Source organism: Condylostylus longicornis, unplaced genomic scaffold, assembly GCF_029603195.1.
Source record: "Condylostylus longicornis isolate FDR11 unplaced genomic scaffold, ASM2960319v2 ptg000017l, whole genome shotgun sequence".
Classification (NCBI taxonomy): Eukaryota; Metazoa; Arthropoda; class Insecta; order Diptera; family Dolichopodidae; genus Condylostylus; species Condylostylus longicornis.
The window spans coordinates 7,250,548-7,369,510 of record NW_026577986.1 but is presented as its reverse complement, the minus strand read 5'-3'; the positions used below and the strand labels follow the sequence as shown (position 1 = coordinate 7,369,510).

Genomic DNA, 118,963 nt, shown 5'->3' with positions numbered 1-118,963 from the left:
TTATAATTTTTCCTTACATAAAAAGTCTTAATGTGGTTTTGATTCCTCAAACTTAGCGTATATTAAAAATTTATTCTGCAACAATTCATCTAGTTGACTATAGCGCTGAAATTTCTAAATTAGAACGACAATTAGAAAAAGAGTTCAGCTAAATTTTTTAGTTTTATGTAGTCTGCATATATTCTAAAACTTCTTAATAATCGACATACATACATGACATTGTTATGAAAATTAAAATTTTAAATTTAAAAAAGAAATCCCATTCGGGAAAGGAAAAAATTTAAACTGGATGTCTGCTATACATTTCTGAAATTTCTTTATTATTGCAGAATGAATTATTGTACGCACTTTATAACAGTATGTAATCACCGAAAGATCTATATTTTCAGTATGTGTGCAGCGTACAATTTTTAATTTGTCTATTTACTTTTAAATTTTTATAAAATTCTTTAATTCCATCAATTCTGGAATTCCATCTTTGTTATCTTTATTTAGAACAGATTGTCTCTAAAATTCCAAAAAATCAAGTTTATCATAAATCTTTAATTTGTTAGACACTATAAATTTATAAAATTTTTGAATAATACCCCATTAATTATTTCAAATTCAGAACCACCTAAGAGATTATGGATAATCGATTTGTTTATTATGAACTATTTTTTTTTTTATATTAAATTTTATCAATTATTTATTTTATCTTACACAAAAAAAAGAAAAACAAAATTAAATTTTTAAATTTAATTAAACATTTTACAATTAAAATTTTAATATTATTTATTTTTAATATATTTTTATATAATTACTATAATTAATTATTAAAAATTTTTTATTAACATTTTACAAATAATTTTCTTATAAAACAAAAAAAAAATAACCATAAAAAATGTAAAAATTAAAGTTCTAATTTAAAAAAAAATTATTTACAAAAACAGAAAATAAAATTTATTTTGTATTTGTTTGTTTGATTTTTTTTGTGTTTTTTATTTAATTTTTAAAATATGTAGTTTTTTTTTTTTAATATTTGATTTTAAATTTCTAAAAATAGAAAAAATGTACAAAATATTTTCACTTAATTTTTATAATTTTAATTTTAACTTTCTTTTATAATAATATTTTACATTTTATTTAAATAACTAATTAAATTAAATAGTAATAATAATAAAAAATAAAATAATTTTCTTTTTAAGCAGTTTTTTGTGTTTTAAATATTTGTTTTTATTCTTGTTTTTTTTTTATTTTTTTCTCATTTTCAATATTCTTAAACCACTAAAGTTAGTCACATTTTCTTATACAATATATTTTTATTCTTTTTTTTTGTTCTATTATACATTAAAAATTTTTTTATTAATTTTTTTTTTTGCATATTAGTTTTCCTTTAACTTCGAATATTGTTTTAAATTTGAATTTTTTAAAGAATACTAAAAATATTTTTATTATTTATTTTTAAATATAATATGTGGGTACAATCGATAATGTCAAATGTTGATCGACAACAATTGCATCTCTGACAGTCACTAAACGGAAATCAACAATTTATTCTAAAAAAATAAATAAATTTGCACATCAATTTTCATATACTTTTGCTGTAACCGGTTGAAAACTGCTTTAGCAAAAAATTTTTTTTGATAATTTATAACATCTTATTAAATTCATTAAATTTCATTTAATAAACTTATTCTGCTTCAAAATTTTTCAAATTTGTAATAAAAAATATTATTCAAAATTAGCAGCTTAAATTTTTTTTTAGTATAAAAATGGCAAAAAGATTTTAACATTCCGTCTGTCCAAGAAAAAATTATCCCGTAAAATTTTTACATGGTGTATTTTTCTCCTATTAAAAAAATTATTAATAACTCACATATTATTTTTCTTAATTTTATGCTGTCAAATTTCTAATTTGAACAGGTTTCGTTATAATGCATTCTCTATTTTGAGAAAAAACTAATATGACAGGCAATTGATATTATTAGTTACATGACATTTTGCTTTTTTTTTTGCATTATCAAATTAAATTACAGTAGAAATGTCGACATTAGCTGTTGACAACATTAAAATTTGCAATGCTTTTATGCAATAAATTTAATTAAATGCAATTTTGAATTCAATGCGCATTTTACATTGTCGATTGCAACCTTATGGACATAAAAAAAAAAAAAAAATTCATATATTTCTTTTCATTATATTTTAATATTTTTATCTGAATTTTTTTTTCACATTTTTATTATTAATTCTTTTATTGTTAGTGGCAAGTAAAGTTTTCTCAAAGTAAATTGAAAAATTTATTTATAATCATTAGAAATGGGGAAGCATGTAATTTAAATTTTAATTAAATTAAACATAAAGAATATTTTATTTGCCCTTTTTTTTTGCATTACAGTAATCCCTCCTATAACGTGCATTTTGAGGCAGAAAATTTTCTACTTTAAAAGAAATTTGGAAAAGCTCTAAAATTAAATAAAAGAAGTAGCAATTTACAATATTACCAAGGTGTTTTATTATATAAAATAGGTTTGACTAGCAAAAATATCATATGACTGTGTTTCGATAAACGTTTAAATAAAAAACAATCCTCTATGCAAATCGTTGTATAGTAAATATTTTATTTTTCTTCCAAAATTTTCTTATATTCCATGACAAAATTCCGGACATTAATTGTAACGTTTTTTGATCTCTCTAAATCATAATGAATCATATTTTTTAAATATTTCTAACAGCTGAAGTAATAAGTCTAAAAGCTTATTTTAAGTTCTTAACAGAAATTTTATGAGTTTCTTAAAATAATTTTGAATTTTCTTCTTCAATACAATGTGGCTGTTCGTTTTCTTGTAATAAATTAAGTAAATCTTCATAAGTCACTGGTTTTTCTGAAAATAATTCTTGAACAACAGCTTCATTGATTTCTAAAAAATCAATCATTTTGAAAAACTCAGTGATTCATTTTTATTTACTAAACCATCATCTGAAAAGGGCTTAAAAAACTCGTATAAAATTAAGTAAAATAACGTAGTCAGGGTAAAACGTTATAGGGAGCATTACTTGTAATTTATTTTTTAAATAGCTATTTTCAAATATTCAATATTTTAATAACTCGAATATAAAATAAAAAAAAAATTAATTAAATTTTTTTTCCAAAAATATAAGTATACAAAATTTCATTAATTAATTATTTTCATGATTAAAATTATAAAATTCAGATATTATTTTATATATTTTATTTCTATATTACTAATTATAACAAAATTGTGCCTATAATTAATAAACAAAAAAAAAAACAAATAAAAAAATAAAAGGTTATAAGATGAGCTAAGAAAAATGCAGCTTCATTTTGGAAGGATAAAATCACCTTATATTTTATAACAATATTAATAATTATAAAATGGGGACGTTAATCAATTATTTAAGTTAAAAATATTGCTTTATTTATTTTGTTAATTATTCTTGTTTTTTTTTTTTTTTAAATTAAAACAAACATTTAGTGAAGAAAAAATGGTTTTGTCAAAAATTTTAGAAGATTAAATCTTTCATTTTAATTAAAAATAATAATTATTAAGAAATATTTTTAAAATTTATATTACAAATATTTTCAGAATTCTTATTAATTTTATTATTTTTATATTTGAATATTAAATTTTATTTTAAAATATTAAATTTTATTTTATTTCAAGATATTTTGTAATTTATTTCTTTCATTACTATTTAATTATATTGTTTATTTTTCGCATTTTATATTTTATTCAATAAAATTAAATAAATATTGTTTAAAATCAAAAAAAAAAAATTATAAATGCAGATTTATTTTGTTTTTTAAATTTAATTTGAACGTGTGCCATTAATAAGAAAATATAAATTTTATTTTGTTTGTTTGTTTTTTCTTTAATTTAAATAAATTTAAAATTTGTTTTGTTTTCTTGTTAAGTATTTTGTTTTTCTATCTATATTTTATGACTATAATTACATATTATATATATTATGTATATATCCTGGGTCCTTACGTACATTTAGTTAATTTATTTTCCAAAATAAATTTTGAATTTCTGACAAATTACATACAATTTTTTTTTGTTAAAGTTTTCTGTTCCTTTCTTTTCTTTTTTTTTTTCTTTTACTTTTAATTTTATAGCAAAAATATTTTTATAGATTTTTTTTCTCTTCTCTTACATTATACAATAATATAGGTTAACTATTTTTAAATTTTTTTTTGTTAAATATATATTTTAAAATATAGCAGAATTCAATTTATTAAAGGCAATTTTAATTTTGATTATTTTAAAAAGTATTTTTTTTTTTATTATATCGCAGAACAAATTTACATTGAAAAAATAATTTACATTTGTTTAAGAAAAAAAAAAAGGATATTAAATTTGAATAGTTTTTTGATTTAATATCCTTAAAATTAAGGGTAACTCTTAACTTATTTTTTTAATTTTATTTTTTAATATGATAAAAATTTTTAAATATGAACTGAGAGTGGCTTATTTTTTTCAAGAATTTAATAGAAAGTTCGATGTGGTTTCAGCAAACATTTACATAACAAAGTTTGAATATCAATTAATTAAATCGGAAAATATAGAAAATTATTAAATAATAATAAAATTCATAAATGTAAAAATTATTGATATGGCTTGCAAATGATATCAAAAAAAAATATTTAAAGAAGATTTTTAAGAAATGGTTTTTTTTTTTTCAATTTTTGATTTTGGGTATCTTCGGAATTGCATCTATGACGCATCGGACACATTGTATCATCTTCTAAAATATCAACAAAAAAATTTGACGATCTGTTATGTTCAGAATTTATTTGATGTTGATGTGCCAGGGACGTTGTTAACATTGAAATTTTTGTCAAATTATGTATCCAAAAATTTTTTCCATACATAGGTTTTTTTATATAATAGAAAATTTTTACAACTAAAATTGTACAATTTTTATATGATAATTTCGTACAAACCCATAGTTTTAATTTTTCAAATACACTACATAAATGTAATTGTATAGTTAACAAAGGGACCCTTAGGCTTTTGACTTGTGGGCAAACCACAAAAAATGAAATATGTACATGTATAAAAGAAAATTTTATTTAAAATTTATTTTTAATATAAAATTTTTATTCATAAAGTTTTCATTTTCATGATGAATTCCAGAACATTCTGAATACAAAAAATATTCAAAAACCCCTTAAAAAAAAAAGGAAATTAATTAACAATAAATTAGCAAAAAAAAAAAAAAACTTAATCAATTGAAATCAAAAATATTTAACAGTTTTTTTTTTTTTAATTATTTAATTACAAAATTATTTTTATTTTCAATTTGAATTATAAAATTTATTATAAACAATATGTCTAATTAATTAGTTATAAAATTAAATGAAACAGAAATTATAATTTATTTTTATTTTATTTTGAAAAATAATGAACAAATATTATTTGTATTTTAGTTGCGGCAATATGTAACAATTAATTGTCGCCTGTCATCTATTAATTTTTTTTTTGTACAAAATATAATATTTTTGCTTTTATTTATTTTAATATTTACAATTTAAATAAAATTTTATTTTATTGAACGAAATTACCAAAATCATTTGTTTTTCACTAATTTAAAACATGCCATTTTAATTTCTTTATAATACTTATATTGCATGTTAAACAAGTTTATAATATTTTATTGCCACATTTTATTAGAATAAATCACTTGAAAAAATATGATATTTTTTTTCAAAATTATTGAAATTTTCTGTACAATAATATTAATTTCTAGTTTTCTAAATTGTTTTCATTCTGAAAAATAATTTTTGAATAAATATCTTAATTATTTCAAATGATTTTTCTGTAATAAAATATGGTTTCAATATTATTTTGTTTTTCTTAATTCGTTCCAAATTAATTTTGTAAATTAATTTTAAGTTCTATATAAATTATCATATATAAATATTGTTGCATTCCAAAATGCAGTAATGCAGTAATTAATACACAATTCATCTTATAATTGTGAATTACTCAATGGTTAGTTAATACAGTATTACTGCATTTTGGAATTCAAAATTTCTTATACGATTTTAAATCAAATTTTTAAATTGAATTTGAAAGCCATAAATATATTAATTTGTATTTCATATTAAAAATCAAAGCCTAGAATTATAATTATGAAATTTTTAATTTTTAATAAAATTTCGAGAATTTCAAAAAACAAATTGATTTTTTTTACAAAAAAAAAAAAAATTTAAATCAAGAGATCAGTAAAAAATAATCAAATTAAAGTTAAAATTAAAATATTTAACAATTATTATAATCTTAAAAAGAATAATGAATTAGAACAATTATTATGTATGTATATTTAATTCTTTTTTTCTATTTTAGTGAATAGTTTGAAAGCAGGATAGTGTTGGATACCATCTGCACATTTGTAACAAAAAAAAAAAATTAAACTATCAGAACAACATTGTCATTAAAATCAAGTTAAACCATGTGGGAATAAACTGATAAATATAAAAATAAAATCAATTTGACAAATTAGTTTTTACAAAATAATTCAATAAAAAATTATAATTGTAAATAATAAAAATTAATTATTTTCTTTTATTTTAAATTAGTCTCAGTAACAGATTTATTAAAAAAACATTTAATTAATGAGAGTATGAATATTAAAATTTTAAATAATTATTTAAAATTAAAAATTAATTAAAATAAAATTAAAACCAGTACTTATTAAGAATTAAATAATTTTTTTTCCTTGATATATTTTGTGCTATTTTAATTGTGTAAAAATATAAAATTAATTTTAAAAACAATTTTTAGGTTTAATTTTAAATAATAATATTTTATAATAATTGTTTTTCGTATATACAATCGATTACTTAACAAAGAATAACAATTTTAGATTTATTTTTTAAATAATTTAAAATAATATCGCCTAAATATTAATTAAATATTTTATAATTTTTATATTTTTATTTAAAAATAATTATTTTTTTAAAAAAAAACGAAAATTTTAATGTGTTTTTAATAAGAATATTTTTATTACTTTCATTCAATATTATTATTTCTCGTTTAATGTTTAAAAATATGAAAATATTTTAATTTTATTTTGATTAAAACGTGAAACTAATCGAAAATTTCATTAAATTCATTAAAATTGATGAATATTTTTTGATATAAATTTTAATTAAAATAAAAATTTTTTATATAAAACAAGAAAATTTTATATTAAAATAATTTTTGGACTTTGTTTGTAAACCTTTTTGTTAATACAGCATTTAATAGCTTTATCTAAATTGTTTCAAAATATTTTAAAATAAAATATTTAGAAATATTTAATATTTAATTTTAATCTAAGTACTGGTTGTTGAATACAAGAAAAAAACAAAGAAGAAAAATCTTTTCTATTAATTTTAGAAATTCGAAACTAAAGTTGAAAATTTGTGTTTTTTTTTTATTTATAATTAATAATTAATCAATTCATTTTAATTTGTAATTTAATTTGAATAACAGTTTTTTTTTTTTATTATTTTCGTTTTGTTTTTTTGTTTTTATATTTTGTGTTTTATCATTTTATTTGTTTGTTTGTTTTTGGAACACATTAACAGAAATTTTATTATAAACTGTAAAAAATATAAAATATACAAAATATAAAATATTTTATTTTTAAAATTTAATTTTTATTTAATTTTTGTTTTTCTATATTGATTACTTTTTATTGGTTTTTTGTGTGTGTATTTATGGTTTGTTTGATGGTTTTTGTTTTTTATAACATTTTATGTTTGTTAACAGAATTATGATTTTTTATATTTTTATATTTTCAACATAAATAATTAAAAATATAATCATGATTTAATAAAATTTATATAGAATATATATAAATTTATACTTAAATATATTATGTAATTTTATATAAGAGTAATTTTTTAATTTTTATTTTAATATTGAATTTATAGTTTCTTATTTATATTAAATATATAATTTATATAAATATAATAATCATAAATTAATTAACTATAACAGTAGTAAATATACATATATATATTTATATATATTTGTATATATACATTTCTTCACAGTAAAGCAGTTTGTTTTTTGTTTTTGTTTTTTTTTTTTCATTTTAATTTAATTTTAAATAATTTTTTTACAATTGTGTTTACATATATATATATATATTATTTATATGCATTTGTTTTTTCAAATAAAATGTACAAATTTTTTACTTAATTAATTTTTTTTATTATTGTATTTTTTTTTTTTTTTGTTTTTGTATTTTTATTATACTTACAATTCTCATTTTATTTATTGTTATATTGTAAAATATATTGAAATTTTGTAAATAATAAAATATATAGAAATATACAGATTTCTTGTATGTTAAAATTAATTAATAAAATATTTAAAGAAATTCCAACGTGTATAAAATTAATTAGACCAATAATTTATATTTAAAAAAAATGACCCGGCTTTAATTTTAAATTAATGAAATCTTAACTAAATATTTGAAATTAAATATTAAGGAGATTTTATTTTTAAAGGATATTTTAAAATAATTTAATATTTAAAGCTACTTATAAATTAAAAAAATTATAAAAATGAAAAAGAAAAATGAAATTTCGAGACAAAATTGGAAAATTTATAATCAATGTAAATAATTTTTACAATTTTAAGAAAATATTTTTAATACAAATAGTAAATCTAATAAAAATCTAAATTAAAATTAAAATACAGGAATTTGACTTTAAAATTAAAATCTGCATTTCTTCTATATATTCCATTTTAATAACATATTATATATTTATAATACATAGAATTTTTTTTTTATCTTTTTTTCAAATTATGATTTTTATTAAAAAAATTTAAACAATTACTAAAATATTCTTTTGTTTTTGTATATTTATTACAATTAATAATGAGATTATTATGATTATTTATTATTGCATTTGTTGTTGTTGTTGCTGTTGTAGTATCAATATATCTTGATTGAATATTTTCAATTTCAGAATTAAAATAATTAATATTATGATTATTACTATTAATATTATTTTTATTGTTATTAAAATAACTATTATAACTACTAATATTATTATTATTATTACTATTATTGTATTTATAATTTATATTTGATGTTCCTATTATTGGTGACATTATATTTGTTGGTGATTGATGAATTTTATTATTACTATAATTATTATTATTATTAATATTATTATTGTTATTAAATATAAAAAAGTCTTTAATTTTTTGAAAATTTCTTATATAATAAAATTGATTAAAAAAACATATTTTATTTTTTACATAATTATTATTTTTATATTGATCTTTTTTTGAATTAAACATAAAATAATTATTTCTTTTATTTTTATTATAATAATAATTATATTGATTTTTATAATATTGTTGATTTTTTTCTATATCATTATTTTGTTCTATTAATTTCTGTTTTAATTGTTGTTTATTCTGATGTTTTTTATTATTATTAAATATTGTTTTTGTTAAATTTTTTAATTTTAATTTTGATCTAATTTTTGAATTGAAATTATATTTTTTTATATCATTATCTTCTCTTTCAATTCTAATTAATAATCCCTTTAAAAGTCAGACTTTTGTTTGTTGTTAACTTTCACGATTTGGTAATTTGGAATGGAAATGACGTGGCCATGGTAATGGCCATTCATATTGTCTTGGTAATGGACCACGTATATTTCTTTCAAAATATCTAAAGAAATATGTATACCACCATTCACGTCCAATATAATTATAACTACTACCGGATTGCTAAAATATAAAAAAGTAATTAATTAAAATTATGAAGAAATATTTTTGAATTGAAAATGTAAATTTCAAAATTATATTTACCAAAAAATTAATATTTGTTAATGTATGATAAGTCCAGAACAGCCTTGTGGTCACATAATATGCAATAAGTACATCAATTGTATAATGACCATGGGCAATTAAAACACATATTACTCCAAAAAATGATGCTGTCCATGATAACCAATGTAATACATAAAATCTTCTAGGTGAGTCTATAAAAAATAAAAATAAAAACAAATTTCAATTAAATCTCTCATTTAATTTTATATACAAAAAAAAAAATTAAAGATCAATACTTACATTCTGCTATCACTAAATAACCTAAGACTAGCATTACAGTATGACCACTGTATATCATATCACCACAATATGTATGTTTACCGTTTATTGATAAACCGAAACCAGAAATTAATTGAAAAACACGTTTTGCAATTATCGTTGCTGTTACTGTTGTATTTAATTTTGGACTACAATAATATGTTGTACTCGCTACTGGCAGCACTGTAACATACATTGTTATTGAACGCATAAAATATAATAATGATAAAATCAGGAATAATCGTCGCATTACAATGAACCTACAACGAAAAAATATAAAGAAAACAATGTATTAAGAAAATTTTTGTATAAAATTAAATATTTTTAATAATTAATAAATTGTAATTTCAACTCAAGACTTATTATTAAGTATAAAAAATTTCATTTGCTGAGAAGCCTTGAGGTTTGAATTGCAGTCATATTCTATTACTGCACAAAATTTTATTATTAAGCATTTATAATTTGAAGCTTATAATTTTTAATTTCCGCCTTAAATTCTAGGAAAGTAATTAGTCCCAATAATCCTTCGAAATTTAAAAAAAATACACTTTTATTTTGGGCATCTACCAAAATACAAATCTACAAGAAATTTAACTTATTCAGATATCAAAATTTTATTGCTGAATAACGCAAGTTGGTGTTAGACTTCCATTTTGGTAAAAGGTCCTTTGTTAATTTGAATTATTACAATGAAACGAGTCCTTGATTTGATCATTCCTGACCTACTTATAAATGTATAAGTATAATATTACTTAATACTCTCTCATGGACTCTACTTGATTCCTTTATAATTCATTTACAAGAGCTAAAATTCGTTGTAGAATAAATATGAAATTTTAACATGCTCTCATACGTAGATTTCATTTTTAAGTCCACAATGTAGTCTGTTGTTCGTGTTCTTGAAATTTAATTTAAATAATTAAATCTTAATTTAAATAATGTTACTAACGTATACATAAGAATTAATAAGTTTTTTAAATTAATTTACATATATTTGATTACGGAACTGACAGAGTTAGAAAATAAAGGTTTACTTCCTCATATTCATATACGTATGTACAATAGTACACACATATGTATTATGTGCTCGTAATAGAAGAGAGAAGTTTTCTCTACTTTAAGAATATTTCCGGGGTTTCTCATAAAAATATTTATGTATATAAAATTTCCCATCATTGTAATTTATTATTTACGAATAAAATATGAATATACAAATAAAATAAAATAGTTAAGAATCATTTAAGAAATTCTACACTTTTATTAATATTTATTGTAATGATGACCGATTTTTATCATATCCCATACTTATAAACTAAATGTAACAGTGCAAATAGTAAGTATGTATGTATATAGAGATTTTTAAATCTAACTCCGACTGACACATAATATTCTATAGTGTTATTGATTTTCTGTTTAATAATAAAAATAAAACGGTAAGTTTACAAGAATCCATTGACCGCAAACCAGATTTATTATTTGCCGTTTTTTATTTTGTTTTAACGTTTTTATTTTTTTTTTAAATTTATTTTTTTTCTTCTCATTGTTCTTCTTGCGTTCTTCTACATTCGTCTTATTTAAAAAAAAAAAATTTATACAGGAAGTATCGGATTTCAGAATTGGTATTAAAAAAAAAAGAAGAAATAAATAAAAATTAAAAATAATATAAAGAATTAAATACACATTTTATACCACTTTTTTAATGCATCGGACAGGGCTAGGCATAAAAGTGTTCAGAATTAACCGACGAACGGTTGTAGAGCTTGTTCACAATTTCAGGGCTCTGGCAGACATGTAAGCGGCAGTCATATGTAGACATACATGTAGTTTTGGATTTGTTTTGTATTCACAGATGCCACTGTTTGTATTCACTCATGCAACTGTATGATCGTACATGCAACTGTATGATCGCATGCAATTAAGCAATCAAACAGTTTATAATGTTTTACAACTTGATTACAATTTAGTAATTTTAAATAAGTAGTTTATTTGCTTAAGTGTGCACGTAATTAATTTGCAATTAAATTGTAATTGTGAAGTTAAAACTTGCATGTCTGCTAGAAAGAACCCTTAAGATGTATGCGCCCGATTAAGCAGAACCGATAACGATTGCATACAACTTGGCGTTCGTTTAAATTAACAACAAAAATCGAGTTGTTAAATGTTACCGTGATCATCAAATTTTTGAAAAATTTTTTATCTATTACATTTTAAAGATAAATAATTTTAATATTTCTGGTGAACCCATAGGAGCATATTTAACTTTTAAATAAAAATTAGAAATGATCCGTGCAATGAAAAAAGACTAATCACCCCTGATATTTTATGTCATCTGTTACTTGTAATAATAATACATTGCTAAATTGTCTCCATTTGGATATTAAAAAGTTGTTAACCTATAAATTTTTATAGTATAGAATATACTTCACATGCTATATATGTACATAATTTTGTATACATATGCGTTGTGCATGCACACTGCTTGTGTATAATATAATTTTTTTTTATTTTACACAGTACATGAGATACTACTCGCTATATACTATGTATGCTATCTATTTATATTAACATTAAGGATGTTTTGCTGACCATAGCTCATTTATTAAGGGAGGAATACTGGAGACTATTTTATTTGTATGTATTTTTTTAATTTTATATAATATGTATACGTATGTACATTATTTATATATGCACTGCAATTCAATATCAATTAAAAATTAATCAATTAGTATAATTAAATTTAATTAAAGTAGTAATCAAATTTTCAGATATGAACTGGTATTCTCGGACTAATTCATATAGAATAATCGAATTCCCGGATGCTGATAATTGGTGAATACCGGCTATGAACATTAATTTAACATTTTCAATTGAATATCCCATATGCCATATGTTTTATAATCATATGCCCCATTTAGAACTTCGAGCTTTTTCACCCATTTTCTATATTATTGTTTTGAAGTTAAAAAGGAATATAGGCGGCTAAGATTTCGTAAAATGTTTTAGATGGTTATCATATAGGAGGCAAATAGAACTGCATTGATCACTCTATTCTATTTTATCTTGTTTTTGCCATAATAACCAACATTTTTATTACTTTAAGAATCAGTACATATGCATGACATTTTTCCATTAAACATTTTTTTTATTTTCTTTTATTAAATGTTGTAACAGTAAGTATATATGTATGTAAGTACCTATAAAATTTTAATGATACCATAAAAAGTATGAAATGCAGTTAGATGCACTCGTTTTTATAATTTATGTTTAATTTTTCTCTTTCTAGAAAAATATTAAAGAATTTTTTAGAATATTCCGTGAATTTCAAATTTAAAGAATTTTTAATGTTGAGAAAATTGTAAAATAATTATATATGGATTGTGAATGGGCGATTTTAAAATATTTATTACAGCTATTTACATACATTAACTAAATACAAGGGAAACTTCTTGCAAATAAATGACTTCTGTGCGGATGGCCCTTATGTTTTTATTATGAAAATGAATTAAAAGAAATCTCTTTCGTTATATAATTAATTAGAATACTTTAAAAATTTTATTTTATTTCGGTATAAAATTACCAGCCTTCAATTTATGAAAAACTTAACTAAACTTTTCTAAACTTTTATTAAAAAAATTAAAAAATTCATGAATTGTTATATAGAGTTACCAGACGTCCTCATTTTTCTCAATTTATTTGGCTTTCATGAAATTTTTTCCCGTCTCCAAAAAAAATTTTTTGGACGATAAATTGTCCCGGTTTAGTAGTTATGATTAAAAAAGCATAAAATATTGGCATTCTAGTTTTCTTATGTTCCAGATCAGACCAAACTGTGTTTTTTCAAGACCATTATTGTTCAGTTCAAATCACAACACAACCCAAGCAGTATAACAGATATTTATCTAAAAGTTTTCAATTATAATATCAAGATACTACCGCTAATAAGATCCCAATAGCCTACATTTATTTCCCTAAGCGGTTAAGTCTATATGAATATAAAACGTCTATATATGAAAAAGAAAAAGCCGGGTGATATCTGCTTCTTACTAGACCAAACTAAAATTTATTAGATAATATTTGGTTAATTACAATTTTTTTGTTTGTTTTTAATGTACTTAGGTATTTATTATTGCCTTTCCGTCCTATCAATAACTTTCGCCTTATCAAAACAAGTTCAGCTAACCAGCAAATTTTTTTTGTTTTTTAAATTTTCTGCGTTTCATAAAAAATCTTTTTGTACCGTTTTTTTTCTTTTTGTGAAAACCTGACAACCCTAAATTATATTATAAAATAATATGAAACTGTAACGAAAATTTAGAAATAACTTTTTAATAAAATAATGGCTAATTTCTTAGAAAATATTATTACTATTTTAGGAAATTGTGAAAATTCTTTAAATTATAAAAAATTTATTTAAAAAATTTAAATTTTTTTATTAAATAACAACGCTTTACTCTGTTTTACACTGTTCAATATGCTGTAACTTTTACAATTCATTTCATACCCCCTATAAACTCCTTACGTTCTTTGAAAAGAAATGATAAAGTTTAAAGATTTAAACACGTTAAACAAGGGTTCATTCAAGAGCTAGATAGGAATATATGTAAATCAATTCATATTATATAAAATCGATTTAAATAATAAAGATAAATTGGTTTAAGTTAAAATAAGATTGATTAAAATTGGACGTTAACATTATAATTAATTAAAGTATGGACGTATTGAAGCAAATTTGTTTCAACATTTTTTAGAGAATTTCAGTATTACTATACAAATATTAGAGAATTTATGCCGAAATAAATCAATATTAAAAAATTACAAATTTCTTATGAAATTTATTCAATAAATAATCAAATAAAATATTATAAATGAAAAAGGTAATAAATATTTGAGAATTTGTGATAAAAAGAAAACCTAGATTTTAATAATCTAATCAATGGTTTTTAAAGAAACACATTTCATCCCGAAACTAGAACTTTTAGGATTTTAAGGGCGAATATTATGTAAAATTAATTATAATTGCTTAAAATCATTATAACTACTTAGTTTTTGAGAACTTTAAAGTTTACAACTTGATGAAGAGGAGAGATAGATAGGAGTATAAGGCTTATGGATACCTAAAGAGAAATTGAAGAAAAGAATAATTTCCTTTTATAAAGCGTGAAGAGTATTAACATCTATGCGTATTCTAAAGAATAACATCTGGACAGACGAACAAAATGAAGTTATAATAAGGAACATATTATTATAACAAATTTTTTTGCAAATTTGCTTAAAATTACTTTTCGGCGAATTTCCATTTTCTTTTTCATAAAATACTATAATTACTTATGTCTAAATTAATTTTATTTTCAACCTTAAAAATTAATTAAAAAATAAAAATGAAAATTTCAATTACTCACCTATGTTTATGAAATATGATTAATAATATACATGAATTAACTGTTATCATTATAATTATTTCGCTTATATTAAGTGCCCATTCTTGTGGTGTTATATTATCTAATATTATATCTGGCAAGGGTTTATAAATTGTTCGATCTGGTAATCGTTCATGTACTAATGATAATGATACTGTTGCTAATATAAAATTTGCAGCAAGTATCAGAAAAGCTGTAATTAAAAAATTAAATTAAAAAATTATTTTCATTTTATTATTTATAAAAAATTATTTTGAAATAAGTAATAGTTTATATAATATTCCTTGAGTTCCATAATGCAATTACGAAGTTTTCCAGATCCGGACTTTAATGTACTCGTCATAAGAAAAATTTATTTCAAGTTCAATTTTTAGTTTCTGTTATTAGAAGTATAAGACTCGAAACAATTGCGTTCTAAATTTTGTAATTTCGAATTTAATCATTTCGATTAATAATTATGGTTAATTAAATTTAACAAAATATTAACTAAAGTCAAACCAATCAAATATAAATATGTGGAATTTAAATAAGAATTCGCATTTAAAAGGTTCGAAACTTTGCTTTAAGTTATAAGCCAACAGTGTAATCTCAATAATAATACTCGTACCTTTCACTAACATGTGATATTAATGTTTTACGAATATTATTACACAATTCAGCAATTATCAGCTGACATTTATATTAGCTGAATTATGTAGCCATACATTTTTGCTACAATTCCTGTACTACTAGCGGCAATTCCTATTTTATTTCAATTTAATTATGATATTATAAGATACTTGAATTCAAGGTATATATTATGCATGTATGTATAGTAAGCGCTTTAAAATTTTTATTATATAAAATTTATTTTCAACTCACCTACGAATGTTTTCCATTTTTCTTTTGGAAATTTTGGTTCTTCTCGTAAAGGCACAGGAACATCTAATTGTATTTTCACTGCTTCACCATTATTTATATTATTTTGCTGATGATGATATGGTAAGCTACAAATTACTTCAGGTACTTCCTAAAAATAAAAATGATAAAAAAAATTAAATACTTAATTTTAATTAATAAAATTTTTTTAATTAAAATTTAATTTTTCGAATTAAGACATTTTGGTATTGTTATACGTATTTTACTTTTATAATATGAATTTTTGTTTTTGAATTTTCAAATATTTTTTTTAATTTAATTAAAAAATCAATTACATTTAAATTATTTTTTCACCTTTTTTCTTAATATTGAAAATTGGGAATAAATTCTAGAATAAGATTTTAAAATAATTTGTAATTAAAACATTTAAATAATATAAGACAAAATTTTTACGTCTGAATATTAAAAAGTTTTTGAAAAGTTTTTATTATTGAAATTAAAATGTTATACTCTTTCAATTATCGCCATGAAGGCCGAGCGAATACTGCTATTCTTTTCTACCTTCCTATTAAACTGTAAATTATATTAATATAACGAGTATAACCACTATGACCTAAATTAATTGAAAACGACTTCATGCTCTTTCAGAATTCAGAAATTTTACAATAAATTTGAAATCATCTTAGAAATAGCTTCAAAGTAGCAACAAAATTTTATTAAATTCCATTTTTATTCAACGCTAATGTTCGAATTCAAATAAAATTTCCAATAAAAAAAAATTCAAAAAATAATTGTTTTTCGGGAGAAAAATATTGAATCAAATTCGTTGGCAGTAGCCGTGTTAAAATAATATTCTTCATTTTAACTATACTACACATACGGATTTTCTATTGATATACCAACATACATACATACATACGTATGTGGAAGTATGTATAATTTAAATTTTTAAATAAGTAATTTATAACTTTTTATGATTTGTAAATTCAAGGATTAAATCAAGGACGATCAATTTTTGAAATATGTAATTATTAAAATAAAGAGTTCAAATGTTATAATTTAAGACAAAATATTTTTCTTGTATGTATTTATGTACGTATATTTAGTGTGTTCTTGGAAATTTTAAATGTTCGTATAACTTGTATAATTAAAATTTTTAAAACGCAATATAGGCAAGTATGTATGTACTAAAGCATTAAGAAAATATAAGAGTTCATTAAAAGTTTTATTAATGGTTTGTGAACTTTTTATATTGGGAAATGGAACATTTGCGATATTTCAAAAATTTTCTAGTATAAAACAATGAGCGAGTATAACTTGTACATGTCTATAACAAAGGCAAATTAGATGGGCATAAAAAAAAAAATATTTGAAAATTTGTGATACTTACTTAATTAAGTATTAACTTAAAGAATTTTATATTTATATATATAAAGAAAAGGCGGACCAGACAGTACTCAGACATACTCTGTATCAATAACATTTAAGTACGTACATATATAAACTTATGTATATCATCACAAATATACATACATAATATACTTAATACATTTATATACGCAAGTATAATTTATTTTATTGCGTTTAATCATAAATTTTTATTATTTGACCAAATAAGCAATAATAATTTTTTCCGTCTTAAATGTGTTTTTGCAGATTTGCCTAATTTTTTCCAGATGTCCATAAGAATAATATTTGTAATTCGCGTCTTTTGCAATAATAAAATACTTACTATTCCCCCTTATGAAATTCCGTTATGAAATTCTATAAGTTTTATGAGCAGAAATTTACTTAGCACTAGTGCGACAAATTTAACGGTTTTATTGTAAATTTTCCGAGCGCACAAAATAATTATCGTAGGGGCAATATTTGCAGAGAAAGGAACAGTTAGAACGGGTCGTGATTGGAGGGTATGTCGTTGTTGAATATTTCCCTGAAAAAGTTGTTCGGTTCAACAAAAATGTGGGTCTCGAGGAGGTTCTCTAGATTTTTTTAAGTCGCAGTGCATCATCGCGGTGGAAAAATTTACTATTGCAATCAATTACACTTGGAACTTTTCCTCTAAAAATCAATTCTACTTAAGAACAGCAGTTCCACAGTTCCAAATAAGTTGCTCTTTAACATGCTTTAAAATATTTTACCCTTCTTTAGTACTATGTTTGATTAATTTTTCAAAAGTTCAGAATTTTCGTTTATAGAATTAAAGTACATATGTATTTAATTTAATAAAAGCGAGAAAATGTGAAGAAGATTTCAGTATATTTTTTAAATTCTTATCTTAAATTAGAATTTTCTGGCAAAAAAAAAAAACAGAAAACATGTCAACTTTCAAAAAATTATCATAAATCAAAGTTATTTAAGTTTTGAGTAAAAAAAAAACAAACTTAAAGGAAAAAAAATCTACTTCACTTTAATACAAAATAAACAAAAAACAAGCTAAACAAAATCAAAGTTGTTCAGGGAAACTAAAGGATATTAATAAAATATTTTCATAAAGTATTAAAGTGCACAACCTTTCTTATAATTTTGACACACAAATGGCAATTCTTTTAAATCTTATCAATTCAACTACAGTCTCATTTTTTATGTTATTTCAGAAACTTAAAATGGATTATTGTGTCGGCTCTTCAGATGTTGCGTTTATTTCAAGTTAAAAAGTGATTAAATAATGATTACGTATTCAATTACATTTTGTTGCAAATTATACTCTTATACATATTAAATACAATTATTCAAAATAATTAATTGAGTACAAGACTTGGGTCTTAAATCTTCTTCTAACACTTATATCGTAACAATTTTGACAAATTGAATTTAGAACGTCTTATTTGACTGAAACACTAACTACAACATTGAAACACTAACTACATAAATGAAACGCTGACATCCAAATTACAGTAATCATGTATTGCAAAATATTAAGTATAGTAACCAATTTACATGCTAACAATCAAATTACTGTATATTGTTAACAATTCAGAATTTTTTTCTCAGTCTTAAAGTAATGCAGTATTACGACAATTTAATTGTTAGAATTACTTCAATAAACAACTAGAACATTTAAAAATCCTGCTGTTTCATATGTATTGATTTTGACTTCAAAATCACAGCAGTTTGACATCAGTAAACAACTCAGCAATTAACTGCTCAACTGAAATGCATGATCTTTTATTATTATAATGTTATAGTAATTTTAAAGCCATCTGAAGTTGAAAAGGTGACTTTGGTTGATAATTTCAGGATTCGAATACAAAAGTTTTGCGTTTCCTTTTTGTTCTTTCATTTTTTAATTCCTCTTTAGTTTTAGATTTTTTCCTTTATTTTTAAATACAACTATTCATCTTATATGCATTTTTGTTTTTAAATAATGTTTTTGAATATTTTCTTAAAAGATTTGCAACTACATTATACTATTCTTTTAAATGACCTTCGTAAAATATTAACCCATTTATTTTGCTTTGTTTTTTTTCTTGTTTTGTTCTGCTTTTTTGTTTTCAAATAAAATATTTGCTGTTTAACTTTTAGTTTACAGTTACTTATTTATCTTTTAAATGTACGTCATAAGCACATCACATTATTTCTATTATATTTGTGCATAACAGTGTAAGCCATATGTTTTAAGTGTATGTACATAATATGCATGTATTGTATTGTATTATGTATTTTGTATAATGTTTTTATGTTTGGTTAAGTGGGTATGAAATATGAAAGCGCACACGTAAATGTATGAGTAACAGGTGAATATTATAAAAAATATACTTATTTTATTTTTGTTTTTTAAAAAATAAAAGCAAAAGTATAATGTGGAAAAAAGACGTAATTATTACTTGAATTTATTTTATATCAAACTTATAATACGAGATGGTATACCTACGCAGTGAAGTAGGATTTACATAAAAATTGTACATAATTGCATACAAATGTATGTAGGCACAAGAACATATCCATTTTTGATTTCATGATGGTTGACAAAAGAGGGCCTTACCACATTAGTTGCCTATTAGTTGTCTATTTTTGCAAAAATGAGTTATTATGTTCAATAGACCTGCAATGGCCTAAAGAATTGTTCTATAAGTATTTTCAAAATACTTAGTTGCCTAATACTTATTAGTATTTAATACTTAAGAGTACCTCTTTTCAATCTATTTTGACATAAGTTTGTTTTTGCCTTTCAAAAATTTTCTTAAAAATCAAATACATATTTAGCATTTCAATCGCAATTTACTCGAAATATCATTTTTGCAAGCAGGTCATACTAGTGTTATATACTAGCTGATATATTATGTACTTGTGAGTTTTCTTGTTACTCATTTGACGAACAGTTTAACGGTGTTAGTAGTTGTTTAAGAACACAACCTCGTTAACATTAAGTTAATCGAAAATTTACTGTCATTTCGAAACTGCCGCAATAACGTATTCAAATTCACAATACAGTTTAAATGCTCCTAATTGCCAAAATATTTAGGAATAGGAATTGTAATTTTATTCTATCATTCTAACCGTTTAATTTAAGATTTTAAAGGGTTAAAAGAGCAATAAATTAAAGCTTTAGCAATATACTATAAGTATTTAGTCGTGACGGTTTTATGATGGTTTTTATGTTGTTTTTTAAAAATGAAACTGCACAAAGTATTTCTGTATACATTTAAACTTACAATTGAAAATAAAATAAAAATTAAAATGTATATAAAAAGAAAAATTTCTAATTAAAATGTAAAAACAATTAAAGAAATGACGGACATTCAACAGGAAGTTGTCTTTATATTTATGCACATTTGTTATATAACTAATAATAATTACAAGCTCTAGAAATGTATGCGCATATACATATATACATATTATGTATAGAGATTCAAAGAGTGTTCGCAACTAAAATTTACATAAATACTATACAATGGTACTTTAATAGTACTCACTGCTATCTACAAATGGAGAAAAATTCTAAATTAAAGAAACCGGTTTAATAATGTAATTTAAATGTAAAATGAAAAATATTTATGTAGAAAATAATAAAAAAAAAAAATATAAAATGATTTTTTAATTGAAAAGTACAGTTATTATTTTCTAATATAATAACATTGTGTGTGTTCTATAAAAAGGGTGTTCTAAAAACATAATGACAGCTTTGTTCTTAGAAAATTTCTTTTAGATTTGAATGAAAATAATCAAGATTTAAAAGGTTTTATGCCTTTCAAAGTATCAACCATTGTATGCAATTACAAGTGCATTTAACTGCAACATCAAAATATTTAATTAAATTATACACGCCAAGTGTCCTACAGTACGCCATTTATATAACTTGACATGAAATCTAAATACCGCTCACCGTACAAATGTAATATTTTGAATAAGAAATTTAGAAATCGATAGCATTTAAGAGATCTGTAATATCGACTAAAATAGTTTCAAATTTAAAGGGTAAGCCTAATTTAAAATAAAATTCTTATCAATAAAATAAGCAAAATTTAAAATCAATTCAGAATATTCGAAAAGTGTTTAAAATAAACAATATGCATTTCAATTTTGTAAGTAGCTAATTTACTAAAAAACAATGATATCGAAAATTTGATTAAATTTTAAAGAATATAAAAAAAATTGATATTATGGACGTTCCAAATTAAGTCAGTAATGAAATTTTGTTTCCAATCTTTCAAATTTTTTTCTGAAAATTATGCATATTTCAAATTTCAAAGCTTAAGTAATACATGAAGCAAATATAACTATTATGACAGCAATTCTTTTAATTTTTCCAGAGAATTTTAGAACATACGTTACGTTTCTAGTTCTTCAAATTTCAATTTATAAGAGCTTATAAATTTTAATTTGAATTCCAAACTTCTGTTCGATTTTTCCACAATTTTGAAATTGAAAAAATTCAAAATGAAGAAATTTTATTAAAAATCAGAAATTTCTTGTAATAGCAATAAAATAATTTTCTTCATTCTAAATATAAAACTATTAATTTTTAGCTATAAAAAAGCCAACACTGTACTTAAGAATTCACTCAACTAACAACAATGTTTTTTATGTTTTAATGTTCTACTAAAATATTCTTAATATTATCCTTCAGTATAAAAGGAAAATCAAATTTTATTTATGCACTTTACGATGCCGATTTTTATGACAGCTTTCAAATGCATTGCTAAATACATACGTTAGTATGTATATATATATGCATATATACGAATAAATATAATTATGAATATTTAAATCTAATTATTAGTTATACAAAAATAATAACAAAGAAATATAGAAAAAGAAGTTTAAATTATCTTTAAGAAATTTACGGAAAATTACAGTTACGGAGCGGAGCTACTTATAATAAGTAACCATTTTGCTGATGACACAAAATTTTCAGTAAAAATTTTATTAGTAAGCAATTTTAATTTTTAATATTTTCAAATTAAATTTAGTATTTAAATAGAGTTATATTTTTTTTATTTGAAAAAATAATTGAATCTTTAGGAATAATTTGAACTTTTTGAAGAATAACCAATAACTAAGTCTAATTAAAAAGGATCCGACAATGTCTTTTGAAATAAAAAAAAAATTATTTCAATGTTTCCTTTTTTTTGGCTTTTGAAGCAATTATGAGTACCTTCTATTCCTACAGGGGATAATATAGGAATATTGCAAAGTTTTTCCATGCCCAAATATAGCGTGCATTATTTTTTAGCACACCTCTTTAATTAACGTAAGTAATTCACTTTTTTCTTTAATAATTTTGTATTTTATAACATTTTGTTTTGGTTTTTTGAGAAATAGAAAAAAAATTAAATAAGTACATACGAGTACTAAGTAAATATTTATGTGAAAAAAATTAATTACTAAAGGAGATTGCATATATATCTCGTCTAAAACTGAAATTGGAAGTGAAAACTTACTCTAAATTAGAATTTTTTATTAAATTTTCAAGAGAGTTAGATATTTCTAATATCATTAACTAAATACTCCGGGCTAATCAGTTCTAAACATCATATTGTAATCGGAATAGGATTAGAATTGCAAGACTGTTCACAAGTAGGACTAGAATTGGTTGAACGCTCTTAATCAGTTTATTATTGTAAAAATTCTTCCGAAATAGTTTCTGGTTTAGGATTACAAAATTGTAAATTTAATAAAATTTTAATAAAATAAAAAATTTAAAACTATTTGGTTGGTTTATCGAACTTGCTATACGCGTTCCCTACTTCACCTGAATATGGCGCATTTAGAAAATATGAATAATTTTTTCTACGAGGGAAAAACTAACAAATATCTTGTTGGGATCTGTATTTGTAATAAAATACCTAAACCAGATCAACTTTTATAGCATACTTAGTTCAATTTTTTCCACTGATAATGTCAATTAATTTTTTTAACTACTTTAATTCAATAATTGACAAAATGTTTACAATCATATTTGGATTATGTAACTAGTACCATAATATGACAATTTTATTAAAAACGTGTTCGAAATTTTTAATTATTCAATAAAATTCTAAGAGAAAAATTATTGTTTAAGCTTTATTGATTCTTCAAATCAAATTTATAATTCGTGTGAGGTTCATTAAACCTAATATTAAAATAAAATTTTATAATTAATTCTTTATACTCAAATAATTTGTAGGGCAAACGTGTACACGGCTTTTATCAAGAATATATTTTTTTTGTTTTTTTTAATAAAGTCATTTATAATAAGTATAAAAGTCGCAAACATGTATACAGGGTTTACGAACTCTTAAAGTTTTTTTTTTTTGGTTTAAACCATGTCATCATCAATCTTGAAGGAAATTAATATTTTTTGTATATACTTACATATAGTGAATAAATTTATTCATAAACGCAACTAAGTATGTGTATATTTCGCAAATATTTGCCTATAATTACGCATTAAATTAAAAAAATAGATGAAATGAGGCAACACCTACAACTTATACGTTCAATACACTATAAAAAATCATTAAAGTCTTTGGAGTACATGCAATGTTAGAAAAAAAGTAGTTTGAATATTACTAAAAATGTTGGTTAGTAAATTTTTGGCTTACTTCGAAAACAAACATTAAATTCGAATATTAATATTTTTCTTAGAAAATATTTTAAAACACTTAAGTACTTAGAACTTGTTTTCTTTCAAGCAATTTAAATTTCTGTTAAATAAAGCTAAAACAAAACGCAAATTGTTTTTGATTTGGAGAATGTTGCATAATGTTCGCAATAGATGTCACGATTTTATTTTTAAATTATGTTTTCTTTGATATTCGAACTTAAGGTCAATAATATACCATGATACTTTTATGACTGTCAAAAATGACTTAATCCGTTAAAAGAAACCGAAATTTCGAGAGTTTATTTATAAGCTCAATCTCGTATCAAGAAACTATGACCTAATTTTAATTTTGGAGGAAAATAGTGCTACTTATTTATACTGAAATAAAAAAATTAAAAGGGAAAAAATGGTAAAGTTACCAATTTTATCAGAATTTTGACAATTCTGTTCGTTCCATTCGGAGCACACCACATCACACTTTAGACGTAAAATAGTCACGTACAAACAAATATGATTATAGCTTTTCTATTATTTGTTCTATTGCTTTATGAATGAAAATTTTCCATTACTTACTAAAATATTTTTATTTTTTGGAAAAGCGCTAATAATGAATAGGAAAAACAAAAAAAAAAAAAGCACTTTAATTTTACACGTGTAAAAAGGACAATAACATTCTTAAGGATTATAAGGATGAAATTTTGTGTGTACATATATTAATTTATACGAATAAATATACTTGTGTACATATTTATTTTAATATCGCTCTAATTGAGTAAAAAAATAAAAATAAAATATAAGTAAACAGAAAAATTTAAATGAATTTCATTGTAACAATAAAATTTCTTGGAAAAAATATTTAACTTGTCGGTTATTTCAACCAATAACCCACATACTAATTTTATAGTTATTTATGTATGTATGTATGTATATACATGAGCATGCAAATTTGCAAAATAATTCAAAGGAAACTAACAGAACAATAAGTACTTAAATCAAAAAAAAAAAAAATATTCATCATCGCTTTGTCACAACATGGAAATTTTTCGTTATCCTTGATTTGAAAATAATTTCGCTTAATATGCCAAAATATTTTATTGTAATTAGAATATTATATATAAGAGTAAGCGGGCGGGGGGGGAGGGGGGGGGGAGCATATTTAAACCGAAAATATAAATTTTTGAATTTATTTGTATATGAGTTAATAATATTGGTATTTCTACAATTATATTTCGATTTAAATACAAACTATACTTATTTACGATATAACACTCACGCATATACACATATACATGTAATTTATGATTTTCCTTATAAAAATATAAGGAAAATTGTGAATCATTAAAGAAGTACTGTATTCCATCCTCATCCGGAAATAGTAAAGAAAATAAAATCGGCACACGCTTCAGAAAAAGAAATTCTATAAAGAAAGTTTGTTTTCATATTCAAATAATTTATGATGAATTATTTAACTGATATCCCTGACATGCTGCTTAATTGCGTTCCCCATTTAATTCTCTGATACATAATACTTATTTTAAAATTTTAATGCAAATAAATTTACAGGTATTCAGTTGATTTTTTCAGCTTTCTATAAAGTATATTCTTTTCTAATATTAGAGTCCACATTTTTTTTCAAAAGCGATTTTAAAACTTTTCGCTTCATTTACTCTGAAAGTACAAATTCTGAAACGTAAACCGTTTTTGTCTTATAGCCACTAATGTTATATTAAATTAGAAATATTTACTCTTAAAATCAACCAAGTAATCTGAAATGAATTAACGTAAGCATGTACCTAAATATAATATTATGAGTAATATAACAAAGATAAAATAAGCTACATAATATTATACATAGCTACACCTACTATATAGAACATTTTATAATTATGTTTCTTTTAAAATCAATATTGCATCCTTATTAAATCTTAATAAAGGTGAAAATATAATTAAAATGATTCAAAAATATTGGCTAATTTCCAAATTGTATAATTAAAAAAATCCGTATATATATTAGTATATATACACTTAAAATAGATCTTATCATTTACTCATAAAATAAAACTGGCGCATTTTAAAAATTTAATTTTCAAAATTTTTCAAGTTCAAGGTTTACTTTTATATTTAAAAAATAATGTAATTTTCGCAAATAATATAAAACTAATAAAAAAAAACATTTACAAATGTTTCCTATTGTACTCTTAAATGCTTTTAAAAATAACTATCAAGAAAAACAGAAATTGGGCAAACAAGTTGTGTAATCTCATAAAAAAATTTTCATTTCGAAATGACTAGATTTAAATTAAACAAGTTCAAATTTTTAAAGTACAATTAAGTATAGAGCATTTATCTACAATACCAGAATTAAATTAGTAATATATTAGCTCTTGACAGTATTATTTTGACACATATCGTACAAAATTTTTAATTACATTTAAAATTATAAATATTGCCAGTAAAACTAATCGAGATTTAGAGACATTGACGAGATTTGTGGTAAATAATGTTAGAACCAAAGGTTTTATAAATTTTAGCTTAATTTTCAAAACATCAACATAATCTACACTTTACCATTTGAGTGCCAAAATTTGCATATATCTTTACCTTAAAATGCCGTGTAAAAAATGACTTTTTTAAAAAAAAATCATTTTCTAACAACTTCTAAATTTCATCGATAATTAACCGGTCATTACAGATCACACAGCGACACATCATTATTTTGGTCAGTATAATCATCACTCGAACTATCAATAAGTTTCGGACGAAAAACTTCGCGAAGTATTTGACCGCGACATTTTACGTATAAGAATCGTTGAATATCAATAAAATAAAATATTATTTGCAAAAAAATATCTACTTCAAAGAATAACACGAGTTAGGTTTACAGTGTGAAGAAAAAACACGGCCGGTAAATGCGCACTGTACGCGGGAGCGTGTGTGGGAAGTGACGCCTGTGCAATCGACGATTATCGACGATCGGCACTTTTTGGGAACGTTCGATTCGACGAAAATCGACGATCGGCACTCTAACAATTAAGTTGACTTATATTACCGCAATTTTATAGTATTCAATTAGAGCATAATATAATATTCAATTTACAATCATAAAATACGTTATTTAAGTGTTCAATACTCCTAACTACACCAACCTATGGAAAAGACTATGCAAAAGAATAAGATTAGTTTCGCACATTTATTCCGGTAGATGGCTTCATATTTTTGGAATTCATGGAAATCATGGAAATAAATCATCAAATTTTCTATATATTTAAAGTCATAGATTAGTGTTGTTCCCTATAATTATAAATAATCCAAGAAATTCTTCTTTAAAACGGTCTTCGATTTACTAAACTACTCCCTACTACTATGAAATAGTTTAGCATGTTACATTTATGAACAAAGGAACGCACCAATAGTTCCTCTTTTATCCTGTTATATAAAATATACCTGTATAACAATATTGCAATAATTATCGATTTTCCTGTGAGAAACTTACTGAATGCTCTAAGACTATTTTTTAAATCTCAAGTTCATTTCTTATTGAAAATTCCCCGTCATAACTACTGTGATAATTATTTTAAAGCTTTAACGTAAAAATAAATTTAACTAAAATGAAAAAACAAAAACTAATAATAATAAAATTTCATGACATCAGAAATAAAATTAAAAAACAAAAAAAAAAAATTATTTAGAAAATTCATTTAAATTCATTTATTAAGTTTAGAAATTTCTACGTATAAAGGCACAGATAAAAAACAATATAGAAAAAGCGAATATTAAAAAATGTGTGAATGTTAGTTGAATATTTAAATAGGAAAACATGGAAAACATAAAAAAAAATTTAATTTTTTTTTTTTTAATTTTCCATGTTTGATAAAAAAAATTTTCACAATTTTCTTACTTACACACTAAATTCAAGTTAATAATTTCAATAATAAAATTCTAGATATTTGTACGTGGTATGAATAAATAATTTAAAAAATATTTTTAATATATGAAGAAATTTAATGAAATTTAATAAAATTTTCTTTAATTCAATTCTCACACCTATTACATACATATAATAATATTATAGTTTACTCAATAATGCGGAATTAAAAAGAACGAATTTAAGAGAAAAGGATGGTATTTAACAGGGACGAATTAAATGTAGGAGAAAAAAAAATTTTTAATAAATTTAAGTAAAAATTTATTGAAAATAATAAAAATATGATCTTCAAGCTTGTGAAATAATTTGAAATAACAATAAAGTACAAAAACATTTCAAGTACGCAAAAAATTTTTTTAAAATGAGTGAAAAATATTTTTTATGATTCATGTTTTCTCGATAACAAAACGCTAAGTTATGAGTAACGGAAGTAAAATTAAAAATTCAAATCAAAAATGCTCAAAAATAAACAAAATCTTTAAAATAATTTTTTTTCCCTTATGTTTTCATCAGAAAAGAAATAATAAATTTTAAAATGTTCCAAAAATTTTAATAATAATTATTGCTCAAATAAATTTATCACAATTTCTTGCATTCTTTCTCAATATGTACATACATACAACATACTTACTTAAAAAATGTAAAAAGCTCATTCAATTAAGAATAGAATGTGAATAGAACGCTATTTTTTCACTACACAATGTAAACAATCTTTATCAACTAAGGGTAAACTTTTTGCACACTAAATAAAAACAAATGTGTCTAAATTAAGACGGCGAACCAAATTTTCGCTTAGAATTAGAAATTCGAATTTAAACCCGGCTATTGCCCGGCAATTTCAATAGTCTTCATATAAAATGTATATGTACAAATATAAATTTTTACAACCCCTTGAAGCGTGCCGCGTTATTTTAAGTACAACAACAACTTATGTAAAATTCTAATTTTCTTTTTCTATATTTGCAATAGCTTTTCCTCAGAAATATAATGTTTTCCTCTTTCAAAAGAAAAATGGAAATTACAGATAATAAATAGCAAAAGAATTAGTTTTTCAAAAAAAAAATTTCAATAGATAAGGCCGTTTTCCCTATCAAAAAAGTAATTAATCTTGAAAAAGCAAATCAAATGAATTTTACAATTGAATTTCATCCAACACACCATTCTTGGATGAAATTCTAATTTTTTTAAACAAAAGTTAAAATAGTCTTAAAAATTTTAATAAATTAATGTTACTAAAACATGATATTGATGCATCGGAATGAATGTTGACAAATATTTTTAAAATTTCTCTCTTATTTGAATTTTTGACGTACATATATGTAGATAACTAATTGTAATTATACATGAAGAAGCACGTGAGAGTAATTAAGTACATGCAATCGTAATCTAGTAATAAAATGTGAGCGTAACATGTAATAGGTTACAAACACTTTTTCATGTCATACCATAGTATTAGAGAAAAATGTATTTTAATTAATAAATTTAAAAATATTTAAAAATAAAAATTTCTTTTAAAAAAATAATTAAAATATAAAAATAAAAAATTTTATTTGTTTACGCTTTTTAGTTTTATTTTGAAAATTTTGTATTACTCAAACGGAATTAAGGGGAGGGGGGCTTTCAAAATATTTCTACTACATATATCATTTTACATGCTTATGTGATAAAATTTTTGTTAAATTTTAAAGCTATATACGTATCGACGGTGTAGTACAAAGATATGCTAAGTAGCAAATTTAAACTGTTTCAAAGGGGACCTTTAGAAAGTTTGCGTTGTCTTAAAAAGTTGTGCACTTAACATAAAATGACATTTTTTTCTCCTTCTTCACTCCTACGAGGAGCATAGGGCTAGTGCATGATTCATGCCCTAGCTTCTATAGTCATAAAGAGTTAGCTAGGTAGATGACTATCCTACCGTAGTTTTTATTTATAATAAATATTTCAGTTTATAATATTTACTTACTGTTTATTTTTCTTAGTCTTTAGTATTATTAATATTTGAATATTTATTATTCAAATAATCCGAGTTTGAACCCGAGACCCTTCGGTTAAAGGGCCGGTGTCATAACCACTGCACCAATGGTCAGGTTAACATAAAATGACATAATAGTGTTAAAATTGCTAATATCAACTGATGCTCTTAGCATATTTGTGTTTCATCAATAAGTAAATAAGTATATCAGTTTTTTTAAATATAAACATTCTAAGAAAGAACTTTGCCTTTGTTAGTTCGAACTTGCACCTATTTCAATTATACCGATTTTGAAAACTAATACACTTACATTACTAAAATCTGTACCACACACAGATGACAGTTCGAAATTATTGTATTGGTGTAAAGAAAATGCATTTTGAAAAATTTGTTATCTTAGCATATCTTTGCCTTACATGACTACACCAACAGTATACGTACATACGAGTATTCTAATATAGAAACAAATTCCAGAATTTTACACAATTATTGTTTAAGAACTTACCCATTTAATAACCATTTTGTACAAAAATTTTTATTAGAATTCTAAATACAAATTTCACAAATTTTTTAAATATTTTATTAAATAAAAATAAATAATTTTTAAATTAAATAAAAATATAATTATCAATTATTTTCAATTCACAGATTATTTTTATCACAGATTTTTAACAATTTGTTTTTTTTTTTTAAATATTTTTTAAATATTTTAATTTTATTATTATTTCTACTTTAACATTTTTTATAATATTGTAATTAAAATATTGAATTAAAATTCTTAAATGAACTCGCGTATATTTGCTAATTACAATTATAGAGAAAAATAATTTTAAATTTTAATATTTTTAATAAAATTTTAGTTTTTCTTATTTCTATATTAGAAAATATAGGTATTTAAAAAATATTGATTTAAGATCGAGTTCAGAAATATAACTGAAATCAACTAAAAGAAAAATATATTGAAATAATCTGAATGTTGACAAGAAATAAAAATCACAAAAACAAAAAAAAATTTTTTTAAAATCAAAGCTAACTAAATAAAAATATTTACATACATACATACATACTTATGGATGTGTTGTTTGTATAGAGCTAAAATTTAATGATGATATCACAGCGAGCTCTACATATGAGTTTGGAGGTACACACATATGTATGTATATATTATAGCGATAATGTTAATTATGACGATGATGACACAGAAATTCCAAAAAATAATAATAAGAAGAAAAAAAAAATGAAAACAATTTTTGTATCAGTCATTCAGTCATACATGATTTGTTGTGTGTGCGTATGTGTGCCTGTATCGCAACCAAACTAATTTTAATTTTATTACTAAAAAAAAAAAAAAAAGAGGAAAAAACTTAATTAATTCTTTTAGACAATATTTCCTATATTCCATAAAAATATCAACAGCTTTTCAAAAATTAATACGTCATTAATTAAATTATAAAAGAATTATTCACACATTTATACATACACTTGTACAAGTGTATATAAATATATAAAAACGATTTTATGACGACGTTTTTTTTATTATTATTATTCTTATGCACACTAAGGTAAATATAATATGAATAAAGTGTATTGGGAGCGATGAGTGATTTTTATAAAATAAAATATGCTATGAGTCATTATTGGATTTTGGTATATTTTAAATAGAACAACAACAAAATATATAGAAAAAAAATATTTATTCGTAATTTAACAATATCATCACGTTATTTTTCTATTCTAAAGGTAAATACTTAATGATAATAACAAGAAATTGTGTTAATTGTTTTTATTGGATCACAAGATTCATTGTAAATAATAAATAAATAAATATGTAGCTCTGGTATGGTTACATAATCTCAAAAAAAACAATTATAAAAATTCAATACTTAAGTATATGGAAATCAAAAGCTAAATATTATTAAATTTACAATGTGTTTCCGGAAATTATATAGTGACAAAAGTGTTGAAATAATTTTAACTAAAGAAGTGCGTTTTGAATAATAATCAAGTTTTGAACGTCATAATAGGAAGACAATAAAAACGTCATAATAGTAAGACAATAACTCTTCTATACATGATTAATATTTATTATTAGTAATTAAAAATTTGGGATATTAAATTCAAGATAGAGATTTATATAAGTATGCAGTTATGTATATTAAAATTTAAAAATGTATAAACACTTATTACTAGGTAGGTATGTAAATATATTTTAATGAAATGTTGGTAAAACATCCAATATGAATAAAAATCGAATTTCTGTAATTATCGTACATTAATATAGGACACTAACAAAATATCTGACCTTTTATTGAACAAAAGTCTTCATTTTTAGTAAAATTGGCCAGTTAAAAGCACAATATTATGTTCAAATCTTAAAAAGAGCTATTCAAGATCTGTTCGGAAATATGAACATACTGTGGTTACATTCGACAATAATATTTCTTGTGACTTTCTGGATATAAAATTTTTCTGGATCTGGAGTTTTCAAGTGTTCAGTGAATATATATTGTAAGTAAGTAAGTACTTACATATATGTAATGTTTATATATATCTATTATCTACATATATAGTAATATTTTCTGAAATATAGACATTTACCGTAACATTCTACAGTTATTGTAGAAGACGAATGTAGAATAGAATTTGCTTCAAGAGAAATGAATAACTTCCATCTACTTGTGTAAAAAATTTTAGTTACCTATATGAAATGTATAAAAATTTTGTGAAATTTTTCTTCAAATTTTATTTGATATAAGTAGGTATAATATGCTAACAAGTACAAAAATAGTATTAACAAGTTCGCGGACACTAAAAATTTCAGGGAGCTGCAAAAATATGATAAATATGAAAAACTAAAATAATATGAAGAAATCTAATGAATCAGTTGGTCATTATTTTGAAATGTATAAATTACAAAAACATAAACTTGTATAACATTAAATGAATAAAAATTGGCTTTAAAATTTGAATTATATAGCATTCACGACATTTTGCATCACAATGAAAATAAATGCTATAGCATTCCCGTCCACGAATGTGTTAAGATAGTAAAACTCTCAATAAGGGCTCATTTATACCATAATCTGTACCATTATGACAAACAACAATAAAAAGCTTAAAACAATCATAATTTTTCACGAGAAATATTGGTCGCAGGAGAATAATATACTTATAAATTTTTGTCAACAAAAGCTTTTATAAAATTGTTACCACACTACACAACGAAGGATTAATTAAAATATTCCTGATTAATTGTCATTAAAAGGAAATAAAATTTAAAATCAACCATAAAGTTTTCAATAATTTTCACTATTTGAGGTATGTATGTATTTAACTGAAAAATATTTGAAAACTCTAGGAAATCAGATTGTAATGAAATCACTATATATTATCACTATATAAGTTTAGTAAGTAGTTTATCTAATTAGAACATTATTGAATAACAACGATATAATATACATATTCAATTACAAAATCTTATACTTTAAATGGCTTAGAATGAATTTCAAGGAGAACAAAAAGTTTCAAAATTTACGACTACTTAGGAGTAGTCGTGCCCTTTAAATAATAAGACTGTTAAACAAATTGTTAAATTATACGAGTAATATAAAAACTCATTACAAATTTTGGACTCATTCTTCACATAATCATTAATTACATATAAATCTAATGTAGAAAATTAATGGTATTACTAAATAACACATGAAATCAATTTTTTTGGCTTAAAATACCTTCAGATAATAATAAGTATTATCTAATTTTGCTCTATTAATATGTATGTATATACCTACATATGTATACTTACATACATACTGTAACTATATATAAAGATATTTTGACATTCTTAAATAACTAATTAAAAAAATTAAATATCGATTCTTATGACATCATTTTTATGATCTTGATTCTTGATATTTTAAATGTCCTACATTAATGTGTGTACGAGTATAATGTACACAATAAGGCACACGTACAATCATATAAAATATAAATATGTACGAATATAAAATATAAATACTGTATTTAAGTATATTATATACTTAAGCAAGTTTGTATTTAAAGGAATCATGGACAATTCATCCTTTATTCGCATTCGTCCTTTTCGCTCATTAATTTATATGTATATTAAATACACATAATGTGTACGTACGGTCGTATGTATAAAATTTATGTAAATATATACATACAATATACGAGTATACATATATTTAAATATACTTAAATATTTAGTTTCGTGAATCGTGATATCCTTTTATTTCATGTCATCTCTTCCTCTCTCTTTCCTCTCTTTCTCTCTCTCTCTCTCTCTGTCTACATTAAATTACACACCCCCAAATGATATAAAATAAAAATTTAAGTTTTTCTTTTCTTTTTGCTTTAGTAAATTTGTTCACTGACAGTATTGTTGTGTAACAAGATGGGAAGTACTCGTATTGGTTTCACTTTAAAATTTTAAATTTAGAAATTTTAACAGTTTCAATTCGGCTCAAAATTAAATAAATATTTGCCAAGAAATATTCTGTTATGTTTTCATATGCTTAGGTTCCTAATTGTGTAAATTAAAACTAATTGTTCGAATTTTGTGTCATAAAAAAGATGAATCGGAGGACCAGCAGAATTATTTTTTACTTAGGAGCATTAAACGTTAACCCAGGTGGCGAGAATCTACTAGTATAGCTGTAGTTGTAAATGTTAGCGAATTTACGGTCATCTGAGTTAATTTGGTTTTAGCAAATTTTTATAATTAGCAGGAGATTAGTGGTTCTGTTGATTTTCATCAAATTTGTTTTGGCTAACAAAATATTTCAATTTAAAAAAAAAACGGATTCTTTAAATTCTGTAAATTCCCACTATAGGTGTCTTCAATTAATTAAATTTTGATTCAAATGAAACCTAAATTATTCACCCATTTATGCTAAGAGTAAAAATTAGGGTATGTAGTTCTGATCTCGTATAATTTCATTATATCGAAATCTACGAGATTTATTTTAGCTTCGGTTTTGAAGCATACTTTCTTCAGTTTGTTGTCCTATAAATTCCCTAACTCAAAGGCCAAAATTTATTAATTTTTAAAATTTACCATTAGATACGCAAAATTTTAGGTATATTTTTTTTTTTATTTTAAAGTTTATAAAGTTTTATATAAGCACGCTCTTTCTAATATCACACATTTTATTTTATATTCATTAATATATTATTAAGTAATATTTTTTTGAATGACTTATTCAGACTCTTAAAATACACAAAATAAATCTTCATTCTCATATTATATTGTACCTAATGTTGCACAATATTATACTTCATACATACACACATATATAATTTTTTTTTAGTAAATAGAGTGTAAATTTAAATATTTAATGTAAACATAACACGTATACTAATGTGTTTGCATTTGTAAATATGTAAATATAATGCAGAAATGTTTGATATTCATATAAAAACTGTACTGTACGTGTACCTGTACATTATACATAAGTACATAAAATATTAACAACTTTACGCAATTTACTATATCAATGTAGACCTATCTGCCTTAACATTGAATAGCATTAAAACACATGACTGAATTGTATATAAGTACGTGCGTATGTTAATTTGGTTATTTTAAAAACTATAAAAAACAATCTCAAATCATAGCCAACGAGTAATGCAACAACGACAAAAGTAGAAGAGAAGCGCGGTAGAAGGCAAATGCAATATAAGAACGTTATTTTTTTTGTGGAAATTTTTTCTAATATATAAAAAGCGAAACGAAAGAACAAAAAGGTCTACATAATTTACTCATGTGATTTCCAGCGCAACGATTTTATGTTTTTTTATCACCATCATTTTTATTTTTATATTCGTGTTTTACTTGGTTTACTCACTTTTTTCTGCAGTCATTACTACACTACAACATGTTGTTTTATTTATGTGGTTCGTTCAAGTTATTCCTACAGTCACTTGTTTTTATATTTTATGTTTTGTTGTCGTAAGAGTACCCATACCACCATCATGCTTGAGTTTCTTCTCTTCTTTACTTAATAGTCTTGCTTTTTGTACAATTTATTTATAAAAACCTATAAAGTAACTCTGTTTTTTTTTCTGTAGAGTTCTTTAAATTTATAAATTTATTTTATAGTACAGTAAAATAAATGAAAATTTATAATATCGAATTAATAAATTCGAAAGAGACGAATATATATATATGTACACTTTGCATATAAAAACAAAAAATGCGAAGGAAAATTAAATTTTCATGTTTAAGAAAACATTTTCTAATAAATAGTGTGTAAAAATATAAATTATGTACTAAGAAAATCTGAATTTGTGCTATTATGCCCCATGTATACCAGACACAATATAGTACTTACGTGTACATATGTATAACTATATAAGTAAAAAAAGACCTACATACATACATTATGTTTACTTTCTTTCATTTGTTCATGTAAGTAATCAAGTATTTATAACACAATCCCCTCTATTATGTATATCGGTATCGGCCGATAAACGATAATTTATCGGCAAAATTTTGTGTTTGTATTACCAACATTGTTTATCGGTAAATTTTATCGGAGTCGGGGAAGCTTTTTTTCCCTGTATAGAAACGTATTAGCTGGTATTATGAAAACGATAAATTGTCGGGTTTTCACCGATTTAAAAGCGGGTACAAATTTTTAGACGACAGATTTTTTTTTTGTAAAATCTTCATTTTATCAAGGAAACTGGTGTAATTAATTGCTTTTTTAAAATGTAAGCATTTTTTCTAAATTATTTTCTTTCAAAATGTTATTCATATATTTTATTTAGGAGTAAAATCGTAAGCAACAAAAAACAAATTGCGCGGTTAGTAGAAAAAATGGAAGAGGACTTAAACCTGGCAAGGAATGATAAACTGAAATTCTGGATAAACCTAAAAAATGTGTACATATTATATAAATAATAAAATAAAATAGGTACATAAACATACATTTTGTTGTCTAAATCCAATGGATTAGTTGAATCTCTTATATGTCGTCTTTGAATAGCTTGCGTTTCTTCACTTTCAAAATATAATGCACGTGACATTTTCCCGATATATGTATACTTTTATTTTACAAATTTAACAGAAAATAATTTTCTTACAACAACTTTTTAGCACATCAAAACCAAATTCAAAATAGTTTTAAAAATTTTTTGAAAATAACTTTTGAAAGAAAACAAATGTCATTAGAAAAAAAAACATTTTCTCCAATTTACAAAAACAAAAATTTGTATGAAAAAGCTTCTTTTAATCGGTTGAAATATTTTTATCGGTATCGGTTCATAATACAGAAGAAACCCAAAACCGATGAGAACTGCCGATAATATATCGGCCGATACCGATGTTCATAATAGAGGGGAATATAATAGAGAACTTGTTCGATCTATTATAACACTTTAAATTTGGCATAATAAATTTTAGTTTTGCACTGAGCTTTCAAAAGATTATGTCAAGCACATTTTTGCCAGAGCTTTTGAAAAAACAGTTCTAAATATTTAATTCTTATAAACAGCTTTCGCTGTGTTATATATTGTATCGCGCATTTATTCTATTTTAACAATTGCCACTGATTTGAATTTTGTAAATTTATTGTCATTTTGAATATTAAGACCCAAAAGATGGTTTAATTTATTTCCATATCTATATAGGTTGTAAGGTAAATAATAAAAAAAATCGTCAGTTTTTAACTTGACTCTTTTAAATTAGCAAGTTTTTGAAATTTGGCATAAAATGGCATTGTATTTTCCCTAATATAGCACAATTTACTCAACTAAATATTTCAACACTGGTTCGGTTCAGTATTGTCAACTTACTTCTATTACAGTCGAAAAAAATTGTCAAAGTGAGTGAATCTTTGCACACAATAAATGTAAGTAGTAGAGTACCTACTATGTATGTTTAATATGCTCCAATATCAGTACATATGTATGTACTTATATATGTATGTCTTTATTTATGTAAAATTTAAAAATTGTAAAAAAAAATGTAATTGAACTTTTTTTTATCAACCAGTTACTTTTATATTTTTGTTTAAAAGAAATTCCGAAAAAAAAGCAAATACCCATAAACCCTCAATGGAAAAACAAGTAAATTTTACGTACATTTGCACTCAATTTAAATGAATTTGTTGAACTTTTCAGTAAATATTAAAAGTATGAGGCAAGACGTTTGTAAAAATGTTCAATAAAAGATATACATTACAAACATATAAACACAAACAAAAAAGAAATCTTCGCTCTTTAAAAAAAAATCAAAAAATAAAAACATAAATGAAAATTTACTACGGAACGGGAACCTAAAAATTTTATGCTTTTTCCACATTTACACAAACACATACAACTTTCGTACGGATGTTTTAAATTTGTATGTTCTATGTTATATTGTTGATTTTAATATCATTATTAATTCAGCTCATATTCAGCTATTTATTTTTAATAAATGATATCATAGAACTACTGGCATGGAAGCCCACCATCATGGGGGTAAATGAAATCACAAATGAGTAAATATACATATGTATATGCTATTTTCATAAGCAATGTAACAAAAATCATTTTCAATACCTGGTCACACTGTCTTTTTAATAATTTTTTTAACTTAATTCTAAAAACATAAGAACATTTCATTTATTGCTTACACTACAGTAAATACATATAGTGTAGATTGTAGAATAAATACAAAATATCAAAAAATACTAGGCTTCACACTGGGAGAGCAAATAGGAGCCAAAATTTTATATGAATAGAATAGGGGTATAAAAATAGAAATTTAATAATTCTCTACAAATATTAAATTTTCGTACATTCTTCTTAGAAAAATTGTATTTGAATCTAAATCATTACATCTTAAGTATAAAAATAATTTCTGACAGTATAACCAGAGAGAGAGAATGATTTGCTTTAAAAAAAATTAACATTTTTTATTTTTCTCCATTTTTATAACAGGTTTTTGTTTGACACGTACTTAATATACAATGAATAACAGCAACAGAACAGAGGTGAGAACAGTAACAGAAATTTAACAGAAACAGAGAACAACAATATTTTACCTTAATATTTAATATAGCTGAAAAAAAAAATACAGAGAGAGTGAAATAATATTTTGTTTTTTGTGTTTGTGGTTTTGCTGTAATGCTACACATAATTTTCTGAATGTTAAAATTTAATGTTATGTTAATGAATTCATAATAAAAATTTAATGTGTTTGTTGTATTGTAAGTTCATTTTATATATATATATATATATGTATATAGCGAAAATATAAACAAAAGCTACAGGTTACCTTGATTGAATTTAAGATAAAAGCTTTTCGCAATTTTTAGTTACATATCTACAGAAAATACTATTGGGATTGATATAAATATGTATCCATGTTCATGTACATAATTATGTACATAATATACTTAATGACTTCTAAAAATGTATATGAGAATATATATCTATATATATGTAAGTAGTACAAGTGTAAAACAAGGAATTTCAGATAAATTATTTTTTTTATCACTTTTGCTGCTCAGAGATTTTATTATGTCAAACTTGGCATACAAATTACAATTAATAAATTTTTATTCTAGACTATTCTTGTTTTATAAAGGTAAAGTAGTTTGAAATTTCAAAATAAAAAGTAAATTTTAATTAAGTAATATAATGTATTAGAAAACAATTATGAGAAACTATTAAAATTTGAACTTAAATTCACAATTTTGACACTAGAATTTCGAAAATTGAATAGGAATTCAAATCCGGTCTTGACATTTTTTTACATTTGGATAGAAATTTTGATTGAAATTCGAATTATGAATTATCGATATTTTAAGTTAGAAATTTTATGGAATTTCGAAAACTGAATAGTAGCTCAAATTCGATATCAAGTTTTGAAGTTCAATTACATTTCGATTGAAAATTCAAATATGTATCAACTATTAAAAAATTTCAAAAAAAATTCATAATTAAATTGAAACTGAAATTTGATATATGTAAGTATAATTTGAAATTGGAGCCTGAGTCTGATTGGATTGTGAATCAGATTATAGAAATTTGGTACTGGTTCAAATTCGATCTTAAATTTTCAATTTTAATAGTTATTAATCGAAATAATAGTCGAGTTTAAAGTTAAATTACCGTTAAACTTCGAAATCCAAACAACAAATTCAATTCCAATTTCGATTTCGAGTAAAATTTAATTGTAATTCATCCTGTGGTTGTGCAACTTAAGTTTCAATTTTAAATAAAAAAGTAAAAATAAATTTTTCAATAAAATTCCAATAATAATTTTAAATACAAGGCGGGCGTGTTGAATTCAATTGTTAATATTTTCTTCAACTAAATATATTTTTAAATACACACTTTATGATATACGAAACATTTTTCATTCCTAACAATCATCTACACACCATACTTAACTCCTATATTTTACATATTTCTGTATGAGGAATGAGAAGTACTTATTTTAAAAAAGGGTAGAAAAATTTTCCACAAGAGACTACTTATTTCAAGGAAAAATACAAACAAGAAAAAAAAAACAGAGGAAGAATGAAAGAAAAAAAAACAAAGTTAGTAATTCACTTTGTTACAGAGGTGACGTTATTTTGTTAAATGTTTTATAATTTATTTTATTATATTGCATATATTTAGGCATTATAAAAATAATATAATTAAATTATAATCGTTTTTCATCCTGTTACCGTCTTTTAACATAAAAAAAAAAAATTTTTATATATTGAAAGTGAAAAAGGATAAAATAATTTAATTTTTATTATTTTTTTTTCTTCTTCTTTTTTTCACTCAATGAAAATCAAGAAGAGTGCGAAAACATAACACCTTTAATTTATAAATTATTCAAATTATATAAATTTTTTTTTTCAAATTTAATTATAAATTTTTAAAGAAATATTTTATGGTATGTCCTGTATAAGTTATTACAAGTCATTCTCCGCTATCTGAAACTTTATTGTATACTTTAGAAGATCAAAATCGCAAGACCAACTTTGTATTCAAAACTGGCAGGAACATTCTAATTGATTTACAATAAAAAGGCGTATTTATAATATTGAAACAAAACCTTCTTTTACAAAAATTTAAAATCTAATGTTCTGAGAACTGTTAAGAGAAAATAATAAATGTATTGGGATTTAAATAGTAAAATCCTCAAAATAAATCTAAATAACTTTCGAGGAATAAAAAATTTAGCATTTATTTCTCATACATTAAGGGTAAGTATTAAGTACGCTAATTATAGAAGATCACATATAGACTCGTAGTTCCCGAGACTCGTTATCTAACTAATTATACGTTTTTCGTGGAAAAATTTTTTTTTCAAAAATTAAACTGACTGAAACTGGCTTTCGCTTATAATTTGAAGATCTAAAATATTCATACCAAATCTCATGAATACTTTGAAACTCGACTGTATAACTTAAAATATAGTAAAATTATTTAACGATTCAATTAAAATACTTAATATAAATGAAGTATACCCAAATCAAAGCTAATTTAATTTATACAATCAATATAAATCCTTTTACTTCGCTCCTTTTCCTCAAAATGAGATGCAATGGTACACATTAAGCTCTACGCTGTCTTTGTAACCAAGTAAATGTAAACGTACAGAAATAAATTGACTAACAATAGTGAAAATAGAACATTTTTAATAGGAATTTATAATAAATTATGATTGATTGAATTATTTTGAGAAAAAAAAAAACAAAACATTAAGAACGCTCCATTAATCCTTATTTTCACTTTAAAAGCATCAAATTTAAAATTAAAATTTCTATTTTCAGAGAAATATTAAAAATTCTTTTAAATTATTTTTGTAATTGGTAAGTGTAGCGTATTTAGTGGAGATTTTAAAGTAATACCTATATATACATATAAAATATAGCAAGGATGCATTCTCTTATATTATAGGCATTAATTTACATTCTCCAGTCTGACTGTACGCTGCACACTATACATAATAATATAAGTATGTGCGTACCTTTCTTACATATGAAATTTAAACAGATGAATAATAAACATCGATGGTGTAGTGCAAAGATATGTTAAATAGCAAATTTAAAATTTTACAGGGGATGCCTTTTGAAAATTTGGAAATTTACGGAAAGAAGCAAGTTAATTAGAATAACGCTATAAGTACTTATAATTTAAGTTTTACTCTTTGTGTTTTTTTTCTAATTAAACTACTTAAATTAGTATTTGACTTCAAATAAGCTTTTTTTTTTAAATAAAATTTGAGTTTTTGTATAAAAGGTATAAAATGGCATTGTAGTGTTAAAATTGCTAATAGTAACGTGATATTAACGCGACGTACTTAGTATATTTGTGTTTCATCACTGTACATATATCAATTTTTGTAATATAACTAATTTGATCTTGCACTTAACTTCCATATTGATTTCGCAAACTAATGCATGTACGGTACTGAAATCTGTATCACATAAAGAAGACCGTTCGAAATTAGTATTGGTGTGAAAAAAAAGCAATTTGAAAAATTTATTACTTAGCATATTTTTGCACTGCATCATCGACATTTTCTAAGTAAGTGTATATTTAATGCATTGATTTTAAAATTGGTAATTTGATTTTATAATTCATAGTAAAAAGAATCTCCCAAAAATTTTGTTTTGTGATTCCGTATGAGGAATATTATAAAATTACAGGATGGTTATAAAACTAGCAATACTCTGGGATTTTACAGTTTCATTGAAAAATTTCAAATAATGTTTTAATGAATGTAATATTAATCACAATTCAATAATGATAATAATGATAATGAATAAAATATTTGTGCAAATTTTAATCAGATTTTATAAAATAAAATCAGAATTAATTTTGAATAACATACATTTTAAGTAAAATATAAATTTTATTTAAAAATTATCATTTATTTAATTAAAAAATACTGCCAATTTCATTTAATTATGAAAATATTTAAATATAATTTAAAAATTTCATTGAAAATTTAAAGTTTACCAATGAAAATGAAGATGGTAAATAAAGTATTGAAATTTATTCAGCATTCTAATAGTCTTCTAAAAAATTCAATCAAAATATTTAATTCTAATTATTATTCTCTATATTTAACAATTATTTTAGTAATAATTACAATATGTAATATTTATTTAATTGCTATCCAATATAATAATTATTAAGATTGATTTTATTCTTATCTATGAAATTGTAATTATACTTATAACTTACATTACAATTATTAGTAGTAACTCTTCTACGTGTTAGAATGTGATCCATTTTTCACGTTTTTAACACACAAAAATATTTTTATTTTTCTAATTTTATTATGACATTAAAATGAATGCTATAATAATTATTATATTTGTATGAATAGTTAAATATGAACTGATTGAAATCATAGAAATAAAATACTCAATCACTATAACTCAAATAATTAACTTATTTTATACTCGTATGTAGGTACACAATATCTTTATCTAACAATATAACTTTTAATAAAAATTAAAATTCGTACTACTTACTTATTACTTACTAAAATGATTTGAGAATCATACCAAATTTTAGTTATCAAAGAAAGTATGCCCGTACCTACGATACTTCTTCATAAATAAATTACTATTGATTCAAGTAAGCGCTTGTTTAAAATAATCAATAATTTGTGTTCTATTGTTCTATATCACAAATAATAGACCTATGTATGTATATGACCTATAAAAATAGCAATTATAATTATAGTAAACTCTAATCAAAATTGCTTCAAACTCTTCATTATATCGGTAAGAATTTAGTTTCGAAGAGTTATTGTAAATTTGTCTTACTGTTTGTAACGCTAAAAAATGATGGTTTTGGATATAAACTCAAGTGTATGCTTTTGATCAACTTTGATTTCTGAGTCGATTTAATGATGTCTGCCCGTCTGCTCGTCCCAATTAATTTCTGAGTGATAACTTTTAAATGATACTCGTAATTGAAAAACTAATTAGTAAATGTCGAAACTCTACTCTAAATTGGAGGTGATCGCGACAGTGGTTTAGGTAGTAAAAAAATTTTTCCAACTTTAAAAAAAAATATGAAAAAATCATTGAAATCTCTTGATTCGTTGTATTAGCTGCCATACAAGTTTAACAGACCTATATCTTAGAAACTATTTTAAGTACAGTAAATACTGAAATTTTGTATATAAACAAATATAGTAAGTAACATGGCTACTATTTTCGGTAAAAGCTGTTGAGACATTATGAGCGCTTGAGATAGTTGTCATACAACATAAAAATTATTTGGCATTATCTTAGAAATTATTGAAGCTAATTATAAGTAATATAAAAATTTCACGAAAACAAGTAAGTAAGTATAAATTATTGTGGCTATTCATTGTATCTTCATTTATATGGGTATCACACAGTTGACAGGAATAAGTTTATATCTCTAAATATTCGTTTTCTTTTATGTTTAAATATTCAACAATAACTTTTACTTACTTAATATTATTAATTAATCTTGAGTATTTCTTTATCATTATTAAAATATTCTTAATTTAAATTTAATTTATATACAATAATTTATTTTTCCTGTGTTTAATTAAGTATGTATTTGAATGTTGTTATTGAATCAGAAAAGAAAACATTTTTTAATCAAAAATTTATAAGAATTTTCAAAGAATATTTTTTGGTTTTCAATTTATTTGAAATTTTTAATTCATAAGAGAAAGAATGAAATTAGATTTTAATAATAGAAATTAATATTTGAAAGTATTAAGTAATATATTTACATATTATAATTTTAGGAATTTCTGGAAAACTTCATTAAGTAAAGGAATAGTTCTTCTAATTAAGTATATTCGGATTTACAAGTTACTATTAAGAAGAGTTGGATTAAAAATTTGAAATGCTGTTCAATTAAATATAAAATAAAATTTTAAGATTTAATTTTAAAATTTTAATAGAAAATTATTATAAAGATTCACACGGTCACATAGGCCACAGGGCGCTGTCTATGCTTTTATACATAAGTACAATAAAATCTAAATTTTAATCTGAGTCTGATGAAAGTCGTACATACATATATTGATACTATTTGACATTAGACTTTGTCTGATTTGCCTTTGTCATATCTTTTTAAAGTTAAATAGCAACAACTCATTTTTTTGGAGTTTTGAAAAGCGGTCAGATGATTTTTATTTTGGTTATTTTAATATAATTTTTGTAGCAAAATTATTAAACTTTGTCGTAAAATGTGAACTCCGTCAGGAAATTTCAATTTGATATGTAAGGTGTCATTAGACTTTTTCGTGTCCTGACAGGTGATTGTGAGCTTTATGAAATTATTTATATAAATAAGGTGTTGTTTTCAATTATTATAAAACTGATTTGTAAAAAAAAAATTTTGATTTTTTTATCGATAATTTTTTTCCAATTTAAATACAAGTCAATTTAATTTACACAGGAAGCAAAGTCCGCGAACAAATTGCAAAAATGCATTTACTTATTGAAGATTCCAACGTTAAGATGATATTAGAATTGAAAGTAAGGCTAAGAAGAAATGTTCGCTTTAATGGCTTTTCCAATAAGTACTTAAAGTAATAACAAAAATGCCTCATTAAGTAGTCAACACTACATTACAAAATTTTCACTTTCATTAAGCCTAGATTTATGATTTTCATCCTAAATATCTTTGTGGCCACAAAATTAACACAAAATAGGGTTACTTTAAATAGGCTGATTTCAAATTTTAAAATTCATAATTTCAAATACTTATACATACATTTTAAGTGTACTTAATTTAAATTTGATTTAACAATTAAATGGAATTTTGTTACTCGATCAATTGGCATCAACTTACTTTAATAAAAATTTATCTATCGGTTCAAAATCACCAAAAAATCTCCTTTAAATAATTTATTTAATTTATTTTTGAAAATAATTTAATTAAAATTTTTTTGTAAAAAATTCAAATAATTCGTTGATTATTATTGAAATTTACTAAAATTGGAGGTAAATTAACGAAAAAAAAGAGGAAAAATTAAAATTAATTGTTTTTTGCAAAAAAAAAAAAAACTAGCATGGTAATATTGTCATGTATTCATGTAAGTGTATTGTGTCGTATAACTTAAACATACAAATACAACATGTAAATTTTGTATACAAACATACGTACGTATATGAGAGTAAATATGTATATAATTGATGATTATTTTGACATTGAAAATCGCGTGATTTTAAGTTAAACGTCATACTTAAAATATTTATTGCTAATTTTTATTTTTTGGTTTTTGCTGTTTTTTTTTCTATTATTAAAGGGTTTGGTAGAGAAAGGTTTATATTTTATGTTACATACTTACATACATACATACATATAAAGAAGAGCAAAACGAGTAAATAAATTGATCAAAAAAAAAAAAAAACAAAAGATCTTTTTGTTATGATTTGTTTTTGAAGGTTAAAGTGACCTTAAGTAATGTCAAAACTGGTTAAAAAAAAATTCGTTAAACAGGAAATTGAACTAAAATGAAAAGCACAAAAAAAAAAAAAAAACAAAGCAATCAAATAATCAAAAATCAAGATCACGATACAAAATTAGCGGCCGGTATTTACGCCAAAGTTTTTCTTTATTATTTTTCAATAAATTTTTCTTATTTGTCTAAATTTTTTATATTAAGTAAGAAATATTGTTTGGAACCATAAAGACGTATAAATAGTATTTAAATACATAAGTACTTACATATGTATGTATGTATTGCCCTAATAGCTAATTTAATTTTAAATCATACAATTTTGTTCTAGAACTGAAAACAAATTTATTAATGTATGACTGTTTATTAGAAGTTATATTTTTTTCCAACTGCCTTAGGAGCATTAGCACCTTCTCACTTGACTAGTCAAGCCTCAGTTTTACAGGTCATTGAGTTAACTTAGACGGTGACCAGTCTGCCGTAGTTTTTTTTTATATTAAATAAAGAAGGTTATTGATATTTATTATTTATTTCTTCTTTGGCACTTAACACTTATGCGGTATCGAATTTAATGGATATAAGGGCGAATATTTTTATATTAATATTTTTTATATAATATTGTATATTAAGACTATATAATATACTTAACATTAAGTATATTTTTTATAGTGACCTGACTAGATTTGGAACTCCTGACCCTTCGGTTAAGATGTCGACGTTATAACCATTTGCATTGATCAGACATTTTAATATTTTACATTTATAATAAGAATATTTCCAAAACTTGTTTAATATTAAAAATTTCATCATAATTTATATGTGATTTTATCTTAATAAGACGGTCATAGATTAATTTTCAAGAAAATAGAATGATTAATTTGAGAACATACATACATATTCAACAATATCCGATTTCTAATCATTTCAGGTACAAAATTTATTTTTTCTAAATATAAGTACGTACATATGTATATCAAAATGAAATATTAATCCAGCACCGCACTTACTTCGCCCAATTTCGTATATATTTCACAAAGTCCACCCATCAATATAACTTAAAGATTTGCGTTCAAGCTATATTTAAATATAGGAAGACAAACGAGTTAAATATAAAACCGTGAGCATCAATGGGTTAAAATACTAAAATACAATAACAATAATTGAAGAACAATTAAATATACATATGTTATATAATTAAATACTAAATTATACTAAATTTTCATATTGTACTTAGATACTTATGAATTAGACATTTTACGATACGATTTTACAATAAAATTGGACTGAATTAAAATCTTCGTTTCAGAAAATACAGTACTTAGCACTATTAAATTTTTTCAACAAATTTTAGGTACTTAATAAAACTTTCAGATTTTTGTATTTAAACGAAAATCTCTCATGACTGAAATTTCCCATGACTGTTTTAAGTTTATAACACCAACTAAATAAATAGATTAAATATAAAAATAATCAAAAACTGATTAGACTGAAAACATATATACAATGTACATTCATTTATATGTGCTTAATGCATGTAATTATAAAATATGTACATAGACAGCACAAGTTCAAAGTTCGAAATTTATAAATTTATAATTTAGAATAATTTGTAATCATTTGCGTATTTATTGATATAAACAAGTAAATAATTTTAATATGAATTTGTTCTATAAATTTGAGTCTTTAAATAAGGGTAAACTAAATTTAAAAGACCGAGATTTTTAAATCAAAAATCCGAGATTTTAAATCAATAATTTGAACTATTAAATTAAAAACTCTGATATTTTCTATCGCAAACTCTGAGCTTTTAATTCTATAACATGAGTTTTTGAATCGAAATTCCAAGTTTTTGAATCAAAAACTCTGAATTTTTGAATTAATTAATAAATAACATTATGAAAGTTTTTAAAATGTGAAAATTTTATACGTTATTTTTAATATATAAAAATATATATACACTTAGACCTCGAGATATGACATTTTTGACTCCAGAAATTTATGTCGTAACTCGAATTGCCGTATTAGAAGATGTCGTATCTCGAGCACTTGGTGTACATAATTAAGTTTTAATTTTACATTTTAATTTTATAATATTAAATTTAAAAATATTTGTTAACAATTTGTTAAAATAAGTTTTGTAAAATTGAAATTTTCATAAAAATTAAAATAATAACTCAAAGTATATTACACAAATCACTCAATAGGTAAGTAAATAGCTCACTATTTTTTAAATTATTACACTGTTCTAGTATGTTAGACACATAAGATCTTACTTGAATTAATTCCCTGTTAATCGTTTTATATTGCAGAATTTATAATTTAGATATTGGTTTAAGAAAAAAATTTTTAAATTTTCTTCTATATTTACTTATAAGCAAAACTTATAGTTTTACATACCGTAGATTTTTTTGATTGTATATTTTTAATATTCTTCTTTATAGCTTTTGCAGCAGGACGTGCAAACATTATCGAAAATCTATCTAATAATGGAGCTTTTAGTCTCATTTTTCTTAATTATTAATTAGACTTAAGTATTTTAGAAAATAATTAAGAGACACTTTAAAAATCAGCTAAGAAACATTTGCTCGTTTTATTTTTTTATTTACAACGTCTAAACAATTCGATATTCCTTACTATACTTAATTGTGGTTCGATATTATTTAATAATAATTTTTATACTAAATTATAATTGATGAGATTTGGCTATTTTATAAAAATTTATCGCAAAAGAAAAAAAAAAATATTGTTAATAAAAAAATTAAATTTAATTACTTATGCAGATAATCAAAAATAAGGTTTATCTAATCTTTTATATATTTTGTGTTTTGATTATTTATTTAAGGTTTTTTTTTGGGCTTATTTTGCTCGTGATAACAATGGAGCTTAATTTTTTGTTTTTGTAAAATTTTAGTATACTTGTGTAAATAAAAGTTTTTTTTTAATTTTGTATAGGAAAAAAAAAAAGAATACCCGAAACAACCACAATCAAATAGCGCGATAATAAAATAATGCCAGTAACCTATTATCAAAAAAAAAAAATTGAAATGATTAAAAATATTTTTTGTTCTTATTTTTGTTCATAAAAGATAACTCCGTAAGTAATATGCAGTTAATACTTGAATTGATTTTCTCGATTATTCTTAGCCTATTTATTATTTATTAATACTTCAACACGAGTCCACTTTATTGACCAAAAATAAGTAAACACAAAATTTCATTCCTTATTGGTACATTATAGCTTTTTGAATATTAATTTGAAATTATTTTATTTTTAAGTACTCTTAGGTTAGGTTAGGTTGATGCGGCCATCCGAGGATACACTTAGGCCACTTGGGCCCGTTGTGATGCCGCGGAATCTCCATATCCCCAACCTCACGTGAACCACCTCGAATCATATATAAACCAGTTTATTTCCCTGGCATTTACATTCGCCAGGTATTATAATTTATGTGCTCTTACAATATTATAAACGAAATTCAATATAAAGTATTTACTTACTTAAAAAGAGAAAATATTCTAATTTATACTTATTACTTAGAAATTTCAAAATTTGCTATGGTTTCTTTGAAAATATTGCAGCTGCCAAATAAATATCATAACAATGGGATCTCATTCATTTAGCAGAAGTAAGAATAATTGCAGATTGCAAAGCATAAAATTTAGAATTTTTTTTTTATTCTGTTTAAAAATATGTAATATATGTTTGTACAACACATTAAGATATACAAAAATACGCATAATATAAATAACATAAAATTAAAATAAAACGGAAGTGTTCCTTCTAAAATTTTATAGTCAACTGTACAAAGTAAATAGGTAAACATTTTATATACGCAGGCACGTGACCATAACATATTGTGCGGGTTATAATCTAATATATTAGGATTTTGTGATTGCGTAACATTCAACTATAAGGGTTTCAAATTTTATTCCATTTTCATTTTGTTGTCTATGATTAGCGGCCGTATGCTGCTAATCGGATATTAACTGTCAAAAAATAAATCGGATGTCAAACTAGTCAAAAAATAAATTTGTGGGAATGGAGTATTCACACTCCATTATTTTATCCTCGTCGAAAATCTAAACATTAACAGTTCATAACAGTTTGCTCTAATTTGTGTATAATTTTATTTATTTGTTGTATTTAATAATTTAGATTTCTGCGAGGGTGCTGATCATTATTATAAGACCTCTCGTTTATTAAAACTTAAATTCTCTGTACAGAATTTTGACAGTATATTTAAGATCCAACAAACACTTATCGATGAACGTAATTGTGTAGGTATTTTAATTCAAACCTAAAATTTTAACTCACACATTATAAACAATTTCGGAAATTAGTAATAAAAATAAATAAATTTAAAGCACATATGTATGTAAGTACTTTATTTTTTTGTAATAGCCATAAATATTTTTTTGTTTGCATTTTAGTTGAGTACAAAAAAGTTTTTTTTTTGTATTTTTCCGTATCGAATTCTATGATTACATATTTTATTTCAAAAATTCTATAAACACCCCCCATTATAGTCTTTAATATTATTCTTAAATAAATATTAGTTTGTATTTGTACATAATATGTAAACAAATCCTACACACTACAGTAGAGGACAAAATAGTTGAAACATTGTTCTGAATTTGCTATTAATTTTAATTCTATAAGGAATCTGAAAATCACTGTAAACAACTTCTTTTGGAGCACTTAAGTGCTTAAGACATTGAAACGTTTTTGACTTCTGGAATTGTAGTGTGCGTTTTTGAAGCATGTCGATTAAGACATTCATTTGTAGCGGTTATGTGCGATTATAAATTGAAATTCAATAAAACGTAACTTATTAATAGTAATGAAAATAGCTTGATTGTTAGAATATAATGATTTATAATTTGAGGAACGAATCATTTATTGAAAGTTATCGTAAAAAATTACTTACATACGCTTACACATACAATTATTGTAAACACAAACCAATTCCTGCAAATAAATTGTGTTTTCAACATAGTTTTTACAATAAATATCCCTATTTAATGTATAAATAAGAAAGTTGCAAAAATTTCAGACATGACTGTATCTCAAATTCTTATTAAGTATATATAATGGAATACCCAACAATGGGTATAAAATAAAATGCAAATACAATTATATAAATCTCGAATATACACATACGAAATAGTTATGGTTCACTAAAATAATATATTATGTACTTAATTTTAAAATAATATTATGTAGACTTTTAACTCTATAATATAGTTTAAATACCCTGTCTATTTGACTCACACATATTTAAAATATTCCACCCCTTAAAATTATATAGTAAGTTCTTATATTAAACTATATTTATTTTATAGCGCTATACAATTTACAACATTATGTATCAAGCTACGAGTAGCAAGCATATATTTGAAATAATATTTTATTGAAATAATTTAATTATATTTTAAAAATTAAATTTTATTATTAAATTTTAAATTGGTCATGGAATAGAACAGTCTGTCATTGTCATTATTTAATATAAATGACTATCATTTTGAAATAGCAACAAAATGGCAAAAATATTATAAAATTAGGGGGAATTTTTTTCTTAATTTTTGAATACTTTTCAAACTTTATCATTTGGAATCGTGTAGAAATTACACGTCATGCAGTGGTCAATAGAATGATGTTCTTGAACTATAATAAATAATGTAAATAAATTCACTTTCATTATTTTGTTAGAAAATTATATTAGAATGTATTGTTGTTGCTGTTTTCAATAAATATTACTAGCATTTATTCAATTTAAATATAATAAACCTATAAGAGACTAACTAAATGTACAACTTACATGTTGTTGAAATGGCTAGTTGAACATTTTTTTTTTTTTGTTGTATTTTAAATATTTAGCACTTTCAGTTTTATAGCGAAATTATTTTAATTCAGTACAAAGATTTATATAAAAACAACCATTTAATATAGTAAGGTAAATGAAATGGCAGATAATATTATTAATGAGTAATCTTGTATATATAATAAAAATAAATAAAAAAATAAATAAAATTATTTTGATTTTTTATGACTATGATGAACGAAAGAAAATATTTTTTTAATAAATATTTAATTTACTTTATTAAAATGGGATTAAATCAAGAAAACTTGAACTGAATATTAAATTTTTCATTGCATTTTATTCAAAAAAAATTTTAAATTTTTGAATAAAATTAATAATGAAGCCTTCAAAAAGGTATTTGCTTGCACTTAAATTGTGAATTAAACCTACAATGTACTTAACAAATACTTATTTAATATTCGAGTTATTTTTCTGATGTCATCATTAAATAGTATTGATTTTTTGATAATTATTAAGATTACTAATTATTATTAATGATTAAGAGAGACAAGTAACTTAAAATTTTAAGGAGTAATCAAATTACTTACCGAGCATTTTTAATTTTAATTAAATTCTAACAAATATTTAATAAATTATTTAAATTCGATTATACAAAATATGTATAAAATACCGAAAATATCTCAATAAATTGAAGATCTAAAATGAAAAATTGACATATTTGCAGAACAGCAAGATATTTGATTTACAAAATTGAAGTCAATCACCTTATACCAGTTGTAAAATGTGTTAACATATGAGAAAACAGCAATATTAAGTCAGTTTCAAAATTAGTCTTTCACAAAATGAAAACTTTAAAGTCGTGTAATTCCCAAAAATTGGAAAAATTATCAAAAGTATTCATAATCCTTAAAAAACATTTACTTTGAGATATTATATTTAATCACAAGTCTATCGCATACAAAAATTCTCTTCCAAATTTTTGATTTTCAAATTTAATTATTTCAATTACCAATATAATTTAAGAATGCTCTCAAAATCCTATAGACTAAACTATTTTGCATTTTTCCAAGTTCAAAAACTATTTTCATACTAAATTAGAGAATAAAAATAAACTATAATTAATATTAAATGCAATTGTACTTTTTAATTGTCTATTTGTACTTATGAATATGTTATATAATCAATGTGATCACAGACAAACTGTTAATTGCTATGAAGGTAGTCGACAAAATTTTGTTTAAAAAATTAAAAATGACCCCCAAAAAATAAATTTTAATTTAATTATAATTTACTTGTATATTTGTGTGATTTTGTTATTTAAGAGTTTATTGTGCTAAGTATTTTAAAGTCATAGCGTTTTATTAGTGAACTAGCTATGCATACAAAGCTATGCATATATTTGCATATTTGACTTTAAATTGTTGTTGTAATTCTCCGTTTAGTATTTTCCCAAAAAAAAAAAAAATTAAAACAAAAAATGCTTATAATTTTCACTCAGTCCGTTCGTCTTTCCGACTGAAGTTTTTTACACAAGTAAATTTTTAGCAAAAACTTATTTCTGTGGATGAAAAATCTTTCGCCCTTTTTCCTAAAAGTATTATAGTCCTTCATAACGTAATTCTTTTAGAAGGCAACTTGCAGGAGTTTGAAATTTTAGAAACTTTCAGATAAGTACTTATAAATTTTTTTTCTACCACCATCCCCTCCCAAGTTATCGCTTCTCGAAATTCTCGTAAAATTTCAGTTTTCGGTTCAATTTTTATAAAAGAGAAAAGGTACTCATAAACTCTATGTACTTTTGTACATAAATAAACGTAATTTAAAAAATGTACTAGATTTTTTTGTAGGCATCATTTTTACTCGTTCAAGGGAAATGTGCTTCTTTACAAACCATGTGTTTGATCCAAATTTATTTTTTTTTTTTATATATTTGTGACTTTGAATTGTTCATTAAATATTTTCGCGTGATTTTCAAAAAAAAAAAAATTTTTTTTTTAGCATGTGATTGCGAATTTTTTTTTGTTTATTTAATTTTCTAATACTTTTTCCACTTAGTAAGTATATTTTTTATTTAGTTTGTTTTTATATCAACATTAAAAATTTAACACCTTTTTTGTTAATTTTTTAATTGTTTTTTTTTTTTATTTTTAGCATCATACTGTTTTACTACGTTTTTAATTTAAAATACATAAATTAATTTAAGTGAATTTAATTCTTATCAAAATTGTAGTTTAGGTGGGGTTACACGTTATTATTTTATTTAAGTTTTTCAGTAAAATCTTATCAAAAATGATAAATTTTAAAAATGAGTAAAAAAATCATAAGGGTGCCTTATGCTGTTTAACTAGATTAGTATTTGAGCGTTTCCAAAAATTACTGGTATAAAATTTAAAAATTGCGTGTTAATGGGAAAAACGCACGTTACTTCTTAAAGTATTTTCATAAAAAATTATCGCTCGTAAATTTTTTAAAAAATGATTGCAGAAGCAAATAAATTTTGTGAGTGTTTTGAGTTTCTGAAATAAACTTGTAAATTGTACAAAAATATAAATAGTTGCCTCAAAATTTTAATAAAATATCGATAAGTAAGATATATTGTCTTGAAGAGTCCTCATTACTTATTAAGTCATTCAAAATATTCACTTATGATTACGATTACTTTGACGATAAACCGAACCTACACTTAACTCTAAATGTACATAATAATATCGTAAATATTTTGTACAGTGAGTCCAAGAAAATTATTAAGCCAGGCATATTCCTTAGGTTTTTGTCACATTTTTTGGTATAAATATGGAAGGCAGAACAGTGCAACTTCATTTTAAGTTAAAGAAAAAATTTAAGTCGGTTAATATCGTAAAATTTCTAATTAGCAATTAATAAAGAAAAAAGCTACTTAAGAAAAAACTTAAAAATTTTGATTTTATATTTAAATTCTGCAATATAGTTTGAAAATCTTAATACTCGTATAATTTAGGATTGCCGTTAGGGCCAAAAATATAATAGGAGACGAAATTACAATATTTACTTTACTTGCGTACTGCAACTCGTGAAAGAGGGCGGAAAAAGAAAAAGTCTCCTATTAATTTATGTTCGACAAGCTTATTGCACTAATTTGGGAATACAATCGAGTCACGAACATTCTAACAACACATTAATTTTCAAATGCGCAACACAATTTGAAAATCTCGACACATATAATTTCTCAAAAATATATTGTTTTTTTTCCAATATTTAAAACTAAAATTATGGTTTTTCTTATTAATACTAATTTATAACCGGATCCAAATTTGTTAGAAACTATGAAATCATATTATTTTTTTTGTAAAAGATTTTGCTGCACTCCCAAATATGAAGTTTTAAATTCAAAATTTCATGTGTAGTCTATGACAACCGTTAATTATAACAAAATATATTTTTAATTTACAGTGATATTGACTGGCAAAAATTAACAACGGCTTTTTGTGCACCTTCGAAAATAAACACAATATCGAAAAATAAAAGTTTTTTATGAAATTGAAAATTATATGTAGTGTATTTACTGTATGTATTTACTGTATATTATTATTAACATAAGATTAGTAATAATTATAAAAATTTAGTATAGAGTAAGCAATTTAGTAAAATACTCCAATGCTGGTAAATTGTTTCTGTTTTTTTGAAAAGTTACAAGTTTCCCACACATGATGCTGACAAATCCCACATGACTTTCGCGAAAAAATTAAATTTATACAAAATTTTCATAACTTTACAAAAATATATTCAAATTAATTATAATAATATTGAATAACAATAATAATTTAAAAAAAAATGTTAATTATGCAACATTTATAATTCTCAATTACTGAGTACTCAAAAAAAAAAATACAGGAGTTGCGTGTACACGTACACTCAAAAAAAAAAACAAGAGAGAAGCAAACGAAACGTTTACAAATTTTTTTTTGCAAGTCAATTAAAATTTTTTTTACTTATTTTGCTTTATATTTGAAAAAAAGTGTTGATGACCTTACCCACATTTTAAGCTACTGTATATGTACATACATTTAAATTTTCTGTACGTATAATGAACACGCTAAATAACATACTTAGTGTACCAGTGTATTAATTTTGGTATTATGCTTGAAAAAAATCAACAAATCAGCAACTAATTAGAAATAAAGAATTCACACATTTGAAAACTTGAAAAGTTTTTTTTTTAAATTTACAATGTTTCAATGTAGATGCATAAATATATGCAGGCAGGTACAACGAATAACAAATGATAGAAAATTTTAAATTAGCCGGAGTTTTAATTACACTTTTGACAGTTCATGGCTTTCAGAAAAAAAAATGTTGTTCTCTTGTTGTTTTCTTGTTGTTTTTTAAAACTTTTAACTATCATCACATGGCTAATAAATTTAACATAAAAAAAATCGGGGACATGGTTGTTGTAATTAAAAATTTTAACAAATTTTAATTATGTGAAAACGTGTAAAATGCAAATATACATATGCTTGCAAAAAGAACGTGAAATGCTTATTATATTAGAATTAAAAATTGAATTAATAATTTTAAATAAATAATTATGGATTTTATAATTGATTTTATAATTAAAACTGTTTTATAATTAATATTATTTTCCATTTATGAATTTTGAAATTTAATATGAGTTTTGTAAAGACGTGATGATAATGAATTAATATAAATATTGAGGAGGATTTGTATGAGATAGAATATAGGAATTTGAGATATGGGAGCAAAGGAATAATTACTAAAATTAATCGTTAAATTACTCATAATTTTTTATTGATTTTTATTGAGTATGATTCGTTTTTCTCACAACAGCTTCACGTATATCAATTATCATTTTTTTCTTACTAAAGTAAATTTATTATAAACCTTATCTTGACTCCGGATAACACTTTATTTAAGTCTACTCTAGCTTGTTTTCGAAAGAGTTAATCAGGTCCTAATCTTCCGTCTCTTTTAAATCTCACTTATGCAATTTGTATTAAAAATTTAAATGAATTCACATTTATTTTCACAAGAACAGTGAATGTTTGTGAAAGAAATCTATTTGACACAAAATTATTTGACAACTTATAGATACTTAAGATGGCGTGGTGAATCAAACCATAGATTACTCTTAAAATATAATATTTTACTCTTCATTTTATAAGCTCTCTTAAAAATTATGAATTTGATTTATCCCTTTGAAGTTTTATGAAAGATGACAAGTATGAAATGAAGAGTAAAACACCAAAGTAATTATCTATTTTTTGAGAGTCATTAAATTAATTTCATAAGTAATTAAGTACACTAATGAGTATATTAATAATGAGTACTTTACGTCAATAATGATGTCAGTACTAAATTTATTTTAAAATATTTTTTAATGAAAACATTAAAAATATAAATGAAATTTAAAATTGCTATTGCATTATGAATAATTAAATATTTTTTTTTTAATATTTATCATCTACGTTATATTACACAAAGAATACTACTACTAGAGTATTGATAAATAAAATAATTTGAAAATAAGAGCAAAGTTAAAAGAATTATAAATAACCATCCAAGATTATTATTTAAATAAATACAATGGGCTATAAGTAAACAAAAGTAATAAGTACGATTTTTTAATTTCATAATGTTGTTGATTAACTTTAAAATTAGCCCTGATTCATTAAATTGCAAAAAAAAATGTTTTCTTTTTTTTTTTTTAATTTTTCATTTATATATTTTTAATGTCAATTATCTCATTTCGTCAATGAAAGTAAAACTAGAGATACAAAATGATATACTTAAAAATACTGCTATAATATTTAATTGTGTACTTATCTAGGTTTTTAATGAATAATTGTGATGATTCGTCACAATATTATTTTGCAATCAGAGAAATAGAAGAAAAGAAAAACTTAATAATTTTTATTAAAAATGAAATAAAATATTTGAAAATGATTTCAATTTGACCGCATTCTATTCTTAAATCAGATTTAAAATCAAAGTAATTAAAACTGATATACAAGTAGTGATATCATAATGAATTTAAAAATAATATGAATTATTAAGTAATCACGGAATGCTTAAACAACAGTTCTCATCTTTCTCCTATTTAGTACTTAAATTCTGAACGAATAAAATCATTCACAGATGATAATAATAAATTGATATAGTTACACTTACAGTCTCATCTGTTAGCATTAGTATAAGGAAGTTATTATTTTCTATTAAATTATCGCCAGTATATTTAAATTTATATCATAGAATTTTTGTGTTCTTGACTCAATTCCCTTCAAAATTCAACAAAGATATTATAATTAAATAGCATCAAAACTTAGATTTTTTTCTTTATTTAAATGCAAATATTCATTTTAATGTTCTCCCCTTCAAATTGCATCTATATATGTATATATAAGTATGTAATTTACTTTATTTAATTTTAAAATTTTTATTTACTTATCAAAAAAAAAATTTATATTATTGAAATTAATTTCTTATTATTTAATCATAATGAAATCAAGGTTACTTTTGTTATACAACATGTAAATTGTACTTTAGAAAAATAATTAAATATTTGCTTTTATAACTAGTATAACTATTATGATTTGATAATAATTAAAATTTTCTGTTGTTAGACAAGTTTTATTACTCATAGTTTTTATTACTGATATTTTGTCTAATTATGTGTAATTAAAGATTGCATACTTCTTAAATGCGACTTTTATTTGACCATTTTTTTTTTTTACTTAATTTGAATACTTAATAAAAATTATATGCCGTATGTGCAAGTGTGCAATAAAAATAAAATTACATAAATGGAAAATATTCCAGTTTTGACATTGTATTTAAGTGATATCAAAATATTATTAAATTTTTTATTACTCTTAAATCCGTAATCAAGTACTCGTATATGACGATGCAATTTGCAATTCAAGATTTATTTGATTAAGATTATTTTCAAAAGATGAAATTGTTGATTTCGTTTTTGTCAAAAAACGAGTTCCGTTTCATGAATAGCAGTAGTAGTAAAGTAGAAGTGTAATATTAAAGTTAAAATGTGAGGTGGAGTAGCAATAATTAATAGCATTGACTGATACACTAGAGTATAGAAGAAAATGAGAGATCTCTTTCTATGGCATTCATAATTACTATCAACAGTTCTCTGTTAAAAATTATCCCAATAATAAAGAATTTTAACAAAATGTTACAAAAATTACACTAAATTTTCGATGCTATAGAATACAACAATAAAACTTTAATATTAAAATTCATTTCATTGGTTAGAATGGTTAGATGGACGATCTTGTGTTCTCTCCATTCTATTATAATATATAGGGTCTTTCAAAACACAAATTTAATATTGAAATTCATATTATTGCTGGTTAGACGGAAGATTTAATGTTCTTCCTATTTCTACTTAAAAGTTACGTCTTGGCCTTTAACCAAAAATGTAGCTTTTTACAATTAAATATATGAGGAAAATTACATAATTTTATTGTGCACCACGAGTACGTCTACATTCAACAGACTATCATAAGAAAATCACTATTTTCAAGGATTCATTCTCTGAATTGCAGCAATTTCGTTTCAAATGTTGTGTTTATTTGAGGAAATCGTTATATTGAATTCATGCAAATAATTTGATCACATAATAATTTGCAGTGATATAGGGGTCCAATTGCGGAATTAACAATCTTAGTACAATATTCGTTCATTTCTATTTAATAGAACAACGATTTATGACATTAATTTTAGAAGAGGGCAATTCTATTTATTACTTCAGCATTTTATAATTTTTATCGGGTATTTCTTATATAATAGATGTATATAAGAATTAGTAAACCAGTTTTAGAATCTCAACATTGTAGATTCTATTTTACTGTAATTTTTATAGAATATTATAAAATAATCAAATGAATGCAATTAACATTTAAAACTGCCTATATATACAATGTATATGTACTTATTAGCACGCAAGTTTTATATATTATTATCTTACAATAGTAAGTATATGAGTATAATATGCATGTATGTAAACGTATGTTGGCTTTTTAAGTTTAGATGTAATAAATTATATTAGTTCATTGATAAGAAACTATAAGTAATAAAATTTGTAGAGTTACCTACATTCCTACGTATATAAGTACGTACGTATTTTAAAAACCAAATTATCTCTAATTTTTTCATTCTGTTATCAGTCATAATATTCTTATTGTACAAATAATTTTCTTGTTATTTGTTAAGAAATTTAAAAAAAAAAAATCAAAACATTAATTTTAACTTGCAACATTTTAACACCCCATATACAAATGATAACAATTTAAAGTATTTTAACAAATACATGCAATTACAAATTCACGTAATTGCAATAAATTTTGATTCGAAAAAAAAAATGTATAATAAAATACGTAAAATACAATACCATAATTAAGTCCGAAATCAAGTTGTTTTTAACAGTTAAAATAACAATGATCCAATAAAAATCTTACCTAAAAATAAAAAAAAATAAAAATTATTAAAAAAATTGTATAAAATTTATTTTTAAAAATTTTTCAGGAAAAATATGTAAATTTTGATAAAAAATAATAAAACTGTTATAAAGACAATCAATTTTTTTATAAAAGTGTTGCAACTGTAATAAAGGTGTGGAAGTTGCTGTCGAGATAATAAAATTACTGTAAAGGTAATCAAGTAACCTATAATGGTATCAAAGTTGTTGTTATAAAAGTATTGAAAACTGTTATACCACTTCGTAAGACCATTAAAGTGAAATTAAGAAAAATTAGCATCAAAGCAAAATCGCTATTCTCAAACAGTCAAATTTATTAACTCAAATTTTGAATTTCTTGAACTACGCTGGGTAAGGTTAAATTAATAAACACCCAGCACTTTTCATTTTTGTAATTTTCTTCACTCTTCCTATATGAACGCACACATGAATGTACATGTATATATATATATATATATATATATATGTAAATATATATACTTATATATTATATACATAAGTAATGCAATCGTATAACTATGACCTACCTTTGTTTATTTCGACGTCTTAATTTAAACGATTTAAATAATATATAGAAATAAGGTTACTAGGTTATCAAATTAATTGATTTATAATTTATTATAAAATATATATATATATATATACACATCTAACTTCATTTATATATATAATACAAATGCATACTTTTAAGTATATTGCAAATATATGAACGCGAATTTCAGTAAATTAAGAATACAATTATAAATATTGAGAAACTATATAAGCAACTTAGCAAAAGAAGCTTCTTATATAAATTTTCTTATATAAAAGGATATGAAATTCTGATAGCGTGATAGCATGTTTAAACTATATACCAATTAGTATTTCAGTTCAGTTAACTTAAAAATTTTTGTTGATCAAATTTTCATATATCATTTATTTAATAAATTTTCGATATTATTGTACACAAAATTAACTACTCGTAAGTTGTAGAACGTGTAGAGTTTTTTTTGAATATATATAAACAAATAAATAGGTTATTGCCATTGGGTTATATAATGTAAGTTTCGCGTAGGTTGTGGGATTTGCTGAATTTTAAATTTGAGGTCATAATAAAGTAGAAACTAAATGAGAACTATTTGCAGGTTAAAATTTTGATTTTTAGATTTTCTTTAGTAAATTGTATTAATTGCCATTAAAACAGACGTGTTCATATTCTGAAAAAAATAGTCTATAAGTAAATTTCAATGTTGGTTAAGAATATTTCAGCGACTTTTAAAAGATATTCATGAAAGTTTCGTTTTACATTAATTTTTGCATAATTTCTGTTTTAAGAAAATAAAATTGATTTTGAGAATTATTGAAATTACATTAAATATGTTTCTAATTAAATCAAGAAATTGCTTAATTATACTCGTAAAACGGTACAAGCACATTGAAGTATCGTAATATGTGAAAATATATATTTAGGTATTTGAAATTTAATAAAAGGAACCTGAAACAGGATTAAGGTAAGTATTTAGTTGCTTGCTTATAGGTTTCTTTTTAGGTTTAATAAAATACGTTCATGTATTCAGTCGTTTCCTCAAATAAAGTCTAAATAGATTACAAAAGTATGAAATTATTTATTATTCAATTTACGATCAAAAATTACTTATTTTGAACGAATCTTCATACTTTACAATTAAAATACATTAAGTATACATATAGGTACTCGCAATATAAACAACTTTCATTCTTAATGATACGAGTATGTACAAAATATGTTACTTAAATGGCAAATACTTAACTAGCATAATAAAACCGGAAAAATTCAATATTTATTTTGTTTACCCTTAATGTTCTCCACACCCACCTATAATTAAATATTATTCAAAGTACACATATTATATATGTTTACATAAGTATAAGTATAGGCACATATACGCTTTTTTAGCGGAACAAGTTCAACATTTTTTAACAAAAAATTACAAATTAGCTGCGATACTTACAATATTTTGTTTATTTTAACTTTTTTTTTTTATGTCTGTACTTGCCTTTTCAAATAATAATTTTTCAATTATGTATGTATTATCGCAGATAATGCACTAAAATCAACTATTATTATCATTGCATGTTCATAGTATCAGAACAGAATAAAGAAAAAAAAATTTTAATAATAGCAATAATTATTATTATCCTTTATTACAGTAATAATAATTGTAAATACAAATATGTGATTGTACAATAGAAATTTAGCAGTTATATTTGCGTACAGTTTAAATGCAAAAGAACAATGAGATATGGGTAAATGGCTTGGCACTTAGGTTATAATGTTTTTTTTTAATGGAACTAAGTAAGTATAAATTTTTATACAACGGCATTATGGTCAAGATCTTCAGAAAGTAAGTACGTAATCGGAATTTTAACGCCTAAGTGGGTAATGGGGTCTGTTCTACCCAATAGTGGGTAATTTCTATTTTAGGTTAGATTTCTATTTTAGGGTAAGCTCTATGGAGTCTATGGAAAATTTTGGTTACTTTTTAATATTTTTATGTTTTAAAACTTATTTCTCTGAAATTTTATTAGACCCTATTTACCCTACAACGTAATAGGTTTTCATTATTCTCTTGAGGGTTAAAATGCTTACTATGTTAAGTCGAAAATAACATAAATTATTAAGAACATAAGTTGTTGATTTTTTAAACTACTCTTTGGCAAATACTTTCTTCTATCGACGCCATAATAGTGATTCAAAAGGGACATTGTTTAATTGCCGAAAATTCCATAAGGATGAACTGCTCCAAAACCGATATCTTTTGAGGCTTTTGCAACGAGGAGAACGAGGCAACGGTGACCCACCAACTAAAATAATGTCCGACCTTGGAGAGTGCCAGGCAGAAGTTTATTGTATCTCACTTGTTTCAGCGGACTATGGACTTATCAAATAGAAAGGCCATTTTCTGACGCATTCGGATTGGTTTTTGACAGGAGCAAAAGAATCGATTATACCACGAAGAATTCTAAATGATCTAAGTGAACACTCTACGAAGGACTGTATCGACCTAACTAAACCTAAATATTTCCCTAAATCAAATAACGCTTCAAACTAACTCTAAACTTGTGTCAAAAACCGCTTTTTCAATACGTTATTTAAAATAAAACTTATTTTTTAATAATTATCAAAATAATTTCATAATTTACCCTATGTATTTGATTAACATTTTTAGAATTTTTACTGTCCTACAAATTTTGTTACAAACTCTTTCGAAAAACCTACAACTATTTTACTATTTACTTATATTAAGTATTACAAATACTTAAGTAGGAAGGTAATCATTTTGAAAAAAAAAATGTCAAGCTTTAATATTTTATCAATAATAGGGTTGTGGGGAATATTGTCCTGTACAACTAATATGCATAAAAAATGTACAATAGTGTATTCAAGCAATATTGTTACGGTGGTTAACAAAATAACAAATATCGCGATACAGAACATTATTATACTTACTTATAATATTATTTTATTGTTATAAATACATTATGTTTCTAAAATTATTTACTAGACAGGAGTATCGATACGAAATTACATACACATACTTATATATACATATTATTATTATGTATACTTAATAATAAACTTAAATGTCTGAATAACAATACGGAATAATTTACTGATTATTACAATAATTCCTACACGGTTCGGTATCATTTTATACTTCGGCTTAAAATATATCAATAAATAAGGACTCACTTTTAAATATAATGCCATGTTCTTAATGGTACGAGTATTAAAGAATATAATACTCGTATTATTGAATATAGACAAAAACGGATTATAAAAATTGAATGATTGTTTTATAACAAAATGTTCTGCCGAACAATGTAATCAATTTTGAATTCGCTTAAAATATATTATTATTAAGTAATATAGCATGTTAGAAATAAAGAAATTATTTACTTATAAAATTTGGATATTTAAGGGCTGAATTTTAACAAAAACATTAAGTTTTCAATTAAGTATGCTAAGGCTAATTTAATATACGGTGGGATATAGCATGCTGGGAATATCCAGGACATTCTTAGATAATCAATTAAAATTTTGTGACTGTCGCAGTCCATAATAAGAAGAGAAATTCATAATTAAAATTAACCGGAAAAATACATTTCTTAAAATTTTCAAATAAATTCTATTTTTCGATTATTTTAATGAAATTGAAAAAAAAACAACGCCTTTATGGTTGCTCTTTTGAACAAAATTTTAATGCTCAACAAAAACAACAGAAACTTCTTATAGAACAGTATTCTGCGGATGGTATTTTTGGCTAGAGTGCTCCTTTACAGATACCTGTAAAAGGACAACAAACATTGAAATCTTTTTAAGCAATGACTATTGTCACTATTTTATTTTGAAATTTTACTGAAAATTAAAGAATTTATTTATTTTCTGCAACATTTTCTTTTAAAAATATATAGGCACTCAAATGTTATTTGCAATTATTAAAAAATTAAATGCACTATTATCGGATACGCCATACAGTATTTGTTGTGTAGAAATGAGTTACCTGATAAATTCAACCTTCTGATAATTATGTATATGTATTTATTTTGTAAACCATATGAGCATAACATTGGCATACAATGTGTTAAAACAATAAAATTTATGAATTGATGGAGAAAATTTGAAATCAAACAACCACAAGTTGAATGTAAAAAAAAATAATAAAATTGACAATAAGTCATAATACTTAATACCCTTTTTATGTATATATACATATATGTATGCAAATATGTATGTAATTTTATAATTTTGTAATTTTTTACCATACATACAAATTTCAATTCATTTATTTACATGATAGATTTATGAATAAATTTTATTTGTTTTCAATATTATCAATTTTATTCGATCTATACTATTTTATTAGAGTACATACATACATATATACGTTACATAATAAAAAATGTCCTTGTTTTGATTTACAATTTCATAAAATAGAAAACCAAATATCAGGTACCATATTATATTCATTATACAAATTATGTGTTTGTGTGTATAATATTTGTATAGTCCTGTGTTGAAAAATACGTTCATGTTGTGATTGTGGTTGATTATTGTATTGGAAAATGAGAGTAGCTATACTATAGGTAAGTAATATAAAGAAAGCAATATACCATAAAATGTTGGAATATTGAATTTAAATTTCTAAAATGTATTGTTAATGCAAAATATTATTGGAAATTATATTTAAAACAATAGAAATCGCAATGCTGTAAAATATCACAATAGTCTATTATTTTTTGAATATTGTGTAAGTATTTGAATAAATTTCTAATTTGGTATTTTTAATTATTTTTTGGTTTAAGTTAATAAATTAATTACTTATTTTAATTAATAAAAAAATAAATTTAAAAATTTAGTTTTATGCATAAAATAAATATTTTCAGACAGCAGGCACGAAAATGAATTTTGTGCAACATCAGGCCTTTTCAAGCTTTAACTTTTTTGAAATGACGGGGGACTTAGTTGATTCCAGGTTTTCCACACAACAATGCAAAAACACTCATAATGCGGCCGGAATAAGCAATTAGTTTGATGACTTTAAAATTTAATTTTTATAACATATATTTAACTTCAAACTGTAACTCGTACAAAATTTCGGATTTCTCTGGATCTCTCAGTCTATTAGCTCAACATTTCAGTAATGAAATTTCTTCATACTTATTTCAGTACAATAAGCATAATAAAACAACTACACGTTGTATTAGTAATTCAGTAATGGTCTTAGTCTATTCTCAACCAGAAATAGATATATTTGAATTAAGGTTGATTCCAAACTGGTTATATATACAAAATATCAAAAATGAAAGCCAAACGTGCCTGCTTAATTTTCGTACTCAATTTTAACAGTAATTTAAAGTATAATCTCTTTTACATTTCAAATTGAAGTGCAAAAGTATATAAAACATTTCTTTGGGCTAATACTTACAGAAACCACTACAAATAGTTTTAAATACAAGAGAAGAAATAAAATGTCATGCTGTATGGGCTTAAGTAATTTTTTTTACATTAATAACATTAAAACATTAATATTAAATTAGACACAATTTTTTTTTTAGTACCTACGCACTTTAATGACAAAATTGAAATGATTACATGAGAATCTACATCAAATGGAATTTTATTTGAATTAAAAATTTATGAGCACGCAATCCTTTAATACTTTTATTTAATTTTTTTTTTTTAAATTTAAATTTCTATAATAATTTCTTGTATATATATTTTCATTACAAACCACGATATTTAAAACCCCTACATTTAATTATAAGTATATTGTGAATTTTTCATTTCATTTTTATTATATAGCGTCCTGTGATTGTTTTGATTTAATCAAATACCTGAAATGTGCAAGAAAATACTTTCTTATAACGTTAAAAATTAATTTTATAAATGCATAAGGTAAACATATAATTATATGATTTATTTGATATACCATCGTGCTGCTTTAAACTTTGATTGGATAATGTTACTTTTAAATAATTAGAAGGTTCTTTAAGATTAGGCGAATTTCTACATAAGTAAGTTACACATATTATACATACACATCTATTTTATTTTAACCGATTAGAATGATTCAATTTCTTATGAGCCTAAGTGAACTCTGTTTTGTGATAAATTTGTGATGGTATTTAGTTTGAATTTGGTTTATTTAATGTTGAATACCATATCCCCTTCTAGAGCGTCACGTAAGAAGTATGTAAATGACTTTTTATCAATAATTACTTACTTAACTAAAAAAAACCGGAAAACCAATTTTTGCGTGAAGAGTTTTACTTTAAATTTATTATATATACATATTTTCGGAATAAGGTAATGCATGCAATCGATAAAATATCGGCAAATTTAAATTAAAAATGGCAAAATTTGACTGTGTCGATTTTTTGCTTACAATAATTGTGCTAATACTTAAGTGTTGAAAAATTAATTCTAAAATCAGTTGTTAAATATTTTTAATTCTTTTAACCGAACGTTTACTATTGTTTAATATGGGAGCGGAACTAGGGGTCACATGGGACATTGTTATTGCTATCATAACATTAAAAAAATTAATGTTGTATAAAATAAAATGTAAATAAAAACTTTCACTATTCATCTAGCTGAACACTAATTACATTTAATTACTCAAATAAATAATATGAAAAAATTTTATTTCCATAGTACATGATTTCTCACACTCTGTACCAGTGAATGTTACAATGTTATTATGCATTATTTAATTCTATACTTATTTAATAAAATGTTATACTGTTAGAAATTTCCAGATGATTTTCTTAACAGTTCTCAAAATAATAATCATAATGATCATAGAATTATTATAACTATCATTATTACTTATTGTACTCGTAAGTAATTCTTATTGTCTTGCTTATTTTCGGGAACTTTGCAAATTGTATTCTAAAAATAAGATGAACATTTCGTTTTTCGTATATTTTTTCCCTTATGAATAATATTTCAATTTTCATTTACTACTTTATTACATTCATTAACTTAATTCAAGAATAGATTTATGGTATTAATATTGTAATGATTTCATTATATGTATATATCTGTAAGTATATACTTCAGTATTCATTAAAAATTAATTGTGTTGTTTCATATTTTTACTATTGTTTTTTGTTCTGAACAAGTAGAATTTCATTAAGTATTGTATAATATTGTAATAAAATTAAAATAATATTGTATAAATTAATATAAGTATATATATAAACTATAATTTACGTATTATGTAAAAGTGTAAATAATAAGTACGTATGTATATATGTAAAATTCTTTGTTAAGGTTATTGTAATAATGACATTATTTAATTATTAAGTAATCAAATGCAAAAAAAAAGAAAATATATTTTTATTTCTCTATAATTTATTTTCTTTAAGCTTTTAAAACTAAACATAATCAGTTAACTGTATAAGTAAGTATTAATTTAATACTAACCCTTGGATTTTAATGGGTTAAGCAAATTATGATACAATGATAACACGAATAATTATAATTTATGTGACTATATACAGAATATCAAAATGATTACAATAGTTTTAGCTAAAATAAATATTAAAATTTTTAATAGTACACTTAATTACTATATGCATTAACTATAAGATATAAGTAATGGTAACAATTTTAGAAATGGTTGCTTATATTGTTTTTTGTTTGCCTGAAACCATTCTATCAACCTACTTCGGGAATACCATTGAGTCCCGGACTCCCTGTTATATGTACATAATACTTAAGTTGTTAACAAAGTTCATAAGTAAGGGATGTATGTTAAGTATTAAAAATTATTTTAATTGGAATTGGTTTGAGATTTGAAATAGGTACATTGGGTAGCATATCTCAATAAATTAGTAGAGAAATCCCTCCCACATGGTTTTACATTCTATTAATTAGGAAAATATACACAGGTAAATATTTCAAGTCAGATTGGCATTTTAAGGTTCACTTTATTTTTTTGTAGAATGAACTCGTTTTGAAATTCTTCGCTCTATTTTGTAGAACAAACTCGTCTGAAAAGAAAACAAAATCTTTTTGGCAACAGTTGAACAAAATGCACATGCTGTTCTGTTTCTTGTAAACTCCACATTTTCCACATATTCAATATTTTAATTTCAAAATCCAGTCGGAGAAGCTACCTCCTTTCATAGAATATTTATCAACTTATAATTTTATGTAACTGAGCATTTTTTGATTGAAAACCGGTAAAAATTTTCAAAATATTTTTATTAAATTTGAAATACCTTAGAAAAAAGCATTCATAATTTCAATAATTTTTGTTTATTTTTCAAAATTTATGAGAAAACGATTGAAAATTTTTCTACATTAAAATATTTTAAAAAAATTTTCCATTAATTTTAAAAATGGAAAACATCATTCACACGTGAAATTTGTAAAAAAAAATAAAATCTCCATTTGCTGGTGCCTGATGGTGATGATTGCGTAAAAACATAGTTTCCTTTTGCGTCCAACTTTAATGTACGGCGGATTTTTGGTGTTTTTCTATTCTTTATTAATTTTAAAGCAAAAAAAAATTTTTTTCTTAAATTCATTCAACAAAATATAAAATGAAAATCAACAAAAAAAAATTATTTAAAAATAAAAATTTTGTATTTTTTTATTTAATTTTTTTTTTTTGTTTTTTGATAAAAATAATAAAAGTTTTATTTATGAACGCGCAACACCTTCAAGCTATATGAAAATAATATGAGAATTATTTTTTATTTGTCGAGACGCTCGCAGATCAGGTCATTGTTTAAGAAATCATTTATTATTTATTTTGAAAGAATTTTCGTTTTGCTTGTTTTTTTTTAACGCTATTTTCTCTTCCTTTCGCCAAATTAAAAAAAAAATGTTTTTTTTTTATTATGTTTGCTAAAAAAAAATAATTTTATTTTGTCCAGTTCAAGGTTATTTCAGTGCGTGTGTGAGTCGAATATTTTTAAAAATACAAAATTTACATACACTCATATACTTACATATACTTTGGCGTTTTTGTTTTAAAAACAATGAAATTTTGTTTTAATAAAAAAAAAACACTTTTTTCACTGCAATTAATTCGTAAAATTTAAAAATTTTGCTCCTCCAAACTATTTTTAAAGTCCTATGAATATTATACAAAATATTTTCCTTTTAACACTAGTCAAGACGTTTTATATAATATGTACATAGGTATTTGATTTTACGTTAATGCTCTAGTCCTAACATACTTTGTGCTTATTCTATTTATTTCGAAAATTAGAAAAGATGGGGGACGCTTTGCAAAACCAAGTACGAATTCTTATGGACTGTATTGTGCGTAAGTATAAGATTTTAAAAAAAAATATTTGCATACATAGAGAAGATTGAGTACTAGGATTTCGTAACCCGTTAAGCGATTAGTTTTTCTTAGACAGCTCGATTTACTGTGCTGAATTAATTTCAAGCAAAGACGCGTATTTACGAAATTCTATTAACAGGGAAATTTTCGTGTTTTGCTTAACTTTAAATTTCATAGCAAAAGCAATTTTCTTTTTCGGCATGACGCACATATACGACATTTACTAAAAAATGAACTTTTGAAATTGACGCATATATACGACATAATCTCTTAACAGGTTAAGATTATTTTTTTTTGGTCAATCAACATTTTATTTATTAATAATAATTTCTAGAAAAGTTTGTCCGAGTACCCTCAACCAGAATATCATAAAATAGACGCTCACAATTTCTAAATGGCAAAGTTCAATTTTCATAATAATTTTAACAAAAAATATTTGATTTTAAAACAATACCAACCGCTATAACAGTGCAAAGAAAAAAATCTAGCCACTTATGTAGCATAAATTTTAAAAAATATTCAAAAGAGAAGGATTTTTATCACATACAAAGTGCACTCTTCAGTATTTTTTTAGGAGATAAAAAACACTCTAAGCATTTATGTAAATATACTTACGTATGTGCTAGTATACATATAATATTACGTAAGTATGTTAACTTTTATGCCAGAATTTTAATTTAGAACAAATTATTTATGCAAAGTGTTTTAATTTTTTCAAATAAATTACTCTTAAAAGAGAAAAAAGCAAAAAAAAAATACAAAAAAATCTTTAAAATATTCTAAATTACGAACTTTTTTCCTCTTTTCTCATATTATATTTGAAATTAAAATTCATAATCTCTCTATAATAAATAAATATTCAAGTGGCGCCCAATATCTACAAAAAAAAAACAAAATAGTTTTAATTTGAGTTACGATAAGTAGGTATAGGGGGAGGAATATTTTGTTTATAGTTTATACTTGACTCTCAGTGGTTTAAAAATTTTATTTCTATGCTTTTAAATTATACTGAAACTTTTCCTTTCATCATTCATCATACAAAACTTATTCCGGAAGTAATTTTAAATTTAAAATTAAAAACAAAAATAAAAAGTCTAATCAAAAAATAAAAAAAAAATTAAAAAACTTTAACCACTTTAATGAAATTTTCATAAACCAAATAAAAAACAAAAAAAAAAATTACTGGATACTTTATTAATGATTTGCTTTCTGAAAAAGTAAAAAAAAAATATGCATAAATTTTATCCTGAATAAAAACGGGGGTAATTTAAGAACTGAATAGATTCGAAACGGTTTCACTGAAATTCTCATGATACATGATACAAGTATTACTTTAGAATAGTTTTCATAATGTGTAATAATGAACATTTGCTCTTAATAACCAATCTGAATTGAACTTCATTATTAAATAATGACAAGTTCGCTTACGACATCTAACGTCGAAAATTATAAATCATAATGAAACATAATATTTAAAAAAGTACTTATATAAGCTTAGAATGTTGCTTGTCAGTCATAATTGTATTATGACACAAATTATATCATGCAAAATTCGAGAAATGCGTATCTATATTATATTTTACAAGATTTTTCCAGTTCATGAACAGGTATACATATAATCTAATAAATAACAAAAACAAAGAAATGAAAATAGCAAAAGAGAATACTGGGTACATACATTACTCAATTGATTATACATACTGTAAAACAAAAACAAAAAATGAAAAGCGAAAAGCGAAAGAGAGTAAAAAAAGAGTAGTAATATTTTTTTTGTTTTTTTGCTTTACTACCTTAAACAAAAATAAAAAGCAAAAGGAAGCGAAATATTTTAAATGAGTTAAGTAAGAGTAAAATAATTTTTTGTTGTTGTATTTAACATGGAATGGAATTAAAAAAAATAAAACTAAAAATTGTGAGAGATATAAGAACACGAATAACGTTACGTTACGTACTTATCTAGATAACGTTGTTTAGAAGGAAATTTTTCGTTCTTAATTGTTAACTAATTCTTAATTTGAATTTTAATCATATCTATGTAATTAACAGTGACACATATTACATCTTAAAATTTATTAAATTAAAAATATTTCCATTACTTTTATTTATCATTAGTATTCAAACCAATATGATATTTATGCATATACAAGTACCTGCATGCCATAATATGTACAAATTTTTCTAAACTTATTTTAAAATTGATTGCCACAATCCTGTTTTTACAACAGATAATACTGCTTATAAGCAAACCACAGGGGCCCCTAGTCTTTATATATTTTTATTCAAATAGGTAATTTTGCAACTGTTTATACTCGAATTTATTATTAATTAATTATTTAACCCTTACAGGGTTTTTGTGAGCCATAGTTTATAAATTACCTATAATGTTTTGAAAATATTCAATCTGTTAGAGCTCAGGTAGACATGCAATTTTCAGTTTTGCAATTTTAATGATAATGATTTTATGAAATTGTTGCACGCATATCTAAGCAACTAATTTGTTGCATTAATTCAAATCACAATTCATACAGTTGCATGTGTGCAGGCTTGAATTTAAACATATCGAATACAAATAAGAAGTCAAACAGTTACAAACTAAAAATTGCATGTCTTCCTAAACCATTATTCTTCACCCTTCCATATTATTATATTAAATAGAAGTGCTTAAGCAATATCTATAAGTTTGTTGTACCTATTACAATAAATTTTTATACAATTGTTTTACTAATACCGTACTGTACGGACTTTATAAATGACTTCTTATGATAATTAATTTTTTGCAAAATAAGGAAATTTCGAATTTTTTTATCATAAATAATCATATAAGAATAACATTTGCCTAATAATTAAAACCGTTAATGGTTCTATTTGAAATATTTTCATCATACATTATGTATGCATAATTGTATCATGAAATAAAAAATGGCAAAATATATTATTGCTTTAATAGGCACAAAAATCTCTTATTCTTATCAACTGAGTTAAAAAAAAAAAATAAACTTTTTATACATAATATTGTTGTATACAAAACAATATCTACTTTATATACAATGTTACCATGTGGTTTCACATTTTAATTGCTTAAAATTAAAAAAAAAAAAAGGAAAAAGGAAACATTATAGAAGAAATTTTTTAACAATGCAAAATGAAAACAATGAAAAAAAAAATGCTCATATCGCAGTATTTTAAAATTTAAAATTTATTTAAGCTACGTCGTACATTATGGCATATATATACATAGGTAATTATATTTAATATTGCAATGTATGGGTACTTAAGGTAATTTTTTTATATTATGTAAATTTTCTTAAACATTTTTATATGGAAATTGACCCTTGATTTTTATGAGCAAATATGTAAATTTTATACGTATCTTCATACTATACACTTGTATATATACTTACTATGAATATGTAGCATGTTATTTATATGTACTTACATTTAATATTTAAATACGAGCAATAATGTATGCAAACATTTTTAAAGTCGTTTGAATATTTAATTTAAAGAAAAGAAATTTTTTTCCGTAAGCCCTATACATATTTAAATTTGTTAACTAGATAAGTTCTTTAAGTAAATGCTTTTTAATATAATATCAAACACACATACGGAGGCAACTTAGTTTCATATATAATGAATAAGACTTATGAGTTTATGAAAATTAATCTCCCGTTCCGAAAATCAATAATATTGCATATTTAATATAAAACTTTTCTCATTTGATTCATTTGTCCGAATATATTAAAAAGTTCTAGGAGGGAATTGCAATTAAGAGTATAATTTTTATCCCCAATATTGTGTACAATGGGGATAAAAATTGTATGATTCAATTTAAAAAACAAGACTAGAATTTTGGAAGAGTGTGTAATTATTTGCGTTTTAGAATAAAAATTTATTAATTAGATTTAAATAATTTTATTTTTAATTTTCACCAATGACTGGACGGAACTATTTATTTTTTTCGGTAAAAGTTATAAATTCTAATTTAAGCCCTTTATAAAATAATTTATTAAATTTCATATAATAAAATACTTTTAAGTTATGCTTTATATCCGTAAGATGTTAATTGATACTCGGGTTCTAAAAGAAACTTCAAAAATCTAAATTAGAAATTAGAAAATCAAATAATATTAGAAGTCAAATTGAAGATAGAATACAAGAATTCGAAGGTATTGGCATAAGTACTTGAGTAATTTCAAAATGATTTTTTTAAACAAAATTAATAACTTTAATATGACAAGAATTTCTCTTAAATACTTTGACAAACCGAATTATTCCATTCAGAAGCTGTGTTTTCTTAGAATTAAATACAATTTGCTGATGTTTTTTTTTTTAAAAAAGAATAAGAATACTATACAAAGCGAATTTAATTGCCTTCTACAACGCAATATTTACTAAAATATTTCTAATATTCTAGTAGTGTATGTGTTCTTGCTTAAATATTAAAGTATATTCCAATTTTTTATTGAAATTTTTATTGCATATGCGGTGACATCAAATTGCATATGCGGTGACATCAAATTGTCACCGCATATGCAATAAAAATTTCAATAATTGTTCAAATAACTGCGAGTACAAGTGCTTATACAATATATGTACTAATATTATGCATTCTACATATATAGTTACAAATGCTTAAAACTATTTACAAACTATATGGACAAGAAATTGAGAGGTGCTTTTGTACCTGGTACGATTAATAATATTTACTTAAAAAAAGCAAAAAAAAAAATCTAAAAATTATAAATGTAAATGATTTATAGGTAATAAGTATGCAATTTTATTTTATTATGATCGTTTGTTTTTTAAAAGCTTCACTGCTACAGAACAAAAAAAAAATGCTTAATTATTTTCAATACTTTATAAGTAAGAATACTTAATAAGAATTTATTAAAAAAAGCTTGAGAAATGGGGTTAAAAGGTGTGAAAATTAATTCGTTTTTTTTTTTATATTTTTTGTAAAACAAAACAACTTAGTCATTTCAAAACTCAAATTACATATATTAAATATTAATTTATGTCAATGTTATGTTAATAAATTACAAATATTATAGTTACTCAGTTATCTAACTGTTTAATTACATTTGGAATGTAATCGTATATAATATGAACTTTATAATATGTAGTATAGATTTATTATAAACGGATATAAAAAATTTGTTAAGTAATGCTTTTATAACAAAAAAACAACAGAATGATTTATTAAGACTAATAAACTTAAACAAGCATAAGATGTATAAAAATTATTTCAATATAAGGTTAAGGTTATTGTTTAAAGGCAACTAGGTTTAAATATGTGTAGAAAAATAATCACAGACCAAAATAAATAGTAAAATTAATTAACTAGTAATTAATCAAAAAACACACCAATTATGAAAATTTAGTTATAAATTGAAGAGATTAGTGAACTAAAAGACATTTTTAATTCTTTAAAAATTCATCATTATAACTATAATGGTTCCGTTTTTCCCTGGTCTATCTAATATTGAAAACTTTACAAATTCATTTCACATGGTTTTAAAAATTTCATGGTTTTCAAGATTTCTACTAAGAATTTATTTCTAAGAGTTGATACGGTAAACACTGCCTATTCTCTTGGAACTTGGTGCTTAACGACATACTGAAGATTTTGAAATTAAGGCCATAATAGCAAATTCCTCAATTAATAACGAAGTGAGAAGAAAATGATTGAGTATCATGTGTTTCTATAAAAGTAATCTTCGTGTGAAAAGAATTTTTCTGTATTGCGTAGCCCGTTTTTTCTAAAAATATTTCCAAAATTTAATCACCATTTATTCAGTTTATTTTTAATAGTGACAAGTTCAATTGATATTTTCAAAAAAAGTGCGATGATTCAATTGAAAAATGGAAAGATAAAATATTTAATTAAAAATATGAAAATTCTGACTTGAATAAAAAGCGAGACGAAGAAATGAAATACACAATTAGGCTGTAAATGACAAGTTTGCAAAAGTTGTTGTCCTTAGTAAAATAAATATGTTTATAATTTGATGTTGGCTTTTGAATTCTTAAAAATATTTAAGAAATGGTACTTATAGTTCAGCAATTAGAATGAAATATGCAAAATAAAGTTTATAAAATACTTGTTTACGCCAAATGCACTAGAGTAATAAATCTTAACGTCTAATATACCTATAAGTATTATTGTCTAAGTACCTAATCATGCCTTTTAACACAAATCAAGTTAAATCAATCAAATTTTTTCTTATTTTTTCTGCTGAATCATAATTTAATTGATTTAATTTTTAAAAATTAGTTTCACTTAATAATTTAATGCAAATTATAATTAAGTAATTTAAATTACTTATTTTCATAATTACATATTTTGTTAATTTAAATAATATAAAGGAAGTAAGTGTTCTTAAGTTTTGAAATCAGAGCAATTTTTTTTTCCAATTAAGTCGGAAATTTTTCCTGTAAGCAAATACTTCCGTAATTTTATTAAAAAATATTCTTTTTAAAATAAGTAAATTATCAATTAAATTTTGCTTATTCATCAATAATTTAATTCTAATAAAATAATTATTGCTCTATTATAATTAAGTAAGCCATTTTTTTTTATTTAATATTTATTTATTATGTTACATAATTTTAATTATTAATTCTAAAATTATAATAATATTAAATCTTAAATAATTATGTCTTAAAATGTAAAAAATAACAAATAAAGAATATTTGGAATGCGGAATATTTTTATTCTTTATTTAGAATTTTAGTTATTATATACAAGTAATACTTAATAAGTTAAACTAAATTTAAAATTCGTGTTTCAAATATTTTAGCATTTCATTTAAGTATTAAATAAAATATAATTTATCACGTACTATAATGTAAATATATTAAATAAATAACTACTTAATAGTAGTAGAGAATCCGTAAGTAATTAAGTATTTCAAAAAACATATGATTTTGTTGTATTAATGATTAAATTACTTCTTCTTATTCTTAATTAAATCAAGCAGTTGAATAAAAATAACGATTGAAGTTGCTGTTTTCTACTTTACGGTACTGATTAATTAAAACTTAAAATTTTATAAAATTTATTGAATTTTTAATAATTTAAAATTATTTAGAAAGAATGTGAATAGAAAAAAGAAAACATTTATCCTATTGCAATAGAATTATCGTTACTCGCGGTAAACGTATATGTATGTATACCAAAAATTTTTCATAAATTTTAATTGAGTTCATTAAAATTTTAAATACTTATACACATACATATGTAAGTGCAATATCCGTGAGATTCTAAGAAATATAAAAATTCTGTGTAATTGAGGGTAAAAATAAATTATTAATTATCCAATAATAATATGTTGTACTCGTAGATAGCAGAAAAGAAGAAAGTAGCATTACAAAAAAATTTTAAAAATTCACTGGCGTTCAACTATGAACCTGATAATACGGAAAACGCACTATCGAAGGTCTTATTATATACTGATTTATGTATGTATGTATGAACAGTTCATTAGATATGATATTTTTCAATTATTAGTCTGATAACAATTCTTCACTCATGTTAAAAAATGAAGTGGTTTAAAATTCGTTGGGAGTTGAGCTATGTATGTATAATATTAATGTTAATTTCTATTATAGATTCGTATAATTTCTGCTAAATGATTTCATTTTCATCCTGTTCGAATACTATGAAAAACCCAAATATCTTTTATATGAAAAATTTTCTCATGTCTTTCGAAATATTCACAAAAATCGAATTCAAATTGTAAATAAATAATATTTTTACTATTTTATCTGATATGATCTGATCATCAATTTATTTATAAAAATAAAAACCTAAACACCATTTCTTTTAGTTTTTCCTTATACTTATTCCGCCTGCTATTAAAATAGAATACGTCAAATAAAAAAGTAGAGAAAATAATATTACATAAAAAATAAGCGATATTCAAAATTTCTAATATTTTTAATGAGTATTTTTCTAGGTGGCTAATAAATTTTTGCGTTATTATTAAATAAAACAGCATTTTTTTTTTCTTCGTAATTTTTAGTTTTCCCCATTTTTTGTTTTTTGTCTAATATTTAATTTTTTATTGGTTTTCATTAGCCAAATGGACTATTTCGAATTTTTCTCTCTTTCTCTTTCAATACAAATGACTCATCATAAATATTTTGTTGCTCTCATGTTGTTTTAGGTTGATTGTGCAAAATTTTGTCAAAATTTTTGCGACGTATTTTTCTTTTTTTTTATAAATATAGAAAGCATTGAGCATGGCGTTTAATATAATATGTATTTATCAAAAAAAAAAAAAAAAAAATTAAAAAGCAACAGAAACAAAACTAAATAAATAAAATGATAGTAGAATATTAAAATTTCATTTGAAGGCCATTATGAAGAATAACGTGATTTCGAGGAGGCTAAAATTAGTAGGCGTATAAAAAATTATTGTTTTTTTTTTCCATTAATATTTTGTATTCTAATGTGTCCATGTGGATGTTTTTTATGCCAAAATATATATAATCGTATTATGTAGACGTAAATTTAGTACTTATGAAATTCATGTATACTAATAATTTGATCATATTTCGGTCTTCGAAAAATTGTTAAATTTTATCCGAGCTACGAAATTCTATAATCGTTTTTAGCAAACACTCAAACCAATGGTTCATATTCAATTTAAATTATGTCCTTGCTTTTGGATTGCGTCTAAACTAGAGATGTTTTTTTAATTTCCTATTGCAGTATTGTCCTCCCAGGTAACGAAAATTTCAAAATATCTAATTAAAGTAATTTACCTTTTCCATCTATAAGAACCCCAATAATTACTGACATCTGTCTGAACGGACATATATACCAGAATAACTCTTAACAATCTTACAAACCGAATGTCAAATTTATAATACTTTTCTAACAATGTTGTTTAGAACTGGCTCACATGATTTAAATTACTTATTTGTTTTGATATTTTCCAAAAGCATTTTCCAAAAATAATTGATTAATTTTTTTATATCTATAGGTACGTAGTTATACAAATATAATAATATAATTTTTGCATTTATTCAAATATTTTCAATTTATAAATAAAATTTTTTTAAACATTTTACAAAATTTTATTTTTAAATTTATTTTTTTCTTTGTTCATTGTTTATAAATTTTTGCTCTGCTGTATAGTGAAAATAATATTATATGCCAAGTAAAATTTATAATGAAATTTTTAAAATGAACGCAATTTAATAGAAATTAACTTACAAATATTTATATACATTGTATATAAGAATGTATGTATGTACGTATATTTTTTGTTTTAGAAATTTTGTACAAAGAAAACTTATTTTTATATTCTTAATATGAAAACAAACCTTACATTTTCTTTAAAATTCAAAAAGTTTATATCATGTATTTACACATACAAAATACGAAAAAACATTTCTAATTTAAAAGACCCGGAAGGAGAACAAGAAATAGCTAATTGATGAAAAATTTCAATTACTTTAGGGCAATTCAAATGAATTATTTGTATTACTTGTGGGTAATTATTACAATTATTTAGATGCATTGCATAATATAAATGCAGTTGATCATGTCGATTACCAAAGAAAACTAAATTAGAACAAAATTTATAGTATGTACATATGTATGTGTATTTATGTATTCTAATTTAGTGAAATAATTTAACCGCATGTTGCTTTATTTATTTTTTTAAATATATAGACACAAATGTATAATACATCTACAAATTAAATGCGTATTTCTTCTGACATGATAATATATAGGACATAAAGTAGATATTATATTACATACATACATACATACATATAATATGTTCATTTTCTAAGCATTTGTTTCGTTTGCAATAGTTGCAGATGTTGATGAAGAAATCGTTTTTAGAATTAAAACGAGAAAAAAAATAGAGTTGACCTTGTCAACTCTGTGATACCCGTACGAATTTGTTATCCTATGTGCGAATAACTAATGTGCCATAACTAACTATGGGGTAGACTATGACTTTAAGTTGCCGTATTACCATATTAATTTATGCAAAATTTCAGTACTATGTGTTATTCAAAAAACTGGTTGTGCCAAACTACTATTGATGTTGTATGGCAGCTACCAGAAAGACCCAAGAAATTTTAGCGAATTTTATCAAGCACATCGGCCCTACTAATATACTCACTTATGTGAAATCTCAATATCACAGCTTTTATAGTTTCTGAGATATAGTCAAATAACTTTTGAAGTTGTATGGCAGGTACCAGAAGGAGCAAAGTAATTTCAACGACTTTTATGAGACACATTGGCCCTACTAATATATTCGTTTTTGTGAAATTTCAATACCATAGCTTTAATAGTTTCTGAAATATAGTCAAATAACTTTTGAAGTTGTATGGCAAGTACCAGAAGGAGCCAAGTAATTTCAACGACTTTTACCAGACACATCGGCCCTACTAATATATTCACTTGCGTGAAATCTCAATATCACAGCTTTTATAGTTTCTGAGATATAGCCAAATAACTTTTGAAGTTGTCTGGCAGGTACCAGAAGGAGCCAAGTAATTTCAACGACTTTTATGGGGCATATTGACCCTACTAATATATTCGTTTGTGTGAAATTTCAATACCATAGCTTTTATAGTTTCTGAGATATAGCCAAATAAATTTTGAAGTTGTATGGCAGCTACCCGAACCGGTACCCCGATCATGTCCAATTTAAATAGGGTTCTGGCACTTACTACAAAAAATCATTTGTGAAAATTTGGTGAACTTAGCTCAATTAGTTTTTGAGTTATCGTTCGGACGGACGGACAGACAAAGCTAAATCAACTCAGAATTTAACGCTGATCAAAAACATACACTTGAGTCTATATCTAACACCGTTATTTCTTAGCGTTACAAACGGTAAGGCAAATTTAGTATACCCTTCGAACATACGTTCGTACGGGTATAATTAACGACAATAGACATATAGGACTAATAAAAATAGGAGAATTTTCATAACTTACATACTTACATTCTAGGCATGAGTAAAATTAAATTATTTTCCTCCTTCTTTCTTACCGCTAATCAATAACACACAAAAAAAAATATAAGAACTTGCAGATGATAGGGAAATTCCACGAAGCTGTGAACTCAAAAAATTATTAAGGAAGCCTTCGAAAACGTCATCAAATATGATCATTCATACGTAATATGGTTAAATCGTGACATCCAAATTTATAAGAAAGTAAATTATATTATAAAATATATTTTTTCAAATAGAGTATTTATATACTTGATTTAGATTTGGTAGCAATCGAGACCACCACGTACTGACAAACTCTGTGTAGGATAAAAGTCGAGGTAAAATTGAAATTGTACTATGTATAGCAAAACTTAAGTAAGTATTTAGCAAATTTTGCAAATTTGCCAAACTATATTCAAAATCATATCATCCTCACCAGTATCTATTCTCGTTTATTTCTAAAATTAGAATATTTAATTAAATGAAAACTAACTGAATTCAAAGGAAACATAATTTATTGCTTTACATTATATGCAATAAAAGTATCTAACCTCGCATGAGTATTACTTAAATATATTATAATAAATTATATTAACAGACCTACTTACACGTACAGCTATTTCAGTTAGAGAGAATGCATTATAAATACAATGAAATCGAGTATAAGTAGAATAAAATTGAAAAGGTCATTGATTTTTAAGATAATAAGAGACGAATTTCAATTTAATATTAGAAAAATACAAGAAATCATATTGTATAGAAGAAAATAAAACAATATTCTTTATTATTTTCAATTTTAGATCATAAAAAAGAGAAAAGAATAAAATTATTTTCAGTATGGGGCAAAATTAAACATTTACACTACAATATCTGAATAAATATACAAACGTACATATATATGTACATAGTTATAGTTATAAGAAATGTGGGTACATTCTTATTTAATTTTTATAACTTTTAAATTGAAACAAGGAATCACACAATCATTTTATAAGTAATTGCATCTTACAGTCTCTACTTACTTACATATGTTACATATGTATATATGTATATATTTTTAGTACAATCTTATTATATTCAATTAAGTATATTTAAATAAATTTACCATATAAACATAGCTATCTACTTATGGGGAGAAAATTCGAAAACAAGAATAAAATAACAAGAGATAAAAATAAAGGAGGAAAATTTATTCGTAAATTTTAAATTGAATAATAGACCGGCGGGACAAAATGTGCCAGGGTAAGCGATTAAATTAAAAAACAAAAAGAAAAATAAGACAATTTTTTCTTTTCTGTTTTATTGGTTTGCCATTGTATTGGTGTCAGTAGACATGTCTCATGATACACAACAAAAAAAAAAAATTTACTTAATATTTGACAAGACAACAAAACAACGAATTTTTTGTCATTTTGATTAATAAAATATGTTCCAAATTTTAAATTAAAAGTTTTATACTGTAGTATGTACAAAAGTTGTCTGTTTTTGTACATAGTATATGTATTCAAGTATTAAATTACAATTAAGTGTTTTAAATAATAAATGACAGATTACAATATGCTCACATATGCATGAAACATACCATCATAGGACCATAAAATATTAAGTACAAAATAATATGGGAATAATAAGAACAAAAATAAAAAAAATCGTATATGGATAAAAACAAAGCCTCATGTGGTTTCTATTTTATTAGATTACAAAACTTTTTATACTTTTACAACATATACACATACACATACTTGTATGTATATTAATATTTTATTATAAAAAGTACTTACAAATATTACATGAAAAATTCACTCATTTTATTTTTTTTTTTAGAATAAGTGAGTATAAAAATATCATTGGGAAAATCTGTTTTTAATGATTTTCTAATTCAATTTTAATTACAAAATAAAAATTTACAACAGAAACATGATGTATTAGAAATGTTGGTATTATAAAATAAGCGATTTAAGATTACAAAATAATTAAATTGACGCTTAAAAATTTTAAAAATCAATTCTTGCTAATTCACATATGCACATAAGTGGCATACTTTACTGTACTTAATTAAGAGAAGGGTTATATCTTTTGTAAAATGACAAATTTCTAATTAAAATAATTTTAATATGAAGTAAGTGTATGTGAAAGAATGTTTTTAATGCGAAAAATTAAAATCGGGGTTAAAATTATGATTTCCAATATATACTTACATAATTTATACAAAAACAATTGGTGCTTTTGTAATTTGTTATTGTGTTTCTTTTGGATTGAGTATTATAACACTACGTTTGCTGTCTAGCTTGCAAATATGCATTCTTTTTCGGTATGTAAACACTATCTAAAGAGGTCCGAAGACGAACCAATTTACTTAATAATTTCAAAATCAAAAATTTGTCAATTAGTTCCAAATTAAAAATGTAAAGATATTAAAATGTGTAACTCCTGTTAGACTGCTTCCATTTGTGGATTGGAATATTAAAGAGACAATAAAATCCTCACGCTTAGACTTTCATTTATTAAAAATGTAAATACTTAAATTATGTCTTTCATTATCCGTATAAACAAAATTATTCATTTATTAAATTTTAGTACATTTAACTGGCTCATGCACAAATAAGTAATTAAAACTTTACAACTCACAATCTTACAAGTATTAAGGTTGTGTATAAAGGTTTGATTTAACTACATGATATTTCAAATTCATACTCAAAATTAAAATACTTAAGCAGTACTTAATAATAGTGTTTGCGATCTTGCGTTACTAAAAATAATCATCTTAGTTTTTTTTAGCAAACAAAATTGCAAAGTTTTCGCATTCGATTTAGCAGTACACAGTAATTCACATGAGTTACATAATTTAGAATAGCCATTTAGGGTACTTATAAGAACAATAATTAATTTCTGAACAAAACTGCTGAATAGGCTTTTCTATATAAGAACCAGCCTTTCTTCTCTTTTTTCTGAAATAAGGCTTTGCTTATTTAGGCAATTAACAACTTATAAGTATTTCCTAGAATTTAAATAACAATAATTGTAGAGAGTTAATATATGTACGTACTTAATTTTCAATAAAAAAAAATCCCAAATTATTAATTTGTACATTCCAAAACAATGACTAATAATTATATAAATATTTGAATACTAAGTCTTTGATTTACTGACGCATTAAATACAAAAACCAAGTTATGGTTAATTTTATATTTTATGCGTAAAAATTATGATATTTAAGTGCACGTGAACTCAAAATTTTTTAAGGTCGCTTGATATTTAAATAATGAACATACATAAATTATTAATACGTATATGTATGTATCTATACTCTAATACCATCATAGCAAGAATTTTTAAATTAAAATAACTAGTTTTAAAATTGATACACTTGCTTGAATCATATGATTTAAGTATATTTGAATGATATAATTTAAAAAAAAAAAAACTGGTACACGCTGATTAAGTTTATTATACTTAAAAAAAAAAACTCTGCTTGCTTGTATCTCATTCCCCGCTGTTCATCCATCAATAAAACAAAAAAATAAAAAAAAAATTTTATCTTTTATTTTTTACTTAACTTTAAAATTCATTTAATTTATTTATTTTATTATTATAAGATTAAAAAAAAAAATTTAAATTTTAAATGGAATATGATGTGTACGAAATATATACATACTAGTTGTGTTGGTGAATATGAGGTGAGCCACATCATACTATAAATAATATTAGAGTAATATAAAATGTCACAGTTAATAAAAATAAATAATGTTAGTTAAAAAGAAAAAAACGCAACGCAAATAGACAGCGTAACTATTAACGATAATAAAAAAATAAGAGTGAAGACAAATTACCTGACCGTGATAAACTTTTTATTTTCTCATTTCATATTTTTAAGACAATAATTTTCGATTTTCACATTTTGTTCGTGCTCTCTCTCTCCCTCTCTCTCGTTCTCTCTCCCCCCCTCTTTTTTTTTCATACTTTCCAAGCTTAAGTAATAATTGTTTTTAATGAGTCGCAAAAAATTATCTTTTTAAATTTACAATAAAAAAAATCTTGTTTTAATGGTTAATAATGGAAAAAATAATTAAAATTTCATAGCGCGTTATTGTTGTTTTTGTTTTTTCTTCAAAATCGACAAATACAAGATGGTGAACTAAATTGTTGTACAGAAACGCTGAATAAAAACAATAAAATTTAAAATTTATTTTCTTTTTACTATATGGCAGTTGAATTATGATTGGAATTATTAATAATTATTTAAAATTTACTTTATTTTAAAAAAAAAGATTGTAATTACGTTTTAGTTTGACTATTGTTCGAGTAGAGGTTTCAGATTTCCAAGTTATGGCTCAGAATATTTTATTTAATTTAGCTCAACCACTTTTTAAGTATTTCTTAATAGTTCGGTTTTCTTATAAGCAGAAAAGAAAATAGCTAAACAGCTCGTATGCTTAACATTATGTCCGAACGTAACCATCTACATCCAATTACTTTCAATAAATTATTTTAGTTTGAATACAATTTTTTAGTTAAACACTACGCCACTTCAAAAAATCAATAATTATTGCAATTGAATAAGTAATTATGTCGAATTTTTGACTTTTTTTTATAAATTATATTAAAAGTTATCTATATATGCATTGAAAATGCAATTATAAGTATAAATTTAAAATATATTTGACATTAATTATTCTAACACCATCATGTTAGCTAAACTGAGTCTTGAAAATGGAATTTCTTATTTGCAGATTTGACTATAACTCCTTTATAAATGACTTATTACGCTTTATTAAAATTTTACGCCATTACGAGAACTACACCTTAATAAAATTTTTAAATTAACTTAAGTATATATCGTTAATCAAACATGTTAGATAAGGAAATCAAACATATAATACATTGAAATCATACATATTTTTGTTGTTACAAGTTACAAATGGAAAGATGAATTCGATATGCCTCTCAAATGAAATGCTATAATGAAAGATTACTACTGTAAACTGTAAGTAAAAGAACCGCGGTAAAATAAAAATTTACGATATCATAATAATGAGATTTAATAGCATTTCGGCAAGGTTAAAATTAACAAAAAAAAAAAATAGTAAAAAAACAAACGAATAAATAAATAAAATTAATGAAAGAAATTTCGTGAAAATTTTTTTTGATCAATTGTTAACACTTTAAAAAATAAAATTTTAAATGTTTTAAAAGTGTAATATCATGAAAATAAAGTAGAAAGTTATGTGTAGATAATTTACTTTCAATCTCTATAATACTTCTCCCTCCCCCTTGCAAAGCATCAAATTTTATTTTTTTATCATAAATACTGGAAAATGTACAAAAAAAGTGTCTTACCTTTTAAAATTCAATTAAAATGATGTCAAAGGTCGTTAAAGGTTAAAATTTTTTTGTTTATTTTTGAATTTTATTCTGATCTCATCTATGATATCAAAATTCATGAATTTCGAATTTTTATAAGGTGCAAAATGGTTCTGAGAAATGAAAGCAATAAGTAATGTTAAATGGGATGGTATTTATGGTGTTTTCTAAACCATGAACACACACGTGTTTTTTCAAATCATGTACATATGTTCAGGTACAGTTTAAGTTTTATAATCTAGAACACTAGACTGTTCAATTCTTTAATGATAATGGCGCATAAAATTGAAACTATTTTCATGTATAGTTGGGTTTCTGCCATTTAAACATTTCAAATTCTATTTTTTAGTAATACAAAACTCCATTTAGAATGAAAAACATTCAAGAATGAAAATATTATGATACAATAGATACTTATTAAAATAATTTAAAAATTAAATAATTTATTTAAATTTAGAATATAATAATTTATATAATTAAATTGAATTAATTCTTTTAATTATTTTAAAGACATTTAGTTTACCCATTCTAATAGAGAAAGAGAAAAAAAACAACTACAACAAAAACAAAAACTGGTTGAACAAGAATTTTTTTCGTAATAAAATGTTAAAGTCAAACTTGAAATCAAGTTTGAAGAAAAATAAAAATGGCAATAGAAATTTACAAGAATAAAAACAAAAAAAAAATTTAATAAAAGCGCATAACAACAAAGTAAGTAAATAAACAACTTACGATAGAAACAAGTTTCTTAATCGTAATTCGCGATAAATAATGAAATAATCTTGAAATGCGCAAATATACATCTGAAACTATGTGTTTTATTTTACCATAAATATTATGAACATTACATACATTCATACCAATTGTGTTATTAATTTTTCAGGAATGCCAATATGTATAGGTACGTATGCAATATAGTCAAGCATTTTAATTAAAAAAATCTATTTAATATTTCATTTGAAATTTTCTTTATTTCAAAATACCACAAATTTATAAGATTTCCATAGAAAATACGGAATTCCAAAATTATTTTTAATTTTATTTGTTTTTTTTTTATATTTTTGAAATTTTAAACTTGAAATTTTGGGAATTCAATGTTTTTTAAAATTAATTTATTAAGCACATTATAATAAATTTTTAAAATTTATTGGAACATCATTTGCAAATTTATTTCAACAATACTGAAAAACTATTGTTAATAGCAGACAATGTTGAGTTCTGTATCAATCTAAAATGGACATTGTATGGTGAACTTTATGCTAAGCTGAAATTTAAAACTCGGAATGGCTAGTTCCGTTTTATTCATTAATAAAATAAAACGAATGAGATTTTGCTTTATAACCGTAACAACTAAATTCAACTGCAGCCATATTCTATTAAGCACTTAAAAAGTTAGGTGATTAACTGAAATTTGTAAATTCCTTGTACTCTATTATTATAGCGATCTGAATGAGAAGATATACTTATAAGTAAGTAAGTAGCTATAATTCTGCTTACATTTAAGTAAATAACTGAATAATAAATTGATAGCTAACTTATTGAAACATTATGTCATGAACGGGTATGCAGAAACTTAATTAACTATGAATTTTCAAAAATTTTAGGATGTTTTAATATTGCAAGGCTATCTATGACAACAAGCTATGAATATTTTAATGACAAATTAATTGATTTTACAATTCAATGCAAAAATTATTTCAGTTTTTTTTCCGATTTTAAATGATCAAACATATAAGAATTCGCAAAATTTCAATCAAGCTTCAATTTAGTCGATAACAAAAATAATATTTCTAAGTTTCAGGGTCATTAAATCGCTTAGAATTCGAATTCAAATCACTATAGAATTTAATTTATCATCTTAATTATTAAGTTATGAATTAAAAGTCCTTGTTCTAAATATCATAACTCTTATTAGAAATTCGAGATGAGTTAAAGCGCATTAAAGTTGTTTTTTTTAAAATGATCACGTAATTTACTTACTTGTTTGATTTAGTACATTTAAACATAAAATTCTTATTGTACTTAAGTAATTTAAATAAATGATTTTAATAAATTAAAAATACTTGCTGGAGTACATTTTAATATTGCAATTTTTATTACGCTTTAAGTAAGTAAATAGTTTTCATTTGGAATTTTACTTTAAAGCAATACTAAATAATATTTTTAAATGACAATAGAGGTCGATCATATTATTAATAGAATTCAAAAATGACAAATAAATATTTAAGTACTTACTTACGTTTAAGAATACTTATTGAAATAAATAACAAATATTTCACACCGGGTTAATTGATTTTATTGAATAAAAATTTAATATTAATAACATTTTCAATTGAATTCAAAGCTTTTTGGAATTGTTTTCCTCATTCCTACTTTTAAAAAAATTTAAATTAATATTAACGAGTTAAAATATTAAATTTTAATTTAAATTAATTGAAATATTTATTAAAATATTTTTTCAAAATTACATTTGATTTTTGTTTTTCTAAATTATTTGCAATAAAAAAATTAATATGGAAACAAAAATAAGAAAAATAATTATTCAATTTATGAAGCAAAAGAAAAAAATAATTTTAATAATTTAAAATTTTGCGGTCATTTTGACGTTTACCCGCAAGAAAAACAAAGTTGCCGTTTTAACAATTAAGTTGCTATGGTACTAAACTGTTTTTAAATTTTATAAGTAGTAGCTTTGATGTGATAGGAACTAAGATGAAATTTTAGTACATTGAATTAATTTTAAATTAAGTTAAATGTACTTTAAGTAAGATGTAATAATTTTCAGCAAACTTGAGTAATTTTAAATAAGTAAAATGAATTAAATTGCGAATTTTAAATAAATATTTAAGAATGCTAGATCCACAAATTACAAAATTAAAAATCCTACTCTGCTTAGTTTGAACTACATCAAATAAGGTACTTAAGAAAAGATTTCAAGGGAACTGCATAAGTATTAATACGTTTAAAGGAATTTAGTCATAATCTAGTACTTTAATAAGGAAAGTGTGTATTTTACAACTGTATTTGTAAGTAAGTATAACTAATAAACCTAATTCCATTACAATTTTTTTTTATAATTTTCTAAATAGGTTAAAGTTCCTTTTCGCTATAAAAAAAAAGTAAATATACGTAACTGATAATAATTGTAATTTAACGCGAACAAATTAAAGGAAAAATTACAATAATACAAAAAAAACTAAAAAAAACTATGGTATTAAAAAATTTACTGACAAAGAAAGCAAAAAAGTGAAATGAAAAATACTTTAAACAAAGAAAGAAAAGAAAAAACTTTAATATTATTTTCTATTCCTTTCTTTTAATTTATGTGAAAAAAAGAAAGAAAAAATTCAAAGTAAATTGAAAAATGAAAAAAAAAAAGCTTTTCTATTCGCTTCTATTCACATTTTTTTTTATCTCCATATAGATTTCTAATTAATTGCATAGAAAACCATGAAAGTGAATAAAATCACGATTCACGACCTTTTTACTTATAAAAAAAAAAATGTACATAAAATAAAGTATGCAGTGTTGAGTTAAAAACTTTTCTCAAATTTTAAATTGAGCGAAAAATTTTGACAAATGGGCGAAAAATTGAAAAATTTGAATAAGTACTTATTTGATTGTAGTCAAACGGCAAGAACACCTTTATTGCATTGGCAGTTAACAAAACTTAATCAAAATGTAAAAATGTAATTATTGAAAAGTGTTCGAAAATATTGCTGGTAAATACTTGATCTAAAATATAAGTTCTTTGAAAAGTTATTAATCAAATTTAGAATATGATAAACGAGATAAACGGACCATATCATTAAAATCGATAATTTACTTATACTGGTCAACTATGAAAATAATTTAATTAACTAAGAAAGGAAATAACTTCCTTCAATTTTAAATGAACGTTTTCAGGAGTTTTCCATTTTGTTGTTCAACTTTATGATTTTTAATATAAAGGTTTTTGTAATCTATCACTGTATATTTTATATTCATAAGTAAGTGTAATGTGTTCGTATCTAATATTTTAAAAATTTTATTTAAAGAAATCAAAACCTTAGTGATAAATATATATGTATGTATATAATAAAAAAAGGTATGTATTACCGGTAGACATTCACTTTAACTAACTCTACATTAGAAATACATACAATATGTCTATACAGGCAGATATATATATACATTTTATATGCAAGGAGAACAGTCAAGTTCGCAACAACTACATTTTTGTAACCATTTAATTTAAACTATGGAAAAATCTCTTAAATTTAACAGAAAAGTTAAAAATAGTAAAATATCACAAAAATTGTAGATAAATCACTAATTTTTAATTAAAATTTCTCACATAACCATTGTCATTAATGCATTTCTGTAATAATAAATGTATATGTGCATATGTACAAATTAATTATATTTTAGACAGTAGGTCATTGATTCCATCATTAAAATAAAAATATCAAGAAATACGTATGTATATCTAGGATCGAATATGTAAATATGTACTTACAAATTGAAATTCTAGATGAAATTTGAATTCTAAATTTAGTACAAATCATCATGATGGACTTATATTCTCACCAGTTAATCAAGGCTCGATTATAAATGGAATAGTAATTCTTATATATATACATATATATAAGAATATAATATATATAAGATACATGTGTATCTACTTATTGTTCGACTTAGCGAACGCATTAACCGTGTTTTTTTTAGAAACGGAGAAAATTTTTTCAAACATCTTAAACAAGATGAATTTAGAACGGATCTCAAGGAAGAAAGATTAAAAATTTCTCCTTTAAATTATTTTTCACCCCGACCTAGAGTTGAACTTGAATCAGGGACTTATTTCTTTTTACAGGAGAATATTGTATCAATTGAGCAACAAACGTATGGAACTGCAGAAGTATTTGTTTTTCTTTATATCTGAACACTTTTAAAAATATAAAATACAATTCAATCAAAATATTTTTTTTTCCCCGGGCATAAATGGTAACTGCGTAGTCAGGATTTAAGTACATAATTAATTAAATTAATTTCTAAACAACTATTGTATTTAGTACAACACTATTCAGCATGTTCCCAGTCTAAATAAACAACTTACTTGTTATTAATGTCAAATTACTTAAATTAAAAAATAACAATATAAGCAAGTAAGTACCTAAACATTAAAGTATAATTTTAAATAATTACCAATTAATTATTGATTAAGATTCAATCATTCACTTACTTATCCAGCTTAATTATTTTATTTATTTTTAAATATTTTATCTATTTCAAAAACAATTATTGTTAGTAAGAATAGATAAATTAAATCAAATTTTACACAAAATTTTGTAAAATTACCAAAAAATCTAATAATAAATAAATAATAAGGTACATATATATACATTATATATATGTAAGGTACATCTGCACATAGAATCTAACAAAGAATAAATTATACTACTTATAAATTATAATTCTTATGTTATATATATATTTATGTGGTTATGTATTGGAAATATGTACGTTTAATACGTTAATAAATTAGGTATGAATAAATCGTATTAAGTTAATAAATATTCATGATTTCAGTTCAAATGAACTTTGATATATTATGTACATAGTATGTATATATATATACACATAACTACATACACCCACATATGCACTGATTTTCTTATTATTATAATTGTAATTCTTAATAAGATTGATGATGTAATCTTACAATATAGTAATAAGAGAACTATAGAAAAACGACTACAATACACGAATGCGTGTAAAATTAATTCTATATAGAAAATAAATAAGAATAAAATAAAAAGAACAAATTGTAGAGAAAAAAAAAATAAATATTGTAAATCTTCTTCCTTTTTGTTTTTCCTTCAAGGACTTTTGTTTAGAATTTTAGACGATACTTATTATTTACTTATACAAACTCGTATATTTATTTGGTAAATATAAAAGGGCAATAAAATAAATTTAAAATTGAATAAAATGTAGAAGTGTGAATCCTTTAAAGTGTTTTTGAGTGTATAACCATAAAAAAGCATTTTTATGTGATTTTGATTTTTATTTTTTTTTTAAATAAGAACTTTAGTAATTCTATACTTATTATGTTCAATTGTCAGGCAAATTTTTAATTCTTATTTATATTGTACCGAATGTAAGGAATTAAGCATTAATTTTTTTATATTTAATAAAAAATTTGAATATAAAATTACTTCATAATTAAATTAAGCAAATATTTTAGATTTAATACAAGTACTTATTAATTTTTTAAGTTAATGAGGTTAAATAAGGAAATTAATTTCGCAATCTGAAAATCGTACGTAACCCATGAACTTTAAAATTTTATTTTAAATATTTTTAAAAATTATTTTAAAACGAAGTTTTGATCAAAAGATTTTTCCCTCTTCAAGCGATTTTAATAAAGAGGTAATTTTATTTTCTGCTAGTATAACTCAAAACCTTAAATTCATTATTTTGAATTAGTAGTTTGTTTGTAGGTAGTTAACATCATCAATACCTTTAAATTTATATTTTATTCTCGAGACACTTTTATGTCATAAATATTAAATTAAAATTTTTAACAATTTGAAAATTGCTACGTTCCGCTATTTATATTCGGGCATTACAATAAAATTATGTCTACAATTAAATAAAAATTGTGTAAAAAAGTATTTCATATTTTTTGTAAATGTATTTTTTAAATTTTTCTAATAAATTTAAAATAACATTCATTTAAGAGTACGTAATTGATTAATTACTTCCTTCCTGTACCATTCACAGCTGATGGTGTGAAAAAAATTATTTCATTTAAAAAGTATGTGAGAATTAAGTATACATACAATCAAATGTAATCCCAAAAGTGAAATGATGATACTATTTTTGCAATTTTAAAATAAATTTAAGAAAGAGAATCTTCGAAAAGATGAGTTAATTTTTGTGGTATGGGAAAAAATGGTAGTTTTAAAGTGATTTATCAGTGACATATGTATGTATTACGATGATTACAAAATTATATAGTTCTAGTTTCCCCTTATATTTATTTATTAGTATTATATTTATTTATTAGTATATATTTATTAAATTATTTATTACTTAGTAATGATTCTTAAGTAATTTGATAAATTTTATTCTGTTAAATATGTCTATATTGTGATTAATATAATGTAAACAGAAAGGATCAACACCCGATCTATCATTTATGCAAAGTATAAGCATCAAGCATATAAAAATATAACCGGAAACCAGGGCAGCCATTATGATGCGTAGTTTGTAATGTTTATAGCATAATATTATTCATTGCTTTGAACGCGGGGGCCGCACTTTTTTAAAACCGTGTAGGGAGCTGAACAAATCAGACCCGGGCCTGTCTTGTACTTTATTATTAATAATATTCACAATAATAAAACCATAATAGAGAAAAAATTCTGGAATTTATTTATAATTAACTCGTATTTTTTCTTCCAAATTGTTTTGGATTATTTTTAATCGAAATTTTGTTTTTAATTTGAGTAACTGGCATGCTTAATTTATATAACAAGTTGTCGACAATTTACTTTCTGGTCATAATACTTGAGTATAAAAGCAACTAAATGTAGTTCACAAATAAACACATTTCGTTCCAGTTTACAATTTGTTAAAAAAAAAATTGAAAAATATTTAAATTTTTTTTTCTACAAATGTTGGTATTGATTTACGCTTAAATGAAAATTATTGTTAATAAAGAAGAAAAATTTCAATAGAAAAATGCAAATGACGTCAACTGAATATACTTATGAATGAAATTGAAAATATTTCAATGTACATTGAAATTTAATAATAAAACTTTGAAATACAGTCAACCTATGTGGTACCTACAGCAATGTGGTACCTTTTACAAACCCATAAAAACGGCTCAAAAAAGATCTTTAAAAATTAAACTAGTGTTGTTATGGGGCGTATTGTTGCAGATATGTTATCTGGTGGTTCTTAAGCGCTTCTAATAGTAGGTAACGGCCCTTAAAAGTCGATCCCGTTAGGTACATTACAAGTCCAAAAAGAAGGTCTTCAACTAAGTATCTAATTATAAGAACATCACACATTTTAAGATTTCTAATTTAAAGAAATTGTTCCATTAAGGAAAGTTAATTAAGAATAGACGACTATATAAATTTTTCCACATTATATTTACTGCATGTTTATGTTCAAGTTTTTCTTTAATAGAAGTTCTTTTAACTTTTTAGGGGGAAAATAAATTTTGCTTATAAAAATGAACTTTTATTTCGAGTTTTGATTTTAAATTCTCTTTAAATAATGGGGTAATTTTGAAAAAGTTCCTTAAATTTTTGAATTAAAAATCAGTTCTATGTGAATTTAACTTAAGTTTTATTTAAATTTAACTACAATGTTACTTACATACAATTATAAAATATGAATAAGTTTTAAATTAGGCCGAATTATTCCCTAGAATGATGCTCGAAAATTTGAATCAATGAATGAAAAACGTCACAAGTGCTGTGCAAAATAAATTTATATTCATACAGTTCTATACTTGGTTACTAATTGTATACCGGACTCTTTTTGACATAATTAATGTACAAATATATAAGTATATAATACTTATGTACTTATATTTGGTTATTTTTCTCTAATTTTTTTTTGACAACTTAATGTAAAATAAATATAAATAACTACATACTTACTTACTTGTACAATTTATTTCTTCTCTTACAAGTACATACTTAGTAATGTAGAATACTTAAAAATTAATTTATGCGAAATTCTGTATATACAATATATATATATACTACCTATGGCTATTCTACCATACATACTTACGGCTATTCTACCTATTTAAGTTCATACATATAAGAACATATATGTATACATATAAGTACATACTTAAACAGATTTATTCTCCTTATTCTGATCTATTAAATACAATTAAAGGGTAGTAAATTATACACGTAAGTATACTTATAAATAGGTACATATGTATATAATTTTTATAATAAAAACAATAAATTCTAATAATTTTAGTCCTAATTCCACCTGTCTAACTTGTCACTTTAAAAAACAAAAGCAAAAATGTCCATTAATTTGAAAACGAAAAGGAAATATTCCAGCGTAGAATAACGGAAATTTTTCTATTTCTAACATAACGGTATAAATTAGTATGTGCGTATGTTCGTATAATAAACTCATAGCTGTGATGTATTTGTACTATTATATTAGATATATGTACATATATTATATAAATTGAACGATAACTCTTATTTATTACAAAATAATCTATTAAAAGTAGGGGCGAATCGAACAACATAAGAATTGCAAATCTGTTCTATATTTAGGTCCTTACTTCAAAATTATAAATATTTTTCTTTATTTTTCTTTAACAATTGGAAAGTAAAAATATTTATTTATGATTCAGTAATTAAGTATAAATTTTCTTATTTTGACATATTGATTGAAGGCAAAAAATATGAAAAATTGCCAAAAATTGTTGTTTTGGAAAATTTTTGCATTCTTTCTTTTCAGTGTTCAAAATTTATTTCTGGCCGATTAATGGAAATGTGATTGATTATCAAAAATCATAATCATTTTACTTTGTTATTCCAGAATTGAGTTTAAAGAGCCACTGTCGGTCAAACATACAAAATTATAAAATAAAACAAAATATAGGAACAGAACATGCAAAGAAAGAGGAAATTTGATACAGATAAATTCTTAACAATTACTTACAAATATTATTGCATGCGATGCGGGAGGGGAAAAAGAATTAAATCTTAGTTGTTATTTACGGGTTCAAAATTTGGAGCCTAAAATATGTGAAGTGAAATCCGTTGCTTTTGACTTTAGAATCCACATTTACAATCATTGCCCATTTTCCTACTTAAGTATATAGAAGTAAGTAAATATAACAAATTGTTTAAAATCGCTTTTTAGTATATGTGGCGTGCTATGACTGCTATAATCTAAGTATTTGAATATTTAAACATATTTTAAAATAAGTAAGCCTGCTAATAAATACATAGTTAAATATGTGTGATTACAAAATATGAACTTAATAATTAAGTAAAAGGGCAAGGTTAAATGAAAGGTACAAACTATAAATTTACAATAATTTTTGAAGAACATAGTCGCGTCGCCTAGTCTCGAATTGTAACTATCTAACACATAAGTACAACTCTACAAACTATGCATTCAAAATATTTTAGTTTTTCCCTTTGTTTTTATAATTTGCTTTTTAATGAATTCCTATAAGAAAAAGAACAAAATTAATAAACCCATAAAACGAAAGAGATGGAACACACCTTTTTTAATCTATTTTATTGAAGTAAGACAAAAAATTTAAAAAATAAAAGGAATGAAAAAACATGAAAAGTGTTGCGGTCTTCTTGCTTTTATTATTGTTTATAGTTAATAATTTGTAAATATTTTGTTAATTTATATAGATATAGATCTATACCATCAAATTAACCAAATTTAATAAGATTAAATTTATTTTATATATCTTATACAAGTACGTAAATATATGAATATATATGATATTTTTTAGCCCCATTCAAACCTTTTGAATATTTTGTTCAAAAAAGGGTTTTATTTTTCCCTTCCTCATTCACATTCATATTAATTTCTCTCCTTTATTTACTCATTGTTTCATTTTTCTGAAGAGAAGTGAGTTTTTAAGATAAAAAGAGATGGCTATATGATATTGTATATTTACAGGAAATCAAGCAAAGACAATGAATATAACTTGTTACAATAAAAATAATAAGTAAAAGTGAAAATTCTAATTAGATTAACTATAATACGTGTATGTGACCTTTATTGATGATTTAACACACGGTACAGGTGAAATCTTCATAAAATATTCAAAGCTAATAAATTAGAGTTATAAATATTTATTTATATTATGTGTATTTACGCATACATATATTATTTGTATATATAGATATGTAAATGTTGGTTACTAGTTTTTAGAGTAATGTTCTAAAATATTCTCTCTCCCTATCGCCATTTAAAATATAAATGAAGAAACACTTCTTTCAAAAGTTTACAAGCAAATATGTAAGCGGTTTTGCAAGTAGTATAGAAATTCTGGTTATACAGCACTGCGGAGCCAATGCATAAATTTATTATATTTTATAATAGAATAATATAAATGTGTTTTACTATTCCGGCTAACTACTCTTAAAACCATTTTATAAACTGATATGTAATTGGAAGAGTTATATATTTGCAATGTACATTCATAATATTGTTATACATATTAACATACGTAGTTGAAGGAATACATGCTAAGGAGTGGATGAATTAAATACCCAACAAACGCCCATTTTGCTGTGAAATAGAGAATTGAATCCAACTACTTATCAAGGTAGTTATACCAAGGTAGATAAGGTATAATTCTTCAATTATTTTAACATTTTCGTGATAAAATATTTAAATATTAAACTATATATTACTTAATGTAAGTATCATAATAGTAACTCAATAAATTCTTAATTATTTAGTTAAAATATTTGTAATAAGTTTTTCACTTACTTCATATTCCTTTCTCCGTGAAACAGATGAACAATTTAAACATGGATTATAATGGAGCATCTTTAAAATTTCTTTTCTTAATTTATTTGTTGGTGCCATCAAACAACTGATTTCAGGTATTTTTATTGTTTGACATGAAGAATGCAATATATTTGTAATATATCGCTTAAAATTTTTTTTATTTAATAATCTCAGATTGGCGGATTTAAATTAATTTTTTTGTTTTATAAATAATAATTTTATGCAATTCTAATGACAATAATTTGAATATATTTTTTTCTAAATAACACTTATTATATTATTATTTATTTTTTATTAAATTTTTAGAAAATATACTTGATTTTAATTATATTAATTCACTTTAAAAATATTTCGATGTTTTTGTTCTAAATTTTTAATATGTACAGATTTTTTTTTTATGTAAATATATTTATTTATTTTTTCAGTAAAGTATGTAAAATAAGCCTTTACTTTTAAAATTTAAAAAAAAAATTAAAACATATTTTTAATCTAAAAATAAATGATTTTTTATTTAGTGTTTACATACTTAAATTTCAATAACATTTTTAGAACAAAAAAAAATTTAGTACATTTTTAGTACAGAATTTTAGTACATATTTTTTTTATAACTCGTGGTACTAAATTGTATAATTTCTTAATAGAATTAATTGTAGTGTAGTAACTTAATTGAGAATAAGTTAAGTTTTTAACTTTATTCTTGACTAACCTTATATCTTTTACTAAATATCTTATTCCTTCTGATTACATTATGATTTACAATACCTACAAATGACTTACTCAAATAATAAATAAAATATAAAAAACATTTAATAATCTTGTACTGAAAATTGATTTTTAATCTTCCGAAAAGTAAATTATATAAATGTTAAAATTTTAGTTTTGAACTTGATTAATAATCGAATTCGGGAATTTAATTTTGCAAGTAAACGATAAGTGTAAAAGCCTCACCAAGTACCTATATCATAGACGCAGATATATTAAATACATTAAGGTTTTTCATTATATTTAAGAAGAGTTGATTACTTATTAGATTTATTATTAGCAAAGTTTCATATTATCAATTAAAGAACGAATGAATTTTTATTATCTTAAATTTTAACCGCTAAGTACTTACTTAAGAAATATTTTTTTAAAAAATAAAATTTTGTAATTAAAAAATTTTGAAACTTTTGTTATCGCAACTCAGTTATTTTTGTTACAGATTACTCAGCAAACTTCTTCACATACTTAATCTGTAAGATAGTAAACAAATTGCATAAGTTGTTACTGTTGATTTACTTACTTAATCTTAATACTTAATCGAAAATTCCTTTTATATTAATAATATGACTTATTTTTAAACATCTGTAAAGATTATTACAATATCAACATTGTACTTATTGATTGTAAAGTGATTAAGAATTATGACTTTCTACAATAAAAACTACAACCTTTGTAACAAAAATTATAATTCTGTATGCTTAAGAACGAAATTTATTAAGAAAAATTTTGAACTACTTTTGTGTAATTTAAGTAAAACATTTTATTTTATTGCTTAAAAATTATAATTTAAATAAATTTAATTGATTAAGTATCACAATATTGATTAAACTATGCAATTAAACTTTGCAGACCTAAGTACATATAAAATAATTATACATAATACACTTATATCTATATTTTTTTATATGAATAACTTTTATACATAATGTAACCGTATTTCAGTAATTGTTTACTTAGTCTATAATATATGCAAGTGTTATTTGAGCTTTTAATATTGAACTTAAGTACTTACTTACTGATATAACAGTGTAAGTACTTAGTTATGTTTAGTAATTAATTGCATTTAGTATATCAAATAATTAATTGATATCGAACTTCTGAACCTATAACAAGGTTAAAATTTCAAATTAAACTGATTGAATAATTTCTTTTTGATGAGTTACCAAGCTTTAAACCCCCAAATGTTCTAAATATTTATTCTTTTTCTATTATAATATTTAAAATTCTTATTTAAATTATTATTTTAATTAAAATATCAAATATATATCCAAAAATTCCCTAAATTAAATTTTATTATAAAATACTGAAACCCGTACAATTTCAAAATTTTGAATTTTTTTCTTATAAAAGCACCCAATTGTAATATAAGAAGAAACGCATTCAATATTACGATAAGAAAAATATTTGAAATTTTATACAAGAAAAATTCTTAAATCTAGCCTTTATTCTAACCTAGAAATTTTCGTTTTTTTTATAAACAAAATATGAGATACCTGCCTACATATATAACTGTTATATATAAATAACATAACTGTTATAAGCATAAAAAAAGCGGCCAGCTTAATGTTACAAAAACTCAAACAACGAACTTGTATATATGCACATTTATTATCTATACATGGTAACACCATATACAGATAGAAAGGTACTCAATATTATCATATAAGAGTAACTAAAGTATAACCTTATAAAGCTATTGAAAAAAAACTACTTATAATCAAGCATATTTTTTATTATAAAATTTTATTATTATTGCAAGTTAAATAAACGTCAAATCAATTTCTGTTACTTAAGGTACTTTCATATATATTTGTGCTTGTATTTAGCAAGAAATAAAATGTAAGTAACAAAAACGCTTAACTATGAACACATGGGTATTATTTAAGGGGCTTGTTTGTATGTATGCGTATACCTACTCATATTTTTCCTGTTTTTTTTTTTATTTTCCTACTAGATTATTTTTAGAGATGTTTTTTGTTTAACGTCTTTACGAATTTTTTTTATCAAACATTTAAGCAAGTAAGTATAAAGAATTTTGGCTTTTGTTTAAATTCAGAAAATTTATTTGTTTATTTCTGGTTTATATTTTATAAATTGAATTTTAAACATTTTTCAATGCTATTTATTTGCTTTATATACCTATTTGCTTTTATTTTAATTCCCAATATACTTAGAATAGCTATATATATTCTAATTTGTAAAGAATAATGTACAACAAAGAAATCTAATTGAAAATTTATAAATAGCCTAGACTAGTATAATGAAATTTTTTAATTTTTTTGTTTATTAAAATTTATTTTTCAGATAATTATTCCTAACGATGTTTCCCTAATAAAAATTTCTAATAAAATAAGTACTTATAGCAAATAAGATATTTTATACGGATAGTTTATTCTGAATGTATTATTATTATTGTGAATGTAAGTCCATTTGCAATTTTAAAATTCTTTTATTTCTAAAGCGATGATACTTAATCTCAATAGTTGGAATTGAAATTTATGTCACTGGATAGGAAAATAAATATATCGTTGGTATTATGAAAGAATCACGAAACTGCTTTTTTTGAGAGTTTTGAGTTATATATATACGAAAAATCATAATAGAAATCCCACGTAACTCTAAAGTTAGTATTTTCGGAAAAATAAATTTTACGCGCATCTGCAAATTAATATTACTGTGTATATTTTTAAATGCATTTTTCTCGAAACACAAAAAAAAAGCAGTTTCGATACTCTTCCATAATACCGACGAATTATTATAAAGCAAGTAACCAGTTTGGTTTAGTGTTTTAAAACCCAAACGGAACGGGTTTTTACTTGAAATGGAATTGGGTACCTTGCCCACTTTCAAAATAAACAATCGATATCAGAGCAGAATTGCAAATTTTAAAATTTTACTCACATACTTAAGTATGTAATATGCAAAAATACTAAAAATTGAAAAATAAAGAAATTGGGCGAAATTTTTTATACAACCGGCAATGTAATTTCATAAGTTTCACATAATTTCACTGTTTTTTTTTTCAATATTGTCCTATTACCGTGTTAAATATATCAATTACAACAATAATTTTAATAAAATTTACATAAACTAATTAAAGAATATAAAAGTCAATATTTAATCACTTACTCATAGCTTGTTAATTATAATATTGTTGACTGGACTTGAAAGTCATATACAATAATATTTCCAATTTAATTTCTTATTTTGTTATTTCAAAATTTATCAATTCTATTTTGGCGAGACTAGTAATTTTTGAGTACTCTAATTTTTATAGGAAGACCAGTATGTATATATATATACTAATTTCTTTCTCAAATTTTAATCACCTAATTATTAAATTTAAAATTTTAAAATTTCATTATTTAAAAATTAAAATGTACATATATAAATGAACATAATTTACATACATATTTATTAAAATTTCTTCCTCTTGCAATTTAAGTTTTCTTATTTATTTAAGTATACGTACCTACATATATTTGTGCATTTATATTTCCTACTAAAATCTTCTTCATACTTTTTTATCATAATACAAAAATAAAGTGTATACAAAATTATATACCTACTCTACTAACACTAATAAAGTTTATTATTATAACAGACTCCTAAAAATATATACAAAATTTTTCATATACATACCTACATAATTATTATTTCTATATATTTATATCTACCTTATATAGTTATAGCAAATGGATATATTTTCTTTTTTAATAAATTTTATACACAGCTAAGTATATTATGGATGTATGTATAAGTATATCACAGCATTTTATTTGAGATACAAATTCACAATAGCACTTTCATAAAAAGATATAGTAATTTTTCACAATTATTTATAAGATATCATATACATACTCACTTAATATGATATGTATAAATATACCTAGTTTAATTACAATCGAATGTACATTATGTAGCAAAAATATACATTATACATATGTACATACAAATTTATATTGTGTGTATTAAACGAGAGAAAAAAATAATTTTTTTTTATAAGTATATTTTAATTGAATAACAATGGAAAATTTAGAATTGCATTTTATTTATTATTTAAATAAAAGTATATAGGTAGAAAATTTTCTAATATTTTTAATTTAATTTAGAAAAAATTAATTTTATTATATGAAGTTGGAGGTGTAGGGAGCAAGGGTAATTATATCATAATCACAAAATATTTTGCTTGATCATCTCAATAAAATTTTTATTTTAAAATTTAATTTTAAAATTAATATAAAAAATATTTTGAAAAATATATCTGTATATTCTTAATAAAATTGTTTACGTATACATATATCGCAGTAATTCCTAGGTACTAATGTACCTAACCTACGTCTCTAGATACATAAGTGTAAATAAGTAGTTGATTATAGGTTATGTTAACTAAAATTCTACGAACGTAGTGCGAAAAATTTGAAATAGGTACATAAGTACATACATATAATAAATTATTTGTAAATTACTAGTTGTACCTACTATGGTGAGGTGAGTATTCTGGTGAGGTATAGATAGAAAATCCATATTTAGATGCAAATATAATAGAAACTCATATAATATATTATTTGTACACTTTTTATACCACTAGCACTAGAAAAAAAAATATGTACTAAATTTTCTTATACACATATGTACATATACTTATTTATTATGTAGATAAGTATGTATATATGTTAGTATACATTCAACAGGCAATTTTTTCTTAATTTTTCCTTATATCAAAATACTTTAAAATTATACTACAATTATTTTATATACTCTTCAATAAATATATACTAATGTATGTATACATGTAATGTATTCAAACAAATTATACTTTATATTTTGTAAAATCTTATAATTAAGTATATATATTTTATGTATAACATACTCAAGTATACATACATACATGTGTATATACAATATTATTATATCAAAAGTATAAAGAAAGAAAATTTTAATTCATTTGATTTTCTATTGCAAAAAAATTTTCTTATTATTTTTTTGAGATTCAATATTAATAAAATACCCACACAAACTTATTTAATTTTTAATTTCCAAATAATTTCACTTGCTTTTAAATTTTTATATTACAAATACTTTTTATATAATTTCAGATTTTCAACAAGATTTTTTAAAAATTAAAATTCGCGATATTTTTCACTTTTTGCTTTTGTTTTCAATTTTAGCTATAATAAAAATTTTACTAAATAAACTTTTAAATTTTCGCCAACGTTTCCATATAAAAAAGAAATATGGACACAAGAAATTTTATTTACAATCAAAAATATTTAAAAAATAAAAATTATAATACTATTTTTCTTTTTACAATTAATTTTGTTAAAAAAATAAAATCAAAAAATCATAGAATAAAATTATTTATTTCAACACAAAAAAAAAAAATTATTAAAAAATTTTCGTTTCTCCGTAACCGCAAATAAATATAACATTATACGAACGCGTCTGTTAATCAACTGACTTATTTATAAATTTTGATAATAAAAATAAAAAATAATTAAAAGACAATGGAGAAGACAAATATTTAAATTGAACATGATTTTTTTTTCTTAAGCCGCCGATTTATTTATCGGTCACTTAATATTTATTTTTCCACCTATACAATATACAATATAAATTTAAAGAGGCGACTTTGATCAGCAGCCGCTCTTGAAATTTATAAAAGTTATTAGTGATGATTTTAAATAAAACTAAATGAAAGCCGACTTATTGTTGCGGCTGCTTGATTAAGTATAATATTTAATAATAAAATAACAGACAGCTATTTGTGTTAAAAACAAGTTAAAAAAATAAACAAAAGAACAAAAACAAAATAAATTGTAAAAATTTTTTCTTTTGTGAGAGAAATACTAGAATGGAGAAGAGAGAATAGAAAAGATAACAGATAACAAAGAAAATAAAATAAAATTTTAACAAATATTTAAAAAAAAAAGTGAAAGAAGAAAACATTTTTTTTATAAAAAAAGAAAGGGAGATAAAATTTATATAAGAGAAAGTGAGTAAAATAATTCATTTTTTTCAGCACATTTGGTGTTGCCAGGCTACTAATTTTGTTTGTATCAAAAATTAGAAACATAAATATTTAGTTACTGTATATGTATCCAAATTGCAATTCTAATAAACATTAATTAATATTAATATTTATAATAATTAATAAATGTGAAGAAATGTAATTGTTTTATTTTGACATAGGTGTAAATTTGAAGAAAATTTTGTGTCGGGGTTTGTTATAATTTGTAATGTTAAATAAGGGAAGAGAAAATAAAGTAAAATAAATTCATAAAGCTTAAGAACGATCAATAAAATATGCTACTAACAAATAAGGTAATGAACATTCAAAATGTAATAAACTAGCTGTACCCTTTTCCAAAAATTTGTTTTTCAATGAGTAATTAGCTAAATGGCAATAATAATGAAAATGAGAAAATTATAATTTAAAAAATGATAAAATTAATTAAAAAAGGGATTTTTAAAATAAGGTATACCTTTTACGCTTCCAACGTAAGTACAATATTAATTTTACACATTTGTTCAATTTATCAAGACCAATTAAAAATTATTGCTTTAATAACAATTAGAATTTTCCTTCTAAAGAAATATAATAATTCAAACTATTCCGGAATAATTGAAAGTGTAGAAGTTTGTAATTAAAACGTTATTTTGTTTGGAAATCAGGTCACAAAAAAGTGGTTAAGGCTCAATTTCTCCTATAAACTATTGCTATGTTACGTGCAGTTGGCAGTATTATACACGGAGATGTTAAGTTTAGATTATTATATGATTCTATATAAAATGTTATACATTTAATATAAATTTAGGGAAAAAATCTGAAAAAGAAGTATTTTTAATTTTTTTTATTAACCTCTCGGATTTCTATTATATAAAATATAATTTTAACAACAAACAATGTTTTACCTGTTCTGCTCAAAATAAACCAAAAAAAAAATTAACAATTTGCTAACCATTTACGGCTTCTTGGATTTATTATTATAGTTCAATATAATGGACTGTAAACAAAATGGCACAACACTGTTTTCCCAAATCATTATTCATTAATTTATTTTTATAAAATATATTACATACATACTTATATAAAAAACTACATACTTGTATAAAAGTATAATATATTTATATAATATCAACTACAGAGAGTCAGCACTCAGCATTGTTATTTGTTATTAATGTTATATTTTCAGCTCTCTCTTAATTTAATTTACATACTACAAATAAAATCACAGATTTACAGCCACAGTGGCACAGTCTCCTTTGCGAATTGCGATTTTGAAAAATATTATTGTATATTAAAAATAACATGAAATTATGTTAAATGTTATAATTTGTGCGGGAATATCTGACAGCTCATTAATGTGGTGTAGGAGATTTTGTTTTTTTTTTCAAAATAATTTGTTTTTTTTTCTAGTATTTTATTAAAATTTCATTAAAGCTTTCGAAAGAAATTGGAATTAAATTGGTGTTTTGGGAATTGTTGAATGCTATACTTTTGGTCTCCATCCGTTTCTATGTTTTTTTATAAACATATTTGCATTTTTATTATACACACACCCATATATAGATTTTTTATGTGCTTTTTATGTATTGTATTTTGTTTTTGATAAGTTTTCGTGTTTACTTATTTTATTGTAAGCAAAACTGTAACTAAATTTAACATTACATTTCAATAACATTAACATGTAATTAACATGCTCTGAATTTGCGATTCTTCTTATTACACATTTACATTTGAACAAAATACAATAATAAAATCAAGTCTGAGGAGGTGAGGAAATTCTTAAAAGTTTAATTTAAGTACATGTGCACTCATAAAAGAAAGAAAGAAAGAAAAAAAGCTTAAAATTTTCGTCCTACAAGATCCTTTTAAAGTTTTTTTTTTTATTGTAATTTTGTAAAAATTGAAATTTACATTTTTTGCATGTTTCAGTTTTGTTCAAAATGAAAATTCTTTTAAAATTTTATGAAAGAAAATTAATTCCTTTTATATTTTAAAAGATTCTTTTGAAAAAAATTATCAAAAATCTTAAGAGATTTGAGGTTGTTAAGTGAAAAATTGGAATTTAATAAAGAATTTTATCAAAGATATTATTAAATATTTTGAATATAATTTGCTTATATTGCATAGCTATACTTAATTGGGAATAGTGAATGCAGTACATACGTACATACATATTTTATTTTACAAAAAAAATTTTGAATTTTAATTGCCAATTTGAATTTTACAATCTTATGCATAAATTTATCTGGAATGTTAACATTTTTTGAACATAATGAATCAATTTAGATAATAATAAATTGGAAAGAAAAATTTTTCTTAAAATAGAATATTGGGGTATGTACACATTACATTTTAAGTGTTGATCGGGGAAAACCCCACAACATTTTATCAATTTTTGATAAAGAATTTTTGAAAGAATCATTTAAGAAACATTTGAAAGTGGAAATTTATGATTTTCAACTTTTTGAACATATTTTTAATTAAATTTGAAATTAAAGCTATGATCATACTTATAACTACATACATAAATATGATGAATATAACCTGAAATTGGAAATGTAGTAGTACAGTACTAATCCAGCATTCAGCTTATAAATAACAATTGCTGAATTTTGTATCGACACGGTATTATAACAATTCCGATGTCAGGGATAGTTAGATAATCATATACATTTTTTCTGTATAGGTATGAAGGATATTAAAGTCTTTTAGAATCAAATTTTTGTATGTATTTATTTTAATATTAAAATTACAATATAGGGTCAATAGTTCTATAAGGGTTTATACTTATTTCCCTAAAAAATAAAATTTTAGTACAATAAATTTGACACATGTCATTTCATCATAATTTTCCAATTTACTACGGGAAACTGAAAATAGTTTCGCAACGAAATCTGATCATAAAACGTTCTCCAGTGATTTAGGAAATTTTATTTCCTAAGGGTGTCTAATGAAAATAAATTTGAGTTAATTATACTTTAAATCACAACTTGGATTTGGATTTTTGATATTGATAGTTTGAAATGGATAGTTTGAAGTAGTTTGAAGAATCAAAAAACGTTTGAAATACATTTCTTAAATAAGAAACTATATTATTTTTAACCATTTAAGTTTCTTATTATGGAAATAATTTAACTGTATTTTTAAATTATATGACGATCACGGCATGGCTAACGTGAGAAAGAAATAGTTAATTTGATAACGAAAGAATTGATAAAACTTTTTTAATGATCATGAACATATTATTTACAATAATAAGAATTTCAATCTGCAGCAAAAATTATAAAATTTTGATCATTCACAATAATAATGAAAAGATAATCCTTTGAAATACTCAATGACGCACGCATTCTGTATTCCATTTTGTTATTTTTGACGAATTCAATTAAAATCTTAATTATAACATGACTGAATCCATTTAAGCTCTTTAATAAGCAGCAAGACGTAATTAAATTAAATATGTACATACAATTGCATCAAAGTAGCTATAATTGAATGTAAAATTGCAAAAAAAAAAAAAAACAATTTTAACGTCATAAAATTAAAATACTATCGTCAATTCACATTCACAAACAAATTTTTGATCTACATTACAAGAAGGGAGGCCATATACTAAGTAAACAAAATGTAAGTGATTCATTCAAATTATTTTTATTGTTTTCTTATTGTGTTTTGTGTTTTTCTACCGCTTTTTACGCTGATTTTCATTCATAATTTTTTTTATTATTACGATGACGGGTAAAGTATTAGTTTTCTCTGTTTTTTTTTTTTGCTTACAAATTACAATTTACATATTTTTTATGTGAATCACTACCCACTCCAACTATCCAATCGTTTATTGTAAATTCAACGCTATTTTTGTTCATCCACACACACACACACTGCTCACTCTTAATTATTGCTCAGTTTTCTATATTTAAACGTATTGTAATGCCATTTAATAATCTACTATTATTTATTTTGTTATTGTTTTCTTTTTTTTTTTTAAGATTGCTGTCAAGTCAAGTTTTTCACATGCATGCATGTTTACAATGTAAAAAATACATGCAACAATTCCTATCACAACACTATACACTTTTATTGTTTTGTATTCATAATATAAAGACAATATTGAAAGTACTAAAAATAAATTCTCCTAAAGTTATGCAATATTACAGAATTAAAAAGAAAGACATGGAAAAATAAATGCGATGGCGAATTGTTTAAAAAATTGTTTTTTTTTTCTTTGTTATTTTAATGAAAAAAATAATAATTATTGTAGTTTAATTTATTAAAATAGTAAGAGAATGAGTCATACTTTTAGTTTGTTATTTATACTAGATCTAATGTTATTATGAATAAAAAGCTTCAGAATTTATTTATTTTTTATTTTGTAAATAAAAGTGTATTCAGAAAACGAATATAACAATAAAACAAAAATAATTTATATTATATTTTTGTTTTTTGTTATATGAGATTTATGTGTACTACAGTAAAATAAATATAGAGGGCGCTCGCAACAAGTGTTCTTTTTCTTATCACCTTGAAAAACTCTTTCGAGAAAATTTAAGTATAACACAAAAAAAAACAATAAAATAATATTTATAAAGAGAAATAAAATATACATAAAAAAATAATAAAAATTAAAAAATCTAAAAATAAAATTTTCCGTATTGCGAGAACGGAGAAAATAAAAATGCCGAAATTTATTTTTATAGACTCAATGTGGTTTTTCTTCTTTCTTCTGTGTTATGTTGAAATAGTTATTAAATTATTACTGAATTTACTTCAGAAGATTTTTCCATCTTATACGAGTATTAAATTTTCAAATTTAAGAACACAAACATCATTTATATTAAACATAAAATAAATTTAGCAATAAAATACTAGGAAATGAAAATTTATTGTGAATGTTAATTCTTACCCTTAGTTTTTATTCAGCGAGTGAGAAAAATACGAAAGCATGTTTTATGTACTGATGACATTTCGGTTTTTTAGTAATTTATTACATTAATTCACTTTAACATCATCACTCAATTCATAAATGTATATAATTATATGTCTGCTCTGTATATATATTTGATATATTGAAATTCAAGAAATTTATTGGTTGGTTACAAAACAATTAACATTGTGATTAAAATATTTTTAGAAATCATTCTTTTCTTTTACATTTACGCATATTTTTTAAAATTTTAAATGACAAAATATTTTTCAAAATTTAAATTTGCGTATAAACAAATTGGAATGTGTGTGTACGGATATTTCATCACTGTGTGGTTTGTGTCAATGATTTGTCAAATAAAATATAGAAATGTGGAAACGTATTCCTTTTACTCTCCTATGTTATTTTAGTTGTAGTGAAAGGAATTTTGTTTTTAGTTTGTTGAGTGATTGATTCTTTGTATATTGTACAGTTATTTTGGGAAATTCTCTCCTATGTATGTAAATGTAATATATGATTTTCTCCACATTAGGTATGTAAGCGGAAACAATAATTGGTAAAAGTAGTGTACTACAAGTGAGTATAAATTATCTTGACTTGCAAAATGCAGTAATAAGGGATAAATACACAATTCAGCTTAGAAGCGTTAATTGCGAAATTGTGTGTTAATACAGTATTATAGCATTTTAGAAGTCAAGGTTATTAAATTTAAAATTTAACAAGCTATATTACGGCCAACATGACGTTTATATACACGTTCTACTTTTGCAACTAATTTTTAAATTTTTGATTCTCGAACCGCTATAAACTGGGAGTACATTCTTCTGAGCAGAGACAGATTGGCTTATATAGGCAAGCTGTAATAGGATATCGAGTGATGCGGTCTTCATACTGATTCTCATTGATGGATTTCAATTCATAAACGAAACCTCTCAGTTTTTCTGACAAAAATTTATTATAATCTTGACAGTTGACATTTGGTCATACAACAAATACTTCTAATTTTCAACGCCACTGACAACTCCCTTTCTTTTTGTTTTGAAATTTTACAATTTTACGTTACGCTATAAATTATATCTAAAATTTATCGCTGATGGGATTTTTTATTTAAAAAAAAACCGCTGTCAATATGAAAATTTTAAAAGTTTTTTTTTGTTGCTGTTTTTATTAAAAAATTTGAATGGCTTTGAGGTCAAGTTCAAGTGAAGTGACGAAAAAAATATCTTCATATTTCTTTCTATTTTTCTTTTTGTTCTACTTCATGTGTGTTGGTATGTAAAAAAATATTTGAATTTTGTGCTTTTTCCGATAGAAATATATTTCTTACATATTTAAACCATAAACGTGATTCATTTAATGAGAATAACACGTGATTTTGTAAATTTTGTAAAAAGCATAAAATAAAATGAAGCTTTTATTTTTTTTTTAAAATAAAAAATATTTGAGTTCAAAAAATTTTAATAATAGAAAAGTTTTTAAATTCCCTTAACTTCGTAAATGCAGTAGTATGGCATTAATATACAATTCAGCTTACGAATTGTAATTGCTGAATTGTGTAAGAATTCGGTATTTTGGCAATTTTAAAGTCACAATTATTTTGTTACTATACTAAATTACAGTAAATGAATGATTTAATAGTTTAATCTAGCAAAAACATAATCTCAATTCAAAATTACAGTAATAAGCTACTAATATACAATTCAGCTTGTAATTTGGACTTGCTGAATTGTGTATCAATAGTGTAAAGCTGCTATTTTGAAATCATGGACACTTACAATTAAGATATTTATCTATTAATTTACAAGAAATATGAAAAAAGTTTTAAATAACTATGAGTAAAAAATATTTAAATTGTTTATTATTGTAAAATTACTCTAGAGTTGTTATATATAAAGACTACAGACTATGTAAATAACAAAAGTATTCGGATTCAGACTAGTTATAAGCTTTTGTTATTATTTAAAATATCTTGCAAAAGTGTTAATTATATAGAGAATTTTAAAATTTATATTTTTGATTATCGCACATTCAACTTACTTAAAATGTACAATGACTATTATTATGCATAATAACTATAATAAATGGTAAGGTTAATAGTATAATTTTATATTTTTCGTGACAAGAATATTGTGATATAAAATTTTGATATAATTAAATTACTTTTAATTTATAATATAATTTTTTTTTTATAATGTAAGATTTTATAGAAAAGTATGTAGATTACAAAATAATTTTATGAAATGAATTGTAGTTTTTATCGGTTATAGATGTTATCGCAAAATATTTGAATAACTGTACATATGTAATTATGCCATGACCTCAAAATAGTATCAATATTACATTGCTGTACAATTCAGCAACGGAAACTTATACGCTCAATTGTGTATTAGTACCGTACTGTATGGATTTTTATGAGATTAGAGTTTAAAGATCAGCCTTAATATTAATAGCAATTTTCTTGCTAATTAGTATTTTACATATTTTTTGCTTTAATCGCTTTTCAATGTCAGTTGGGATCTGAAAACTGAAATAGAAGTTCGAATGAAATGTAATTATTCAATGAGGAATAAATTTACGTTTCCAATAAATAAATTAGAACGAGAATTTTAGGATTTAGCACCTCTTGATTATTTGAACAAGTTCATTATAATTATTTTGATAATTTTTATTTTGAAATGTGCTACACATTATGGTATGCAGATTATTTTTTTAACATTTCTGTTAAAGGTAAATGTTATAGCAATAATTCTTTTTCTGACATAATTAAAAATGATCTTTTAACCTATGAGTGTGAAAGCTTTCTGAGCATTTGTTTAAGAATTTCATAAACAAAATTATAAATATTTCTTCTTTTGATTAAGTACGCAAAATTTCAGATAATTTTATCACATTTCACATTTACTTATAGTGAATTTTGAGCTATAAATTATTAAAATATAAAGAAAAAAAATTTATTTAAACATGAAATATTTTGGATAGAAAATTTAATTTAAAAATATTGCGCAAACGCTTTTAAATTTGAAATTTATTACACTTCTAGATTAATTAAAATAATATTTGAAGATTTTCAAATGTACACAACATATTCATATGCTCTAAATACTGGAGCTTTCTCAGAGTGCAGAATCACTTAGTGATATTGTAAGTTCGTTCGTTATTATAGACATGAGTCATTTGTATGAATTGGTTTGTGTTAACAATAATAACATTGAACGTTTTACGAAAATATTATCACCATCACTTAGTGATTCAATACTAAGAATAAGACCCACTAATTCCTTCAATATCAGTAAGTTATCTGCTTCTCAGAATAAGCTCAAATAATTAAAATATGCAGTTCGAATTTTATAATTTTAAAAATTATTAAAGTAAAATTTTTTCAGTGTGTACAAATGTTCAAATTACAAAACTACAAAATTTCTTTATATTATTCACAATTATTTACCTGAATATTCATAAATTGAATATGTTTTTGTAAAACTATGCTTAATGCTTATGTATACAATCAGCGCCGGATCTATCATATATACACAATAAACATTTGCACGAGGCAACAGAAAACAGGAGCCCTATTGAAAACTTAAAAAACACTAAATTTTAAAAAATAAAAATGTTTGCCAATGTTTTCCAGTACGTGTTTTCCTAAAGCTTTTTTCTGTCTATTTGCGAAAAGCTGAAAGTTTAATTTTATGCTTTAAGTGCACTTTTCGGAAACCGCGTAGGGTGCCGAACAAGTACGAACCGGGCCTGTATACAATATACATGCATTTATATGTTTATAATTCAGTATATATATGTTAAAATTATATAATGTGCAAATATTTAATAAGTATTTGTTAATAATTTGTAAATAAATTAAAATATTTTGTTAACATAACTACAGAGAGTTCCTATTACGTATGTCGTGTATAGGAATTAAAAAATTGCTATTTCCAAAATATAAATACAAATATATAAATTGAGGGTGACCGTCTACATTTTTCTTTTGCCGGACATCTTTACAGTTTTTCATTCATTTTACAGTGTTTAGTACTCTGCGTCATTTATCCCTTATTTAATTTAGCGATAATTTTAATTTAAGGACAAAATTTGTAATTTTTTAATTATATATACGAAATTCATTTCAATTTAGGGCTAGAAGAAAGAATAATACTATAAATATTTTTAATTTTACAACCGCTATGGAATCGTAAACAGTTTAATAATTCCCAATGAAATTCAGATCACAGTATTGCAGTCAGCCCAAGCCGAGACATTTCCATTAATCCCCGATAATTTCCAAGCATCCCCGCCGTAAGCAAACCATTGCCTCGAATTTACAAGCTCTGTATAGTTGCAATACAATAATTTTAGCTTTTACAAAAATCATGTATGTATATAAACAAAAATTTACTTGAATATTCTCATTTGAATGAAAAAGATATTTTATTTTGTGGTTTAATTTGTTTTAGTATCCTGCTTTCCATTAATAAAAATATGGCCCCTCTAATATATAACTAAATTATTTATTTATGTATGTACATAGTTACTTATAGGTACTTATTTTATATATAGAAAATGTTTTGCAGGAAAGAAACATAATTCTCAATATCTTATCACTTGTAATCTAATCAAAATAACTAATAACTACCATTAGAGAGGGAAACAAAAAAAGTTTGTACGATTTTTACACAATCTTATCTCAAAAAATGAACAAACAAAACAATAATTTGTTAATATTTGTTTAAATTTTGTTGCCATTTTCACTCAAAAATTCTTATTGTAAATTAATTGAAAGTGTCATTTTCTATAGTGAAAATTTCAATTCAAAACCTCAAATGTTCAACATTTGTTTATTTATTTGTAATCCAGGAAATAAAAAATTTAAATAAATTGTGTTAGAAATTAAGTACACTTCTTTAAATAAATAAAAATTATGATTATTGAAACAATTTGTAAATTTGTAATAAAAGAGTATGTCAATTTTAATTATTATACAAGGTTGACTGCACTTCTAAAGAAAAAATTACAGAAATAAAAAGCATAGTGCGTCTGTTGAGTTTGTCAATTTTAATATTGAAAATTTTCTGTGACAACGAATGCTGTTAGAATTAATTCCGCTATGAGTTCTACAGATTGTACAGCAGATTTTTTACAAATATTCAAAATATTATTAATTGAATACGACAATTATATTTATTTAAAATCATTAACCGTGATATTTTTTCTAAACATATGGCAATAAATTTGAAATAAAAATATTATTTTATTGCTCCTATTTAAAAAAAAATTAATCTCATAGTACAAAAATGTGTTGAATAATAAAAATATTATTGATGGTCATTATAGAAAAGAATATAAAAATGGGGAATTCACAAACTAGGAATTTAAGCTCAGAGGCGGTAATATTAACATAGAATACTTAGAACAGTAAGTGCTTGTACACTGCAGTCAAATGCGTTTTTCACAATATTTTTGTTAATTGAGAACTATTACAACCGTAATATTAAATTATAAATTAAAAATCGTATATTCCATAATAGATAATGTTATGACTTAAGACTTATTGTACGTCTTATATTGCAAAAATTGTCCGATTCCAATTTGTAGTTGTCAATTTTATTCCAAATTCGAAGTCTCTATAGTTTAATAAATTTTTTTATTGAAATTTAATTAATTTGGCTGAAATAGTTTCTTAAAGTTTTAATTGATAAAATTTAATTTTTGTACAAGGCTTCCATTTCAGTTTGGCATATTATTGGTAAAAGTAAACAGCTAGGTTTTAAAATTAAATCAAAATATTTAATTTAATTTATTCAAAATTCAAGCTGGTTTATACCCCATACATAAGCATAAGTATATAGTTTGCACATTATTGTATATTATGTTAAACTTGAATGTGGGAGTATGGCATTATAATTCAATGCTTTCCTAGACAATTAACATGTATTAAGGAAACCGGCATGAATAAATTCAAAAGAAACTCAAATTTCTAAATAAATCACATTTCAGGAACCCAGAGTATAACCAGGGTCTTGTAATAAATTATTTTATTTATATTGCCTTGATTATAAAAAATCACCAATCACTCATTGTCTATCTTATTTACAATTTTTTTACATTTTTACTAAAAATTTAACCTCTAATCACATTTAATAAGAATTAGTGTCACTCAAACCAGATGTAGCATGCAGCTACCAATATTTTTTAATAAACATTCAAAAATTTTTTTTTGTTTAAAAATATTAAATTTTATGCAACCATTAACAAAAATTTTAAAATTTTGTTTTTTAGAGAATAAAAATATTAAAATTTTTTACCTTAATTTCGAAAATCAAAAAAAACCCCAAATCATATGCAGTAGTTTTTACTTACCTAAAAAGAGAAAAAAAAAATTTTTAATTATTAATGGAAAAATATGTAAAATAAATGAATAAAAATTAATAAAATGGAAAATTACCAAATCAAATTCATAATTCACCATATTTTTCGAAAAAAATAAATTTTTAAATTTTTTGAATTTTTTTAAAATTAAAATCATCATAAATTTTGACATTTTTATGAAAATTCTTACACGTATGGCTTTCCAATAATTCTTTATAAGTCTGTAATTTTAATTTCGTTGAAATAACAGCAGGGCTGTGTATACGATAATAATTTTGTTTTAAGGAAATTATGGAACAAAATAGTACTTGAAATGAAGAACGTACTATGCATATTTTGTATTTTAAGCTGACATTAAAATTTTTTCTATTTAATTAAAACATACTTCAAAAATTTTAAGAGAAAGTTGACAAATTAAGAGAATATTTATTTCATTAATTTATTATGATCATTTTAATTATATTCAATTGATATTCAATTGATTTTCAGAAATACGCACGAAAAAATTGCCGAAATTGCTAAAATTTATCATAATTTTGAAATTTATTAATTTTATAGCAATACAATAATCTGCTAGAAACTTTAAGTTATTTTGAATCTCAGAGTATCTAACTCAAATGTGGCAAATTTTATATTAAAGATATTTTTTTGGAACACATTACTCAAAAATTTCGAAATTAGTGCTTCTGATTTTGATATTTTAGATATTGTTTTTGGTTCTGATTTTGGTGTTTTAGTATTAGTTTGCTTTGTAGTTTATTTACTTAAAATGTTAAAATTTGTTTTTTTTTTAATTAACATTATAATGTATGTAGGTATACAGAAAGGTATAATTAACTTCTTCTGTAAACAAATAATCACTTTCTTTTAATAACAATTGATAAATCAAGTCAATAGATTATCAGCTGCCATCGGTTTTTAACCATTTATTTTAATTGAAAAATTAATGATCCAATGTGTAAGAAATTTTTATCATACAAAATGCAAATGAAGCAGGGAAAAATTATAAATTTGATTGATTGTGCTAAAGAAAATTGTACCATAAAACAAAAAAACTGTTTTAATGCCATTGAAATTATACACCTCTGACATGTCTAAATTAACTGTTTAAATATTATTTGGAGATAATTTTTCTCTTTAATAATTTCAATTTCGAAAAATATCTGAAAGAGATAAATGATGCAAATGCATATATGCACACAAGTGAGAAAAGTATATTATGTAAAATTGTGCTTATGATCTTAATTTTTTGTATTTTGTGCAGCCATCACTCTCACCAGTGATTGTCAAATTTTTTAAGAGTCAAAATAATTTTTTTTGCTGTCAAAATTAAATAAAATATAATAATTATGATTCATATTATATACAATTACCTAAATATAAATTTATATTCATCAAATTATTAAAAGTTATTAATTTGTTCCAAAAATAAATTTCAGATATCAGTTTTGTGCCATGTATATGACATTTATCAATTTACAATTAAATATTATTAAACATACAATTACATTACATTTATTAATTATAATTAACAGTGAAATTTAATTGTATTTTAAGAGATCATCAACACCTACAAGTATTTCATTGTACATACATTATATAAATACATACGAATATATTATTAAATATTTATTTATGTCCATACTATCATTTTGAAATACATATATGACATTAATATAATTTACGCCCTTTTATTTCCATAATTTTGGAACGTAAAAAAAAATTAATTCAATTGATTTCTTTTTATACATTATCTATTTATTATAGACTAAATATTAATTTTATTATTAAAATTTATTAAAATAAAATTGATTTTATATTTCAATCATAATTTTGTCTGTCTGTCAAAATCACGTATACGTCGCACTTAGTTTGATAATTAACGTACAGTTAAAACACAAAACAATTACGCTAATTACGGCTGCCGTACTCTTATTAAGTTTAATAAGTTAAATATTTCTGAAAGCGAATAGTTCCAAAAAAAGTTCCTTTCTGAATTTTCGGTTTCACTGAGTTATTTTTAACTTATTGTGTAATTAATTTTATTGTATATAATTCCACAATTAGGGGTATCATAATTTATTTGACAATATATATAAAGGCTATTCGCAATATTCAAAATTACGACATCATTTCAGAAAATTTATATTCCTCGTCAAAAT

General features: G+C 23.0%; 1 protein-coding gene across 1 annotated transcript; it reads right to left on the bottom strand.

Annotated features, from left to right (window-relative positions):
• Positions 1–9,094: 9,094 nt before the first annotated feature.
• Positions 9,095–98,971, bottom strand: LOC129606077 (phosphatidylcholine:ceramide cholinephosphotransferase 1-like). Its single transcript, XM_055516172.1, has 6 exons — positions 98,722–98,971; positions 16,388–16,535; positions 15,509–15,719; positions 10,092–10,369; positions 9,831–10,003; positions 9,095–9,749 (listed from the first exon to the last, which is right to left on the bottom strand). The coding sequence occupies exons 1-6, from the start codon at positions 98,818–98,820 to the stop codon at positions 9,588–9,590; spliced, it is 1,071 nt and encodes a 356-aa protein (XP_055372147.1). The 5' UTR covers positions 98,821–98,971; the 3' UTR covers positions 9,095–9,587.
• Between the last annotated feature and the right edge of the window lie 19,992 nt (positions 98,972–118,963).

Excerpts from the sequence above, each read along its gene's own strand:
- LOC129606077 (XM_055516172.1), bottom strand. The coding sequence starts at position 98,820 with ATGGCACCAACAAATAAATTAAGAAAAGAAATTTTAAAGATGCTCCAT. Across the intron at positions 16,536-98,721 it reads CACGGAGAAAGGAATATGAA|GAAGTACCTGAAGTAATTTG; the intron begins GTAAGTGAAAAA and ends TTTTATTTTTAG. Across the intron at positions 10,004-10,091 it reads TTATTTAGTGATAGCAGAAT|ACTCACCTAGAAGATTTTAT; the intron begins GTAAGTATTGAT and ends TATTTTTTATAG.